Source organism: Magnolia sinica, chromosome 1, assembly GCF_029962835.1.
Source record: "Magnolia sinica isolate HGM2019 chromosome 1, MsV1, whole genome shotgun sequence".
Taxonomy (NCBI): domain Eukaryota; kingdom Viridiplantae; phylum Streptophyta; class Magnoliopsida; order Magnoliales; family Magnoliaceae; genus Magnolia; species Magnolia sinica.
The window spans coordinates 128,485,502-128,613,118 of NC_080573.1; the positions used below are offsets into that span (position 1 = coordinate 128,485,502).

General features: G+C 39.5%; 3 protein-coding genes and 2 non-coding genes across 12 annotated transcripts; 2 read left to right on the forward strand and 3 right to left on the reverse strand.

The window, feature by feature from the left end:
- Window positions 1–23,829: 23,829 nt before the first annotated feature.
- Window positions 23,830–73,760, forward strand: LOC131258153 (probable protein phosphatase 2C 6). Of its 8 annotated transcripts, XR_009177913.1 has the most exons (8): window positions 23,837–24,478; window positions 30,607–30,891; window positions 35,691–35,796; window positions 53,433–53,742; window positions 55,620–56,748; window positions 57,353–57,506; window positions 73,148–73,192; window positions 73,281–73,760. XR_009177913.1 is itself a non-coding variant. In XM_058259288.1 (6 exons), exons 1-5 carry the CDS (start codon window positions 23,984–23,986, stop codon window positions 73,149–73,151), a joined length of 1,200 nt encoding a protein of 399 aa, XP_058115271.1. In that variant the 5' UTR covers window positions 23,838–23,983; the 3' UTR covers window positions 73,152–73,192; window positions 73,281–73,760. The 8 variants fall into 8 exon arrangements, 4 of the variants coding, with proteins under 4 accessions (XP_058115248.1, XP_058115263.1, XP_058115271.1 ...); XR_009177950.1 differs by lacking the exon at window positions 53,433–53,742 and having other exon boundaries at window positions 23,830–24,478; XR_009177915.1 differs by lacking the exon at window positions 73,148–73,192.
- LOC131222848 (small nucleolar RNA R71) lies at window positions 63,165–63,271 on the reverse strand. Its single transcript, XR_009160207.1, has one exon. It is a non-coding gene; the product is annotated as a small nucleolar RNA R71 (small nucleolar RNA).
- A 4,599-nt stretch (window positions 73,761–78,359) lies between the features above and the next one.
- LOC131258181 (histidine-containing phosphotransfer protein 4-like) lies at window positions 78,360–81,207 on the forward strand. Its single transcript, XM_058259300.1, has 6 exons — window positions 78,360–78,792; window positions 79,276–79,406; window positions 79,564–79,632; window positions 80,195–80,266; window positions 80,615–80,687; window positions 81,045–81,207. The coding sequence occupies exons 1-6, from the start codon at window positions 78,709–78,711 to the stop codon at window positions 81,090–81,092; spliced, it is 477 nt and encodes a 158-aa protein (XP_058115283.1). The 5' UTR covers window positions 78,360–78,708; the 3' UTR covers window positions 81,093–81,207.
- A 1,865-nt stretch (window positions 81,208–83,072) lies between these two features.
- LOC131258185 (uncharacterized) lies at window positions 83,073–95,607 on the reverse strand. Its single transcript, XM_058259310.1, has 4 exons — window positions 95,353–95,607; window positions 85,361–85,471; window positions 84,301–85,267; window positions 83,073–83,564 (listed from the first exon to the last, which is right to left on the reverse strand). The coding sequence occupies exons 1-4, from the start codon at window positions 95,545–95,547 to the stop codon at window positions 83,308–83,310; spliced, it is 1,530 nt and encodes a 509-aa protein (XP_058115293.1). The 5' UTR covers window positions 95,548–95,607; the 3' UTR covers window positions 83,073–83,307.
- A 9,573-nt stretch (window positions 95,608–105,180) lies between these two features.
- LOC131223686 (small nucleolar RNA R71) lies at window positions 105,181–105,287 on the reverse strand. The gene has a single exon (XR_009160628.1). It is a non-coding gene; the product is annotated as a small nucleolar RNA R71 (small nucleolar RNA).
- Window positions 105,288–127,617: the final 22,330 nt, after the last annotated feature.

Below are 127,617 nucleotides of genomic sequence, written 5' to 3' on the forward strand. Positions count from 1 at the left end.
CCATGTATGAAGTTTCGAACTGATCGGATAGCGGGAACCATGTGATCTTGCATTATGGACCCTTTTCGAGCCCCTTTGGCTTGCTTTCCTCAGATCTCAGGCGTGTAAAATCTTCATTATTGATTCCCTGGAGTCCATCCCGTGCTCTGGAGACTTTGGATCATGAAATCCATGCCTTTAACATCAATTTTCAATTAACGCTCCTGACTTCATTCTGTAACAAAAATACAATTAAAATACTCTATTAAGCATTTTCATATACGTAAAATCTGGTAATTACTGGGGTCTGATATGCAATATTTGACCCTGATCATAGCCGTTCGAGCGGTGGTTCGGTATGCCCATAGTATCTTAGGAAGCTCCTCGGCCCATGCTCCTTTAACTCGGTCGAGTTTGGTTCAGAGATGCTATTTAATGATCTTGTTAACTGCCTCAACTTGTCCGTTCGTCTGAGGATGATGGGGGATGTGTAGACATTTCTGATTTCGAGATTATCGCATATCTCCTGGTACCGCCTGTTGTCGAATTACTTCCCGTTGTCAGTGACAATGGTCCGAGGTATCCCGAACCGGCAGACGATGTTTTTCCATACGAAGTCCGTGATCTTTTGTTTGGTTATCCTAGCTAATGGCTCTGCTTCGGCCCACTTTGTAAAGTAATCTACTGCAACAATAGCGAATTTGGTCTAGCATTTTCCCAAAGGGAGTGTTCCGATAATGTTAATTCCCCACTGTACGAAGGGCCAAGGGCCGGCCATAGGGGTCAGTTCGTCGGGAGGTTGTCTCGGAACGGACGTGAATCGTTGACACTCATCGCAACTTTGGGCAAGCTTGCGAGCATCGTGCTAGATAGTCGGCCAGTAGTACCCTTATCGTAAGACCTTATGTGCGAGTGACCGCCTTCCCGAGTGATTTCCGCAAATTCCTTCGTGGATCTCCCCCAGTACATAATCGGCTTTATGATGATTTAGGTAGCGTAGCAGAAGAGTGAAAAATCCTTTCTTGTACAATACCCCCATCGAGTATAGTGTAACGAGAAGCTCGAATCTTCAATCGTCGGGCCTCGGCACGCTCCTCAGGCAACTTTCCACTGTCGAGATATTCGGACGTTAGGGTCGAACCAAGTAGGTTTCAAGTTGATCGAATGCACGGTTGAGCTAAGTGGGTCGTCGATACTTGGCTTAGCGACGTACTCGATAGGAACGAACCTGGGTATATCATCTTCGACGGCATAGGCAAGCTTCGCTAAAAGGTCAGCCTTTACATTTTCTGTTCGAGGGATCCAAGTGACAATACATAGTTGAAAACCATCGATTAACTCTTTAGCTTTCTTCATGTATGCTTTCAGTTGCTCTTTACGTGTTTAATACACGCTAGTAACCTAATTGACAACCAACTGCAAGTCACTGAATGCGTTGAGATGAGTAACACCCAGACTGGCTGCTAGTCGGAGGCCGAGTAACAAGGCTTCGTATTCAGCTGTGTTATTCGAGGCTTGAAATCCAAGTCTTAAGACATATTGCATATAAGTTTGGTCGGGAGTTTTCAAGATGACTCCTGCCCTGCTTGCCTTAAAGTTGGATGAGCCATCGACATAAAGCTTCCAGGAGGTTGGGTCGGGCGATGCTTTGGGAGAAGCAGTTGTCGACTGATCTGCAGGCTCGGTAGGAGAATCGGCTTGTAGTGTAACTTCAGTTATGAAGTCGGTCACAGCCTGTCATTTAATTGATACCCTTGGCTTGTATTGGATGTCAAATTCATTGAGTTCGATCGTCCATTTAGTCAGTCAACCAGATGCTTCCGGTTTCTAAAGGATCTGATGCAGCGGGAGATCGGTCATGACGACGGTAGTGTGAGCTTGAAAGTATGACCGAAGTCGTCGTGAGGAGACCACTAGGACTAGGGCCACCCTCTCCAGAAATGGATATCTGGTCTCTGCCGGCAATAATGCTTTGCTGACGTAATAGACCGGCAGTTGTTTTCCTTCATGTTCTCGTATTAAAGCTGAGCTTACGGCTGCGTCGGAAACTGCCAGGTACAACAACAAAGTTTTCCTAGGCTCGGGTTTTGATAAAACAGATGGAGATCCAAGGTATGACTTCAACTGCTGGAACGCTCTTCACACTCGTCCGTCCACTGTACCATTTGTCGTCCCTTTAGTTATTTGAAAAATGGGAGACACTTATAGGTAACTCAGGAGAGGAAGCGGTTGAGTGCGACTACCCGTTCAGCCAGTCTTTATATATCCTTAATCATTTTTAGGGATTTCATGTCGCGCAACACTTTGATTTTTTTCGAATTTGCTTCAATCCCTCGCTGGCTGACCAAGAATCCGAGAAACTTACCCGAGCTCACCCCAAAGGCACACTTGCTCAGGTTTAACTTCATCTGGTATTTTCGAAGGATGAGAAACATGTCCTCTAAGTTGGAAATATGATCAGCTGCGTGTATACTTTTAACGAGCATGTCATCAATGTATACTTCCATTGTTCAGTCAATTTGCCGAGCGAACATTTTATTTACCAATCGTTGGTAGGTTGCTCCTGTATTCTTTAAACCAAACGAATCACACGGTAATAATAAAGTCCTTTGTTGGTGGCAAAGGTAGCCTTAGATTTATCTGATTGATGCGTTATAATTTGATTGTATCCAGAATAAGCATCCATAAAACTAAGAAGTTCGTGTCCGACCGTGCTGTCTACTAACTGATCGATCCTCGGAAGAGGGAAGCTGTCCTTTGAGCATGCTTTATTTAAATCAGTATAGTCAATACAGACTCGCCACTTCCTGTCTGATTTTTTAACGAGTATAACATTAGCTACTCATTCCGGATAGTATATCTCCTCGATAAATTTAGTCTTGAGGAACTTGTTAACCTCTTCTTCAATGATGGCGTACCTCTTGGGGCCGAGTGGCCGTCGCTTCTGTCAGATCGGTCGATAGGTGGAATCAATGTTGAGTCGATGAGTCATCATCGAAGGATCGATCCCGGGCATATCCTCATGACTCCATACAAGCACATCAGCGTATCTTCGGAGTAAGGATATCAGCTTGTCTTTCTAAGGTGACTGTAGAGACGAGCCAATTCGAACTGTCTTAGACTCGTCTATATCGATCAAAGGTACCGAGATAAGGTCTTCTACTGGTTGTCCTCGCTCGTGGGTCTCGAACCTAGGGTCCAACGATTCAATCATGGTTACCTCAACTGAAACTTTTACTGTCATTGCATAGCAACACCTTGAGTCCTGTTGGTCACCTTTGACGACTCCTACTCCCGACTCAGTCGGGAATTTCATGGAGAGATGTACGTTGATACCACAGCTTGGAGAAGGCACAGAGAGAGTCAGCCAAGTATGGCGTTATAGACCGATGGTTGATCGACTATCAGAAAGTCGATCATTACTGTTGCCTGGTGCGGAGAGTTGCCAGCAGTGAGTGGCAATGAAATGACTCCTTTGGGGAGTGTTCGTCCACCAGAGAATCCGATCAATGGAGTGTGAACTGGCCATAACGCCGATCGTTCAACACCTATTTTATCAAACGCTTGAGTGAACAGTACGTCTGCGGACGACCCTGTGTCAACGAGAATGCAGAATACCTTGCGGTTTGCTATAGTGAGGGTGATGACTAATGCGTCATCATGCGGATTATGGATGCCCCAAGCGTCTTCATTAGTAAATGATATGCAGTACTTCTCCATTTTCTTCTCTTTTGAGGGCTGAGTTAAAATCAGGATTTTAGACTCGGGTCGGCTGATGCTCCTGACATGATTTTTCCGAGCATTGTTTGAGTCACCTCTGTCTCGACGACCACCGACGATGGTTCGGATTTCCTCCGTGGGTCAGTTGTCCCCCGAACGTTCTTTCGTTGTCCCGGTTCTTTCGACGTGCTCTATGAGGCAACCTTCTCGGATGAGTCGCTCGATTTATTCCTTCAAGTGATAGCAGTCACTCGTATTATGCCCATGATCGTGATAGTAATGGCAGTACTTGTTCTTGCTCCGTCAATTCGGATTACTTCGAAGTCTATCTGGCCAGTTGACGAACCCTTCGCCCTTGATTTCCATCAGAACCGGCTCTTGTGGTTTATTGAGCGAGGTGCACGTCGAGAACTTGTGGTATGGTCATTTGCCCGACCTATGCTTATCACGTGTCCGATCATCTTTATGCTTCTTTCCACTAGCCGAGTCAACTTCTTTCTTTGCTGACTCTTTGGCCGGGACTTTTGTATTTTAGGCTGCTTCGCGCATGATCTAGGTTTCTTCGGCATCTGCGTACTTTATTGACTGTGCCATGAATTCAGTTAGAGTAGTAGGCGGGTTCTTATTCAGGGATGCCAGAAACAGTTTATCTTTGATGCCTTGCATGATTGACTTGAGTATTGTTTTGTCTGAATGTTTCCAGACTTAAAGCGACTCGAAGTTGAAGCATTTGATGTAGTCTTTTAGTAGTTCTCCCTCTTTTTGAACTATATTGTTCAGGTGCGTAGATGGCTTCAACTTTTTCTTTCCAACAATGAAATTGGTGAGGAAGGCATCGCTGAGCTCTGTGAACGAGCTAATGGACTTCGGTTTCAACTGTTTGAACCAAAGTCAAGCTACATCGGCTAAAATGAGGGAGAAAACTCGGCAAATTACAGCGTCTGAGGCATCGTGCAGCTCCATATACATCCAAAAGGATTCGATGTGCTCGGTTGGACCGGTTTTATCAGTGAAGGGTATAATCTGCGAAAGACGGAACCATTCCGGTAGCCGGGCTTGCATTATCTCTTCTACGAATGGCGATGCCTTTGCCTCGGGCCTTGTCTGATGTACGTCACGACCTTACTTCATGTCTGCGATCTCTTCCTGTACTTCCCTCCTGAAGTCCTGGAGGTCAGCTTTCCAAGGTTCGTCACTATCTGTCATTCCCTCAACCAGGGGCCAGCTGTTACGCCTTCTCCGATCTATTTCATGTCGAAGATCGGTGGCAGGTAACGGGACGGTCACAGAATGAGCGGGTGTATGCTCGAGCGGACCCTGGTGCTGACTCGACTGAGGGACAGATAGCGGAGCGACAGGCTGAGGGTCAGCGAATTGTTGTGGGGCGTTCGTCGCCCGACCATCGTCGCGCTGAGGCGGCTAAACTTGCTGATGATGAATCTGTTCTAGCATTTGCTTCATGAAGTTTATATCAATTCTGAGTTCCTGGACCTCCCTATCTAGCTAGTCATTCCCTCGGTTCTGCTGAGTATGTCTGGTCGAAACAGAGGCTGCCGGACGAGCCACAGAACCTTAGCAAGTTGTCGGGTCGATTTTGGGCTCCGTTCATACCTGGGGGGGGGCCTTCGGTTGCCGGTGGTCCAGTGACAACGACCTTATTAGGCTCGTTTTGAGCAGTTCTTCTAGTTCTCGCCATTAAAGCTTTCCGATAGACTTTAGAAAATGACTTTTCGTATCGTTTCCCATAAATGGCGCCAATCTGTTGGTGCAAAAAGCTGATGCGTCCTCCTCCGCCCTACCTCCTGCACAAAGAAGAAGACAACGAAGACCCTAGCTAGAGCTGGGGACCCTCCGATGCTTAAGTTAGTGATAGGATCGTGAGGAAATATTTTTTAAGGAAAGTTTTCTACGTACCTTTTACCTTGAAGGTATCCTATATTAATAGGAATGGGAGGGCCCCGGCGTGTAGGGATTCTTCTCCTGATTTCTTGAAAATTCAATATCAATCCGTTTTTGGACTCGAGCCGATCCCGAGGTCTTCGGGATCGAGGATCCTTTTACTGGATTTTCGGAACAGCGTTTTCATTTACACCGTCTTTTCCTTGTTTGGCTCAGCCCTGACCGACTCTAGTGATGAATGGATCTCGGCTAGTTACAAGGATAACTATTTGCCTCCTGTCGGATGAAATGGAACCGATTCGTAATCAATATCCTCTCTTCATCCGATAGCCGACTCTTTAACCGACCTAAATATGGGTCGGTTTTATGGTCGGTTGAGTGGTTTCTCAACTTCGAGCCTTAATCGGCCTCTTTGGATGTTGCTGCCTCGTTTACCCAGTCAACTTTCTGCGTCTTATGTACTCCGCCTTATGGTTCATGACTTTATAAGCTTCGGTCGGGATTTGTTTCCCACAACCTGAGCTAAGTCTCTCCTTTAGGTGTTTAGTTTACTTACCTCGGTTTGACTTGTTGCTTCAGATTTCCAGGCGATATCAATAGAGTTGGTCTATTTCATATCCGAGTCCTTGGACTTGTTATATTTTTTCCCCCAACAGACGTCAACTCCTAACATTAGATGATCCAAACGATGGACAGAGTTTATGTCACAACATAACGGTGGACCCCACGAAAAACCTCTATTGCACCGGGTTCCTATTTTTGTAGAAATTCATGGATGCGGAAGCATAATGGCCGTGATGAATGTGCCTTATCCATGCCATCCATCCGTTTTTTCAAATCATTTTAGGCCGTAGCCCAAAATTGATGCATATCCAAAGCTTAAGCCGACTGCACGACAGGAAAAGGTGTGAACTGAATGGCTACCGTTGAAAACCTCATGTTTTGGATGATGCTGATAGTTGTCTTTTCCCTTCATCTATATATATATATATATATATATATATATATATATATATATATATATATATATATATATTACTTTATTAACAGGTTGGATGACTAAAAACATCAGTGTGCCCTAGGAAGGTTTTAATGGTGGACGGACGTCATTATTCTCAGTGTGTCCTGAGGTGTGGTCCGATTGAGCTTTGAATATGCTTCAATTTTGAACTCATGCCCTAGAATGCTCTGTGATAACGGATGAACGGCGTAGATAATACAGAAACATCTAAGGTGGGTCCCACAGAGTTTACTCAGTACGCTTAATCACACAATTGGCTTCCCATGGATGCAATTGCACTGCAGGGGCGTGACCATGTGATGTCTATGCCATGTCGCCATGACTTTGTAGAGAGGGGAACACACCATGACCCTGGGCCCACTTTGATGTGTGTGCTGCGTATCCACGCCGTCCATTTGTTTTGCCAGCCCATGAATGAGTTCAAAAATAAAATAGATCCAAAACTTAAGGTGGACTACACCACAAGAAACAGTGATAATTGAATGCTCACCGTTAAAATCTTACCGTTGACAACCAAAAGTTTTGGATCAAGCTGATATATGTGTTTTCCCTTCAGCCATGTCTGTGTGGCCTTATCAACAGGTTGGATGGGCGAGCGTTAAATCACCACTGTTTCCTTTGGTGTGGTCCACCTGGGATTTGGATTTGCGAGCTGGCAAAACGGATGGACGGCGTGGATATAAAACTTATACATCAAGGTGGGCCCATAGTCACGGCCTCACCGAATCCGCTGTCGACTTGTAGCACCATGGCCACGTAGATTCCATCCGCGCCGACTCGCAGAACCCTCAACGGTGACCGTCATTATCTCCCCAGTTTCCTATGGTGTGGTCCAATTTAGTTTTGGGTCTGTCTCATTTTTGGACTCATATACTAAAATGATCTGACAAAATAGATTGACGGTGTGGATAAAACACATACATCACAATGGCCCCACAGACTTGTACCACCCTGTTGGCGGTGCTACATGCAATCTGCTTTCCTTACAATGGTGCCACGTCAGTACACCTGATGGTCAGTACTGAATCCCATCCAAGATGGTTAATCAGTCTCTAGTGCCAGCTTAGGTATTTGGATTTAACTGTCAATGTCATGATAAAGCTAATCGAGATCATGATCCCTCATTAACACGTGTAAGGCCACCTGCCGTTGATCGTGATAGGTTATCCTCCGTAGAAATTTCAGGGTTAATGAAACATAGATATCAAAGTCAAATGTATGAGGTGAGCGAATCAAGGGGCGCTTAGATCACGAGACATTTCCAAAATCTCTGCACCATACACACACGTGTGAGTGCGGCGCATGTGCATGATATCTGGATGGTTCATCACCCGGAACGCACGTGAACAAAAAAATGAATGGTTAAAAATGAGTGATCAAAATACCACATGCAAGGTAAGTATAACCCACTTGAAGACCAGGCTGCCTCATTTTTGGGTTGGAGCACATTCACCGTAGGGCCCGCCGATATACAGATCTTGCACACACGTGGTATGTCGGCACATGTGTGGTGCTCGCAAATGCGCTGCGAATAGCATTCTTTTAACTTCCACATGACTCAATCATGGGTGACTTTATATTTTATTGGGAATACTTGTAAATACCCCCCTTTAATTCTCCATTATTGCAGTTACCTCCCCTCATGGACTCTTTTATAAAACGTTGAAGGAATATGCACCGAATGACAAAAGTTCTCCCCTTTGAAGACTTTGCTTTTCGTGCATGCTGGGGGCCCACCATCATGTATAAATAGCATCCAAACCATCCAGCAGGATTGGTCCATGGTGAAAATTGGACACTAAAACAAAGGGCTAATACAGTTATCAAGAAAAGTGGGCCACCTAATGGATATTGATTTTTTTGGTGCCTTAAGTGAGCCGATGACATGCACACATACAAAAGGCCTACAGATCTAGATTTAGTTGCGTGTGAGAGGGTTTAAAATTTCAATTACTCAATATGAAAGCATTGTTTCCTTCTCCAAAAGGGTCTACAATGAATATTTGAAGCAGCAAGGAGGCATATGTAATAATCCTAAAAGAGAGTAGATATTAATAATTGTCATGCATTAGAGTAGATGTATTTACAACTGTCCATCTTTATTATATTAAGTGGGGCAATAGATTTCTTGTCATCCATAAAAATAGTAAAATAAATAATTACAACACAAGTACAGAAAGTAGTAATTAAGTATGAAAGGTTTGTCATTTACACGTGCGTACGTTTGGGACCCATATCTATTAGATATAGTCTCATATGTCATAATGAAACACGTGTCAGATCTGAGCCTTCCATCAAGTGACCTAGATTATTATTTACGCCTAAAAATCATTCTGTTTAACACTTCAGGTGGATCACAGCGTATCAAAGCAAATGATTTGCTACAAAAAGACTTTGTAATTCCCAACTTACTTTGTAAGAGTAGACTTTTAGGCTGAAGATCTTAAGCAGTATTTCCCTAGCTACACGTGTTTCATATTTGCACGTGAGATCCACTGTACACGCACGTGAATTCGCAAACGTCAGTGCATTATACAAAGCTCAGGCAAAGTTTACCTTTGTGTAAGTGGAGCCCTTGATTCAGTGATCAAATCATTGATATCATGGACCATTCCACGGTGGATGTCCCAAGAGGAAAACGTAAAAATCGTAGCCCTTCAATAGGTTATCCAACAAATAGATGATTAAGAAAGAAGCTATCACAACCGTTATTCAAAAAAAAAAAGGCCAAACATACCATCTTCTAATCTATAGTTTTTTTTTTTTTTTTTTGGCCTTATCAATCATCCTAGGGAATCACGTAACATCAACGGTTTGGATCATGTAACAATCAGCCCCACATGTAAGAACCAAAAACCCGAACATACTATCCAAATTCGGCCCGAGCATTGTATGATATACTCACCAAGTAAATAACCTCACTTTCAATACCCACCCGGCCCAAAAGTAAGAATCCCAACAAACCGTCCTACGCGAAAAAGCTATTCTTGAAAAAAAGTTCGAGAAAGAGAGAGAGAGAGAGAGGGAAAAGCAAGAGCTTTTAGTCCTAAGAAGCTCTCCAAGTCCAACGTGTTGGACCGAAGTTTAGGTCCATTCAGATGATAACTTCTAAAATTTTGAGTTCTTATGAATCCAATCCTTCCAATAAGTTGTCCCCACGACAAGGATCAATTAATGCAAAAAATCATCCCTATCTAGTAGTCAAATGGACCACCCCATAGAAAACAATTTCTAGCAGTTGATAAATATAAAAATACACATGTGGTCCACTCGATGAATATAGCTATTTTTTCCCAAGTTGATCCTCAGTGGGGCCAACCTGTTAGATGGGTTTGATGTCAGATGCACTTAATAGGGTAGGGACCATAACTTTTTAATCCAAGCGGTTGGACTTGAGACCTTCTATTTAGTCTTAAGGAGATAATTAATTCTTATAAACGTGATTATTAGTATTAAAATGTGATTATTATATTATTAAAATATTATGATTTATCTTCTCCAAAAAGTTGTGAGCTGTGTTGCAGAAATCTTGAGGACATGAGACCCCAATCATGCTTTTTAGTTCCTTACATTATGCTAGACCCACGAGATTAATCATTAATCAAATCCAAATCCGATTTTCAAATCCGGCCATCCAATAGCAATGACTTGAATATTTTTGTGCCGGCGTGGAAAGAGTGGAAAGCTGGAGAAGTTCAATGACCATATTACCCTTATCTTCCTAAGGGTTGGAATTTGAAATGATAATACTGCCCTTGGCATTATTTTCATTTTCCTTTTTCTCTAATTATTTATTTTAATTAATTTATTAATTATCCGATACATAGCATTTCTGATAATCATTGGGTGTTAATCATTGGTCCATGCATGGACAAAAAAAACTTACATTATACGTATTCAATATAAGACAATCATTGTATTGAGTCCATTACAAAACAACACTTAAAAATAAAGTAATTTTAAGCTTTTGGTGGCATGCAAAAGTAGCTTGTTAATTTTCTAATTAAAATAAAATTATATATATATATATATATATATTTATTTGGGTGATTTTCAATTTTTTCTTTAATATAGCTCATATACTAATTGCATGGGTATGACTTTTATAACATCCTATTATTATGATATAAATGAAAGTGAAAATATTTAATGATGTGAATGACTATAAATAACTTAAAAGAATAGGAGATGGTAGTTATGATAGTTAAAGCCAATCTCGAATTTTTAAAATTTGCAAGTTAGGTGCCAAATGACCCTACTTTATGTTGAACAACTTTTTATTTAAAAGCCTTTTGTAAGTGTTATATTGTATAAAGTACACATTTGTTTGTCAAATTTCATTTAGACAAAATAGCTTATGAAGTGATCCGTCTAATATGAATCAAGATGAAAAGTTCAAGTCTCAAGTCAAGCAAATTTAACTATGGTTCAAGACCTTACTAAAATACAAGTCATTAAGTAGATCAAGATGAAAAGTTCAAGCTTTAATAAGTTCAAGTTCTATTACACTTCTAGTAGAAGATCAAGCTCCATCTTCATCTACATACTCTATTGAAGAATCATGCAGGAGAACAAGTTTCAAACTTCAATGTTCAGTCTTTTTAAGTATAACAAACCCTAGAAAGATCTTGGACTTAGATGCTTTCAAAAGACAAACTTATACGGGTTTTTATACTTTTGTTAGGCTTAAGTTTGACTAGTCTACGCTTAGGGTCGAGTAATCTAAGCTATAGTTCGATCAGTCTAAGAAAATCTTTAACCAGTCTAAGTTTAAATTTTAGAAAACGAATTTTTTTGTTGCTTCCTTAACCAGTCGAGTAGACTGTTCAACTAGTCGAAGAGGGACTTTCGACCAGTCGAAGGTTGCTCGACTCGAAGTCCAACAACTAAAATTTTGCACCCTCGACCAGTCGAACAGGATCCTCAACTAATCAAGCAGAGCCTTCGACCAGTCGAAGAACGGTTTTATCCGATTGCGCTTAAAATTTGAAAATTTGTTAAATCTTAGACGAGTCGAAGGAGACCTTAGACGAGTCGAAGCAACAACTTTTTAGCCTATAAATAAAGACCTTCTCTCAATTCGAAACTACCAATCTAAGCTAGAAAAAGCCTTCATCAAGAGAGAGAGAGAGAGAGAGAGAGAGAGAGAGAGAAGTCTCCATTATCCTCAAGCTATTGCATGGTATTTTTAATATTTTTTTAATAACTTTTTGTTTTAATTCTTAGATCTCCTTTTTTATGAATCTTATTCTTTAAAGAGAGTAATTACTCTTCTTTGAGATCTTAAGGAATTCAAACAAGTAGCATTTGGTTTGAATCAATTTAAAATCAATCTAGAACCTAGAACCCTTGTTTATGTGACCGGATATTGAACATTCTACTTCAAGAGAAGCGGTTCTATAGGCTGCATTAAGATATACATCTTTAAGGTGAAAATAAGTATATTTCTATCTTTTGTATTTTGGTTTTATAGAGATAACCAAAAAATCTCTTTTGGTTAGTTTGTCCGAGATATCTAGAAAATTTCAGTGTGGGGTTTTTGTTTGTGATAAGCCTTTTAAAATCACAATTGTATCAGGTTTTAAGGTGACCCTGTGAAAACCTTGTTTATAGTGAAAGTCAATATCACGTGGTTGTGATTATTGGGAGTGAAGTAGGTATGGATGTTTAAGAACAGTTGGTACACACCAAACTACTATAATTCTTGGTATTTATGGTGAATGTTTACTTTTTGCATATGTGGAGAATAGTTGTAATTTTATCTATACAAATATGATGAATGCTTATAATAGATAACTCTATTAGATCTTGCTTTGGTTTGAGATCTTGATCCTTACGATTGTTCGTGAAATAAGGTTGTATTGCCTAAACTTTGTTTTGGGTGTAGGTTATCTTACGAACTAAGTTTGAATCAATTTTTCAATACTAATGAAAGTATATTTCCTGATTTGTTTATTATTTCAGCAGGTTAATTTTTATTTTGCATAATCCTATCCGCCCCTCCTTAGGTTTGTTAAGCTCGCCCTTTTCACCTTTTTATGCACACGTGCACAAAGCAACATGTACGAGCATGCACCACTATGTATGTCAACATGCACATAGTTACAGAACCAAATTCATCCTTTGGGGAGACTAACTATATAAATCCCTTGCTCAACAATCAATAAAGTTGTAATGCCCTAAACTTTGCAACTTAAGTTTAGAACTCATTTTTCGAAATCTCAAGTGTTAACCTTTAAAGAAAGCCACATTTTATAGTTTTTTTTTTTTGTAACCGATGCAGTGAAAAAAAATAATAAATCACACATATATAAAGGGAAGAGTTCAAATATTCATCCAAAATATACAAAGTTGTTAAAAAAAAAAAACATATACAAACCAGTAATTTAAATGTAAAAAATGGAACAACTTAAAAGTGAAAGGAAAACTAGAATGTAGAGTCACAGGATTATCCAGCTTTTCATGATCCACACCAATGTCAACCTGTACAACATCTACATATCCTGCACCAACTAAATATGTTTTAATAGCGTCAATAGTTATCCCAGTGAGGTATACCCTCCAAGATTATCAAGGCATCACAATAGTTAAGAACAATATTCAAATAAAACTCATAAAAGTACAATATTTAATATATACTTCAAAGTATAATACAAATATATATAATTTAATCTTCATAAGTTTAATAAAAGAGGATACCATATGTAAATCAGAAGAAAACACAATTCATATTTTACAAGTATAATTTTAGAAACTATAATATCTAAATTATAATTCACAACTCACGAGTACAAGGCCAACTACACATTTAAATTAAAATTCAAAGTATAACATAAGGAGATACCATCCCCTTTTCACCAATATAACATGAAGCATCGCAATATTCAATCACCAACTTAATCTTGATTAATGTGTGGATGTATGAATGCAATCAGCTTGAGGATGCACATCCAGCTGAACAAATGAATGAACCTTTCAAACAGTTCGCCCATTCATGTATAAAATTAGGTCTTTCAAATAGTCGACCCATTCAAAATGAAATAAGGGTTGTTCGAATGGTACACTGGTCTTTCAAACAGTCAACTAGATACCCGATAACGCTCACGTGTCATATATGCATGATTAACCCAGTCATTATTAATTCAATTTACAAATATCACATCAGAGAAGTCCAAATGTCACTATAGGGGGCGCGTGCAACCCAACATAGGCCGATAGCTTAAGCATGGTATCTTATAACACCATTCTCATTTCACAAGACTTTAAAAAGTAAGATTTTAACACACTCAAATGATTATAAATGGTGGTAGTAAAATAAAGAATTCAGTGCATTTCATTTATATGAACATCTACAACTAGTAGTCACTCGTGATTCAACATGTAGTTATTACCATTACAAGTCTAAATATAGTTCAAACAAAAAGAGTCCTCCCAATAAGACACGTTGGTACCAAGTTCTTCAAGGATACAATAAAATAATACAATCCATAAGCCATATTGGCACAAACAATCCATGAGATAATAAGTCTACGACCAATAACATTTAATCCATTCAGAACTGGTCACTAGTTCAAGAAACCTCTAATATAGATATCCATCAATATATAACATTATATTTCAAATACAACTCGTTAATACAACTAGTTGTCAAACTAAGACACAATCAATTCAACCATCCAAATACAAATAAATATCACTTCCATCAACTTAGAAGCGTATCATCGATGTGTAAATAAGGTATTTTACTTAAATAGATTAGAGAAACAATTATACAATATAAAACATATAAATTCTATAATATACATAATGATTCAAGCCACATCTTAAAACACAAGCCACATCCTAAAATATATATAGAGTTAAATGCAATTAGATCATTCATATAAAATAAACATTAGTAATAAGTCAAGCATGAAAGAAAAAAAAAAGTAAACTAATATAACTATTATAATAAATGAAAGCTTAAAGGGAGGTCATCACCTTTTGAGAGTCAAATAGCCTTTAAATGACGATAGAACACTTTTACATTCTCCTTGACAAATCCTTATAATTCAAACACACAATCCACACCGTTAAAAGAAAAAAAAAAAATTCTTATGATTTAAATTCCCTTCTAGAGTAGTTAGAGTGCAAAACCGTGCCTTATGCCTAAGCTCTAACCTCAACTATGATTCCACTAGCTTCAAGGGTGCAATTTGACCCACTTTCAACTCAATTGAATAGAGTCTTAATTAAGGAATTTGAAGATCCCAATTCGACCCAACTCGGCCTTGAGTTCAATTACAAACTGGTGAGAGAACTAGAACCCAACATGATCAATCGAAACCTGCCTGAATCAACTATTAATGTTAGAACTACTGACTCAAGTTAGCCCACAAAAAGACAAAGAACTCAATGAAGATTCACTTAGTCAACTTGCTACCCAAATCGTGGTAACTTGGTCAGATTCGGTGTCGAATCGAGTAAGAATTGATTGAACCTATTTCGATTCTCCACCTCCTCTCCATGCTGCAGTGGTTGTGGATTTGAATCAACCAAACCAGTTCAGACCAATCCCTGAACTCGGTGAGTGGATGCTAAGTTAACTCGACTCAATCCGAGTGAGAGCTCAAACCAACACAACTCAACGACTGGAAGATTGATCTATTAAGTCAAATCACAATGGAAAATGAAAGCTCGAGAGTGCCCTAACACAGCCCTGAACTTGAGGAAGGTAGCTGAGTTGACTCGATTAGAAGTTGACTCTGTGCAAAGTTTCAAAACATCCGTCTGGTCGATTCTTTCCATAATGGGAAAGTTTCTATAAAGGCTTCAGACAACTCATATGCGAGAAGCGAAAACTCAGCTCTGTATAGCAACTGAGACGAAACGAGTGCGAAACGAGTCATGCACAAGCCAGATTAATTGATGTACACTAATTTAGTATATTAAAGTTGATTTGCTAATCAAATTCAAATTCCTATGAATATACTCTGCAATTTTAATACATTCCTATTTTTGGATTCCAGTGTGTACTAATTACAAGCCGCCAAATACAACTGAGGATTTAAAATTACCTTGATTTGCAATTGGATATCAAATGTATTCTAAATACAGGCTCCCAAACAAGCCCACAATTTTGAAGAGCCCAAAATATTAAAACCGACTGGACCGATGAAATCAAAACTTTTAATGGTATGATCCAATGTTTACTTTTATAGTCCACCAATGGGCTGGCTTGACTTTTGCACTAGGTAATGTTCCTATTAACAGGGCTCACCTTTTGCATTGATCAGACGCCCATATACATGACACACTTGCTCATGAGATGTTAATATGTTAGGCTAGTCTACGAGCTAGGCTGAAATGAGAAGTTACAAGATAGATGTATGCAATGTATGCGACTTGATACACGAGCACCTAAAATTTTTACAGTCAGTACAAATTAAATTAAGCTAAGTTGACTAAATTGTCATACCTAATGTCACTGAGTCATAGTCGTAATGTCATAACTAGTTCTGATTTTTGAACACTTATCTATCGAAATTAGACCCATTAGTTTTTTTTTTCATCGTCCAATAAATGCCCACCAATCCAATATTAAATATTCAAATAAGCTTAATTTTTCATTTATGATACGTCTAAGTTGGCAACATAATTTTGAATAATTTATAATTATGAATATTTGTATGTCACTTTTATAATTTCCACGTAATTTGGAAGTGCCTATACCAAAGGATCAAAGTTTTTCTCCAGAAAATTAGATTCCTTAGGTGTTATGTGTTGTTGTTCAATCTGGACACGTGGTCATGTGTTAGGAATTGCCTAAATTTGATATTAAAAAAATATGTAATTAGGAATAATGTCGGCATACTAAAGTTGTACTTGACTCAAATCAATTGAATACTTGTGATCCTTAGAGTCAAACTAGTTGGATTAGGATTAGACCTATGAATGTTGATTTGACTGTTTAGCCACTAATGTTACATCGATCAAGTGATTTAAGAAGGGAGGAAGTTAGTCCTATGGGATCCTTTTGCCTTATGTTAAGGATCTTTCTTTCAACTGTGATAGCATTTAAGTTTTCTCAATAAATTAATAATTGATGCATAGGAATAAAAATAAGGTTAATCGTCAAATTTATTAATTAAAGAAAATGACTAGTATAATCTGCGAAGTAAATTAAATAGAGATAAACAAAAATAATTACCTACAACTTCTTATGTGGACAAAGCAACTGAAGCCTACAGTTTGCAGGACATAACTAATATGATCTTTCAAGTAAGAACTCGATGATTGGTAGGATTCACTGACAAAGGTAGTGGATATTTATCCTACTCTTAGGGTGTATTCCAGTGATAGTGTTGGACAATAGAGAATCTACACTAAACTATGAATTTTAAACGTATTACAGCGTAGTTGAATAGAAGTGAAATGTTTAAGCTAATAAGCTAAAACTAAGATAAATAGTGTTGAGCTATAGAGGTTAATTGATTTTGTGTAGCAAGGGCCTTGGAGCTCCTTGTCGAATGCTACTTATACAGGCCTGGAGATGCTATACCTGTTCTAGGGTTTTTTTGCTAATCCTCAAATATGTTATTGGCCATGTCCTAGTAAGATTCAAACTCTTTATACCATCATAATTTGATTTCCTTCTAATTCCATATGTACTTTTAATTGCCCTAATGCTCTGTGTTTTTCGCGAAAGTATCAACGGTCTTCGAATTTTTCTTCTTTTTGGTATAATTGTGTGAGATGGTCTTGATGTGGCAATACTAGATAGCGAGATATTCGGTATTAATGGGACTCTTAAATAACTTCTTGTATACACTACAGGTCATACGTACTACGCATGTGATGGTCACATGTCCTTCAGGCAATGCCTCCCTTTTCTCAATCGTGGTTGTGCTTATGCCTCTAAGTCATTATAATTTTGACGGGCTACGTGTCTCCGAAGGATATGGATTGTAGATTCTTGGTAGCGTGAGTACGATTTACCTTCCATTGTTCGCACATGAGTGTCAACATGTGGTGATACCTCAGTAGAAAATATGGAGTGTATTAGGATAGGTATAAACCGTATGAAATTGCATTTAATACCATGTAAATTACATCTAACCTTTGGAAACGATACATTGGGGATCCCATTTGATTGTGAAATCGACTACATCTATGCCCACGTTAATGCATATGTTTTATCCAGGCCTTCCATCCAATTATGCCTTTTACATGTGACAATCGAGTTGTGGATTCAAATGGCTGGAATCAGTTGTGAAATATTGATTACAATTTGACGATCCACCAAGCATAGATTTCACTTAATACATTTTTTAAAGGAAGAATTTATCCAAACATAAGATTTGACGGTCAAAATATTAAATATATTTTCAGACATATATTTATGGTTTAATCAAGGTGTTAATTCCACGTAACACATTTCAATACCAATTAATCCTACGTTCCAAACAGGCACAGGCGGCACTGACCATGTTGCAAAGACTAGAACTTTCCCTGAGTAAAATCCTACCGGTTCAGTCTGACAAGAGTCCGAGGGTATGAACGACATCTAAGGAAAAGGACAAAGGGCAATTAAGTCATTTTGAAACTCGTAGCATCTTTGTAGCTTTCTGCACATCTGTCAAATGCCCCATCAGGAATCTCTTGCAATGAGATACGTGTCAGAGCTAGAATGACTTTCCTGAAAAGTAGAAAACGTGTGAACGCAGACTCATCTTAAAATTACTAGTTGGTTCCCTACGCACCACAGCAAGCTGGGTCCATTGCGAGCTTGTGCAAGCAATCGCGGCCGTCCAGCTGCCAGCATGGGAATGCCCAGTTACAGTCGTTTGGACTTCTGCATTATGTACTGTAATGTCGCTGCGGTTGGCTACGGTAGTAATACAATTTTCAATCCCATTTTCATCGGACAGAAATCCATGCAACACCTTCACTAAAGCTCAGTGGGGCCACCATGTAGAATGTGTGAAATCTACACCGTCCATCAGGGTCAATTCTTAATTTTAGGCCAATGAGAACGAAAACAAGTCAGATCCACAAATCAGGTAGGCGACATTTCAGGGATAAGTGATATAGAACGACAACCGTAGGTTTGTGTGCCACCATTTTATGAATCTTTCATCAAACCCGTTCATCATATGTCACTCAGTAGGAAGAAAGGAAATATAAAAACCAGCCAGATACATAACAACGCGTGAACTTATAGGTTTTAGGTGAAATTTTATAGCGTTTCCATTGGTGTGGCCCATTTGAGTACCTTAGAGGGCTTTTATTTTGTAGTTGAGGTAAACATAAGGATCATCACATGATGGACGGATTGGATTTCATGTATGCAATATGCAGCCCCAAAAAGCTCGGGTGTTCGACGCGTGCAAGGCCGGTGTAGTCGACGAGTCTCTCGGTTCTCTCCATTTCGGGCAGCATTTTGTACGAGAATAGTTCCAATGGGACCGGATTGCGTCCTACCCCTGCCCGTACGGGCTCACAGTGATGTATGTGTTTTATCATCGCCCTCCATCGATATTAATAGATCATTTTAAGGCACAACTCCAGAAATAAGGTAGATTCAAGGCTCGAGTGGGCCACACCACAGGAAACGGTGGGTATTGAATATCTCGTGTTGAAAAAAATCTCTGGGGCATAGAAGTTTTTGATCGAGCAGAAATTTGTGTTTTCCGTTTAATCAGGTTCTGTTTACCATTTATGCATATCCATGTGACTTTTTTCTTTGTTCGTTTTTTTTTTTTTTGGTTAGCTTGTTAGTACGAGCGCTGTCTGTTCACACTTCACTGTTAGCAGCCCGCAGCCCCATTAGGGAATCGATACCAAGGCCTCAATGATTAACAGAGGTATCTTTCGCTCAGCCTACCACTTGAGATATGTATCAGGGTGCCATGTTTATGTGACTTTACTAACATGTTTGTTGGCAAATAAACATCATATTAGGCCCTAAGAAAGCTTCAACGGTGGCCTCATTATCACCACTGCTTCCTGTGGTGTGGCCCACTTGAGTCTTAGATATACCTCCCTCCCTTCGAGATCATGCATTAAAATAATCTCTTAAAATGGATGGACAGCGTGGATAAAACATATACATGATAGTGAGCCCTAAAGAGCCCCTATCAAGACCGATAGATGGAATCTGTATCCGTTCCAATGATCTGCATCGTTTATCTGGTGGGCCACACCAACGATGGGATAGGTGGAAAGACTATTGACAGTGCTAGCCATTCAATTTCTAAAATAAAATAAAATAGTGGTGGCCTTACTGTACGGGAGCAGAGTAGTGTGACCCAGGCCTCACTGGGACTACGCGGAACTTACCGTGGGGCCACCATGGTGGATGTATTTTATGTCCACGCCATCCATCTGTATTGTCAGATCATTTTATGCATGAGCTCAAAAATGAAGCAGAACTAATTCTCAGGTGGACTCGTACCATATGAAACAATAGTAGCAATTGAACACCACCGTTTAAAAACTTTCTAAGCCTCGTTATAATATAAACTTTCTAAGGCTCGTTATAATATTTCTTTAATGTGTATTTTCCATCTAAACCATCAATGATGTCACATAAACTTGGATGAAAGAGAGATAAATAAATATTAACTTGGTCTAAAAATTTTGTGGCCCTTTGACAGAGAGTGATATTGACTTTTGGATGATAAGTTGCTTTTGGAGTGACCGCTAGCCAAATTAATTTATGGAACAAAAAATTGAAGATCTCCCGGTCTAAGTGACTTCAATGGTTGGTCTATGGCTAAAGATTCTAAGTAAGGGTCTTGACAAAAAATGAAGAGACTCTCCACCCGCACAAGATGTGAATTTTACTTATGAGATTTTGTATTTTTTAGAGATCTAGCAAGTTCTAAGATTGACTACATATGAGGTCAAGTAACAAATGTTTGAAAGAAAAAAATTAAGGAAAGTATAATGCTAGAGTTCCTGCTTTTATCTCACACCGCTATAATGTAATTAAAAGCCATAACAAATTTGGATCAACCTTAGGTATTAAAATTTCACATCTAATATCATCGTTAATTTATGCGCTTTGTGGAAACACCTCCAACTAAGATGAAACAATTGAAAAAGCATTGATTAATGGAGGCAATTATACAAAACACAAGATATTTTTTATGGAAAAAAACCTTTGTGGAAAAAAAAAAAACTATGGTACAAAGCTACAAAGATCCACTATAATCAAAAGTTTTAGAATTTGCACTACTCACCTTCTCTAATTACAGGAATGCCCGATCTCTCCTTGCGATGTGTACCTAAGAAAACCCTAACCCCTTGAGAAAATTCATTCGTAAGTCTTTAAAAGTGTTCAAAATCCTATTCCCTCGCAAAACACTTGCCCTTAAGGAGTAAATACTTATTAACAATCAAGCTCTAATTGAAACTGAACTCAACTACCTCAATTTCTCTAATATGCACAATTTGTCAATTATATCAAATGGGACCTTTGGTCGGACCGAAACATACCGACTCACACATATCTCTTGAACTGAAAATGTGTAAATATTAACAGTGCAAACTGTTATTCACTCACTAATTCGATTGGATCAATGTGATACCGGTTGAACCGACAATGGCCTTTTCTACACTCTTAGATTAGCAAAATCTAAGGCATCTAGCTGCACAATATATAAGAATGAGATAGAGTGTGGGGATGGTATGTGTGGGAGCATAGATGTGAGCTTGGATGAGATGCGAGGAAATGGAAACTAAACACTCTAGAATGAAAATAGATGCACAAGCATATCTGATTGTAACTCTACTTCAAAAGGCAGTAAACTTCTTCAAGAGCTAATGACCTTTCAACATGGAAGATTCTTCATGCAGAGCCTCCAAGATAACCAACTATCTCTCCCGACAAACCCTTTATGCTCACTCATTCCTCACGTCTCTTGAATATGCTCTAGTAGGATTTGGGAGCCTCTAGGGGACAAGTGGGTATAATTGGGGCACTCTTGTCGATTTTGCTCTTCTTTCTTCTTCTTCCTCTTTTTTTTTTTTTTTTGAAATGAGAGGATTGAAGCTAAATTTATAAATTAGATCAGTAGGATTTATATTTTTGCTGGTGCTAATGTAGCACAATTTTAACACCCCCGTAATGGTCATGTCATAGTTTTTTCAAAATACAAAGAAGGCCGTATCAAAACAATAACGGAAATAGTGGTGGTCATTATAGCCACTGTTACCATTTTGGAACACCTTATTTGTGGTATTTTCTGAATCGTTTATAATCCTATCTTTCAAGTTGCACTATATTACTGTAAAGTATTCTCCTGTTATCTTAAATGTGGTATCTATAAGCTCATATCTTAAAATATAGGGCAAAACAAATAAACACTGTGGATATATTGTTAGGAATCAAAGAAGCTAGTACACAACGGGGGATAGATGAAAAAAATAATGAAATGGTTAAATCTATTGGGTTCAAGGTTCAATTGGAGGATTATCGTATCTAGGATTTAAGTAACAACATTCATTCATGAAAGGACATGACCCTCTATCCTATAAAAATTATTTCTAATATTTTTAAACAGAAAGAGTCATCCAACAATATAGTACCCAAGCAGCCTTGTAATCATTAAGGAGATTTAAACCCTAGTTGCATAAGCAAAAATTCTTTCTTTTATCAACTGAATATACATACTACTTATAAAAAATTTAAAGAATTAATATATTTATTTACTTTCTTAAAATAAATTTTATTTTTAAATTTTATTTTTATTATAAAAACATAACATATATACTATATGTTGGGGATAAAAAATACAAGTCCGCAGACTCGGACTTAATGCCTCGGGTCACAGAAGGATGTGTCAAGACCGAGGCATGATTCGCTAAACCGAGACAAAGGTTGAGTCGGTTCGGACGAGTCATCGGGTCTGAAAAACCTAATGAGGCATTTCCGTTGGTTGTCCGAAAGTTACACATAAAATTGAGTTTTCAGTACGTTAAAGTGAGGCCAACGGTTCAGTGATCGAAACCGTTGATACGATGGGCCTCACTCTGGATGGTCACTTGCCAAAAGTCCAGAGAATGCAAGACGCTATCTTTGGAATTTTAGCCTTTTTTGTCTTTTTTTTTTTTTCTTTTAGTCCTATTCGTTGGGTCATATATTGGAGGGCTTAAGATTTTACAATCTGCGGTATCAACGGTGCATGGACCATCCTGAGCCAATCTTGTCAACCATTTGGATGATAGGATCACCGTAACACGTAATCCGCTCCCTGGCTGTACACGCTCAAAATCACATATGGTTTGTCTGAAAAACCTAATGAGGCATTTCCGTTGGTTGTCCGAAAGTTACACATAAAATTGAGTTTTCAGTACGTTAAAGTGAGGCCAACGGTTCAGTGATCGAAACCGTTGATACGATGGGCCTCACTCTGGATGGTCACTTGCCAAAAGTCCAGAGAATGCAAGACGCTATCTTTGGAATTTTAGCCTTTTTTGTCTTTTTTTTTTTTCTTTTAGTCCTATTCGTTGGGTCATATATTGGAGGGCTTAAGATTTTACAATCTGCGGTATCAACGGTGCATGGACCATCCTGAGCCAATCTTGTCAACCATTTGGATGATAGGATCACCGTAACACGAGGCACGCGTATGAGCATTAAAATGCCAAGAGTTATTGTTGGAAACTTCGGCGCATAACAACAAATCCTGACGGGTCGTGATTCGCGTCACGCGTGTCAGAATCGGGTCCATTTACAAATAGTGCGTACTGTGAACGTGACGTATACCAAAAATAAGAGAAGGGCGGTGTTCAAGTGAGCTTCACATGTACGTCGATTTTGGACGGTCAGACGTTCCTTTCTAACCGCTCATTTTATTCCTACAAGTTATACCTGTAAGTACGTCACCGACAGTTTTTTTTCTGGTCCAACGCATGTTTACATTTTTCTATACCTATTGAATGGTCCGGATTTTTTACACGTGTGGCTTCCTGCCGGATCTCCGGTAGCAATAGTGTATTGGCTCCGCACACACGGTTCCCTGGATGAAGACCCGACGCGTGAAACAGGTCGGGCACTCGGGCCTTGAAAGTTGGTACAAGCGGCAAGAGTCTCAACGGTTCAGGCCGAACCGAATCCTACCTACCCGGCGACCCGATAGCGGACACGTGTCGGGAAAGAGAAACCAAACAGCGTACTGCAATGAAACCCTTTTCCTCACCTTCCGTAGATGCGTGGGTAATCTCCTCATATCCCATCACACGTGTCGTCTCCTCATCTGTCCCTTCTACCCTTTTATCCCCATCCTCACCCTTCCTCTCCTCTTCCCCGTCCCCCCACTCTCTGGATATACACAGCTTCTTCGGTGTATACGTACGCGTTTTTTTAGGTTTTGACGAATGGAGCTAGATTCTGATGAAGAAGATCACTGCCTGGCCATTCCCCGCCGGGAACCTGACGCCGCTCCTCCCTCCGACGAGGACCTCGCCGGCATCAGGACCGACTCCAGCGCCTCCTCCCTCTTCGGATCTGACGACAGCCGGAGCACAACGAGCTCCAGCGACATCTCCGGCAGCAGCGGGGAGATCCCAGCTGCTGTGGTCGCCGACGTGGTGGTTCCGAGGTTGATAGCTCCAGCTCCGCCGTCGGATGCCGACGTGGCGGGTGGAGTCAGGAGGGAGAGGTGCGTTGGGAGGAGCAAGGGGTTGACGTGGGGGACCGCGACGTTAGTGGGGAGACGAAGGGAGATGGAGGACGCCGTCGCCGTTATACCGGCTTTTATGTCTCGCACGTGCGAGACCTTGGGCGGGTGCACGGCTCCAGGTTCTAGAAGCTCCGGAGAGGTCGCGCCCGTACATTTCTTCGGTGTCTACGACGGGCACGGAGGTTCTCAGGTACGTACGCGTAGCCTCGGTACAGTCTCTACTCTCTAGTCATTCTTCTATACGTCTACGTACATATACGGTTGTCTTTTCCCGGGAATTTCTCGCCTTTTTTTATTATTCGGTTTTTATGTGCATTTATTTTGATTTTTGATGAGGCAATGATTCAGACTTTCAGATGTACCTTTATACCGTACACGCGTTAAGGGACAACGAATCTGGGCCGTCCATAAAGTAATCCCTTCTTTGGATGGCTCATAGTTCAAAACCACAAAGATAAGATGATCCCAGCTGTCAATTTTTCTCACTTCCGTGACCAATTCGGTTTCTTTCTTTTATATTGGCCGTCCATAGTGGGCCCCACCAGATAGATAACTGATCGCATCATTGCCACGTCTAGTGGCGGTAGTAGGGTGTAATGGGTGGTTCAGTAGAGACGATTCCACTATAACCATTCCTTTTTTTCGTGTGTTCCCAAGCCAGTTGATAATCTCATGAAAATATCGACGTTTCATTTAACTTTCCGTGCGTCTCCTGTAATCACGAGAAATTCAAGATGTTATATATCACGAGGGATTCACTTCCTTGCTGTGACATAAAAAAAAAAAAAAAAAAAAAAAAAAAAAATTATCTGGCGAAGTGTGTCGCGAGTTAATGAAAAGATAGTAAAGAAATAATCAAAATATCGCGCTATTTTCAGGTCTAAAACAGGTCTTTTCTAATGCTACGTGTCATGGTCGGTCGGCTTTTTGTTTTCTTCTTCTTTTTTTCCCCCTCCAAATGGAAAAAGTAGTATTTTTGTGTCGACGTACGGAAAAATACACGTGGCGACTGTGACACGGTTCTTAGCTGGAATTTTGGAATTTGGTGTTGGGTGCTAACGTGGAACTGACATACGTGGCACTCTAGAGCAATGTCCATGGTATCGTCCGGAACAGGTGCGTATCGCCCGTGTCGGCCCGAAACCGCCCGATAAGGGGGCTATTAGTAATATCATTAGAAAGCATGGATTTAGGAGTGGGGACCGGTCCATTTGGTTCTTGTCGGTATGGTGACTTACATATTGTCTGATTCGGTCCCACTTAGGTCTTGTATTGGTGTGGTGAATTGTGTCCATTCAGACAAAAACCATATCATTACAAAAATGATTTATGAATAATTTTTGTTTTTGTTCTCTCTACATCGATGGTGTATAAATACAATTAGGTTGTATAAGATACAATGAATACGGACACTGTCCAAAGATGGAATTCCCAGATTTGGAGGCCTTGATTGATAATCAGTTCCTAATAGACTAAAACCATGGTAGGGAGTAGAAGGGCCACACATAAATAAACTAGCAGACTACTGTGTGATTTGCTTCGGACATGACTGCATGAATTATCAATCTGGTTCATCTATCTGTTAGGCCCTACTAGTGGCTTGAGTTTCAAAAATCAAGCCCATCATGTGGTGTAAATGTAGCTAAAATTCAACTGAACAGAAGTATCTTGGTAGGACAATCCTAACCATTCAATCAATAAAAACTTTCTTATTGAATTTGAGTCATGTCTAGCTGTCAAAGTGCCCATCACTGATTGAACAGTTCATACCATTGTCAATCTGTGCGCTTTGTGGAAGCATGTACAACGAAGATAGAACAATTGTAATAAAGCAGAATAACCAATAAAGCAATCACACACAAAACACGGCGATATTTAACATGGAAAACCCTTGTGGGAAAAAACCACGGCACAAAGCGACAGAGATCCACTATAATCAAAACTTTAGAGTTATACACCACTCACCTTCTATGATTACAAATGTACCTGATCTCCCCTTGCGATGTGCAACCTTGGAAAACCATTCCCAAGCCCTTAAAAGTGTCGTAAACCCTCTCACCTCACGAAAACCCTCGCCCTTAGAGAGAACACTCATTGGAATACAAGCCCTAATCGTGGATTAGGCTTAAATAGCCCAATTTGCACAACTCCACATAACATGTTTGGTCGAACCGAACATAACATTTAGTCGGATCAAATTGACTCAACTGGAATGTCAGTCGAACCGAAAACAACCAAAACATCACACCAAGCAATCTGAGAATTCTCCAATTTTTGGTTGAACCAAAAATGGCTTTGGTGGAACCAAACCTAAACTTCTTTGTACAACAGATTGGTAGAATCCAAGGCATTATGCACAACAACGTCCTTGAGATACAAAAACATATCGAGCATCCCATAGGAAATATTGCATTTATCTCCTAAAGTGTTACTGTTTTTGGGAAACATTGGGAAATTGCTCAAAATTTTCAATGAAACTTTGGAGGATTTTTTTATTTTTTATTTTTTAATTTATTAGAAATGTGGGAGTGCACCACATGTAACTTTGTTAATATGGAAAAATATATTACAATCATTTGGGTGGGCACCGCAAAAAGAAACGGGCCTCACTCATCGTATAATTCCAAAAAATGAAAAATTATAAATGGAAACATTGCCACAACTTATGCTAATTACAGGGAAAAAAGGGCTAAAACTCACACGTCTGCATCTCCAAGGCAACCCTGAATAACAAAACAGTAGAAAAATCTAATACAAACGACACAGGTAAACGAGGTTTGTGCGAATGGTCTTCATCGTAGGTTTGTTCCCTATAGGTGTGGGTTCGATTCCTCTTCTTGGCTTTACTTGATACACGTGGTTGTGGGTGATTGCGTGTATCCGCAAGGATTAGTCTCGCTTCAAAAGAGGTGGGGACACCCTGTGTCTTCAAACAAAAGAAAAAGAAAAAGAAGGCATAACAAAAACCTCTCAAGCTTTAGCAATCTTCAACAACCCTAACTACCTAAATCAAATGATCCAAAGTTGCAAAGAGACTTGTTCAATTTTTTTCTTCGTTTTTGAACATTGAGATCCACTCAAATCCTAGCCGAAGAAGAACCGAAATGGCTGTAGCAAGACCTTAAAAATAATAGGAAAACATCCCCCATCCAAAAGCACATTTCTATTTGCACTTTCAACTGGCTAGATTTACAACACTTTGCACCTAGAATGACAAATGCAACCAACCAAATAGATATTAAAGACACCATCTGCCCCCTAAACCACCAGGCAGAATTAACATAACAAAATCCAAAACAACATCCATCTACGTCCTCCCACCAACTATCGCCAATTGCATTTTTCACAGTAGAAAATCCCCCACAATAATGCAGCCAAACAAAATATATACGGCCCATCACAAAACCAACGATAGACTCCTCTTCGAGGATGGACTAAAGGGTGGAAGCCTGCGGGTAGAATGAAATTCCCAGCCTCCTCATCCTTTTCTCCAAATTTACAAAGAATAGGGCCCCTAAACAATACAACAACACAAATCACCTGCGATGATGGGCAAGGATTTTGCTGATGAATGGCTCGCAACACAGACCAATTCCTGATGGACAACACCCAGGCCTACCTTCTGCTCCAGTCCCATACATCACCCTCAGCCATCAGACTCAGCTTCCCTTTAGCCCCCGCACCAACCATCAACTTCAGAGTATTATTATGTACTTAGAACTCAAAAGATTAAAAAAACCCATACAAATAGTAAGTTTCCTTTGTATAGGGATCTAAACTATGTACTGTTTGATAGAAGTGAGGCAATTATATTCGAAATCAGTTTATATATAATTTATAGATCATAGGAGACATGTATGAAAGTCGAAAATTGGAAGCTAAAATCGAAAATTGGATTTTTTTTCCATTTTTCCCCATTTCCCCCAAATTCAAAAATCAGAATTTAAAATCAATGATCAAATATGAAAATCATGGATTATGAACTTTATTCCACTGATTCAAAGTGTCATGCCCCAAAATCCGGGTACCCAAGTAGGGCTGCTAAAGACTAGAATCCCAAACACATCATCTAATTTATTTAATTTTTATCACATCACATATTCTCACTTGGATTCAATTAAACATTCACACCTAATTTAACTGGAAATCATCATCGAACTTAAAGTTTAAATAAACTAAATGATTGTACCATGCTATCACTACTCAAGTCATTACTATTAAAATACTTGTTCGATTACATTGAAACTTGAATTCCAAACTATATCCTAAGAAACTAAAGAAAAAACTAATAATAAATGTTTGCTTGCTCATAGTACTCTAACTCAACACTTGTAACATTACTCAAAGTGCGGTGAGCATACACAATTTAGTGAGATCATATCCTTACCAAATTTGAAATTTCTGGATTTATATACAGAAAGAAATATAGTCGAAATTAAAACATAGAGAAGGTAAGATCATGGATTAAATAACATAATTAAGAGATACCATGCATGCAATTCTTTCCATGAGCAATAACTTGAATTAATGTAACCCCTCGTCCTTGTGTACTTTTTGGGATAACCAAGGCAAAGCACCGTGTTCCTTTTAGGAATGTCTAGGGCAAAGCACCCATGCATATACTTTTAGGACTATTCCAGAGCAGAGTACCATTTTACTTTTAGGAATATCCCAAAGTAGAGCACCTGTTATCTCAATCTAAATTCTCATTCAGTAATAACATGCATATGAAATGCTATTTCACAATCAATATTCAATTAAGAGGATATAAAATACTAAATTCATTGCAATCACACATCCTTCTTACTCGCATCTTAATTAATTTACAATTTAACAAAATTAAAAATTAAAAATTTTGTGATTTAATTCAGATTATGGTCACATCTTAATAAGTTTAATTTAACTTAGTTAAATAATGTAAAATTTAGTTTTAATAGAATAAAGTTTGTTAACACGGAATTTAAATCGGATTAATTATTCTAATACTCAAATTAAGGTATAATTTCACTAATTCAGATGATTTTAAATTAATTAATATTCAAAATTTGGATTAATTAAAATGTCAAATATTATTTGGATTTCAGATAAAATTTAATTAATTCAATATTTAATATAAAAAATTATTAATTCAATATTTAATATAAAAGATTATTAATTCAATATTTAATATAAAAAATTATTAATTCAATATTTAATTATTTAACCTCATTAATTTATATCAAGCAAATTTAAAAATTTGGAGATTTACATAGATTATCATCAAAATTGACTAAATAAAAAATTTAGAATTTAAATCAAACTATAATATAAAATTTAATAGAATTTATTCAATTCATTAATTTCTAGAATTTAGAAAATGAATTAAATTTCGACCTGAATTTATGAAATTGATTTTAATCTATACATTTCAAAATTTAGAGATTTCATTTGACTTCGATCTATTTTATACAAAAACAATCTAGATTTCAAGTTTCAGAAACAACAAAAGAAATGAATCTGAAATTTCAAGTTTCAGAACGATCACCCACCTGTGTCGATCCCAACTCAAATGAACTCGAACTCGAACTCAACTCGACCCAAACCTCTCTCTCTCTCTCTCTCTCTCTCGCCAGCAACCTCTCCTTTTTTTTTCAGACCCAAGAAACTATCACATTGTTTTTCAGTCCAAAGTTTCTAGTTGATGGTTAGGTTTTGACTTTGCAATTTTAGTTGCACAATAGTGGTGACAACCTCATTGGATCAATAACTAAAGGGGCCAAGTTGACTCAATTTCACCAAGTCAGTAAAAAACTTTAGACTTGGCTCCCCATGGAAAAACTCATTTGATCTGGCTGCCCAGTCTAGTTCAGTTTTTATTCAGGGCAATTCCATTCCATGTCCAAATTTCTAAACAGTATACAAATTTCTGGCTTCAAGAACCTGTACAATCTCTGTGTGTGTGTGTGTGTGTGTGTGGAAATTGTGGTTGCTATTCTTGCATGGGATATTTGTCTGATTAATTTGTTGCTATTATTTATCTTAGCTTCAGTCTCCTAGGGGGCACAATAAGTTGCTGCTCTTTAATGTAAAATCTGCACACCATGATGGAGGGAGAGCTGCAGTCCGCATTCGACAGCCATAAGTTCTCTACCAGTGTTGTTTGTGGGTGAAACAAACTTTTGGTGTCCTTCAACAACTACCATTTTACAGTCGTTTTCGACATCATCAATAGTACCATTTTACTTTTATACTGAAAAAATGTTGATGGATAGCTCTGTTTCTATTCTCCTATTCTCCCTTTTCTTGTTGTTAAAGATGTGTTTTTTCCCTTGTGTCCAGGTGGCTAGATTTTGTGCAGAACATATTCATGAAGCTGTGGCTGCAGAATGGGATAGGGGAAATGGTGAAGAAGGTTGGTGTAGTCGGTGGAAGGAGGCATTTTCTAATGGGTTTGAGAGGGTTGATGGTGATGTCAATGTGGAGACAGTAGCAACGGAAATGGTTGGTTCAACTGCTGTGGTAGTGGTGGTGTCAGGGTGTCAGATCATTGCTTCCAATTGTGGAGACTCAAGGGCAGTTCTCTGTCGGGGGAACCAGACAATCCCATTAACTATTGATCACAAGGTCCTACCGCCCAAACCTGCCTACTGCATTTTTTGTAGATGTACTTTGGTACATTCATTCACTGAAAAAGTAAAAGAGTTCTATAATGATTTATTATTCTTTTTTCCCTCAACTTTATTGTTATTTTCAAGATTATTATTTTTTCAATATTCTTGCCCACCCTAGTTTTTGTCTATTGTGCTGAGGACATTGGACAAACAAGCATTTAGAAAATATTTTATTCACAATTTCCGTGTATGGTGACCATGAGCTGTGCACCAAATGCATGGTTTGGATTCCACATATGCATCACGGGTGGGCCCTACATGGCTCGAACATATGGTAATTACCATACTTTGGAATGCATATGATTGTTCTCCTTGGTCAACCTATACTTAACCATATTATAATTCCAAAATTTCTATACACCATCCAGGTTGAAGGAATAATGCCGTATTCTACCACTAATAAAAAACTGTATTCTAGCAGATTATTGGATCCGTAGGCATGACATACATTTACACCAATCCAGTGTCCAAATCATTGCCCCATTTTCCAATGCCACATGGTGCAAAGTTCACATTAATTTTGCATTTCTAACCATTAGATTTCACCACTTAACTTGGACCGATGGTCATTTATTTCTTGACCATCCAGTTGATATTCATTGATATAATGGCTGGGATCATCAATTTCAGGACCATACTAAATCCATAGAGGGGCCCACAATTTATTTGATCTAGATTGATTTACATGTATGCTACATGAATTGTGGATTGTACACATTATACTTGTGCAAAGGATGAAATAATTCATCCAAGTTAAACTGTGAACTTTTATGCAACGTAAAGTTTAATGCCTACTGCATATAGATCTAAAGTCCTTTAGATTGCCATTTCAACCCTATCCCTTCCCACTTGGTTACACGTCTGCTCTGGTTGCACAATTTCTTTATGAAGTGACCTAGTGATGCAGCCCAAAATGGGCCGTGATCACACCAATGAACTGTTTTCTCTAGTTTGTTCTGTCTAAAGGATCATCTGATCAGCTTTTCTAGTGTTTCTATTGTCTAGGGCTTTTTAGGTGTTCAAAAAGAGCTCGTAGAAGATGGTCAATGGTGGTAAATCATCATAGTGATCTAACCCTTACCCCAACTAATAGGTGTCAACTACTCCAACATTATTACTTAAAACCATAGGGCATCAAATCTTTTCTTACTACCTCCACCCACATCCTTTTGGGACTTCCCCTTGCCTTTAGAGCCTTCAACTTGAACCAACTTACTCCTATCGATGCAATTATTGGTCTCTGTTACATGTTGTCAAACTATCTAGGTTTACTTATCTTATTACCTATTGGTGCTACTTCCGAATGGATAGTACTGGAAAACGATCATAGATGTAAAAGGTTCAAAATATATATATATATATAAAGGAATTCCAAATCCCCTTATTGGTTGATTCACCCTATTTCTTTTACTTTTGGTAATATAATACCATAATGTACCATGGTACTAAAAATGGAAAGAAAAGGTGTCTGTCTGAAAGGGTTGGCGTTTGTGGGCTCCCTTTTGTAACCTTCATTTCTTTATAATAATAAGAAGAAGAAGAAGAAGGCTTAAAATAAGTTTAAATGGTTAGAACTGTAAAAAGGCAATTTTTGTAGAAGAAGAAGAAGATGGTTAGAACTATAAAAAGTCAATTTTTGTAGAAGAAGAAGAAGATGGTTAGAGTTGTAAAAAGGCAATTTTTGTACAATATTTTAAAAATGACATAAAAGCCATTTTTATACTAAATTAGTCCACTGTTCAAAAGCCCTTGCTTTTTATTACCTTTTCACTTTATAGGTGAGTTTGGATGTACCTATTTCGACATAGAGTGCCATCCTACTCAGCCGTATGACACCCTTGCAATCTCCCAATGATACTTGAGTCAGCTTGCCACCCACTTGCACCACCAACTACTAGACACTAAGTACAAGCTATGTTGTAAGAGACCTCAAGAAGGCATAAGAGAATGGAATGAGAAGAAGAAGAAGGCTTAACATAAGATTAAATTGTTAGAGTTGTAACAAGGCAATTTTTATAGTAGTAGTAGAAGTAGAAGAAGAAGAAGATGGTTAGAGCTGTAAAGTGGCAATTTTTGTACAATATTTTAAAAATGACACCAAAGCCATTTTGATACTAAATTAGTCCACTATGTTCTAAAGTCCTTGCTTTTTATTACCTTTTCACTTTATAGGTGAGTTTAGATGTACCTGTTTCAGCGTAGAGTGCCATCCTACTCAGCCGTACGACACCCTTGCAATGTCCCAATGATACTTTGAGTCATCCCGCTATCCACTTGCACCACCAGCTACTAGACACTAAGTGCCGGCTACGATGTAGGAGAACTTAAGAATGTTGGGGAACCGCGGAAACACCCAGAGACAAATCAAGCAAAGTACTCACAATCGCACAACCAAGTCCAAACAAGAACAATCCGAATTTTACGTGGAAAACCCTTGGGTGAAAAAACCACGACACAAAGCGACAAGTAATGCACTATGAAAGCATAAATTACAAGAGATGGTGTTACCGATTCGAACAAGCCTCGAATCCACTTCACAAGCCCTAGCTATACCCTTGAACCCTTCAGAACAAATTAGAAAGCCGTAGAACACCTTTACTCCTCCCAAATACCAATTACACCCGATATAGGAAGTATCACAACCAGAATAGGAAACAAATCCCGCACTTATGCAACTTTGCGCCTGCGCTCAATGGGACTTCAATAGCATCGACCACCCATCGAGGATTTGTCGATGGCATCGAACTTCGATGACATCGAGTAACAACACTAAAGTTCTAGCAACCAGTGTGGGATTTTCGGATTTTCTCGATGGGATCGAGCACCTGTCGATGGCATTGACAGACCCTGTTGCTCACAGATTTAAGACGTCAACAACAAAGAAAGCACAAGAGAGTGGAATGGGAAAACTTCTATTGCATTAAAGAAGTCTAGGACTCTGAATGAGTCCTAAATGAGGGCTCTAGTGTTTTAGAAGTGTACTTCAATGGCTAGGATGGTTCTATGTAGCTTTCATCTAACAGCCAGGAATCCTCTAATATCTTTTTTTGGCTCGTCCACACTTCTCCTAAATCCTAGCTACCAAAACACACTAGAGAACTCTAGAACCTTTTAGAGATCTTTGCACAATCCAACCATCTTCTAGCTATCTTTAGAAGTCTCTACACTCATCCACAATGCTCTAGCCTATTCTAGAAATCTCTACACACTATGTACAAGCCTCTTATTTACAGGATGAGCTAGAAATGGCCGTGTCCTTGAGTAAGCCTCCAAGCATGTGACTCATAGGCTTAACTCTAGAGATCATGGTCCTTGGCTACAAAATTTCCTCATTTTCCATATATATTGTCACCAAGAAACATCATGTTTTTCTTTTCAACTGCAAAGGAAAAAAGAAACTAATGAGGGTATTTTGGTCACTTTTCTTTTGAAGGATGTTGACCACTTAAATGCTTGTGACATTGATGAGAGTATTTTGGTCTTATTATTGAATATTAACACCAGTGTTTTGAATAGCCCCCGTAGCGTAGCTATGATACTACGTAGCGTTAGCAAATAGCGTAAATCCTCTATTGCATACGCTACAAGGGTTGTAGCGTATGTAGCGTACACTGCACTTTTATATATATATATATATATGGTAATTATATTTTCTATTTATTTTAAGTAATTATATTTTGTATTTTGTACTTAATATCTCAACTTGCGGAAGTTTAATTTCTTTTTGTACTTGTGACTTGTGGTTTCAATTAGACATTATTAATTATAGTTTGCTTAAAAAGTTGTTGATGTGATAATAATTTGATTTGGTTTATGTATGTGAATTGGCTTTTGATAAATGATGATTAGTAAATTGTTTGAACATGCTTATACTTGAAAAAATGAATCTTTTAGGCATTTATATATATTTTTTGTTTTTTTTTCTTACTATTTATCATCTTTTTTTTCTTTCTATTTTTAAATTAAAAAATAGAAGTATCTTGTAGCTTACACTATATGCTACGCTACTTACACTACATGCTACAGAGGGTTGAACGCTATGCAAAACGCTACCGCTATTTAAAACGCTGATTAAAACACATCAAATGGTGTGAGTTCTTTACTCATTTCAATGTGAAGGGAAAAAGCTAAAAGGACTGCTTGATGACTTTTAGCCTTGAGGGGGTTTTTGTCAAGTTTGAATTCCACCAATCTGAGATATAGTTTAAGAGGTTTAGGGCCCATTGGATGCACCCTCAAGGGTTGCGGCCTAGCCGCTGTTTTGATCCAAACTGCAGTTGATTTTGTGCATGTGGATGCAATTTGCAAACTGTCGTCTCATCTCCTGCTTGTTAAAATAGGTGCTTTATCAGTTGATTCGACAAAAGCCAATCCAATTGGTTTCTGCCAGGTCGACGGGTAAAGCGGGCTTGAAACCTCCTTTATTGGAAAGCCCCTAATGAGGAAGTGAATCCAAACAGGGCCTTAGGGACCTTTCAGAAGGAAAATGCTGTTTTGATGGCCTTCCTAGAAAATTCCCTAGAACTCACACTCTTTTCCCTATACAAGAACAACGTTTTCAAGTTACATGTTTTCAAGAGAGATTGTATCTTGAAACACCTCAATAGTATCTTGATAAATTATATTTGTTGCAAATTTATTTCCTATTGTTTTTCCAAGAAGCTGTCCATATCTAAGAATGTGTTCTTTATATAATAACAGACTCTTCCAAATACTAATATTGAACCCTTCTGGTACTGCATTTTCCTACAGCCTGATAGAGAAGACGAGCTTTTGAGGATTGAAAGTGGTGGAGGGAGGGTCATAAGCTGGAATGGGCCAAGGGTGTTTGGGGTTCTTGCCATGTCCAGAGCAATAGGTTTGTCTTTTCCCTCTAATTCTCAGCTTCCTTTTGGCTGTCATGTTTTTAGAATTTCCAGGAGCCTCTATCAATTGACAAGTATGCATTCATATAATGACCTCATATTTTTTCTAATTGTTTGGAAATTACTTAGTGCACTATGGCCATTTTCTTGAGTTGTTTGATCAAGGTATGTAGTCCTTAGGGTTTTTGTCTATTGAGTCTGTCATATCTTTCTGTAGTAGATATTCATAAAACCTACTAGCAGTCACATAATGAAAAAGATAAAGAACCAAGTCTGAAGGATATGAAGGGCACAGAGGAAGGAAGAAAAGAATATGTGTGTGATTTAACAATGAAGTAGCCTAAAAAACAAGATACACCGGTCAAATTTGTGAAATTCTAGTGAATCCTTGATCAAATAATTGTATGCCTCTACCTGAGAGTGCTCAAGTTTTCATATCTTGCTTCATTTCCAACCTCTGAGTATGCCCTCTGCTGCGCATTATTCTCCCCATTTTGTTGCTCCTAAGTACACCCTTTGTTGCTTCTAATGCTATGTCTGCATCTCCAGGCATATGCCTCGACCTCAATAGTCTGCATTATAATATTGCTCTAGTACCTGAAACTGGCACATCTTCATCCTGTGTCACGTTAATCCTTCTCCACTAGTTCTTTGAAGAAAGAAAAGATTAAAAGTCTTTCCTTAATACACTGTTGTCATCCACAGCAGCTAGTCTTTAAGAAATTTGTTGGTTTGGGGCAACAAAACTAAAGTTGCTCTGTTGGTGTCTCTTCTTGTCCTACTGATCTGTGTCAAGAAAACCAAATATGTTCCATTCTTCTTTCTTCAAACATGGCAATCCCACCACGTGACTTGGGTCCAGCTTGGTGTGATCATGTTCGTGGTTACTCACACAAAATGGAAAGCTTGCCCTGATGCAAGGATCATGCTCTTGGTTACTCACAATATATGGAAAAGGTCAAGCATCAAAGGGTTATATTCCCTCTCTCTTGTGGCATTTCTTCAATTTCCTTGTTGATCAAATGAGCCCCCATTTTCAACTATCTCTTGCAACCAGTTTCTCACAAAGAACCAATGAAGCCTAGCTACCAGTTATTTAATTCCTTGGTGATCGAAATCTAGAGAACATGCGCACAAGCATGAATTGAACTGCAGGAAAAATGAAAGATGGACCTGTATCCTTTCCAAGGAAAGCAATGAACATTTCTTTTAAATGGTTGTGGCTTAGTCCACTGTTGTTTTGGTTTTGTATAATGTGCCGTTGTCACAGGAAGAAAAGGGTTCTATCCTAGGAAAATATTATGAGAAAGAATTCCAGGGAACGCAAGAGATGCCCCTATAATATTATTGTACTTTTCACTGGTTCTGTTTAATCTATTATTTTATAGGGAAATGCCATTCAGGAATTAGGAGAAATCAAATGAAGGATAAGGTTTTAATTTGTATCCAAGAATGCATTAGTAAAAAGTTGTCGTAAAAGATAGCAAAAGAAAAGTCTTGAACAGTAACAAACTAACTTGTCACGCCCCAAACTCGGAAAACGGGCTCACGAAATTCATGTTCACCGAATCCGGCGCCAAAAGCCTCCGTAGTGCCCCATTCTCGGCTCCCGACACTCATATGCCAGATTCCGATCATGGGATCCTACAAGGAGGATTTTTAATATGATTTTTTTTTTTGGTAATGGAGCATAACCACAAGCATAACCAAGTCACAAAACAATATCACCACATATCCACTATATCAAAAACTTTGAGTACAATGCGGAAAGGGAAATACAAGGTGATTAAAAATCTCCAAAATAATCTGATGCGCGCTCCGGCCTCAGTGCTGCTGCGATCCAACGTCACCTGCACGACACGCAACGGTCGTGCATAAGCTTACAAAAGCTTAAAAGGTGATGTAAGTGTGTGCGCAAGGCAAGTGTCAAGTATGCAGTATTAGAGTAATGCGGAAATATGCTGGTATGTCCATGAATACTATCAGCCGTACCAAGGCTATGTTAGGCAAGACATGAATGCTATCGGCCATACCAAGGCCATGCAATGCGAGACCTACGTAGCTAAATGTCATATGTGAGATGCAACGCAAACATGCCAGTCCTCATCAAGTACATATATCAGTACAGTTCCCCTTTGGGATATCACCGGGGTCTAGTACACTCCACACTGACTGCCGCCTCCCTAACCGCATAGCCCAGCGAGTGAAAGAGACCACACTATCCTCCTGACCAGTAGTCTGCCAATACCTACCCGGCTCATCGATATCGGACCCATTTGCGAGTTGGTCAAACTCAGCCTAGCTTATAACCCCTTCACTTGGGCAGATAAGGCCACGCCCCCTTCCAACCGACCACGACATAGTGGGAGACGCGGTCTACTGGTATTCGACACTCATGCGCTCGTGTATCCACTTGATCTAAACGTTGGAGTATCTCCTGGTATCAAAAAGGTTCTGGGACTTTCACCCAAGGACATCCTATGTGCCGACAATGATAGAGCTAATATTTTTGGTATCCAATCCGGCCATCCACGATGTGCCTGTGGAGGCCACGGCCTTAATGTCGCTAGGGCGTACAATGATCATGTTACACATATAAGAGATGCATGAGTCACATCGTCCAGTCATGCAGCAATCTTGCGCGTACCACACGCTCATGTGGGTAACTCCTATCTGTGAGTCCCATAAATAATCTGCTTAAAGGCATATGCTATGATCAATCACTCCTCATATCAAGCATACATATGATGCGTATGGGCATGAATCATGGAGTTATACTAAGCATGTTATATGGTGATGAACTATCCTCACAACGAAGATGGGCTTAGACGGCCTACACACAACAAGTTGGGCCTATCAATGGGCCCTAGGGAGAGTTACAATGCGGACATTTAACTAACATTATTCTTACAATGTGGACGTCAAACCATCATTACTCCTAAGGCATGACCTGCCATAAACATCATTACATACACAATGGTGGAGTCACACATTGCAATGGACCTTATATACATCCCATTGGGCCTCAACCCATGGGCCTCAAATACATCAAAATGGGCCGCATCACATGGGCCTCATATACATCAAGTGGGCCGCATTAATGGGCCGCACCAATGGGCCTTATATACATTGCAATGGGCCATAACCCATTTAGAGATCATTCTAGAGCATTTCCAAAGGAATGAATCGTATCAAAAGATCATCTGGACCATACCACAAATAGCAGTGGAGATAATGATTTTTCACTGCTATAAAAATTCCAGGGCCCAACATCACGTTTATTTTCCATCCAGTCTGTTAGTAAGGTCATAAAGACCTAGTTGGGAGGAAAAACAAATATCAATTTAATCCAACACTGCTGTGGTCCAAAAAGGACTTCAATGGTAGGCGTTCATCTCTCTACTGTTTTCTGTGGTGTGGTCCACCTAATAGATCTGCCTCACTTTTAGTCTTAAGCCTAAGACGGAATTGCCAATTGGATGGACAGTTGGGATGCAACACATACACCAAAGAGGGCCTCACACATTGGGTGCACACATCACCAAGGTGGGCTCCACAGAACTAGTAGCAGCTAAAGAACTGGTGTGCGGTACACCAGCCAGTCCAATTCCCTTCACAGGTGGGTCCCATGTGGGGCCCACCATAACGTTTATTTCTCACCTATCTGTTGATAAGGTCACACTGACCCATATAAAGAAAAATAAAATAAAATTTATATTTATCCAAATCCTCTGGAGCCAGAGAAGTTTCAATGACAGACGTTCAATCCACCACTGCTTCCTGCAGTGTGGACCACCTGAGCTTCTGTATATGGCTGATTTTTGGGGTGCCCCACTATTAAAAGGGGCCCCATCAAATGCACGGTATTGATGTCAACATACATCACGGTGGGGCCTGCGGCTGGGACCCACGGTCCCTACCCCTTCCATCCACAGCGCAGTAGGAGGACGCTGTTGCAGCGTCCTCTGGACGACAGCAGCAGTAGTGCCTGCTGCACATATATATATATATATTTTAATTTTGTTTTGTTGCAATTTTTCCTAGGTGGGGCCCGCATCAGGAGGATCCACTTCATCCATTGGATTCTATGGCTCATGACAGACTAAACAAGCCCAATATTCAGCATGTTTTGGTGTGTAGAAACATCAAAGTGGGCCCTAATGGACTTTAACGGTAAGAATCACTGTTTCCTATGATACGGCCCGCTAAATATTCGGATTAGCTTCATTTTTTTGGCTCAACGCCTAAAATGAGTTGGGAGATAGGATGGACGGCGTGGATTATATCCATACATCAAGGTGGGGCCTGCATGAGCGGCAAACTTTGAATCAAGCTGATATTTCTATTTTTCACAGACAACGTCCAGACCCTGCTGGACGATCTGGATAATGGACGTCCAGCGGGTTCTGGGCTGGCCACATTGGGGTCCACCTAATATTTGTATTTTCCCATCATCCAGACCCTCCGAAAGTGACAGCAAGGTGGCTGCAACGTGGGGCTCGGGGTCCACTTGGTGCTCAATATAGATGAAATACATGCATCACAAACGGGCCACAAAATCAGAGAGAGAGAGAGAGAGAGAGAGAGAGAGAGAGAGAGAGAGAGGGACCCCAACACTATGGGCCCTCCCTTCCATGAATTACATCATACATCCAGTGGGTCCCATTCCATGTGGGCCCACCAAATCAAAATCAACGGTGGAGATTCCTCCACCAAAATGGAAGGTCTAGATGACCCCTTTCAACTAGGAAAGTAAACATCATGATGGGGTCCATGGTGAATGGCCCTATCATGGAATGATCATGTGAATCATGGTGGGCCATCGGCCACATCTAGGGTCCAAAGCGAGATTCATACCATCAATTGGTTGGCCCCATTTGGCTCATCATCAAAACATGAAATCTATACCTATAAAACACCCACCGTTCGATCTTCTTGATCCGATAGAACGCCAAACTCCTTGGGTCTCACTTTGATGGAAGATGATGAGAATTGAAGGGCTAGGATGATGGATCTTGGGGTAGGAAGTGGGCCACACACAACACCTTTTTCTCTCCTTGGAAGTGCTTGGACGTCCACCTCTTTTTTTTTTTTTGTTGCTTGGAAAATGTGTAGAGAAAGAGAGACAGAAAGGGTGGTTGTAAGAGAGAGGTGATGGGTGTGAGTGATGGATGTGAGTGATAAATGTACTTAACTTGAGAGTTGACTTAGGGTAGGTTGCTTGTCTTGGGGAAAAAGAAAGCATGGGTTGTGTACTTGACTAGTGATGGCATGTGTACTTGATTGATTGATTGATTGATATGATGGGTTGTAGAGATTCTCTTGGGTTTGTAAATGCGCTGCGTTTCTTCGAGATAAACGCGGGCCTACATCTCCTGGCCCGGATATCGCATCGGTGTGCAAGACGCGGCGTTGGAACCGCGGCGATAGCGCGTCGCAATGGTACAAGTTTCGGATTGAGCCAACTGAGATCTACGGGATACGACTTAAGGTCGCGCGCAAACGTCAATTATAGGTCGCGGGTTGCCAGAATTCGATGGGAAGGATCGTGGGAGTCTACGGAACAGTACGGACTAGGATTCGAGCCTTACATAACTTCTCACTATTAATGTGTGAAAATTGCTCTGGGTAATCAGCTAAAAGTAAGCTATTAGAACCAAGGTTTAGATGATCATTTGAAATCGGTACGTATCGCCTGATATGTACCCGATATTGCCCATGAATGATACTGCTGTATTGGTCCATGTCGGCCTGAATCAGCCCGATAGAGGGGCGATACAGGACCATATTGGTGTAAAATGATAAGATACCCAATTACACTGATTTAAAACTTTGATTAGAACTCAAGGACTGGCTATGGATCCAGATGAAGGAAAAAGGATATGTTTCTAATTTGTATAATTCTTTTGTGAAAGGATGGGCATGCACACTACACCAAAAGACAAAGATGGACTTGTAAGATCTTTGCATTCATGAAAGAGTATCCTCTTCATATCCCACCCTTTGGAAAAATGAAATGGTGGTCTTCTAACAATTTTCATGTATATCTTTAATACTTTGTTTCTTTATTTTCTTTTTAGTTATTAGTACCATTCACCCCTTCTAAATTCAAAGAACGAATTTCCTTGTGCTCATCTTCATGCTCAAACACATATGCCTCACAGGTTCTGATGTGGTACGTGATGTAGAGCGGGTCACGGACACTTTCATGGCCAAGATGGACCAAAGAAGGCCCGATCGGAGGCATAAGTAATCAGGACCGTCAGAACCCTAAAGCAGGTGCATCTTGCAAAACAGAATGAGTTATTCGACGTACCATATATGATTTTGGGGTAGGAGAGACTACTTTAGCCAACTAACCCCACTACGCCGGGTTGCCCATGCCGAATTTGCAAGATTCCATCAGATCGACGGTCGAAAGTCCATTTTAATTTCATTTTTACTATTTATGGTAAGTTTTAGTTCGATCATAACTCTTGATCCTTTGAGCTTTAGGAGTTGCACCCAGCATGAAAAGGGCTTAGAAAAATTAGGAGAATAATTTGGTTAGGCCAAATTGGACACTTAATAGTGAGTATATAAATAGTAAGTTTCCTATTTATTATAAGTCACATTTTTAGGGAGAGTTCGAGTTGGAGCTTGATTTTGAAACTTCTTTCTAGGTTTGATACCACTATTTAAAGGATTGTAAATTCGTTTTTATCATCAATCAATTTATTTTCAAATTTATTAGAATTATTTCTATTTTCCTACTTTCCCTTGTGGATTCAAGGAATCTCTTTGAGGAGTCCAGAGAATCTCCGTGGATTCGAAGTAGTTATCCCTGAGGAAGACGGTGATCGACCTCATCATGTCCATCCCTGCGTCAGCACGTGTGCAAGATCCAGTTTGTTCATGGGGTGGTCTCCGTGGTGAATGTTCTAAGCCCAAAAATCCAGCTACTTCATTTAGCAAGCAGGCCACTTATGTTGGAGAAATGGACAGTTGGAAAATTGATTACCAATTATCTAGATTGAACCCATTTGCTTGTTGGGTAGAGTGGCATGATCTTTTGGATGGGTTGCATGCACTGAGGAAACTCTTATGAACATCTTGGATCCCACAAATGTGCCTACATTGTTAAAATTGTGACACCAAAATCACTATGGCTTTATTCACTTTTATGAGCCCATATGACCCATGTTTCACATGCTAAAAAGGCCCAAGTGTTAGCAGAACCTTGGGTATGTTTGACATTTCCCTTTTGAAAGGGTTGCTTTTAGGGTTAGTGTTCGAAGTATCGGTATCGGTACAAGTTTCTTGGCTAGGGATACAGAAATAATATCGATATCGCTGATAACCAGAAATGCAGGGAAACATAGTAAAACTGGTGGATTTTTTAGTGGAACTTCAGGAGATGCTAAAATACACATTTGCATATTTAGGAATAAAAAAATTGCAAATAGAATGCATACATAATAAGTTTCCATTTAATGGGGGCCTAAAAGCATGTGCCATCATTAGAAATCAGTCTATCCATCCCATCTAACCATCCAACCTTTCATCTAAACATCAATTGATATTTAAGAATATCGACAACACATGATGTTTTGCCAAGAAATCATCAACAACTGGAAAGGAAACAAAAAATTATGGTCTCGATATTGCACATGTTTGCAATAACGATAATGTTGAGATACTATCAATATTATCAATGAAAAATTGAACACTGCATACAACCATGTCCCGTAAAAAAATTTGAAATGATTTTTTTTAATAAACAAATTTTTGGTGATATTGATATGTTGGCGATATTATTGAAATATTAGTGATAGACTTATGATACAAGTGTCACCTAGAATTTACACAATCGAAAATATTGGCGATATCGATACATTGCAGATACAAGTGTTAAAAGTCTCTTGATAGACATTGATACGCCATCCCCTAATAGCTCGAGCTTTTAGAGAAAGTGGTGATTTGGCATGGTATCAGAGCGAATGGTCAAGTGTTCAAATGTCGGGAGCAGAAAATATGCCTCCCTAATATATTCTCCCACAGGGGGCCGTTTATGGTGTGAGTTGTGACTTGTGAGTGTCCCTACCTCCACCCTTGCCCAGTATGTTCCTGTGCGGAGTTCCACCCCACACGTGCAAGGGAGTGTTAAAGTCCCTTGATATACATTGATACACCATCCCCTAATGGCTCGAGCTTTTAGAGAAAGTGGTGATTTGACAACAAGAGACACTTGGAATTTACACAGTTGAAAATATTGGTAATTAGATTGGTGATATTGATACGTTGGCGATACTTAGCGATGCATTGTTGATACCTGGATTTTTTTATACTACCAGTGTTATCGGTATCCTTGAGTTGGAGATAAAGATAATATTAGAGATATTTTGATAATATCGGGGATAATTCAAACAATGAATTGCCACTTGTATGGTGGATGAGTCACCACTACTTTTATTTCCAGAAATCCCATGCCACATGTGCAGGTAATATTGTATTCAAGTTATTTTTGGTGACTAGTTAAGCTTGTATCTTGATTGAGATCCATAGGCCATGACATATATACGTTGGAGAACACCAAATGAACAGTGAGGGTCTTGAGGACCTCATATGAATTCAATCACATAATGTCTCTATTAAGTGTTGTTTTTATAGTTAAGTTAGGAGGTGTGTATAGCTTGGTGTTTATTCGTCCTAGTTGAGTTGGGGTTTAAGCATGGTTATATTTTGAAATAGTTTGAGATGATGGATATAGAAGATATTGTAGGATTAGGTTTCTTAGATATGATAGTTGATAAAGAGATCTTTGATGGTGACATGAGAAGTATACCAAGGCTTGAGTTGTTAGTTGCTAGGGCAAGGAGTACATGTTACATATAGTTTTCTATTGTAACATAGTTACATCCAGTTTCTGTTCATATTCTCTATTCCAGTCCTATATGTGTGAGGGCATCTGACATGAATTATGGATCACCTTGAGCTTTGCACCGTTGCTTGACCTATTCACACATAAGTGTGACTGGTGTTTGCCATAAGGATCCATAGGAATTGCCACAAAAACTAAATTGTGCGGTTGGCATCGCGCATGTTTGTGATCTTAATTCAAATTGCGAGGGCTCGTGCTTATTTGGATGCTGATTGGTCCGGTTGCGCTCTCACACGAAGATCTACCACTGGCTATTGTGTTTTTCTCGGCACTTCTCTCATCTCTTGGAAGTGTAAGAAGCAGGCCACTGTTTCCAAATCAAGCACAGAAGCCGAGTATCGGGCAATGTCCGTTGCGTGTAGTGAGCTTGTCTGGTTATGTGGATTTCTCTCTGACTTGGGCATTCCTTTGCAGAATCTTACTCCACTCCATGTCGATAATCTAAGTTCCATTCAGATTGCCTCTAACCCGGTTTTTCATGAACGGACGAAGCATATTGAAGTTGACTGTCACTTTATCCGCGAGAAATTTCAGTCTGGGCTCATTTCTCTTCCACATGTTGTATCCCATGATCGGATTGCTGACATTCTCACCAAGTCCCTCACTTCTGCACGTCACTCATTTCTAGTTGGCAAACTATTACTTGTCGATGACCAACATTAGTTTGAGGGGGGATGTTAGATAGGCTCACATGCATTATATACCTTGTATACTTTGTATAGCTAGTATACCTTGTATAGTTCGTTTCCATAGGTAGAGGATTCTGATTTTATTATTTTCCTTGTATAGATGACTGTAATTTCTATATATTCAACCCCTTTGGGTTGTCTCAAATAGAGAAAATCTTTCAGCTCCTCTCTGTTTTCAGAGGGGACCATTGCATATGTTTGGGATGTGTAACTTTTAGAGCGAGAACATTGGCACAAGTTTCTTAACTGCATGCAAAATCAACTATCTCATTGAGGGGTAACTCTATACCTGTCCCAATTATACAAAAAATATATTAGGGTGTGTTTAAAAGTCCTTTTTAAAAATTGCAAATCTTCACTTGTGATTTTCCTTGATAGTTATTGGACTGTTTATATAGTCTAACTGAATCATGATTCATCCTTTTTAATGCCATTGACCAATCGATTGGTATCGATCACTTGTTACTAGGATAGTGCGGGAGATAGAGGTGACATGGACAACGGAGGGTGTGTGGAACTTTTTTTTTTTGATAAATTTTGTGGAAGAGGAGATAAGAAAAGAGGTTCGTAAAATGGATAATTTTTTTTATTTGGTTCTATTCAAAGTAGAAAAAAATTGTTTAAGGGTTTGCTTGGTTGTTGTAGAATTATGTAGAAGCAAAAAATGAAAAATAAATAAGAGAAAAAAAAGATATGGGAAAAAGAGAATAGAGGGAGTGAACTAGGGCTACGTACCCCCTCTCACTTCCTTTATGTTTCAAGTCAAAAGAGCAAATATCCCGAAAATACCCCTCACTAACTTATAACATGATATGCACATCTTAAGTGTACCTAATAGATTGAGGGACACATGGAGAAAACACAAGACCGGGTAGTAGGGTGTCCCATATTGGTTACGTATCGGCCGTTACCGGTAACGGTGGTACCCGTTACGCGATTCGGGGCTGTAACGGCCGTTCCCCTTTTTTGTACCCGTATCGGCTGTTACGGGCCCGTCATGGGCGTAACGGCCGTTACTGACCCGTAACAACTGTTACAGGCAAAAAAAAGAAAAAAAAAAGGAAAAAAAAATACATACCTTTTCTTTCTTTCTTCTTCTTCCTCCTCTTCTTCTTCTTCTCGGACTACTGTGGCTGCGGCCGCAGCTTCTTCTTCTTCTTCTTCTTCTTCTTCTCTCTCTCTCTCTCTCTCTCTCTCTCTCTCTCTCTCCTTTCCCTCTTTTCTTTTCGGTTTCCCTCTCTCTCTCTCTTCTTTTCATTTCGTTCTTGAAAAACAAATGGACTGCGTGGCTGTTACTACATACGGCTTCTTTCTTCTTCTTCTCTCTCTCTCTCTCTCTCTCTCTCTCTCTCTCTCTCTCTCACTCCCTCTTCTTTCCCTCTTTTCTTTTCGGTTTCCCTCTCTCTCTTCTTTTTCATTTCCAGCGTCGAAATCGGAATGGACTGCATGACTGTTTATTTTTTATTTTTTGTGTTCTGCGGTGCACGCCGAACAGTGCACTTGCACTGTTTTGTTACACGGTCCGCTATAATGTTTATTTTCCATCTAACCTGTTAATTAGGTTACACTGATGTGGATGAAGGGAAAACACACATGTCAGCTTGATCTAAAACTTTTGTAGCCCCCAATAAATTTTTAATGGTGGACGTTTAATTATTGTTGTTTCTTATGCTACGGTCCAGCTGAGCTTTGGATCTGCCTCATTTTTGGGCTCATGCCCTAAAATTATTTGGCAAAATGGATAGACGGTGTGGATATAACACATTCATCACGGTGGGGCCCAAAAAACTTTGACACTCGTGTGCTACACTTCACAACCCGAGTCCCGCCTAATTCGGGCCCTTAAAAAATTGTACACAAGACATGTATTAACTTAAAATTTACCAATTAAATTATAAACTATAGATGCTAACTCACAATGCCAAAATCAAATTGTTTGAATAGTTATAATTGTTAATTTGTGGACGCTTATTTTTTAAAATAGGGCTTTTTGATTTTTTTTTCATGATTCACTATCCAATAAATGTCCACCAATTTATAAGTGGGATAATGCCAATAAATTGCATAAATTTGAGGCTGATTTGGGGCATGGATTGGTCCTCCAAGTCAGCCCCAAATTGGCAACGCCATCTACCTAAATTTAATTTCATTTTTTTAAAAAACTATTGGGAGAAACGATATCAAATTGTTAAGTATATAAATTATATATTTAGAAAATTAAATATATTAATTTTGTAGTCAAATTCAGGTTATCTGGTTCATAAATTCATCAGACAATCCGATACAACTTTTCACCAAAGAGTAGACCGTTACACCACCATAAACATGTTCCAATTTATAAATGAATGCATATTTGGAATGCTTAGAATATTCCGGATTTAATCCATATTTTTTCATATTTTTTTGGCAAAAAAAAAATATTTTTGCGTCGTTACGGGCCGTTACACCCCCATATCCGTATCGGTTTCAGATGGCACCGTTACGCTAACCGATACCGATACGAGACACCTTGCCGGGTAGCCATACCACATACAACCCCTTATTTCATTCATTGAGGTAAGTCATGGAGTTGTCCGGCCCATGTCTACAACCATTAACACTCTCCCTCAAGCTGGAGCATAGATGTTGCCAATGCCTAGTTCAGAATAAATGTGTACATTGACTACAACCACGAGCTTTGCTGAACACGTCAACAAGTTGATTTTAAGACCGAAGAAACAACGTAGAAATTTCACCACTAGCAACCTTCTCATGTATAAAATGACAATCAACTTCAATATGCTTTGTTTTCTCATGATAAATTGGATGTTTGCAATATAGAAGGTTGCTTGATCATCACAAAATAATTGCATTGGTAGGTTCGCTGCAAAATCTATTTCATGCAATATTTTCTTGATGCATATGAGATCACAAGTGGTACGAGCCATTGCCCTATATTCTGCTTCGGCTCTTGATTGGGCTACAATGCTTTGCTTTTACTCTTCCACGTAACCAAATTTCCTCTATAAATGTGCTATATTGAGTAGTAAACAGCCTATTAGTTGAGGAGCTTGCACAATCTGCATTAGAATATCATGTGACTCAAAGATTATTATTCCTTTATATAAAATTCCTTCGACTGGCATTCCTTTAAAATATTGTAAAATCCAATCCGCATCGATGTGAGGCACTCTAGGAGAACTCATAAATTGAGTTTCTACACTTGTAACGTATGATATATCTGCCATAGTGATTGTTACGTAGATAAGTTTTTTGACCAATCTTTTATACATTTTTTAGTCTTCAACTATATCTCCTTGATCACTAACTAGTTTATGATTTAGATCCATTGGTGTATCAATTGGCGTGGTGTACTAAGAAAGTATTTTTTATTTTTTTTAGCAAATCCAAGACATGTTTTCTTTGAAATATAGATTAATGCGTTCCTCTAATCTGGCAACTTCTAACCCAAGGAAGTATCAAAGATTACCCAAATCTTTCGTTAGGAAGTGACATTGATTATACTTCTTAAGATCCTCAATTCCTTCACTATCACCCCTTATTATAGTTTCATCTACGTATACAACTAATACAACTAAACCAAAGGCACCTCATTATATGAAGACTAAACAGTTAACATCATGATTTCGTATAGAATCGTAAGCTAACACAACCTTTCTAAAATTATCAAACCATACATGTATTGACTAATTCAATTTATAAATCGTCTTTCTCAGTTTACAAACCTCAACCGACTCCCAGGAAGCAACAAACTCAGATCGTTGCTTTATATAGACCTCTTCTGTGAGATCACTAAAGGCATTTTAACAAGAAGTTGAAAGAGGGAACATCCATGACTAACAACAACAGAAAGAATAGCACGAATGAAATCAAGCTTGGCAACTAGAGAGAAAGTCTCAATATAGCTAATGTTGAGAGTCTGAGTGTATCCCTTAGGGCCTGTTTGGGCATCTGCATTAGGGTGGATTAAATGGGATGGAATTGAGCTGACAGCAGCATTTATGATAGACAGTGGATTGTCTGGGATAGAAATATACACTTTTATCCAAAGACGGATCCAACATTATGTTTGGAATTCATGGGATTCCTTTCGTCCCATAGGATACCATGGTGGGGCTGTTTGGTTTGCCCATGGGATACAATATGTGGTAAAAACTAAGATGAGATATAATATATACATTGTGACCCAGCTGAGTGTTGCTACCTGAGAAGATCTGGGCATTATTAGCAACCACATAGAGAGCTCTAATCTTTCACATGCACTCCATATTGGCACATGTCTGCCTATTGATGAACTGGGCATAGATGAAACAAATACATCATGGTGGGGCCCACGGAGCACCACCCACTAGCCATTGGCCAGTGGCAAGGTGAGTAGCCGATTCGTTTCCCCATTGAATGTGTGTATATGGGATCTGAATAACAGGTGGGTCCCACATATAGATCACTTGTACAAATGCTCAAGTGCATGAAAAGGATAAACGCAGACCGTCCGATTCTTTGAATACGCGTGACCTGACTGATGGTTGGTTGGAATACATTTTTGCATAGATGATCTAGAAGGTGGATTCCTCATGATTTACGGTTTCAATAACCAAATTACATAGTAGGTTTGCACATGTGTCCGTGTGTAGAAGTGCGTGTAGATATAGAAAACCTCTGTTGAAAATGCTTCACAGCTTGAGCAGTGGTGAAATAGAAGTAAACCTACGAATCCCACCCGCGGGATAGTCCGAATCCTGCCGAATCCCACGCCTCTGACAGAGGACGTTGGAAGTGTAAGCTAGGACAGTGGCTTGGTTGCCCAAACATATGTGGGATGGAATAGGGGAGGATTTTACAATCCTACCCCTCGTAAACCACCCTAACGCAAACGCCCAAACATGCCCTTAGCAACTAAGTGAGCCTTTAATCATTCAACTGTGCCATTAAGCTGGAATTTAATTGCATATACCCACCAACAACCAATAGTACGTTTACCAGCTAGAAGACTAGTTAGCTCCCAAATGTCATTTTAATGAAATGTTGTCATTTCTTCTTTCATGGCCTGCTTCCACTCCTTATGTGACAAGGCTTCCTGTATGATCTAGGAACAAAATGAGAATGAAAAAGACAATGAAAATTTATAGAAGGTGAAAGGCAAAAATTAAAAAAGAACAAATTTGGAGATAGGATGGTCGATAGATGCACACTTACCTTTTCTCATTGCAATAGTGATATCAGATAAATCATGAAATATAGGTGGAGGGATTGGATCAACAAGCTCAAAAGAAGATATGGTGGGTGGCACATCATGGTTGGTAGCACTCTCTCCCCGTTTTTGTCATGAGCAGACTTTAGGTGTAAGCACAACAGTAGGAATGGGCGAACCAGCAGGAGGAGGCTATTGAATAGTGTTTACTTCAATTGGAATGTGCACAAGCACTAATGGTGAAGCTTCCAAGTCTAGGGATCTATCATTATTTGAGAAGAATGCAGTGGACTCAAAAAAGTTAACATCAACTCAAATATATAGTCTTTAAAGACAAGATCTATAACACCTGTAACTCTTTTGCATTTTAGAATACCTAAGAGCATGTATATATATAATAAGTTTCCATTTAATGGGGGCTTAAAAGCTTGTGCTATCATAAGAAATCAGTCCAACCATCCCATCTATCCATCCAACGAGGCAACCTTCCGTCCAAACTTTCATTGATATTTTAGAATATTGACAATGCACGATATTTCTCCAACAAATTGCCAACAACTGGAAAGGAAATGAAAGACCATAGTCTCAATATGGCCTATGTTGCAATAACAATAATATCACAATCTCGAAAATTTGACTACTCTATACAACCATTTGCCCATAAATTTTTTTTGAAATGATTATTATTATTATTATTTTACAAATAGATTTTTGGCATATCGATAAATTGGCGATATTATCAAAATATTGCCAATACATTGGCAATACAAGCGAAACCTGAAATTTACATGGTAAAAAAATATTGGCGATACATTGGTGATGTCAATACGTTGGTGATACAAGTGACACCTGGAATTTACATAGTCGAAAATATTAGCAATATCGATACCTTGCGATACTTAGCGATACATCGTCGATACCTGGAATTTTTTATACTACTAGCGTTATCAGTATCGCTACAAGTGTTATCAATATTGCCGAGCTGGAGATATAGATAATATCAAGGATATTTCAATAATATCGGAGATACTTTGAACAATGCTTATTGTACATGCTATCACTTCCATTTGGTTTATTTGTGGTCATATATTGTAATTTGCCTTTGGCTGTAAAAAACACTTGGATCGATTTAGACCATGGGAAATAATTTGCTCCATTTAGTTTTACAAAGATTATTTGAAATCCTAGAAAATTAGATGGGCTTGGGAACATAGATCCTTGATCGTCCATCATCTTCAATGGAAGAAGAAATTAAAGAGAATACCACAATGCTTACACGAATGAGGGTTGACTCTTCCAAATACAAGAATACTATTGTACAGTCCACATGATGTACACACCTCACATAATGAAACAATCAGCCCACATGTTCCAACCTAACACAAGAGGAGCAATGATCATGAACACAACATTCACCCTCTCACATGCGGACCATTACAAAGGTCCATCACGCCAAAAAAATAAAAACCCTAGGTTTCTTACAAAAACTCCAGCACAAGGGAGATGAAGAGCAAAGGAAAAGGAAAAGAAAAAGAAGAATTTATGACATGTATCTTAAGTGTGCCTAATAGACTAACTAAAGAGACACATGGACAAAACACAAGAGTAGGCCGTACCACTGTACGGCCTCTTAGTTCATTCATCCAGGTGGGCCATATAGTCATACCGCTCACATCCACATCATTAACAGTTGCACCAAATTTCATGAAATGTCATGAAAGTTTGCACCAAATTAGACTAATTAATCATGTAATTTCATGATATTGGTGCAACCAAGTGCACAATGATTAAAAAACAAAAAGAAAAAAAAAAGAAAAAACATGGAACTAGGTAATCATGGCCTTTTTTACCATTTGGTGTTGGTCGTCTGATTAATTTAAAAACTGTCTGTTCGACGACATCTTTCAATTTCATAATTAAGGTAGTGTTTTAATCTATTGCCAAATAACAGCTCTCAGGAATTTCAAGCCAACAATACGTGATTTGCATTTTGGATGGCATGGAAAATGGAAGCTGAATGAAGTGAACTTTCTTTTCTTTTCTTTTCTTTTTTTCCGCTTTTGTCCACCCTGATTTTAGCAGGTGAATTGGCAAAATGGAGACTGAGATGTGCACGTGAATGTCTAATACATATCTCACTATTAGTTTGGCGCGCACAAGTCATGTCAACCCTGTGAAATTGGATCTTTCAAATGTAACCTAAATCGCAGAGTGACAAGCCTTTGTTCCTTATTCTCATTGTAGGATAACCCACATCCAAAATATCAAAATCTCATCTGATTGTAAATATAGGGTGTGTTTTTGTCCATGTTATCCATGAGCCCCATGAAAGACCCAACACAATTTCCTCCACTCTTTCTTCGGAAGTGCAGTGAATTTATTGTTACTTTAATCAAGAAATGATCAGATACAGTCAGAAGTATGCTAACGTTTTGTGTAGCCACATCTTTCTTGTCAAGATGCCACTAGTGTAGAACATCCATACCATTCAAACAGCAGGCCCTCACGTTGAAGATCACCTGGCACAAAGATCAGGCAGGACCACTCGTGAAGTTGGCCAGTCATATGTTGAGTCAGATGGTCAGCTGTCCATTGATTCCAACAGTGTGCCCCACCAGATGAGAGGTCCAGCCTGATTTTTGTGCCAGGTGATCTACATGGTGAGGCTTTGCGTTTAGATGGAATGAATTTCCCACACAGCAGCTTGGTGGCACCAAAGATGTCCTGCCAACAAGTTAGTGTACTTCCAGCTGTATTTTATCAGGTCTTGACTTTAATTATGGACATAGCACTTACTACATTTTGATTCTATATTTTCTCCTCATTCAGGCGATCGGTATCTGAGGCCTTGGATTATAGCAGTCCCTGAAGTCACTTTTACAACGAGGAGTGAAGAAGATGAGTGTTTGATAGTGGCCAGTGATGGGCTTTGGGATGTAATGTCCAATGACGAGGTAGGGGAGGTTGCTCGTCTCGTACTGAGGCGACACCGCCGATCTGGACCAGCAGATGATAGATCATCACCGGCACAAGCTACCGCTGAGCATCTTGCAGAGCTAGCTTACCGGAAAAATAGTTCCGACAACATCTCTATCATTGTTGTCGACCTTAAGCCCAAGAGAAAGCGGCAACAGAAACAGTGAGAAGGTTTTTTTAATTTAACTGGTTTGGTCCAAGAATGCACCCCAAAAGCCTATTTTGAAAATACCCCAAACGAGGAAGAAAATGCTTTTCTACTGAAAAATGGCTTCATTTACTTTTACCTCCTTTTTCCAAGAGATTTTAGGAGAATGGTGGAGAAAATGAAAGAAATGATGATTTAAAACTCCTAATTGTGTTGGCTTTGGGGTTCCAAAGACATTTTTCTACTTGTTTTTGAAACCACATCTGAAAAATGGTGTTAACAAAATTCTTTTCTCCATTCTTTTCTTTCTTTTTTCCAAAATGACTGTAAAAAGTTTTTGCCAATGGATGGGCTGTTTTTTCTTGGGCCTCAGTACATCAAAGTCCATGGTATGCTATCGGAGTTGTATATGTTTCTTCATTCTTTCTCTGCATTGTGATGGGTTTGTCAGGATCTTTGCTGAAGATGGGTTTTCTGCTGTAGTTGTCCAGCTCTGTGACTGTTTAGGAAAAGAGCCCATATCTAATGCAGAGTGCATCTAAGTGCATGATGTAAGAGTTTCTAACTTCATCCGAGTGCATTGTACTTGGATGCACTTAGATGAACATAGACACACTTACATTCATTTTGTACATCAAGCAACTTAATGTACAAAGCTTTGTATGGAATCTAGACTCTTGGGAAAATGGTTCATTCTATGCCACAATTTCAATTCTTCGTTGAATTATGTGATCCTCAGTCTGAGGATATGCATAGGATGCAGCCCAGGGTTTAGAAGAGGTCCCCAGATTTGGTGTCCCAGACCATCGATTGATGAGCTGAGCTAAGGATCATCATGAGTCAAAGATCTCCGTGATGGGATTATCCTTACCATTGGTGTCATTGAAATAGATGGTTGAGGAAAAAATACAATGTCATAATCAAATGGAAAAGGACCAAAGATTTAGATGGCTGGGATATTCAAGACTAGGAAATGTCTGTTCGTGGTCTATCCTAGTGGGGCTCACCTCAATGGTCCGAATCACCAAACCACGGTTCCCACATGTACCTAGTCAGGCAGTAAAGGATGATGATACATGTCCCGATGCCAAGGATCATTTAATTCCTCATTTGGAGAAATGGATTTATGGTTACCCTGCTGTAGACGTCCCAATTTCACATATTTCCCAAGATAGTCCCACAGAGGCGCAGGTGGAATGATCTTCTCAGTACGGGAAATCGCCCATGAATCATCCTCATCTTCATATGTGGTGGGCCGTCATAATCTTCACTGGAGGGGAGGGGCTTTCTGCCGTTTGAGGTTCAGTAACTTGTTTGGAAACTGGAAGCTGTTGATTCTTTTGAAGTTCAATGCTAAGGGTTCCAATGATTTGTTTTTCCATCAGTGGGAGAAGGCTTTACTGGTTGCTCCAAGCTTGCATCTCTAGACACACCCTCATGTGCACAAGTTTTCAAGATTGTTGGCTCGGATGCTCATGGAATTTGATTTTTTTTTTTTCAAGTGATCAGTTGTGGGTTTGAATGTGGTGGGAGATGGGTGGATTTTTTTATCAAGGTGGAGATGGAAATGTTGGGGTTATGCTGATAATTGTCGCAGAAACAAAGATACATGGTATGTTTGGTGTTTTGGAGTGTAGAAGATTAACTAGAATGCTCAAGCAATTCTTGGAATACAATTTATCCGTTTACATGTGTATGTTTAGTTTTTTTTTTTTTCTTCTTCTTCTTTCTTTTTTTCTTATAAGATTTCATGGCATTCTCATCCTCTTGCTCTTTCTGCTGTTCTTCACTGTGTCTGAAATCAGTCGCTCTTCACTTAGTCTGAAATCAGTTGCTCTCTCTCCCTCTCTCTCCCCCTCCCTCTTATCTATCTGATATGAATAGTTGTGCAGCTTTAAAGGTATGTATGGATGCAGCTCGGGACAGAGGGATGCAGAGGGTGCTTTTCAACCTTAGAAAAGCAAGCAGGGCTGTGTTTTCAGCCCCAAAGCAGCTGGTTGCATCGTGCATGTGCATTTCAATGCTTCAACTGTTCAAATTATAGATTTATAATTACTGTAAAATAGAAGGAAATAGGAAACCGAAAAATATAATTTAAGGACAGGCTAAAGCGTTGTCCTTAAAGCATTATTTGCTCCTCCTCAAAATAATTAAGAATGCTGGCAGGTCGCAGGTAAATAGCTTTCAGGATACGACGAACCTATGTGGTTTTGTGTTCAGCAAGCACAAAGGAACTACTGACGGAACTCTGTAAACACAATTTTACTGGCAGATGAAAGCTAAGAAGAAAATTTTCAAATGGAAAGAAAGAAAATTGCACTAGTTTGATTCTTATGGACCTGCTGGTTTTGTACTTAGGTTCATATTGAACTTGCTGACTTGATCAGAGAACATTGGGAGCTTGCTGGTTCATATGAGAGAATGAGTTGATTTGTTTGAGATGACAGAACGAACCAGTCAAGCTCTATTTATATAGGCAATGGTGGCTGGACATTTTAGTCCAGGGTCATAAATGCAATGGACTGTTTCTGACTGTTGGTGAGAAACTAGGTGGGCTTTTTTTTTTTTTTTTGGACCTTTTTACAAGTGAGAAATTAGCTGCATGCTAGTCGTTTAGACAACTAGCCACATGCAACAGTTTTTACATGGTTTGGTTAATTACTCCATGAATGGTTACAACATGCCTCATAAACGGCTCAACAACTCCTATGTAAAGGAGTGAGGTCTCTCTCAAAGCTCTTACCTACAACACTGCGAACCCAACCACCTAACACATCTCTCTCTTAGCCACTACGACTTGCACCTGCCTTGCGCCGGTTCATGTAAGGTCGCGAAGGAGCGACTCATCTGTGATATGACGCACACGTGCAGAGTACACCTCTACAGCCTCTACAACCACACTACCTCACATGCCCACACCCTCGCATTGAGTCTGAGACTGTGATTGAGCTCGTGCGAGCGCGCGTGTTCCAGTACGAAACGCAAGTCTTGGTACTCCTGTCTTACCAAGCAAATATTAAGGTACTCAACACCTTATTAAGATGATTTTTCTTCCCTGCATTCCAATATGGGACCATTCCCAAAAGGGTAAAAACTAAGTTTTCACACACACACACACACATCCATATATATACTTAAAGAAAACCATTTTTCATAAAATCAACAATTATCAACAATTGTTTTGGGTGGAGAACCAAAGCCCCGGTAATGTTTTTTAGACCATTCAGCTACTGTTTTGGGCAGTGGAAAACAAAATTCCAGCTAATGCTGTTCAGGCTCTTCGGTGGATTTTAGAACTCTCCTTCCTCTTCAATTCCAAGGAAAATGTGTTTTCCAATATCCAAAAGGGTAACACATGGTTTTAAGTCGTCGGCCTTAACACATTGGATGTCAGTTGCCCAGACATCATACCATACAAGTGGATTGCAGATTTGGCGAGGCATGACGTGGGGCCCACCTTGATATATGCGTTGTGTATCCATGCTGGCCGTCCTTTTGGCCAGGCCCAAAAATGAAGCCGATCGAAATATCAGGTGGACCTTACCATGGTAAACAGTGGTGATTGAATGCCCACCATTAAAAAGGCTTTTGATCGAGCTGATATTTGTGTTTTCCCTTCATCCAGGTCTGTGTGACCTTATCAAGAGGTTGGATGGCAAATAAACACTATGGTGGGCCCTAGGAAGTTTTTAATGGTGGCCTCACTTGATCAGCTCCCTTCATACAAGTGTTTGACACGTCAGCACATTGTGCAACTGGAATTACTGGCCGATAATCAGGTAGGTCCACAGTGAATGGGCACATATGTCAAAATATGTACTGTTGGCTATCAGTTTTTAATCATCCATTATCTAATACACCTGGAGCAGACCAGCCTAGTTTTTGGGTTAGATCACTGCTTCTGTGGGTCACTCATGATCTTTGGAATGGATTCAAGGATCCAGAGCATTTGCTCGATTGGACCCCACAGGACTGTGATCTATAATTCTATTTGACAGGAAAATTTGTACCTTCAATTTTGCAATGCAAGTTGAGAGTTCAGAAGAGAAATGCATCAATGGTCAATGTTCCACTAAAAAGGACCCTCCTGTGAGACTTTTGAGGATGCACCATCCACATTGTGGGCCAATGGTCTGGATCAGTGGACCATATGCTCCACCTGGTACAAACTGAAAACTAGAAAATCCAGGGCGCCCCTCTCAATTTCCATGTTTTGTTATTCATTTTTAAAAAAAAAATAATATATCAGACCAGCACTTGTATCCTTTCATGCTGCTGTCATATTCCAAACTCTTTATAAAAGACATTGATGATGAATCTACCAAAAAAATAAAGATGATGGAGGCGAGCTAGCAAGCTTTTAGTATCATTTGGGCCCCTAGAAATACTTGGAATTGGTTCTTGTTGGAATCTATTTGTTTGGGCTCCTACAAATACTTGGAATTGGTTTCCTGTTGGAATCTATTTCCACCAAAAAAGATGTTTTGAAATCCCTTGCAAATTCCATGTTACTGAATTCCTTGCAACCGTTCCTATTTCTCCAATTCCCTCTTCTGTGAATGTGCACAAAATAATTATCCAAACACATTTCCTGGATTCCATAGAAATACATTCCTACACCCAAACATGATAAATAGAATCTCTTCCTTGGGGCTTTTTTTTTTTTCTTTCCTTTATCTTATATCCGAAACATGACTGTGAACTAATCTCAACTTGATGTTTGACATAGTCCTAACCAACAATTTCAATAGATAATTAATATTCCAAATTCTTCTAATAATGACTAAACCACTGCACCCCAGTTTAGGGTTCTCGTCCTTAATGGTGTTTTGCATGCTATTTGGGGGGTCGACCGTTTCATAATTAATCATTTGCTGAGACATTTTGGGACTCTTTACCAAAAGTAGCACAAGAATGCAAAGAAATGAACTAGGAAATGTTCAAAACTCAACCTTTGTGCAACAATCGAAGAGAGAGATGGACGGATGGATGTAAACATGCATGCATTGTCTGTATAATTCATAGTTCAAAAACCTGAAAACTCAACTCAACCCGATGTTCAGCTGGGCAGGTTCACTCAAAGACTCAACCCAACTCGACTTGATATTTAATTACTGTATATTGAAGATATTAGGACTTTTGTTAGATATTTAAAATAGTTGGATCTTGTATAAGTAATATAAACCATAACTTAAACCAACAACATTATCAATGTCGCACTGGTTCTGGCTAGGCGAGTGTTAACCTTTCAAGCCACACTGAATCGACTCGATGAGTCTCTCCGAGTCCAGCTGATTCAGGCCTAGTACCGAGTTCACCAGAGACTTGACGAGTCCATCCGGCAGAGTTTCAAGTCGAGTTGAGCTGATTTGCCAAGTCAGCGAGTTTTAGAAGTATGGTGTCATTATGCTTGTGGTGGACCTTCTCATCGACAACCGACAACTGCAACGGTCCTCACCACTAAGGGTAGGAGTGAGAGAGAGATTTCAGCACCTAAATAAAAAGCATACCAACCCAACTTTTCCTTTTTGTTGATGTGTTGGTAGCGCTTGTTCACTGTTACATTCACCAGTTTTTTTTTCTCCCTTTTCCTTTTTTGTGGGTCTGCTACGACGATATCACATCAGATGCCAGAGGGGGGTAGAAAAAAGGGTGCTGATGGAGAAGATTCTAAGCTCAATAATGTCCATCAACTGATGGGATTCTAATACAAATGAGTGCATACAATGCTGCCAGATAAGAACTTCTGTGGAGAAAGATCAGCAAGAAAGCAAACCCAAGTTCAACTTTTAGATGAAAAATGCTAATTCTTTTGTATGAAAACAAAATCAACTTCTCTGTTTCTACATGTTTCTGTACATTGTCTTGGATTTTGTTCACTGAATTTCCTCAGCTTTAGTTTAGTAATCTGTTAAGGGTCAAATATTGCATATCAGACCCAGTTGTTACCTGGATTTACAAACATAGTATTGTTTAACGGCCTGATTTAATCATGTTTGTGATGCAGAGTGTATTTACGAGCATGGACTGAAAAAGGACGCTTAAAGCATTGATTTAACGCTCTGATGACACCAAAGCATGGGATGGACCCCAGGAGACCAAGATCGACTGATTTGCACGCCAGGGATCCAAGAAAATCGAGGAATTGAAGCTCAAGTGGCCTGAAAAGTGTCCAGAATGTAAGATCATAGGGTTCCCACCATCTGATCAGTTCGAAACTTCATACGTGGTCTGAGGACCATAAATGAACCGTACACGTAAAAATTCAGCTCCTGAATCACTGTGAAAGTGGCCCAACGGACAGATCAGCCCCTTTAATCATTATGTGGGGCCCGCCTGATATCTGGATATGCTTCAAAATTGTTTTAGACAGCTTAAATGAGGCAAGAAAATGGATGAACGGCACAGATTTCTTTCAAATATCACGATGGATCCTTATGTACATTGCATGTACATAGGACACATGTGCATGAGAAGTGCACCGAACGGAGACTCCGGTCAAACGCAGGTCTGACCGAAGTTTGTGTTTTGAAAGGAAACAGCGTCCGACGCTGTTCCGCCGGGCAATCACTGTGGGCCCCACTCGCTCCTCAGTTCGAAGATCCAAACCGTCCATTCGTCGTAGGAGATGGCCAAGAACAACGCCTAGGTGGCCTTTTTCCACCATACAAGCAGCTTCATGATCCTAGCCAGACAAACGCAAGATGAACGGTGTAACGCCAAGTCTTGTGGGCCGCAACGAAATCAAACCGTTCTCGTCCGTCCCCAACGGTTTTTCGACGTGATTCGAACGGACGGAGTGGATTTTCGACTCGGCCTTAATAAATGGGCCACCGCATGAACAGAGACGACTTGCGGCGACTCTGTTCGCAACTTGAAGCTGCGGTCGTCTCTGGTGGGCCACCATCATGGAACTTCACGTTGATCCAAGCCATTCGGATGGAGCAGGAGCGGAAACCGACCGTGCAGGGGAGTTTTCTCGAAGAAATCCGCGGTAAACATCACCGAATACGTCCTTCTTCCGGCTGCGAAATCTTTGCTGCGTAGGCTCTTTCTGGGTAAACAGGGAGTCCGGCTCCGTTGCAAACTGGCTGCGGAAGGACTGTTTATGCAAGCTATTTTTGGTGGGACTCCACAGCACCGGAGGCGGGCTGGCCATCTTTAAAAAGGAATAAAGAAAAGACGGAAAGGGGAGAGCGTTCGGAGGCAGGCAGCGCCAGGAAGGAAGAAACGTGAAGCAAGGAGAGCGGAACGTGAGGGCTGGACGTGGCTTGGCTGCTGCTGCACGTCTGGGAGAGAGTGAGAGGCAGCGGAGGAGTTCTCGTTTTGGACGGTTGAAGGAAGGCTGAACGTGGAGTGGGTTTTCTCTTTTTCCTTCTTATTCTTTTCTTTTCCTTTTTATTTTTTATTTTGTTGTTTTTGTTAGCCCAGTCATGTGTGGCTAAACCTCTTAGCTAGGGCTAAGAGGTGAAGCCTGTAGCGAGATGGAAGACTCTATTCCATGCAAGTAGATTAAATTTCTGAACTTAATTTGATATAATGAATATTTTTATTAGTCTTTAATGGTCTGTTGTGACTGAAATTACAATGGGTTTGCAATGGCTTTGAATATTTCTTTCCTCTTTTTATATTTATGAAGTCAGGAAGCCCTGTTGTTCATCATTGTCCCATGGGCATGGTAGGATGACAATACCTTCCTGATCTTCATACATTGTTAATTGGTTGGTAATTAGTTTAATTCTATTGTTTACTCTGTCTCCTGGGCATGGTTTGGTGATGGAATCCATTCTAATTCATATACCTTTTATCTCTTGAAAACCAGATCAAGTAAGTTCAGTTTGAATTCCATAATCCTTGATGCAGGCATAAGATCTCCCTGATCCCTACAAGTGGATCCTCTGAATCCCTAGTTTCCTTCCTCTGAATTACTTAAGTTTTAGATAATTATTCCACAATTATTCCCTAAATTCTATTTGTTTAGATCACATCTTAATCTAGTTTTATTTCTACCTGGTTTCAGATAACGTACAGATATCAGTCCCTGTGGATTCGACCTCGGTCTTACCGAGTTTATTACTACATCACAACCCTGCACTTGGGGTGTGAACAAGTTTTTGGCGCCGTTGCCGGGGACTGACGGTTACGTTTTCTGGGATTAATTAGTTTTAGAATTAGGTTAAGATTAGGATTTTACTAACTTTAGGTTAAAGTTTTTTTTTGTTTATTTGATTTTTAGAACTAACTTGTTTTCCTGTTTTGTAGGATCCTGACATAAGCTCTTAAATTGGTAATCCCTTCCTAAATTCTCTACTTTTTCTATTTTTAATTAGGGTTTAAATTTTAGAAATTTTCTAATTCTAGTATCCTCCCTTCTGTAGGAAATAGTTTATTTTTAGAAATTAGGTTATTTCCTTCCCTCTTTAGAAATTAACTTGCTATTTTTATTTTAGTAACTTTCTAATTCTAACTCTCTTAGAATCTAATTTGTTTCCTAATTTATTTTTAGAATTTTTGTTTAAAAACTAACCTTCCTATTTTGTAGGCCTTTAAGATAGAAATCTCTAATTCGGTACGCTCCTTCCCTACTTTCTATTTTTCAATTCTCTTGTAGTAATTTACTTTTTAAGTTTAGGACTTTCTTAATTTATTTTAGAAGTTTCCACTTTCTTTTAGAAATCAGTTTACTGTTATCTTTCTTTTAAAAGATTGTTTTTCTCCTTTTTAGAATCTAACTTATTTTTGTTTTATTTTGCAGGTCCTTAACTTAGGGACTTTAATTTGGTACTTCCTTTCCAACTCTCTCTCTCTCTTTCTTTCTAGATTTTCTTTTCCTTTCTTAGGATTAGGCTTTGAATTTAGTTGAGGGCTGTGAGTGTTTCATGCCCAAGTGGGCCCGTGACAACACTCAACGTCTCTTGACTGAAGGAGGATTGGTTGAGGGGTTGACTATCCATCGCAGGACTAGACACCACTCGAAATCCCCTGAGTTAAGTGAAGTTATAGCTGAAGACCAACCTCCTCTACTTCCACCCAGGGTGGAGGATACCCAAGATGAGAATGAGGTGCAACAGGCACCCCCGCCTCGTACTTTACGAGATTTTCTACAACCGGCAGGAGTGAGTACGCCCTCATGCATGATCTTTCCTGAAAACACAGGACAAATGGACATCAAGCCAGGAGTTATCCAACTCCTTCCCAAATTCCATGGACTTGAATCAAAGAGTCCATATTTGCATTTGAAAGAGTTCGATGAGATTATAGCTACATTATGTTTTCCTAATGTATCTGAGGATACAATTAGGCTGAAACTCTTTCCTTTTTCCTTAAAAGAGAAAGCTAAGACGTGGTTACATTCACTGCGTCCTAGATCCATTGGCACATGGAACGACATGCAGAGGGAATTCATAAAAAAATTCTTCCCACATCATAAAATGATTACCCTCAGAAAAGCAATCATGAACTTTGCCCAAAAGGAAGATGAAACATTCTTCCAATGTTAGCAAAGGTTTAAAGATTTGGTCAGTTCATGCCCACAACACGGATTTGAAACGTGGCGCATTACAAATTTTTTCTATGATGGACTGACATCTTCCATGCGCCAAATGGTCGAGACAATGTGTAATGGAGAGTTCATCAACAAAGATGTTGACGAGGTATGGGATTACCTCGATAGTCTCGCGGAAAAAACACAATCATGGGACTATTACCCAATGGCGAACACCACGTCTAGGCCGAATCAATTAAAGGAAAAAGGTGGATTATATCTCTTGAAAGAAGAGGATGATCTCAAGTGTAAAGTGACTACGCTCATAAGGAAAGTTGAGGCCATGGAAGGAAAGAAGGATAAGGTCAATGAAATTGTTTGCTGCATCTGTGATTGCAACATTCACACAACTGAAAACTGTCCTACAATACCTGCCTTTCGAGGAGTGTTGAATGAACAAGCCAATGCCGTAAATAATTATCAAAGACCTTTTACTGGACCTAACTCCAACACATACAATCCTGGCTGGAAAAATCATCCAAACTTTAGTTGGAGGAATGGACAAAGGGCGACTCCTCCAGGTTTCTTCAATCAAAATCCAAATCAAGTGAAATCTCAAGAGGAACCGGTTCAAAATCCCATACAAGAGCTGGCTCAGGCAATGCGGGGAATTACAGATTTTATGCAAAAGATAGACTCTCGTATGACGGTTATAGAAAAGGGGATGCTTCCTGCACAACCTCTCCCCAATCCTAAACCGCAGTACGAGAGTAATGATCCTAGCTCTTCAAATCAAATGGGGCATGCTAAATCCATCACCACTCTTAGGAGTGGGAAGATCATTGATAAAACTCTTCCGGTTAGGCCCGAAAAGCCTCAAGAACCAGAAGAGGACAACAATGATGGATCCAGTGATGCCCCACAAAAAGTAGAACCGGAACTTCTAGAGAAGCCAGTTGCTCCATTCCCCCAACGGTTGGTTTCACCAAAACCTCTCTCTAACTCTCAGGATATTCTAGAGGTGTTGAAACATGTGAAAGTCAACATTCCTCTACTTGATGTCGTGAAACAGATACCTTCATATGCCAAATTCCTAAAAGACTTATGCACGACCAAAAGACGGAAAATTCTTCAAAAAAAAATCTTCTTGACTGAGAAAGTGAATGCCATCCTGAAGCAAGACGTGCCGCAGAAATTCAAGGATCCCGGTAGCCCAACCATATCATGTGTAATCGGGAACCATCGAATTGATCACGCACTTCTTGACTTAGGAACGAGCGTCAATTTGATTCCCTACTCGGTATACAAACAGTTAGGTTTGGGTGAATTAAAACCCACCCTAACCACACTACAACTTGCTGATCGCTCTGTTCGTGTACCAAGAGGGATAATTGAGGATGTGTTGGTCCAAGTTGATAGATTTTACTACCCTGTAGACTTTATCATCCTGGACACTGAACCCATCAATAACATGAGCACTCAGATTCCTGTCATTCTTGGTCGCCCATTCCTTGCCACGTCAAATGCAATTATCAATTGCAGGAATGGTATCATGACTGTCTTTTGGAAATTTGACATTGGAGTCAAATATTTTTTTCAATAACGGCAGCAACTCAGAGGATGATGACGATTTCCACGACATTAACATGATTGACTCTTTCATGGAAGATACGACACCTCTGACCTTATCCTCCGACCATCTAGAGACGTGCCTGGCCCACTCCCATGATTTTGATGATGACATGATTAGGGAGACGTGCGCCTTGCTTGATACTGCACCGGTACTTAAAGTTAACCGATGGAGGCCACAATTTGAAGAATTACCACAAACTGATGTAGTGCCTCTACTGTCTAACCTCAAGCTGCCGAAGCTTGACCTAAAACCTTTGCCCTCTGATTTGAAATATGCATATTTGGGTCAAGATGAGACATACCCGGTGGTGATCTCTGCCCACCTGGAGAAAGAACAGGAGAGTATGCTTATATCTACTCTCATTGAGCATTAAGGTGCCCTGGTTTTGTCGATAGCGGACCTCAAAGGTATCGATCCCTCGATTTGTACTCACCACATATATCTTGAGGATAATGCAAAACCGCTCGGCAACCACAACGTAGACTAAATCTAAACATGAAGGAAGTGGTTAAAGCCGAGGTTCTTAAAATATTGGACGTGGGTATTATATACCCTATATCCGATAGTCTATGGGTGAGTCCAACTCAAGTGGTCCCTAAGAAGTCCGGACTCACCATCGTAGCCTATGCTAATAATGAACTCATGCCACCTAGAGTCACCACTGGTTGGAGAATGTGCATTGACTACAGGAAATTGAATACCGTCACAAGGAAAGACCACTTTCCTTTACCATTCATTGATCGGATCCTGGAAAGGTTAGCTGGTCATTCCTATTACAGCTTTCTTGAGTATTCGCGCTACAACCAGATAGAGATAGCCCCTCAAGACCAGGAAAAGACCACATTTACATGTCCCTACGGCACCTTTGCTATCGAAGGATGCCATTCGGCTATGTAATGCCCCCGCCACCTTTCATGATGCATGCTTAGTATCTTTTCCGATATGGTGGGGAAATATCTAGAGGTCTTCATGGATGATTTCTCTATTTACGGTCCATCTTTCAGAAGTGCTTGGAAAGTCTTAAATGTGTTTTTGAAAAGATGTGAAGAAAAGAACTTGGTACTTAATTGGGAGAAGTGCCATTTCATGGTTCAGAAGGGAATTGTCCTTGGGCATATCATCTCGTCCAAAGGAATCGAGGTAGATAAAGCAAAAATCGATCTTATCTCTAACCTACCTCCACCCAAGAACATCAGAGACGTGCGATCCTTCTTAGGACACGCAGGATTTTACAGGCGATTCATAAAGGACTTTAGTCTCCTCTCTCGTCCTTTATGTAATCTTCTTCAAAAGGATGCTCCGTACGAGTGGACTGAGCAGTGCCAGGAAGCTTTCACCAAGCTTAAGGGCACGTTAACCACTGCACCTATCATGCAGCCACCCGACTGGAGCCTTCCTTTTGAGCTTATGTGCGACGCTTCTGATTATGCTCTTGGGGCGGTCCTAGGCCAGAGAAAAGATAAGCGGCCCTACGTCATTCATTACGCAAGTAGAACTTTAAATTCTGCCCAGGTAAACTACTCGACTACGGAAAAGGAACTTTTAGCTGTAGTGTTCGCCTTGGACAAATTTAGGTCCTACTTGATCGGATCCAAAATCATTATCTACACAGATCATGCGGCACTTAAGTATCTTCTTTCTAAGAATGATTCTAAGCCCCGTTTGATACGATGGATCCTTCTACTCCAAGAATTTGATTTGAAAATTAAAGATAAAAAGGGAGTAGAAAACGTAGTGGCCGATCACCTTTCTCGCCTTAATACCTCTGATTCCCTTGAGGCGACTCATATCAACGAGATGTTCCCTGATGAACAACTGTTCCGAGTTTCCCATTCACCTTGGTTCGCTGATATTGCTAATTATCTTGCTACAGGTGCCATACCGACACAGTGGACTGCGCAAGATAAGAAGAAATTTTTCACCGAGGTGCGCAACTTTTTCTGGGATGATCCTTATTTATTTAAATATTGCCCAGACCAAATTCTAAGGAGATGTGTACCAGACGATGAGCATCAGAGCGTCATCTCCTTCTATCACTCAGAGGCCTGTGGTGGTCACTTTTCTGCTAAAAAGACCACGGCCAAGATCCTGCAGTGTGGCTTTTACTGGCCCACTATGTTTAGGGACACTCATGAGTTTTGCAAAGCTTGTGAGCGTTGTCAGAAATTGGGAGCATTGTCCCATCGAAATATGATGCCTTTGAATCCCATCCTTATCATTGAAGCATTTGATTGCTGGGGCATCGATTTCATGGGACCATTCCCCCAATCGTTTGGAAATCTGTATATTTTGCTCGCCGTAGATTATGTCACTAAATGGGTCGAAGCGATTCCATGTCGAAAGAATGACCATCGCACGGTCATTAAATTCCTAAAAGAAAACATCCTTTCTCGATTCGGAACGCCTCGAGCCATCATTAGTGATGGGGGCTCACACTTCTGTAATAAACCATTTGAGAGCTTAATGAAGAAATACGGTATCTCTCATAAGGTGAGCACCCCATACCATCCTCAGACAAGTGGACAAGCTGAGATTTTCAATAGGGAGATCAAACATATTTTGGAGAAAACGGTTAACCCAGATCGTAAGGATTGGTCAATCCGATTGACCGATGCCTTATGGGCATACCGTACTGCATTTAAAACTCCTATTGGAATGTCTCCCTTTAGACTTGTCTATGGGAAGGCTTGTCACTTGCCTGTGGAGTTGGAACATAAAGCGTACTGGGCGATCAAAAATCTTAATTTCAATCTGGACAACGCTGGCTCGCTACGCAAACTTCAATTGAATGAACTTGAGGAAATCCGGAATGATGCGTACGATAATGCGAGAATTTACAAGGACAAGATGAAAGCATTTCATGACCAACACATTTTGCGAAAATCATTCACGCCTGGTCAGAAGGTTCTTTTGTACAATTCTCGATTACATCTCTTTCCGGGTAAGCTTCGATCTCGTTGGACCGGCCCTTACATTGTTGTTACTGTTTTTCCTCATGGGGCCGTTGAAATTAGAGATCCCGATAATGGCAAGGAGTTTAAAGTCAATGGACATCGATTGAAACCATTTGTCGAGAAATTTGATTCAGAGGACATGTCCATGCCTCTGACTGATCCTGTTTACCAGGATTGATCTCCTAGTCTGATGGAGGTATAGGTAGGTTTATCGCTTTCATAGGACTAGGGTAGTTGCTTTATTTGTCTGGCTGAAGACGATAAACTTAGCGCTCCTGGGAGGCAACCCAGTTCTTCATTTCATGTCATTTTTATCATTAGTCAGTTCAATGTTTGTGGGTAACATTACTGTAAACCCTCACGAGACTACAACTCGTCCACTAGGGGTAACCTAAGGGTTTAAAGGCTTGTTGCATACGCTAAATGCAATCGAGAGCACCTGCGAAAGTGGTGTAGGTAGGATTTCATTTTTGTTATTTTTATTTTATTTTTGTTAGTTTCTCTCTTGTGCTGACCCACTCTTACGTAGATATCTTTGAAAAGCCTCTTGATTCTTTCGTCCAGGTACTATCTTTCCATCACTCCTATTTTTCCGTTGTCTCATGTGCATTGCAGGTCTACTTCTTTTTACATTGAGGACAATGTAGATTTTTGGTTGGGGGTGGGAGATTAGGTTCCTAATCAGTGTTTTCTTGGTTTTGAGCAAAAATTGTGAAAATTTTTAATTTTTCAGGATTTCTGATGAATTCAAAGTGATCTTGATGGCCATCTAGGGCACTTAGAATTTTAAAATGCGTGATGTTGGTACTTCATGACTCTTGGATTCAGTTATCTATCAAATTTCATAGCTAAGTTTGAATTGTTAATCCATTATTAGAATTTGTAAATATTGATTAGTCATGAATTCGCAAGACACATCTCGCTTGCATGTTAAGGTTTCAGTCTGATATTGAAGGATTAACGTGGTAATCACTAAGCATGAAAAGAACCGGCCTGAGAAAATTAAAAGGAGTGGGCGAACAGTCTTTACCATAGGTTTGCTCCCTATAGGTGAGGATTCGATTCCCCATGAATGATATGTGAAAAAGTTGGGTGTACAGTCTTTACCTTAGGTTTGCTCCCTGTAGGTGAGGATTTGATCCCTCTTCTTGGCGTCATTTCAGTTATAAAAAAAAAAAAATTTAAAAAAAAATTTTAAAAAAAATAAAAATTAAAAGAATAAAAAGATAAGTGTAAGCCAAGTTGGGTTATCGTGTTTTCTCTTATTTGTTACCAATGATATCCTTAAATATCAAGGTGAATCTTAATGTTGACAAGTCGAGATTGGACTATACATCCATGAAATTCAATATTTAGAATTATTCTAATTAATGGACTAATATGTTGAACTTGATTATGAAGTTTACCGTGAGCTTGATTTCAGGAAAAAGTAATGCCAACATTCATGAATCTTAGAATTCGAGTATCTGAACTATTTTTCATAAATCTCTTTGAGTTGTAGAAATTATCCTGTAATTCTCAATTTATTTTTCGCATACTTTGCTCGGGACTAGCAAAATGCTGGTTGGGGGTTGTGTTAAGGGTCAAATATTGCATATCAGACCCAGTTGTTACCTGGATTTACAAACATAGTATTGTTTAACGGCCTGATTTAATCATGTTTGTGATGCAGAGTGTATTTACGAGCATGGACTGAAAAAGGATGCTTAAAGCATTGATTTAACGCTCTGATGACACCAAAGCATGGGATGGACCCCAAGAGACCAAGATCGACTGATTTGCACGCCAGAGATCCAAGAAAATCGAGGAATTGAAGCTCAAGTGGCCTGAAAAGTGTCCAGAATGCAAGATCATAGGGTTCCCACCATCTGATCAGTTCGAAACTTCATACGTGGCCTGAGGACCATAAATGAACTGTACACGTAAAAATTCAGCTCCTGAATCACTGTGAAAGTGGCCCAACGGACAGATCATCCCCTTTAATCATTATGTGGGGCCCGCCTGATATCTGGATATGCTTCAAAATTGTTCTAGACAGCTTAAATGAGGCAAGAAAATGGATGGACGGCACAGATTTCTTTCGAATATCACGATGGATCCTTATGTACATTGCATGTACATAAGACACATGTGCATGAGAAGTGCACCGGACGGAGACTCCGGTCAAACGCAGGTCTGACCGAAGTTTGTGTTTTGAAAGGAAACAGCGTCCGACGCTGTTCCGCCGGGCAATCACTGTGGGCCCCACTCGCTCCTCAGTTCGAAGATCCAAACCGTCCATTCGTCGTAGGAGATGGCCAAGAACAACGCCTAGGTGGCCTTTTTCCACCATGCAAGCAGCTTCATGATCCCAGCCGGACAAACGCAAGATGAACGGTGTAACGCCAAGTCTTGTGGGCCGCAACGAAATCAAACCGTTCTCGTCCGTCCCCAACGGTTTTTCGACGTGATTCGAACGGACGGAGTGGATTTTCGACTCGGCCTCAATAAATGGGCCACCGCATGAATAGAGACGACTTGCGGCGACTTTGTTCGCAACTTGAAGCTGCGGTCGTCTCTGGTGGGCCACCATCATCGAACTTCACATTGATCCAAGCCATTCGGATGGAGCAGGAGCGGAAACCGACCGTGCAGGGGAGTTTTCTCGAAGAAATCCGCGGTAAACATCACCAAATACGTCCTTCTTCCGACTGCGAAATCTTTGCTGCGTAGGCTCTTTCTGCGTAAACAGGGAGTCCGGCTCCGTTGCAAACTGGCTGCGGAAGGACTGTTTGTGCAAGCTATTTTTGGTGGGACTCCACAGCACCGGAGGCGGGCTGGCCATCTTTAAAAAGGAATAAAGAAAAGACGGAAAGGGGAGAGCGTTCGGAGGCAGGCAGCGCCAGGAAGGAAGAAACGTGAAGCAAGGAGAGCGGAACGTGAGGGCTGGACGTGGCTTGGCTGCTGCTGCACGTCTGGGAGAGAGTGGGAGGCAGCGGAGGAGTTCTCGTTTTGGACGGTTGAAGGAAGGCTGAACGTGGAGTGGGTTTTCTCTTTTTCCTTCTTATTCTTTTCTTTTCATTTTTATTTTTTATTTTGTTGTTTTTGTTAGCCCAGTCATGTGTGGCTAAACCTCTTAGCTAGGGCTAAGAGGTGAAGCCTGTAGCGAGATGGATAGATTAAATTTCTGAACTTAATTTGATATAACGAATATTTTTATTAGTCTTTAATGGTCTGTTGTGACTGAAATTACAATGGGTTTGCAATGGCTTTGAATATTTCTTTCCTCTTTTTATTTTTATGAAGTCAGGAAGCCCTGTTGTTCATCATTGTCCCATGGGCATGGTAGGATGACAATACCTTCCTGATCTTCATACATTGTTAATTGGTTGGTAATTAGTTTAATTCTATTGTTTACTCCGTCTCCTGGGCATGGTTTGGTGATGGAATCCATTCTAATTCATATATCTTTTATCTCTTGAAAACCAGATCAAGTAAGTTCAGTTTGAATTCCATAATCCTTGATGCAGGCATAAGATCTCCCTGATCCCTACAAGTGGATCCTCTGAATCCCTAGTTTTCCTTCTCTGAATTACTTAAGTTTTAGATAATTATTCCACAATTATTCCCTAAATTCTATTTGTTTAGATCACATCTTAGTCTAGTTTTATTTCTACCTGGTTTCAGATAACGTACAGATATCAGTCCCTGTGGATTCGACATCGGTCTTACCGAGTTTATTACTACATCACAACCCTGCACTTGGGGTGTGAACATAATCGACGGGAATTTAACTGCCTACATCTGTATTTGGGTCTGACACTGAGTACTAAATTAGGGCAACTCATCCTTGATATGTGCAAGATGTTGTCAGATGTCTTCAATCTGACTGGAACAAGGGTCTGTCGATGCCATCGACATCGGCAGACCACTCGATCCCATCGACAGATCACTCGATCCCATCAAGAAAATTCCATTTTTCCCCTATGCTTGCTGGACAGTTTTTAGGGCATTCTTCGATCCCATCGAAGGTGGCTTTGATCTCATTGACGGGCCTCGATAGCTGTCGATCCTATCGAAGGTCCTATTGACAAAATTACGTGATTTTACAGAAGTGCTATTTTGTTTCCTGGCTCGATTGTAACACTACATAAGCAGGTGTCATGGGGATTAGGATATGCCAAGATGTTCCTAAAGTGTTCTAGAGCAAAGCTAGGGTTTTGCAAAGGGATTTTGAGAGTTTTTTTGGATCGATAAGTCCATCCATTTCTTGTAATTTGTATTTCATGGTGGATTTGCTGTCGCTTTGTGCCATGGTTTTTCCCACAAGGGTTTTCCACGTAAATTCGTGTGTTCTCTGTGGTGCTTGTTTGTGTTTATATGTCTCTTGTTTGATTCAAATTCAGAGTTTGCTTCCATGATTCCCCAACCCGAGATGCCAATTTAGACCATACAAATTGTTTATCCCATTGGTCTTACTGATCAGATGATCATAACCATCTATCCATGTCATCAAATAGATCGTTGAAAAGAAATTTGTCAATAGTCCAAATTCAAGGGAGAATTCAAGGGATTATAAGATATCCAATTAGTGTGATTTTCTAGCGATGCTCGCATGTGATGGGCCCATAATTTGGATGATTTGGATGACCATTCTAAACCATTGGCCCGAATGAGGAGAAATGGCTGTGACATGTAAAATGACTGCTTTGCCTGGGAGTTGTTTGCCTGGGAGTTGTTTTCGGAGCCTGCTAACTAAATGTCAAACTTTTTGTGTAACTTAATACAGGCCTTTAAAAGTGTCAAAATAAAATTTTGGGTTGTCCAAAATCAATGATTTTGTAGTTATTGAATATTGATTGAACTAGAGAAACAAAGCGACAGCTTGGTTTGATTTTCAGAGTTGTTGATTAGTCCCTGGCCAGTTTGGCTGTATTGCCAGTTTACAAACTGGAATTTTCTTAAATTTTGGGATGAGACCATTTAGTCGAATTTCTTGACTTGAGTAACTCTAGCTAGGAGCTAAATTTATTTCATTTAAGAATTGGCTGGCCAAACAGCTATCCTGCCTCTTGGGTACATTACATGTCCAAATCAGCCATTGATGATATCAGCTTCAATGTGTGTGGTCTTGTTCTGTACTAAGGTAGAAAGAGATGAATGTTGTGCATTTCTGCTATCATACCTTGCTCAATAGAGATCTCCATTAAAAATGATACTCTCTTTATATAATGGAGTACTAATTACAGGAAAGAATTGTAAATTAGTCTCATTGATCTACCAGTTGTCCACATAACTTCAATGCATAGAAAAAAAAATCATAGACTCAGTTATCTAATGTTTCCAATTTTTATTTGTTCGACTTGGTAGTTGAAGGAAATGAAATCAACGCTGGTTTCTCCCAAGTTATTTAATGTAAGCATTTCAAGGCCATCTGATATGGTATATTATAATGTATACACGTGTAGTGTTGATAATTTGACACTTATGTCATTGATTATAGCATGACAGGGCCCGCCAATGTACTAGGTTACCTGTTTCATATATTTGAATCAAGGTGGTGGGTTGATTGCCACCAACATCATTCGACAGAGCATGTAATGATCGGTTTCAAGCCCACGGCTCTATTGTGGACAAGGCATACCTGAATACCAAGGTCTCAGGTTCATCCCCAACTTACCTTTATAAACAAGAAAGTATTTTCTAGCATGTAGCATATTTAAGCCTCATGTATGCTACATGATCCCCTGAAATGTTGTTATATTCTACTGGCAGTCATGCTATCAATAAGATAATAGTTAGGTACTGTTTTCTTATTTTTTGTCTAGAGAATGTGTTGGACATGATGAAAAATTAGATTGATTATATTATTAGATCAGTCTTCACCCAAGTGATGACTGGAAGATTGTGTTTTAAGAAAAATGATGGATTATATTAAGGATAATCTCCTTTCATGTATATTAGGAAAGAATATTTTATCTTCTTTTAGTTTTGCTAGGATTTGTTTTTATATTTTTTTCATTTTTGGACCTATTCTCTCTGTTTTTATACACCTCACATACAGAATAGAATTATAAGCAATTCTTCCATCTCAATTCTGTTTATCATTTTATCATGGTATCAAAGCCTCCGATGTGAAACTCTTGATCGGCCATCAAATCCTTTAGAAAGAAATAAACTACTTGAAATCCTTTCCTTAATGTCAACGAATATGAATATTCTAAAATGCTTGAACATTGTTGGGATATATAAATGAAACTATAAAACCAATATAAAGTGCAATTCAATGTCCATATCATTTTAGCACTAGATTACAGTGTTTGCCTATCCAGAACATTTGAATCATGGGTGTCATTGCGGATAGACATAGCCCAAAGATTTCCCAACGGGGCCCAAAATTTGGACGATGCGTATTGGCATGCTGATATGGCACATGTAGCGTGGATATGCTGCAGCAAGAGCATAATGTATTCTAGCCCTTCATTTTTTATTTTTTTTTTCTGGAAGAAATCTAACGGTTTTATCAATCCACGTTGGGATTCTTATCACATGGGACCGTGATACAAAGCAAGAATCACAATCATGGAAACAAAACAATATATTCGGACCCCATCCATCGTCTTTTCTCCTTTTAACAAAGGAGTGTATGTGGCCAAAAAAAAAAAAAAAAAACAAGGGAAACCTCCTTCCCCTCGCCATATATTGGTGGTGGCATGGAGTAAAGGGAGCATCCTAACAGTGTTCTTTACCAATTTAACGTTTTTTGCTCATTGCTGAGAGAAAGACATGAAAAGTACCACTATCTGCACAAAAGTTAATGCTTCCCATTCCAATGATTGTTGGATTTTCTTTTCTTCTTTTTTTCTTTTCCTTTTTGTCTTTTGGTATCTATTCGATCTTGTGGGAGCGAAAAGTGAAAGTGTTTGCTATTCTATTCATTGGACAGAACATCACAAAATGCACCTACCCATGCAGAAAGAGAATGAAAAAAATCTCAATCTTGTAGTTTTTGATATTTCAAAAAATCGGCACGTCCAGCCAGGTGTTGGAAAATGTGGCAATAAAAGCCTTAACTTGATTAGAGAAAATCACATTAGATCATCCTCATTGCCTACAAACCTGGTTTTCCATTTTGAAATGGTTTGGAGGAGATCCATCCTAGCCAAGTGGCAACCAGGGATTGGATCTCACCCCATTCTCGTGACCCAGTTGATCCATTGCCTAAATCATACTTTCATGGATGATTTTCACGACTGTTTATCAAGCCTATTTTATATCTATAAATATGGAGTTCAATCATGCAATTAGCTTACAAAGTCAAGAAATAGAAAAACAAATTAGTATCACTAATTTGTGAGATCAGGCCATTTGGTTACTTAGATTTCATCAGTTTACATCCACAAAGTACTCCTCCGGCATGTAGACGACAGTGATTCTTTCACCACGTCGGGTTGACTTGAAGGTTTGAATGAGATTCACCTCGATATTTAATTTAATTAAAATAATAATATTTAAAGTGTCTGTAAATGTTTAAAATAGTTAAATGTATGGAATATACAATTACTGCCTAAAACTCGGTTGACTGAGTCATGATCGCCTTCGAGTTTCCTAATGAGTATACTTGGAACTAGGCCGAGTCAACTGAGTTTTAGAACTATGGTTCAAGAATTATTTTGCTTTCCATTCTCCTAATGGAAGAGGTGGTGGGACCCATCCATTTAAAGTTGGGCACATGCAATATATCCCATCGCTTCTACTAATAGAAAATCAAGGACCAACTGGTCTGATAGTCCAAGCTACTGTAATTTTCAAAGGAAACATTCTAATGGTCTAATGTGCTATAAGAAGGAGAATCTTCCCCTTGAGCTCTTGTAAAATGGACGGCTCCAATCGCAAACATAAGATAAAGAGAGGTTGATATGTAAAAAGCTTCGCAACTCAAAGAAAAGCTGTTCAACAGAGGATCAAGCGTGACTTAATTATAATTATAATTATTTGGTTCACTATTTTATCTCCACTTGTGAGTGACAAAATGATTCAATGTATGAAAACATCTTGTGTGGGGCCCACCATGATAAAATTGAAAACCAGGTTGGATGGAAAATAAACATTAAGGTGGGACTTAGGAAGTTTTTAATGGTGGGTGTTCAATTACAACTTTTTCCTGTGGTGTGATCTACATGAGATTTGGATCTGATTTACTTTTGGACTCGTCCCTTGAAATGATCTGGTAAAACGGATGGACGGAGTGGATATACAAAAAATACATCAAGGTGGGCCCCATGGTGACGGACAGGCTGAACTCGGTGTTACCCCGACCTGACCGAATCCGCCCTTTGAAAGTTGACTTGTCTTTGTGGCGGGTGAGTGGAGGATAAAGTAGTCATGTCAACGAATATTCACTGCTTTCATGGAGGCAAGCGCACGCTATAATACGCAACATGCGTCTCTCAACGGCATACACGTGTTTTCATTTCTGGAAATTCAACCTCGTCATTTGTAAATCTAAACCATTCTGATCTTGTGTCCCAGAGGGATGGACGATTACTAAAAAATCTCCCTGATTTTTGGATTTTTTTCTTAGTTGAATGTGGACCGTTGTTTCATTTCTCTTGCTAACCGAATATATATATATATATAGGTCATAACATTGAAGGTTAGGATTATACTTTCAAAGTAGGTTTTTTGACCATAGATCACACAGTGTGATAGAAAATATCAACGATCTGGATTAACAAACCATGGTCACTTCACAGAATGGAAGACTCGCTCTATACTGTAGAAACACAAGGTCGCGTGTCACGTAAACTCTAGTCGTGAAGGCACGTGCTTTCCACGAGAAAATCCTCGTTATCACGGGCTCACCAAGGATTTCGAAAGCACGCAGAGTGACTTTATAGAAGCCTTTTTACGTAAGAGGCATCTCCAACGTACACGTGGGTTGGGATTGTGAATCACTACCGTTAGTGAAGCAGAGAACCAACAGCTTTTTTACAACACCCATACTTTTTTCTCCGGATTTTTGAGTTGATAGAGGTGGGACCATGGTTCAGCGATCCAAACCGTAGATATGATTCTCCCAACAAGAAGTGGCCCATGCAACAAAATTCTCCCAAATATGGAAAAATAAATAAATTGTATTCAACAAATAGACGGTTAAGAAAGAACGTACAGCCTTTAGATGCTTTATAAGATACCTCAAGGAAATTTTTTTTAAAATGCCATTTAGGATGCGGATTGCTTCCTGCCCCCGCCCAGGAGATAATCCGTCCAGGCAAGGGCTCTGTGGGGTCTACCGTGATCTATGGGTTTTATCCACGCCGTCTATCCATTTTTTCAGATCATTTTAGGGTATAGCCCAAAACTGTGGTAGATCCAAAGCTAAAGTGGACCACGTCAAAGGAAGCAGCAGTGATCATGACAAACATTGTTGAAGCCTTCGTATGGGCCACCGTGATGTTTATTTTTCATCCAACCTGTTAATAAGGTCATATAGGGATGGATGAAGGAAAACAGAAATATCAGCTTGATCCAAAACTTCTGTAGCTCTCAAGAAGCTTTTAATGGTGGGCCTTCAATCCTCACTGTGTGGTCCAATTGATATTTGGATTTACCTCATGTTTGGGTTTTTATACTTAGAATAATATGAAAAAAAAAAAAAAAAAGGATGTACGGCTTAGAATAATCCATACATCAGGGTGGGCCCCAAAGAGCCATACCTGGACGGATTATTGCTTGGTAATAATAAAAGCCATGTGGGCCCAAATCACTAGTCAGTCTTTGTCTACTGCTTTGCAAACATAAAATCCTAAAAAATAAAGGCTATCTGGCCAAAACTTTTTAACCATTGGGCGACTCTCATTGTTATTACAAAAAGTAGAAACTATAGTCATAAATCTCATTCTCAAGTATATTTCAATCCGAGGTCCGCTTATCCGGCGGGCCACACCAGTCTAGGTCATTTCATCAACTACCCACATATTTTTACCTTGTCGCTCACCCAATAACCCATCATATGTGTGTGTGTGTGAGAGAGAGAGAGAGAGAGAGAGGTCAACCGATGGGAAGTTCCCGTGGGGTCAAGTTGTGGACCCCACCGTGATGTTTATTGAACATCAACACCATGCATTTGTTGGGTCCCTTTAGGTTATGGAATCATTTAGGAATCATCCCTATATGGAACTCAGGTGGGCCATACCATCTAAAGCTATATAAAAACATGCCTAAAACATATAAAAGCACTTGGTGGGGCCCACCTGAGTTTTGGATGCGGCTGAAACTTAGTCTGACACCTCATCCAAGTGGGACACAAACCATGGATAGTTAAACAGTTAACATCCCAAATGCGATAAACAAATGTCTGTTAAATGAGATTTGGATCATAGAAATAATACCGTTTTTTTTGAATCACATGCATGGCAAGCGTCTAATTTCTGGATGGATGCGTGTGCACTAAGCAAAAGTTGCGCATGTTGTTTGTCTGCTTTGAAATGGTATTAGCATCCAAACGCCCGTTGATTTCAATTACTAAAAGGAAAGGAGCCCATTTTTCTATCCTTTCTTATCTCATCTTTTGTTTGTATTTAAACTTTCCAGGTACAAGAATCCCAGCTGGGGATTGGATGCATGACAAATGAGGTTTCACCATCCCAGATGCATTGATTTCAGCCCCTTAAATATGGAAAAGAAAGATCTCATTTTCTGACTAGGATTAGATTGCCTTCCTACAAATCTTTCTTTTCTATTTTGTAGGTAGAATAACATAAACATATTAACTCCATGTGCCCTTTTTTTCTGGCTAAGGTCATGTGCACTTTTTTCTACTATATATATACACATTCCTTTGGGTGCTTTGTATGTGTCATTTCCATATCTTTTCAGAAGCTCTCATGTTCTAACTAGCATTCATGTAATCTCCTTAGTTCCATTTTATGTCATTTCTTTCAATTGCAAAGATGGAGAACCATCATCTGCAACGCCAGATTACCTACATGAAAAAGCTCCTTTTTGAACAGGTTCTTCTCTTCTACACTTATATAAGTAATAAGATTGTTACTACAATTTTTCTCATATTATGAAAAAAAACCCCACTTTGATTTTGAGGTGATTTTTGTCACATTGAGAACCATTTATGTGAAGAATGCTATTTTAGGCTTCTCTAAGTTTAAAATTACCAAGGATTTCTTCTTCTTTTTTTGGGGGGGGTCATAGTTGCAAAAACTGTTTTAGTAAGCATTTTTTGCTTTCAATATGGAGTATACAATTTATTGGAGATCATCATGGTGGGCCTATCATTTCTTACCTAGAATGATCACATATTATATGGAGCTCACATGTGATGTGTATGTGGAATCCAAACTGTGCATTTATTGTGCCTCTTCATTTTCACTGTACATCCCAATAATAGTCCATATCCAAAACTCAGGTGCACTTTAGGGAGTAAAGTACATTCTCAAGGAATGTTGAGAAATAAAACAAAAATCTGGGTATGGTTGCAGGGATTCTTGGATGAGCAATTTATTCAGTTGGAGGAGTTGCAGGACGATGTAAACCCAAATTTCGTCGAGGAAGTTGTAACATTGTTCTTCAAGGACTCTGTTAGACTGATCTTTAACATAGAGTCGGCACTGTAAGTACATGACACTAATCTTACTATTACATTGTGAAAACTGAAACTAGATCAACGCATTTCTGTGCGTCACCCAAAAGGGCATGTATGAAGCTTGATTTCAATAAACCTAATAAAAGATTATAACGTCATATTGCATTTCTATTTTTGTATGCAGGGAGAAGAGCCCACTTGATTTCAACAAGCTAGACACCTACATGCATCAATTCAAAGGTAGCAGTTCAAGGTATGATCATGATTGCTAGATATATACTGAAATTTCTATCAGGTGGGTCGCACTGATTAAATATTCTGGCTCATAAATCAAGACATTTCATCCTCAGGTGGCCATGATATATGAGAGAATGGATGACTCAAACTAAATTTTCTAGCCATTCATTTGTTTCATTCATTGTGGCTCACTTGAAGCGTTAAATGTCCTAATTTTGCAACGGAAGATCTAAACAGTCTCAAATCTCTTGTGAATGTGCAATGTTGGCACATGTGTGTACATGTAAATCGGCGGGTCTCTAAACCCGTCACCCAGCAATGGTAGCAACCCTCATGATAATATAATGAGAGGGCGGCATGTCCATTCTGTTCTTAGTGCACGGACCTAACAGTTTGGTGTTTTTATCATTAAGCATTGTCTGATCTCATTTAAGTTGTAATGACGAGTGGGACACGCCTATGTAGGATGTGTGGGGCCCACCAGACGGATACCTACCTACTTAGGTGGTGGGGCCCACTTGCGTTAACCATCTAATTCTCTCATATGTGCATGTGTGTGTGACCTTGGTTTGATGCAGCATTGGAGCTCACAAAGTGAAGAATGAATGTTCTCTCTTCAGGGAATTTTGCGAGCAAAGGAATGGGGAAGGGTATTTAAATTTCCACTTTTGATTCAATAATAATACCATTTAAATTATGTTACACTAATTAATTTCTTTATGTACCATGTTTGATGAGTTCATTCATGCGAAAAATCATCCAGGCTGTTTCTTCTTGGCACCCAAGATCAACTGACTCATGTGAATATGGTCTTGGGCTCACTTCACTCAATGCATGAGATTAAAGTTTAATGTCATTAACAAAAAAGAAAAGGATGGCTGTGATCTGTTCAGTGTATATACTTGTAGGGAGATGTAGGTCCCACCCAAGCAGTTCAAGTTGTGGGTCCCACATCCAATCTTGTTCTGATCATGTTAGCTTTCCATGCATGAATGCAGATGTGTGAGAACTTTCCAGCAGGTGAAAAAGGAACATGCTGTCCTGAGAAAGAAGCTCGAGGCTTATTTTCAGGTCTCTCCTAATCCATATCGAGATATTCCCAGAACAAGAATCTTCTATTTTTGTACTGTCTACGATCTGGACTGTCCATCAGGTGGTCCTTATTCTGGATTCTTCATAGTTGAAAATTCACATTGGTAGGAAGATCTCAACCCTCCAAACAGAAGTTTTTTGACAATTTTAGGCCAATTGCCATATGATCATGATCATCCAGATAGTGTGGTTTTTTAGCTATATGAATCCTCTGCAGTGTGACCCACGTGATGAATGATCCAGATATCATCAATGCGTGCCACATGTATGGTTGGTTCTTCATTATGGGACACAGGTGGATCCCAATTTAATTATCTTCTTGTTTTGATGTTTCAGTTACTAAGACAAGCCGGGCCCGTAGAAACTGCAACTTGGCCGAAGTAAAACCTCACAAGGATGACAAAAACATTAGTGAAAGCAATGAAAAAATGATGCAAGGATTATAATGTCATGATGTTTTTCAGTATATCTATCTATATGTGGAAGTTCAGTAAGAAAATTTTGGCATATTTCCCATGTCTTGTTGCTTGAATTTGAATGTGAATGGTCTAGCTGCAATGGTTTACATTTGGGTTCATGCCGAATGATAAATGGTGGATCGGGACAGCACCAATAGTGGAGCCCACCATGGATTTACCTTGGTTAAAAGCTCACTCAGATGGATGACCCAACAGGTACGTTGCAGGGAAAACATTGGATCAAGACCAATCACTTCATGTAGCCTGCCATGGATGGACCATAGATAAGAAGTTACTCAAATTGGATGATCTTATGCATTTGATTAGTGGTCTTCAAATGGATGATGAAAGGCAAAATTAGTTATGGTTGACACTCGGGCAGGGGAAATGAAAGTAGGGGATGGCTAGATTGTCCCACTAACATGGTTTTTAAAACATGGGCCATCCACACACCGACCATAGCTGAAGTGGTAGACCGAGTGAAGATAACCTTGTTTCAACACTGAGGTCTTGGTATCCATCCCCAACTGGGGTGTGGACAACAGTGGGGTGATTTAAGGGAAATGATATGAGAAAGATGCACCATCGCACCCCGGGCTGCCATTCCCGTCATCCCACATAACAGAACCTTTGGGCTCCTCTTCCAAAATCTCCCAGGTGCCTCGGGTTCTGTACAAGGGAATTGGGACCTTTGCATAAATAAATAAATAAATAAACCCAATTTTGACAGACCTGAATGAGCCCAACAGAGACCATGTACTGTCGTTGAGTCCTGAAGCTGACTTTATATTGAAAGAAAGAAAGAAAAGCATGGGCAGCATCCATATTTCCACTTCAATAGAGAGATTATTTGAGAGAGAAGCTATGATATGTAGGAGTAAAATTGCTTGTGAACAACACCTTGATTTGCATTCGCTTTAAGAGAGATTCTTATGTGAGGAAATTGCTGTTACATATTGATGGTTGTATGACAGTTTACAATCATTGGATGTGGAGGAAACTGAAATTATAAAATCTTTTCCACTAAAATACAGCAGCTCACTTCTCTATGGAACCGTGGTCCTCACTTAGAATATTTGCCCTTTTTTGTTGAATGTGGACCGTTGATGTGTTTCCTTTCTTAATTGTCTATTTTCTTGCCATCAATTGAAGGGTTGGGTTTCTCCCATCTAGGAGACCTTTTTTGCATGGCCATCCAGGGCGGAGCAATCATATCAACAATTTGGTTCACAGAACCATGGGGCCCACTAGTCTAAGCTGAATAATCAAGCTTACACTATAAACTCCCCAGCCATACAATTCTGCACTGAGGTAAAGAACGAGTTCTTCTTTTGCGTTCTTTTGCCAGATGCACACATACAGAGACAGAATACTTGGATACATCTATCCTCTGGGATATATTGGGGATGGGACCATAATCCATAACTCCCATTGAATGTTAAAATGTGGACAGTTGAAAAAGGAAATTTTCAATTGTTCCCATTTTTATATTTGTATGAATAGGTATTTCTCTGCAGAAATCTCAGCAAGAAGCCAAATTAACCCCATTTTCTATCATATGAATGAAACACATTTATAAATATATAAATAAATAAATAAAAACATGAAGAAATGAGTTGCTTAACACTTATTTACATCTACATCTTCAACAAGGATCCATTCCAAACTTCACAAATCAACAGCCAGGATCATCCTTTTGGTTTCAACAGAAGTATTGGATATGACCTGTCTTCAATGGCAGTGAGAAGGACAATCAGACAGTTCCCATTGTTTGGCCTTCTCCGCAAGTGGAGCTCATAGGCCAAATGAGCCTGAGCCCTCGCTTAGGCAAAATGAACTGCTGAGTTGTCAGGCCACGGTCATGGACATGAGACAAGATCAGTGAAAAAATTAATCAAATTGATCATGAAGAAAAAGAACTAAACCATTTTCAAGTATATGATTAAGGACTAAGTCAAGAGATACTAAAGCAGTGTACTTTAGAAGTCTGCAAGACTCATGTTTCTAGTGCTGCAAGTACAAATACAAAATTGCCATTGAGCCAACACCATTCAGGATTATGGTAAGATACTGAGGAATCAACTTTGCAGTACATCGCCACTTACTGATGAATGTAATCCTGCATCACCCTGAAGCTTTTATCATCTTAAACCTTTGGACTCCAAACCCGTGTCTTCGCAAGAGACCTCTTCGAGCCGGTCAAGAAATCCTTTGCTTTTCTTCTCTTGGAAGAGGGAGACATCGTACCGCAAGACATTTGTGGATACCGATTCAAATTTAGTCCACAATTCCCTCTTAAGTGTGTTTTCACCAGGCTGCTTACCTTTTTGGACAGTGCTTTCAATGTCCTTCCACAGAGGAGTGCTCTCAGGAGCTGCAAAGGTTGCAGTGGAAAGTCCTGAAAAGTAGGGAAATAGAGCATAGAAAAAATTCAAGGCTTTTGATCTAGAAAATGTTGCCACAAAAGAAACCCGCAAAGGGAAATGCTAGTATGGTGCACCCTCCATAGAGGTTCAATGAAGCACACATACACCTTTTTTATAACAGTAGCTCAAGATCAAATCAAAGGAAAAAAAAAAAAAAAAACAAAACAAAACAGAACTGGGGAACACTACAAAGTTAAAGAAAGGGAATGACGAGCGGATGCTGAGTGAACCTCTTGTCACTCCATTGTTAGCAATGGAATTGGCAATTTCATTACCGTCACTGGAACATTGGAAAAAACAACTGTTGTCGTGATGGTACCATTGATCTGGTGGGCCAACATATGCATTGGCCATAAGCAAAAAATATGCTGATTTGACAAATCTGATCCAATTGTGGTCAGTTTTGCTGTGAACAATCACTCATGATTCTAGTAAGCAGCCCCATTTTATGCTACTGATCGTGAATTGCCACGGGTTTTACCCATGAGATGTTCCATGGCTCATTTTTTTAGTTGACAATACCCACAAATATAATGCTACCACGGTCCGGTCCTCCTTGTTTTTTGAGGCACATGATGGCCCACAAAATCAATGTTCCTGATTAGTGAACATAAAAATGAGATGCGCACTTCATGGAACTTCATGAAGAACCCGCTTCACAGTAGAATTCAACCCACAAAAGATAAACTAATAAGAGGAAAGGAGTACCATGGTTGTAAGACTGTTTGGTTGGTTGACATCCACCAAGAACTTTCTTGTCTTGTGCACAAACCAAATGCGACGGTTCTACATCCAGTTCAGATTCAGCACTGGATAAGTCAATACCCACTGGGTTTGTTGTTAACTTCTCATTGGGTGTCTCCATCAGAACACAAGTCTTCAGGGGTGATAAAAACCAGTCCAGAGATGTTTCCATTTCTTCCCTTCTAACAGCTGGCTTATGAGACAACTGTATCCCAAAGAGTCTGGGATACTTGGATCCCAAACCATCTGAAACTTGGCCACTTGAGGTTTCTGAAGTCAAGGAATTGTTGCATTTTTTAAGCCTAACAGCCAATGGCGTCAACTTGGGGATGCCATTATTCTGTTGCTGAGAGGGCTCAGGAATTGGTTCAAGTAGCATGCATGTCTTTGGTGGCGACATTTTCATGAGTGGAGTCATAAGATACATTGAGTGATCTCTGCTATTATGATTTGCAATTTTTGGTGGAGAAACAAACCTGCAGCTCATTGTAGTTTCTGGTTCTTCAACAACAGACTTGGATTTTTCTGGTATTGATTTTACCTCTACCTTTTCCAACAAATCATCATGAGAAATCCCAGAAGTGGTCGAGAGTGGAGGCAATGAAAGTGTACGAGAGGGGGCATCCATGTTAGGAACTTTTTCTAATACTGATCTAGATGAGCCAGGAAGCCTTGATGATAGTACTTTCGATCTTGGCAGTGGTGTGAGCAGAAACAGCTGTCTTCCATTCTCAATTCTACACCCACCACGCCAAGACACAAGGGGTGAAGGAGAGATTAGTGAGCCCAGGTCAGGTTCTTCTGGAATGTTAGTAACATCACATTTTTCTTCATTTGCAGCAGAAACAGTTTCGGTCTCTAAAGATTGTTCCAACTGATTGTTGGACTCCAACGGACTTGAGAGTGCTTGTTGAAATCTTAGAAGCCATGGCTACATTTAGAAAAACAGAGACATGTGATATCAGTTGTATAAACAAACATATGCGTAAACTGTAACAGCAACAAAAGCCAGTGGATGTACCACCTTCAGTGATGAATGCATTTCGGATAATACATGTGTGAAGGACTCAATTTCATGGCTCCCAATTTTACATGTTGGCCTAAGTTTGCAGGCTTGAGCAACCAGTTCATCAATCTACAGAGCAAAGAAAAAATTGTGTGTTAGTTGGCTGCATATCTCCCATACAGCTACAAAGATCTAGCATTATCCTGCAATTAAACACAGATCTGAAGTTCATATCCCTTAATGCATCAGAAGCAGCAGCCGCATGATCACTCTCATCATGTTTGAAAAAAAAAAGTCCCCAGATATCATTTTCACACTTCATCAACCATAACCTTGTCTGCCTGAATCAACCATAACCTTGTCTGCCTAAACATATTCCAATCTACCACCATGCATGAAGGATTTTGGCACCATCCCTCAAATACTTGCCTCAAATTAGACAGAGTAGAATAGCACCTATTAAAGTATATGACAATCTCAAGTCAATTGTTCCCTTTTTTTATGAAACAATATAACCAAAACACTAAAACTACATGAGCTCCTAGGAATTTTAAATGTATAAATAACAAAAAATGTACAGAATGCAAAAATCATTTTTAATAGTTCACATCCCAAGAGTCATAGAAAGTTCAGTCTGCCTCTCCCCCAGGGATGCACCAGTCAATACCCAGTTCAGGCAAAGTAGTGCAGCCCGATTATAGAATCAATGAGATATCGATGCCGAATCGCAAAGAAGTAGAGAAGAATTACACTCACATGAATATTTGAGTGAAGAGGGAGAAATATCTTTGTTAATATCAAACCTCTTACAATGCTTAAGAAAATAACTCACACTTGGAAAATTTTGGAATTAACTACTTCCTCCCCACCCACTCCCCTTGTAGACCCAAATCTCTAATGAGAATCCCCCAACTAAGAGATTGATTTCAAATCAATCTAATCTACCGAAGATGGTAGAAGCCTAACAATAGTAAACTCAAATCTAGGAAATAATCCTTCAAATATTCAATCACATTTTCAAATTGGCCCTTATATCTTCAATCACATCTTTAAATCAGCCCTCATATTTTCCACAAATAGTAAATTGAAAATCTTGATATTTATACCCAAATCTATAAATAAGCGTCCAAAATCAGCACATATTGGGCCCTATGGTGTGACATGGGACTAAGTGGGCTATGAGCCCATATCGATTCTCCTCGTCTTTTGAAAGAACTTGTCCTTGAGTTGGAAACCAATCTCAACCTTCGGACTTACACTACCTCTACAACGAATCTTCTTCTTCTTTGGTGGAAGTTGGTAGTACAACATTAAATGTTGATTCGGCACAATCTTTATTGGAGTTCACTATAGATGATATCTCTTTCACTTGCACTTTTGTGGGTGCCAACTTGCTTGTTGTAACTTCAAAGTTCTCTGTGGATCCTACAACATTTTCCATGTTTTTGGTGCCAGACTCATCTTTTGCAAGTGTGCTTTAATTTGAGGATTGAGAACCTATTGGCATATATATATATATATATATATATATATATATATATCAATGTGATTGCCACTATCAATGGATCCATCAATTGATCCATTGGTGAATTCAAGTGTAGGTCCAACATTAATGCATCAATCACTTCATCATATGTTAATTTTTCCTTTGATTCTGTGGATCTCTTCATCATTTCTGGAATTTCTATTTCAATTCCAGGCTCTCTGTCATGTTCCAACAATCAAAGGATTCCATCATTGGTGTCTTCATAAGTTGGGACAACCTGTCATTGGTTAGAACCTTGGTGGGGACCTTCCCCAATGTGTCCACATGCTCCAACTTTTATCTTTGGATTCCCTCTATGCTGGAGCTCTTCACTTGATTAGTGAAATTGCCTACCACATGTGTGAGTTGATCTACCCACTTTGTGAGCCCGTGGATCAATTGGCTTGCGTGTACAAACTCTTCTTGTGCCACCACCTTCGAAGCCATTAGGAGATGATGTAGAGTAAAAAAAAATCTACAAAGATGACCTGCTTTGATACCAAAATTGTGCAACCCGGTTATCGAGTCAATAAAACCTCGACACCTAAATCACAAAGAAATTGACAAAAGTATACCCACAAGAATATTAGAGTAGAGAGAGAACGTTATTGATGTTGAACTTCTCTTATAATACTTAAGAAAATTTCACACTTGGAAAAATATTAGAATGCCTAACTCCTACACCACCTCCCCTTTTATAGACCATAAATGAATCTTTAATGAAAATCCCCCTAACTAAGAGATTTCAAATCAATCATAATTCATTTCAAAATCATTCAAATTTACCTAAGATGGTAAAAGCCTAATAATAGTAAATGCAAATTTAGGAAATAATCTTTTAAATCTTCAATTGCATCTTCAAATTAGCCCCTATATCTTCAATCACAACTTTAGATTAGCCCCCATATTTTGCACAAATAGTAAATTTAAAATCTTGATATTTATACCCCAAATCTATAAATAAACAGTCCAAAATCAACACTTTTTGAGACCTATGGCGAGACATGCAGCTAGATGGGTTGTAGGCTTGTATCACAAAGGAAGACAGTTGAAGCCAGCTAGGCAGCTGGTTGTCAAAATTTTGCCAAACAATCATGAGAAATCTAACCCCAAATAACCAGGACAATGAAATATTAATGATAATGACTCTGCTATCATGGTCTAACAAGTAACATCTTTGCCACGTGGTCCAATTCAAACCAAACAGTGGCACCATTGAATGCAAAACTAGTTTGGTTGCGACAAATTCTAGGAAACCATATCAGTAGTGACCATTTTGCAGGCACTCCCTTTTGATGGTTAGGCCAAATCCTTTAACCAAACACCAAGGGCAAAGTTGAACCCAAGTTTCTTGTCCACAACTAAATTTGTCGAAAGAGATCACTTTACCTAAGAATTCAACAAATGATTGTTGATGATATTTTCACAAAACCTTCACCAAACATGTAGACAATTGTAGACTGTTCCTCATTAGTTTTATAGACATTTTAGATTAATCATTGCCATCCAAAATTGAAGTCTTTAACATAGCAATATTCATGTCATTACCAACCCTCTTTGGCCAAGATAGTCCGTTTATATCCTTTCTCCCCATATTAAAAAGTTAATCAAGTTCTAAGGGTCCATTTGTATAGGAATCCCACAAAATATGGATTAAGCCTAATCTCGATTTTTGAAACACTATCCACATTGGATATGTCGCATTAAAGGGGCTTTTTTTTTTAAAAAAAAATTTTAAATGTAAGATAAGCTCCATAATGGAAGAGAAAAGGCTAAGATGGTGCTAGCTACAACCCATGCAACAACACAACACAACACACACACACACACACACACATAGAGAGAGAGAGAGAGGCATGCTCACCTACGCACATGCGCACCTTTGCACACGTGCCATGGGTGTCGAATCCGAACGGTCCATAAGATGCGGAATCCCATGAAACCTCAGGGGGTGAATTTTCACCCTGATCTAAGATTCTAGTGGGCCATAGCAAAGAGAAATTCAAATCAAGGGAAGAAACTGTTTGCATTTTTCATGGCCCACCGAAGTTTTGTTTCAAAGTAAAAATTGGTACCAGGGGGTTTCATGAGGTTCTGCTTCATGTGGACCGTTCAGATTTTCGAGACTCATCAGATATGATGAGTTCTCAAAAAAGTTCGTATGTAGTCCGTATGAACTGGTTCGCAGGTGAGCGTTCCGCTATATATATATTCAAAGCAACCAAGACCAACCCATTCAATTACAAGAAAATTTGCCCTACTAGCAACCCACTCCTCCCAATCGCTTTCACTTTGGAAGCACCTTCCACTTCTTTGTACCCAAATCATCCATAAGCCGACTAATAAGTAAAGTCTCATAAAACCTTTACATATGAAAAGCCACATCATGCCATGTCGATAAAAGATCTTTGAACGCAAGGGGCAAAAATCAAGATAAATTGAATCTTCTTAGAAATATGTCCCATGCTTGGCTCACGAAAGGGCAATGGATGAAAATATGGCCGATTGATTCAGCATTAGACATGCACATAAGGCAAATATCAGGGATCATTATTGATTGCTTTTGAAGATTATTGATAGTCAATGCTCTTTTTCTTCCTATAGGGCACCCAAAGGCTGCAATCTTCGGAGGAGCTCTGTAATGACACACTGACTTCTATGCCCAATCTTCTCTCCTTCTCTAGCATGCAGTAAAAAGACCACAGCAAAAACTGGCCTGACTTCTCTTTCACCCACACCATTCTATCGCAATCTTCGCTCATCGAACACGAAAGTTACTGCCAATCTAGAAGAGACTAATTCATTGACCTCACCATCCCTAAGGTTTCAGCAACATGGCAGAGACCACACGACAGACTCGCCACATAAAGAATAGCATCTAGCAACCATTTATACTACGATTTGAGGCAAGGCAGGCCATTTTCAGGGATCTGACTTGTAAGGGTAAGTCACCCCTCCAAACATCCTCCCAAAAGCAAATATTTTCCCGGTTCCCTAAAGAGGAACTTGTCCCTTCCTTAAAATTTGGCTTTCACACTAGATATCCCTTTTTATACCATCAAAGCTCTATACAACAAGGAATCCCTAGTCCACCATCTACCCTCGAGACACCCATACTTGCTAGCAACAACCTCTCGCCATAGATGCCCCCTCCTCCGAGCCAAAGCACCACCACACATTTACCCAAAAGCACTAGGTTCATCAACTCCAAGTCTTTTATGTCAACTCCACCCTCATCGTAGGATTTACACACCTCGCCCCACTCCAAAAAATGGAAATTTTCTTCTCTTCCGAATCCCTCCAAAGAAAATCACGTCTCAGCCTTTCCAATCAAGCTAAAACTGACTTCGAACACTTGAATAGCAACATGAAATAAAGGACTAGGGCAGGCAACTGTGAGGATTCTTCTACCCTCTTTCCAAAGACAATTGCAGGCTATCAGTCGCTCCCTCCTCAGGTACTTGAGTCGCTCCCTCCCTAGATGAAATAAAGGGCAAGTTTCGGTTTGATTACAATTACGTAAGTTTTAGAAAAAGAAAAAAAAAATTAAGCAAAAAAAAAAAAAAAAAAAAGCCAATAATTACAATTAGGTGGCACCAATTTAGTAAAGGGCATGGGCCTATCAAATAACAAATTACACTAAATCCCAATTTTGCAAGATACCATACCTAAAGGGACCCTAAAGCAACAAACTTCCCAACAATCTGACTAAATGCATGAGAAGCATATGCCATGCACCGCAACTTGCATGACCAACATTGACCACTCCATATAAAACTTACCCACTATAATACTTAGGAACTTGGATATGCTCAACATGCCTAGTCAGACACCATGCATTACCAATACTGAGTACCAGATATACTACAACACGTCTCAAATATTTGAACTAAATCTTATTGTATGAGGTTCGCTATTTCTGAAACTCTTACAATTTTTCTTTCATTCCCATCATAATGAATGTGTGGTAATTGTACTACAAAACATTTAAATTTCAGCAAATTTAGCAATAACATGCCTGAAATAACAATTTCAATAAATTTAGCATAACATATCTAAAATATTTAACTAAATCCAATTGGATTAGGTTCGCTGTATCTGAAACTCTAACAATTTTGTTTCATTCCCATTATAATGAACGTGTGTTGTCTCTTGGAGGTCACTTAACCCTCATCAAGTCTGCTTTCTCTAATATGCCCATTTATTTCTTATCTCTATTCCAGTGCCCGAAGTCGGTTCTTTTGAGACTTGAAAGGTTGAGATGGGAATTTCTTTGGAAAGGCGTTAATGGGGGGAAGAAGTCGTCTCCTCAATTAGGATGAGGTATGCAAACCTATTTAGGAGGGTGGGGCTGGAATCAAGCTGTTAGGGGATATGAATTTCACAATTGGGAAAATGGGTTTGGAGGTTTGGAGTCGAGGAAGGGAAGTTGTGGAGAGATGTGGTGGCAGCGAAGTACGACACACAAGCACGGTTCTGAATGGCAGTATCAGTCGGCGTATCGGCCCTACGGAAAAATGATACAATACGGCGTCGCATATTGGTATCAGGGTCGTATTAGCCCATATCGGTCAAATTTTTTTTAGCAAAAATATATGTATATATATATATATATATATATGTGGAAAATAATAGAAAATAGAAAAAAATAGAAATATCCAAGAATCTATCTTTTTTGTGTGTTTTGACCGTGTATTCGATGGTTTATTGGACCATTCTTAGATGAAAACGTTGTCTGTCAATTTGACTTATTGAGGGTCAACTAAATGGACCCTAATTGAACACAAATTAAACATGATTTGGTGAACAATGGCCCATTCCATTGGAAATACCCAAAAAAAGAAAAAAAAAAAAAAAGAAAAAAAAAAAGATGAAAATATAAAAAAGAAAGTGAAGGTTTACCCTTCATTCCAATTTTTCCATAATAGTCCACATCGCTTCGATTTGTCAAATCCCATTCAAATCATTTGTTTTGATCCCAAAATAGATTTAGATCTAGCTAAAAAATGAGTTTTTAAGATTCTTCCATGATTTAAATGGGAAAGAGAGAGAGAGAGAGAGAGAGAGAGAGAGAGAGAGAGAGAGAGAAAGAGGAGACAAAAGTGGATTTAAAAAAAAAAAAAAAAAAATCAAATTTGGGGTTTTATGGGCATATCGGCCAATACAGGCCGATATGAACCGATACGGGTTATTTTTTTCGTATCGGGCCGATATGACCCCATATCGCGTATCGGCTCGTGCTGATACGGATACATTACGGTCGTATCAACCGATTCGATACCGATATTCATATCCATGTATGCAGGAGTGCAACTGGTTCATGAAATTTTCTTCCCTGTACCGAGAGCAGTTGCATCTACCGAGTATATGATTCGCAAAGGGATTTCTATTGCCCTTGGAAAAAGGTCCCGCATCCGTTTTTGGGTTGACATTCGGTGTGGTGATCAAGCGTTGCAAGTTTTGTTTCCTAGACTAGCTTGCTTGGTTCCCAACCGTTTCATCACAGTGGCGGATTGTTTGTCGGTTGTAAGGGACTCGATAGTGTGGGCACCTCCATGTCGCAGAGGCTTGTTGGATGCTGAGAAGGATTACTTCGCTAGCCTTAAGATTCTTAACAAGGTTAACCAAGGAATGCAAGAGGAAGATTCTGTTGTGTGGACAAGAAATGCCTCCAGAAAATTCTCCGTCAAGTTGCTTTTTGGTTTGATTATGGACTCTAAGAGTCGCCTCCCCTCCCCTTCCTTTCCATATTTGGTTTTATGGTGAGTGAGTCAATCTGAACTAAGTAGACATTGTCCAATCCGAACTCAAACCAAGTCGAGTTCAGGTCACCCAATAACTTGACTCGACCCGAAATCCAACTCAGTACTAACTCGACTCAATCTAAAACCCGACTCGTACATTAAACAAAATAATAATAATAATAAAATTTCAAAAAAAAAAAAATGATTTAACGTTTCATATCTGAGATGCGGTGTAGCTAATAGAGAGGCTGCAATGCTGGCAGGTGCACCTAGGTTCTGAGCTATAATTTTAGCCCACGGATACCCGCTGCACCCAACCTGACTCGGTACCTATGATCAGGTCGAACTCAATCCGGGTTAGTCCAGGCCAGACCCGGACTCGGATCGGGTCAGGCACGCTAGACTCGACATCAAGTCGGGTCGAGTTTAGGTCAAGCATGCTAGACTTGACACCGAGTCGGGTCGAGTTTGGGTCAAGTCTATTTCAAAACCAGGTCAAGTCGGGTCAGCCCTAACTCGGTCCGACTCAACTCGATGCCCAGCTCTACCCTCGAGTCGCAGCGTTCGTGTGGTTGGTGTGTCGTAAGAAAATCCCCACTATCAATAACTTGTAGAAGAGGGCTATGGTTCTTCCTAATATTTACCTGTTGTGCATGGCTAGTGAGGAGACAATTGACCACCTCTTCATCCATTGCCCTTTTGTTGTCAAGGTATGGAGTCACTTCCTCTCGATATTTCAGCAAGAAACGGGTGTTGTTTTATAAATATTAAGGCGAGGACTAAGGAGTTTATTAAAAATAATAATAATAATCTTATTTTGTAGAATGGAGGACCTCATGTATAAGCTTCTTCGGTCATCTCTTGCTTGTTTTGGTTGGTTTGGAGTTGTATTCTTTGTTCGTTCTTTGCAAGCTTTTTTAATAAAATATTTGTTATCTCTTGTTTTTTTAAAAAAAGGAATGTGTATCGTACTATCAAAGCATTAACAATTTAAGTAAATTTAGCAATACTAGAGAGGCTAAAAATCATATTGTGTTTAATAAATCTAAATAGAATGAATCAAACATTTCAAATGAAAATCACAGATTTGATTGGGATGGCAGAACAGGATTCCTATAACCAACACCAATTAATTGGGATGATGATGATGATGATGATGATGACGACAATGACGATGACGATGATGATGATGATGATGATGATGTTGATGATGACGATGATGATGATTATGATGATTATGAACAGGCCCAAGACCTGCAATTCATAAATCGGGCCTGATAATTGCCACTCCTAAAGGCATTGGATTGAAACTCATATCACATTCCTGCGTTGTAATTTAAACTCAAGGACATTTGTCTTTGAGTGAAGCACACCAAAAAAAAAAAAAAAAAAAACTTCTCTCATGAAGTAGACCAAAAAAACAAGCACACTGGAGGGCACTTCCGCATCATTGGAGAAAGATCAAATCATTCATACATCTCCCAGCAAACATTAAAAAACAATGTAGTTTCTTGAAACTGTCACAGACGCAGTCTGATGAAAAAAGTTTTTTTATGAACAAATATGACATTGAAGAAAATCCATCACTATCATTGTAAAGTGATCAGGCTTAAAGCAACTACAAAGCAATGGATCTAGGTCTCATATCAATAAGAAACATATAATGATTACCCCCAGCACTTTTTAGTGGGGCCCACAACTGCTGATTCAGATCATTCAAGAGGTGGGCCAACCATGCGAGTTCAGTACTATAAAGATAACACTCACATTCAATGATCCAAGCCATGCCTGTAATGAATGGTCAAAACTATAATACAGCCAACAGTCCATACAGAATGGAGAAGCAAAGAGGACCACCACAAATGAATGATTGGGATCCTTCAATGGAGGAGAGTCTCGGTACACCACCCATCTGTGATGGGCCCCTCTCCCCACCAGGTGAACAATCTGGGGATTAAAAGAGATAGAGACCAAGCATTTTATATTTCCATTTTCATCAATGAGGAAATATAAATTCCCGATACAAAGCCAATGTGGTTAAGTGTCCTGACGCACCACTATGTACAAATAGTACGCATGATTTGGTCCCCACAAATGCATGGCTAGGATCATTCAGTGGAGGATTGTCTCAGTCCACCCCATCCATGATGGGCCCCACGGATCAGAGAAGGTTGGGCCCCTCCGAATTGTCACTGCCTCAGGCAAGAATTGAATATTTCCACTAGTGTCAATGAGGAACTATGGATTCCTGATGCACCACTATGTACAAGTAGGACACGTGGTTCGGTCATCCATACCGTTAATCATATGGTCCGTACTGAAAATGGAAGATTCCGCAAAAATCTCCCAGATTGGAGGTTTCCTGAGATAAGTGGCCAGAAATAGACGGTAAAGAAAAAAAATAATACAGGAACAGTCCAGAAAGAAGGCTACAGATTTTGATGGCCATGATCCTCCAATCTGGAATATTTGGGTCATGCCCCATCTGCAGTGGGTCCTATGATATCAACGGCCTAGATCAATGGACCACAATCACCACTTGTGCGAGGCGCAACAGTAAATTATTGGCATGCTGATGAATCGGGACTCCATAATTCATGTTTTATCAAAGCTGCAAATAAATCTACGGATCTGGAAAATCAAAGTCCTGAGAAAATCGATTCGGACACCATCAGATCAATAAGGAGAAAGAGGAGATAAATCAAGAAGTAGAATGTAGGGTTTTTGGTTTGATCTTCTACCTGTTGAGTGAGATTGGATAGGTGAGAATGAGCAAGGAGAAGGCGATCGAGAGATCCGTCTTCTGTTTTTTCTTCTTCTGTTGATGAGATTTTGTTTCTTGGATTTGATGATTTTGCTCGTGTGCCGTTGTTGGTAATCTCTGAAAGCGGCTTCCTTGCGGACTTCCCTTTCCAACCACTGCTCTTCTTCGGCATTCTCTCTCTCTCTCTCTCTCTCTCTCTCTCTCTCTCTCTCTCTCTCTCTCCTGCAGCTTCAACGGTCTCTCTCCCCTGCAGCTTCAACGGCGAGCGTGAGAGGAAGGGAAAATGATAACATGCAGCTGCTGTATGTGAAATTTCGTATACAGCATTTTTTTTCTCACAAACGTGTCTTATTTATTTGCCATCCGATCCGTGAAAAAAGATATATTCAACGGTGGTGATCAATTGGTTGAAAAATCGAGATAATAAACTTGTTGTATAGGACAAACTAATTACATGATCCATACAGCCGATTGTATTAATTACCATACATTTTGACCCATCTGATGATAGATCATCCTGAAAATTTTATCTACTTAATAAATATTTTACGTCCCACAATTTAACGGATCAGATTTCATACGAGTCTGACACGTTTGGTGAAAAGTAAGGCTGTACTTAAAATTCTCCATACAGCCGCGCTGATGTGATCATTTCTCGAGAGGGCGGGCCCTCTCTCCCCCAGGATTTGAATTTGGGGAGTTGTTGTTACTCCGGAAAAGTATGATGCTTGATACTCCGGCGGTCAGAACATGTACATTTGCTTATATTAACTCAAATTAAACCGACTAAATTGTGAAACTCACTGTATCTATGTTAAATTACAAAAAATTATATTGGTTGAATAGCGTAATCTGTGATTAATGGACGCTTATTCATGGGAACGAACCATTAAAATTTTTTTATTCTGACCGTCCAATAAAATGCCCACCGATCTGATATTCAGAAAATCTACCAAGCGTAATTTTTGGTTCACAATATATCTCAGTTCTGTGCTAAGTTGGATAGTTTATTTTTGAATTAATTTTATGCAACTTATGCAATTTAAATCTAATGTGTAAGTGCCTGCGTATCATCCATGGCACTGTTGCGGAGTATCAAAGTTTTTCTCTTGCATCGTCTCGTCGCGATTAGACCATCCGATTCCTGACTAGAAGCGGAATACAAGAGAAAGAGGCAGTTGAGATTGCTGATGCATCGGTCGCCATTTTTTGCAAGTGGGGCCATGGTCCTTTGATCCAGACCGTTGAAATTGTGGAACCCAATGAAGATCGGCAACAAACTAAAACTGTTCTCAGATTGAAAGTTCGTAGAATTCAACTATTTGACCTTTTTCTCTAGACCGTTTCTGTATTTTTCTCTTAACTGTAACCGCTGATTAAAGACTTGCGAACCAACATCTTGGAAATTTTCCATCCAAACTAAAATTTATAAGATCAATGCTGTAGATAACAGAACCATGGGGTCAGACTGGTGCACCAGGACACTGTTCACGTCCTGCACTGGTTCCCGCCAGTATGGCATGCGGTTAAAATGATCCAAACCGTTAATATGATGGGCACCATCGTGAATGTGGGGTATACCAAAAAAAACGAGAGCTGAAAGATCCTAGCCCTTTGATAATTGGCTTACAGATCAAACTGTTATGAAAGTTTACAGAATTGTTCTGAAATAATAATTAATTAATTAATTAATTAAACCACGTGTGGGATGACTAGGATCTATGTTTTTTAGACTCGGCCACTCAAATCGACGGTTCAGTCTTTAGTCTAGTTAAGTCAGGAGGTGTATTGGCCCCACTGGCCAGAGCCAGCCGTTATGAGTTGAGTCGTAAAATTATGGTAGGGACGCGGAGTCTTAGACAATATGGGCCCGTTTGAATACCACTAAATAAGTTACTTTTTCTACTTACCGGAGTAGATAAGTGACTTATTTCATATAAGTAACTATGATTTATGATTAGTTATAAACAATTATGTACTTAAAAGTACTTAATCATTGCTGTTCATTTTTTTAGCTTTTTTACTTTTCATAGATGGTTGAAGAAAGGCATCAAAAGATATGTACGTTGTTTACCAAACATACTTCTCAAAAGATGAGTATGTTTACCCAACATACTTATTTTCTTAACAAGTAAAAATTAATATAAGTTACTTATAGCATTAGTTATTGTCAAAATAGATGTCTTAAATTTGTCCGGTTTGTAATGCTCAACCAATCGAGGGACTGGGCCCTTCGATTGGTCGAAGCCTGCTCGACTCGAAGTCCAACGACAATATTTATGTAAATCCCGAGGTCCTTGACTAGTTGAGGGATAAGCTCAACCGATCGAAGGGGTCCTTCGACCAGTCGAAGCCCAGACTTGACCAGTCGAGGTCCAGGCTTGACCAATCGAGGATTACGGAGATGGTGCGGATTTTGCGTGGACTACATAAATTTGAAGCGGTTTCAGAGAGGTACGTAAGTGGAGTTTCGTAAACTATAAATAGGGGTCCCCGGGGTCTTTCTAAGTAGTGTTAATGCTTTATAAAGGGGTTCCAAGGGTTCTTTAAAAGGTTTTAGGGTTTCTAAAGGGTGTATCAAGGGTGAGATTCGAAGTTGTTCGAATCGAGTAAGTCCTCTCTCTTTGTAATTTCCATTTTCATAGTGGAATTCTGCGGATTTGTGCCGTAATTTCTTCCCGCAAGGGTTTTCCACGTTAAATCTGTGTATTCTCTTATGTTTACTTGGTGCTCTTGGATTGTTATCCTAGATACATATCTATATGATTCCGCAACACAAATCCCAACAAGTGGTATCAGAGTAATCGTTGAGGCACAGATCTGAATTTGAGGGATAAGTAATAATGGTAAGCACTAGGTATGAGATTGAAAAGTACTTAGAAAAAAATAATTTTGAGTTATGAAAGATCAAGATGATCAGTTCCTTAATAAGAAAGTCTTATCATCGATCCGTTTATGTCTCACGGATGAGGTTCTCTACAATGTTATGAGGGAGAAAATTGTGGCTAAGTTATGGGCAAAGTTAAAGGATGTTTATGCGAAAAAATCTTCTGAAAATCGCTTACACTTGAAGCGGCAGTGGTATAACTTCAAGATGGCAAAGGGTGGAGATCTGAAGGCTCACATCAACAACTTTAATAAATAAATTTATAAATTGCTGCATATGGAGGAAGTGATGAAAGATGAAGAACAAGCATGTATGTTGTTGAATTCTCTTCCGGCGTCATATGAGTCATTCAAGGACATAATGTGCACCACGAATAAAATCCTGAGTGTCGACACCGTTATCTCAGCCCTTCAAGGGAAGGCCATGAGAAAACTTAACGACGACATGGGGACATCTTCTAATGCACAGTTTACGAAGGGTAAAAATTCTGAATAAGGTACAAGATCTTCAAGTTCTAGATCCAAATCCAATAACAAGAGCGAAGGGAAGTTAAAAGTGCTAGAACTGTGAGATGGAAGGACATGTGAAGAAGGATTGTACAAATCCTAAATCTAAGAGAGAATAATTTGAGGCTTCGTACAGGGAGGTCAATGCTGTCACGTCAGATGAATCAAGTGAATGTGATGGTGATATTTTGTCTGTGTCTACGATCAGACACTTTTACAATGATCGTAAGGGCGAGTGAATTCTAAACACAAGGGCATTTTTTCACATGACTCCTCGTCGAAGTTAGTTCGCCAGCTAGAGGAAGTACAATGTTGGATAATTATTTATGGGCAAATACAGTGTACCCTAACCAGAGTGAGGCACGTTCCTGACATGAAAAAGAGCCTGATTTCTCTCGGTGCACTCGAGGTTATAGGGTGCAAGTTCACAAGTTTTGATGGTGTCTTTAAGGTATCTAAGGAAGCACAGGTAATCATAAAAGCGTAACGACTCGATAATGTTTACAGGTTGATCGAGAGCATTTCAAAAGCTGGACCTGCAGTGGTTGTAGCGGATTCCACCTCTGCACGTGTGTGGCATGTTGGGCATGGCCATATGAGCAGGCAAGGCATGAAAGCTGAGAACGCAGACAGGGATACAGAGCAGGTAGAGCAGCCACCTATGAGAAGAATCACATGGCATAATCGCATGATATCGGTGAGATACATGAATGACTCCAATATCGCAAGAGATTCGTCCTCTATTCAGATGGCTCTAGGTGAGCTTGGTGTTGAGAAGTGGAAGGTGACTATGAGCGATATGATGGACTCATTGTACCAGGTCGACACATGGGAGCTGGTGGACCTTCCAGTGGGCCGAAAAGCGGTTGGGTGCAGGTGGATCTTCAAGAGGATACAACATATATACAAAGCGAGGTTGGTAACGAAGGGTCATGCTCAGAGAGAATGGATTGGCTTCTCAGAGATATTCATACCGGCGGTATAACAGGTGTTTATTAGATCTGTATTGGCGCTGGTTAACCAATGCAATCTTAAGCTGGAAAGGATGGATGTGGAGTCTGCATTTCTGTACAAAAAATTAGAAGAGAAGATCTACATGAAGCAAGCACAGCAGTTCGAAGTCTAAAGGAGCTGAGAAAAAAGTTTACAGGAGGTTGTAGTATGACCTGTCGCCTAAGCAGTGGTTTGATTCCTTCATGGTGAGTTAGGAATTGTATGTTAATGACATGTAGATTGCCAATTATAACATGTCTAAAATTAATGTATTGAAGACTCAGTTAAGTGAGACATTCAGGATGAAGGATTGGGGGGCTACAAAGATGATTCTTGGCATTGAGACTGGAAGAAGAGTAAGTTTTGGTAATCACAGATAGAATACTTTGTGTAGATATTGATCAAGGATATAATGGACCAAGCAAAGCCAGAGAGCGTTCCCTACGCGTATTTTCTCAAATTTTCCTTAGGACATGTCCCAAAACAGATGAGGAAAAGCAGGATTTGTCTAATGAGCTTTATTCGAATGCGGTTGGCAATCCATACCATGGTTTGTATTAAACCGGTTATTTCACAAGCTATCGGTGTTGTGAGCAACTACCCCGGCAAACAATATTGGGTAGCAGTGAGATGGTAAGAAGACTATGTCTTTACTTTTGGAAAGACAGGGATAAAGTTGATTAGGTATGTGGATTCAAATTGTGCAGGCAATGTGGATTCCAGAAGGTCGACTTCAGGTTACTCGTTTATACTAGCGGGTGAAGCAATTAGTTGGATGTCCATATTATCCGACAGGTGCTTGAGGAAGGAGACGTAACACTGGAGAAGATTCACACTAGTGTGAATCCAGCAGACATACTCACCAAGGTCGTTCTTACAGGGAAGTTAAAGTTATGTCCAACTTCTCTAGGCTTGATGATGACAAAAAGAAGGACGGAGTGTGCACGAGAAGAGTTAATTGAAGCTATGATGCAATGCAGAAATAAGAGAAGAGGTCAATGAGCTACATGGTTGAAGATTGAAGACATGATGGAGATTGTTGTCAAAACAGATGTCTTAAATCTATCCCGTCCGTGATGCTCGACTAGTCGAGGGGCTAGCTCGACTCAAAGTCCAACGACAATATTTTTATAATCTCGAGGTCCTCGAATCGAGGGATAGGCTCGCCGGTCGAAGGGGTCTTTTGACCAGTCAAAGCCCAGGCTCGACCAATCGAGGGTTACGCGGATGGTGCGTGAATTCTGGGCGGACTACATAAATTTGAAGCGGTTTCAAAGAGGTGTGGAAGTAGAGATTCCTAAACTATAAATAGGGGTCCCTAGGGTCTTTCTAAGTAGTTCTAAGGCTTTCTAAAAGGGTTACAAGGGTTCCTAAAATGGTTTTAAGGTTTCTAAAGGGTATAGCAAGGGTGAGATTCGAGGTTGTTCGAATCGAGTAAGTTCCCTCTCTTTGTAATTTCTATTTTCATAGTGGAATTTTGTCGTTTTGTGCTGTGATTTTTTCCCGTAAGGGGTTTCCACGTTAAATCTATATGTTCTCTTGTGTTTGCTTGGTACTCTTAGATTGCTATCCAAGATCCATATCTGTGTGATTCCGCAGCACAAATCCCAACATTAGTAACTTATCTTAAGCAACTTACAATCCAAACACCTCCCAAATAAGTCGCTTTTTCTACTTGCAATAGCAGATAAGTAACTTAATTGAGATAAGTGAGTATGGTTATGATTTATTATAAGTAACTTTTTTACTTATTAATCACTTCGTATTAATAAGTAGAAACCAAAATAAGTTACTTGAGGCATAAGTAGCTTATCTTAAAATAACTTGATATCCAAATGCTCCCTTTAGAGCTGCACCATCCATCATCATTGGGTTGGGAGCAAAAAGATTGTTTTTTTTTAACATACTCGCCCGACACACACATGACACACCCATGCAAGCCATAGTGGGATTTCACCACTTATGGGTATCGAACCCAAGACCTCGTGTTGAAACTTGATGAGGGTCGAATATTACATATCAAACCCCAATTATTACCTGATTTTACGTATATGATAATGCTCAACGGAGTATTTTAATTATATTTTTGTTGCAGGATGAAATCAGGAGCGTTGATGGAAAAAGAGTACTACAAGCATGAATCTGACACTCCGAAGTCACCAGAGCAAGGGATACACTCCAGAGAACTAAGACTGAAGAATTTACATGCCAGGGATCCGAGAAAATCAAGTCATTCACATTAAAGAGGCCCGAAATTGGTGCAGAGTGCAAGATCACATGGTTCCCACCATCCAATTGGCTCGAAACTCCATATATGGCCTGGAGGCCATAAATAAACTGTACATATTAAATTTCAACCATTGGATATCTCGAGAAGTGGGCCAACGGACAGATCAGCCCATTAATCTTCAATTTTGGGCCCACCTACAATCCAGATATCCTTCAAAATTGACCCAGACGGTTTAAATAAGGTGAGAAACAGGATGGATGGATTGGATTTCTCTAAAGAATCACAGTGGACCCCATATGTATAACGTGTACATAGTACACATGTGCACTGCCCGGGCACCGAACGGACCTAAGTCGGTCAGCGCTGCTGACCCGACTTCCTTTTTCAAAAATGGCAGTTGCCGTTTCTGGCGCTTGTAACGGACGGAAAGTCTGTTTTTACGGATCGCTGTGGGCCCCACCGGTAGCACGTACGTCTGATCCAAGCCGTTCATCGTGTAGAAGGGTTCAAGAGCTGCAAAACCACGTTTACATTTTGTACCCATACGTGCACACGTGTTCGGTACAGAGGACACAAACAAGCTGCCCCATAACATCCAGAATGAAAACAGCATGATTGCTACAATGGGTCGCGTCCACGCAAATTCAAAACCATCCATATGCGGTCGAAATTCCATCCTGCATCCAATGGACGGATTGGATTTACCAAAATAACGGGAGAATGGGTCCCACCAGCATCACAGCGGAAGGAAGCCGCATACCCTGTTTTCGCGTGCCGGACGCTGTCCGACTTTTGCAGCGGTTGTGGCCCACCTCTACGGCACGTACATCTAATCCAAGCCATCCATCATGTAGACAACTTGGAAACGTCCTAAGGGACGATATTTATTTGGTAACTAAGCAAGGAAAGATGTGTGGTTTTTGCGTCTGAAACTTGGCTGCGTAAAGAAGTTACGCACGCTGCTGCGTAAAGAACTCTCCACCGACTCTTTGTACACATTCCAGCACGTCTCTCCACCGCCTACACTGCTATAAGAAAGAGGAAAGAAGGCTCATTTAAGGAGGAGAGAGAGAAAAAGGATCGAGAGTTTGAGGGGAATCCAAGGAAGAAGTTTGTTTTGGAGAGAAGAAAGAAAAAGAGAAGATAGGAGTGTGTGGCTGGACGTGGATTTGAGAACAGAGAGAGAGAGAGAGAGAGAGAGAGAGAGAGAGAGAGGGTGGCTGACAGATCTAGGGCAGATCCAGGGAGAGCTTGAAGAAAGCAAAAGAGAGAAAGCAAGAGGGAAGAGAGGATGTAGTTTTTCTTTTATAAATATTATTTTTCCGTCCTCCTACTTGATCCCATGAGTTGCTAATCTTTTAGCTAGGGCTGAGATGAAGCCCCTAATTTGAATGACTCTTGTATGTGTTGATTTCATCTGAATTTGATTGGTTTGTTTTTTTCTCTACTGTGTTTGACTGGAATTTTCGTACTCTTCCATGCTATGAGTTTAACCAAAATCTAGTTATGGATGTTGTTTGGAATATTATTCTAGGTGCTTGTGTCTGACCATGAACAGGTTCCTATAGAGGAAGAAACAGGAATCTACATCTCTCCATGCCTGACCATGGATGAAAAGATGTGATCCATATGCTTTAAGGAATTATACATTCTGTGTACCCGACCAAGGACATAGAGTGCGCTTTATTTATTTTTTATATCAATCTGAATTAGGGTGAATCAACAGGTAAAATAAGGTTTATGATAATTAGAGGTGGATTCGAAAGTCCTAGTCTTCTCTTTGATTGAATTTTCCTTATTGCTCTTGGTTATTTTTTCATTGATTTTTATTTAGTTTATTCAATTACTATCTCAAATATTTGTTGGATTAGTTAAGAAGAGTCTTTAATTTTGAATTGTGACAACTAGTCCTCGTGGGAATGATCTCGTAATACGTACCATATTTACATCTGATTCGTATACTTGCGAGTTTAAAATCATTTAAATCAGGTTGGTTTAAATAAAACACCAAGTTTTTGGTGCCGTTGCCGGGGACTGTTTCGGTCCAATTGGATTTAGAATTCTCTCTTATCATAATTCATAGTCTTAGGTTTTTTTTTACTAACTTTAGGTCAAATTTTTATTTTTAGAAACTAACCTATTTCCTGTTTTGTAAGGACCTGACATAAACTACTAATTTGGTAATCTCTTTCCAAATTTTTTTATTTTTCTAATTTCTATTTTTAGAATTAGGGTTTTATTTTTTTTAGAAATTTTCTATTTCTAGGCTTTCTTTTTTTTAAAGAAATTTCCTATTTTCTAATTTTAGATTTTGATTCTTCTTTTAAGTAACTTTCTATTTTCTAGTTTTAGAAATTTTTTTTCCCTTTTTAGAAACTAACTTAGCTTTTATTTCTAAGATTGGAAACTTTCTTTTTTAGAAATTAACCGTTGCTTAGGATTTTTTCTAACATTATTTTAGGAAATTTAATCTATTTTTATTTTTTTTTGTTTACAGGAATTGAGGAAGGAAGCTGCTAAATAACATTGTCTTCAAAAGGAGGAGCTCTCAAATCTTCAGACATTCATCATCTCCTTTTCCTAGGTTCTTCCTTCCAATTCTCGTTTACATAGCTTTTTCTTGTTTTAGGAATTCATAACTTTTTCTTTTAGTTTTATTCATCTTAGGTTGCATCTTAGTTTAGTTTTCTTTCTTATATTGCAATAACATAGTTTATGCTAGGACGTAGATCTCTGAACACAGAGCTAGCACCTTTTGATCCTGAAATAGAAAGAACCTTTCGTAGAAGATTTAGAAACATCCTATTTGAAATGGCAGAAGAGAATGGAACTAAACCTCTTAGAGATTATTCAGCTCCTATCCAATTCAATGCGCCGTCATGTATAGTGTTGCCTGCCACCACGGCAGCACACTTTGAACTTAAACCTGGGGTCATACAACTGTTGCCATCCTTTTATGGTTCAGATAAGGAGGATCCATATCATCATGTGAAAGAATTCTTAGACATTTGCTCCACCTTTAAGTTCCAAAACTTTTCAGACGATTCGATCCGTTTGCGCCTTTTTCCTTTCTCTTTGAAGGATAAGGCGAAAGCATGGTTGAATTCTCTAGGAGTTGGGTTTATCACTACATGGGACCAACTGTCTAAGAAGTTCTTAAACAAGTTCTTCCCGATTCACAAAACTAATGCTCTCCGTAGAGAAATTACAAATTTCACACAAAAAGAGGGTGAGCACTTTCATGAATGTTGGGAAAGATGGAAGGATTTACTTCTTAAATGTCCACACCATGGTTTTGAAAAGTGGCAACAGGTTCAATACTTCTATGATGGTCTGACACCCCAAAACCGTCGCATGGTTGACGCCACCAGTGGAGGGTCATTCATGACCAAAAGTGATGTCGAAGCTTGGAATTTCTTTGAAACCTTGTGTGAAAACTCCCAGCAATGGGACTATTCAAATAGAGGTGAAAGAAGCCCTCAACCACTGAAGAAAGGGGGTATATATGAGGTAGGAGTCACGCCAGATCTTTATGCCAAAATTGATACCCTGACAAAGAAGGTGGATGCTTTAATGTTAAACAATGGACCTCCACAAACAACTCAAGTCGAGTCATGTGCCATATGTTCTAGTCTCGCCCATCCTACGCAGTCTTGTCCATCTAGTTCAGCATTTCCAGAATTTCTCTCTGAACAAGTACATGCTATGAACACCTTTCAGAGAACTGAGAATAATCCTTACTCAAACACCTACAATCCAGGGTGGGCTAGGCATCCAAATTTTTCTTGGACAAAAGGACCACAACAAAGAGGACCATCTGGAAATCCTCCTATGCAACTTTACTCCCAAGTTGGCAGTCAACAACCTCAACAGTTCTCACAGTATCAACAAGTGCCTCCACAATCTAGGAAACCATCTCTTGAGGATACACTCAATCTTTTTATGCAGAGTTCACTTCAATTTCAAAAAGACACCCAACATACTTTACTAGCTAACCAGCAGAGTCTACATGCAAATGCGCAATCCATTGCCAAGCTGGAAGTACAGTTGGGTCAACTTGCTGTCACATTGAGTGAGAGAGAGAAGGGCAAGTTCCCTAGTCAACCTGTGGTAAATCCAAAAGGACAGTATGAGATTGACTCTAATTCAAACCAAGAACAATATCATGAGCAAGCCAAATCAATCATTACCCTTAGGTCCGGTAAACAGATCGAGAACAAAGTAGAGATGCCTAGGGAAGAATCAAAGTCCAATACGGAAGATCAAAATGAAATGGAGAGACATACTAGTGCATCCAAAGTCCAACAACACTCTGACTCTCCAGGAACCACTCATGTGTCATCTTATGTGCCTAAAGCACCTTTTCCTCAACGTCTGGCACCGGTTAAGAAAGGAAACAACTTTAATGAGATATTGGACATGTTTAAGCAAGTGCAAATCAACATTCCGTTGCTTGATGCTATCAAGCAAGTTCCTGCTTACGCTAAGTTTCTTAAAGATTTATGCACTCAAAAGCGTAAGATGAATGTTCATAAGAAGGTCTTCCTTGCAGAGCAACTCAGCTCCATGATTCAACACAACACCCCTCCTAAATTTAGGGATCCAGGAGCTCCTACCATTTCTTGTGTCATAGGAGAGCATAAGGTTCAGAAAGCGTTGCTTGATTTAGGGGCCAGTGTTAATTTGTTACCATATTCGGTCTATGAGCAGCTAGGACTTGGTGAGCTGAAACCAACTAAAATAACACTCCAACTAGCTGATAGATCTGTCAAGGTGCCCCGTGGTGTTATTGAGGATGTGCTAATCCAGGTTAACAAGTTTTATTTTTCAGTGGATTTCATCGTTCTAGATACTCAGCCTGTCTAGAATCCTACAAGTCAAATCCCGGTTATCTTAGGACGTCCATTCTTGGCCATATCCAATGCAATCATAAATTGTAGGAATGGAGTTATGAAGTTGTCCTTTGGTAACATGAAGATCAAGCTCAACGTTTTCAATGCTGGACAACAAATGTCAGACTCGGATGATATATTTGAAGTGAACATGATTGAGAGTCTAGTGCATGACTCTTTCCTTGAATCTTCCGATGACGCTCTTGAGACTTGTTTAGCACATTTTGGCAGAGATTTTGACATAGAAAGTTCCATCCAGGAAGTCAATGCATTGCTTGACTCTAATCCAGAAATGAATAAACAAAATGGAAAGCTAGAGTGGAACCTCTTCCACCTTCTGAGTCTAAACTGGTCCCGTCTATCGAGAAACCACCCGAAGTTGACCTTAAACAATTACCTGAAACTCTCAAGTATACATTTTTAGGACCTTCTAAAACCCTACCTGTCATCATAGCTGCTGACCTTGATAAAGAATAGGAGGGTAAGTTGCTTAATGTTCTTGGAGAACATAAGGCAGCTATTGGGTGGACAATAGCGGACATAAAGGGAATAAGCCCCTTGGTGTGTATGCATCGTATTCATCTTGAAGAGAACGCGAAAATATCGCGTGAAATGCAAAGGAGGCTTAACCCTAACATGAAAGAGGTCGTTCGGGCTGAGGTGCTAAAATTGTTAGATGTTGGTATCATTTACCCCATTTCAGATAGCACATGGGTCAGTCCAGTTCAACTTGTTCCTAAAAAGTCCGGGATTACGGTAAAAAAGAATGAGGATAATGAGTTAGTACTAACGCGCATGACTACGGGTTGGCGAGTTTGTATTGATTACCGTAAACTGAACCTGGTCACAAGGAAGGATCACTTTCCTCTTCCTTTCATAGACCAGATGCTTGAGAGATTAGCAGGGCATAGCTATTATTATTTCCTGGATGGTTATTCCGGGTATAATCAGATTCCCATTGCTCCCGAGGATCAAGAGAAAACCACATTTACATGTCCTTTTGGCACATATGCCTATCGGCGTATGCCATTTGGATTGTGTAATGCGCTTGCGACCTTCCAACGATGCATGATGAGTATTTTTTCAGACATGGTTGAGCGTTTTCTTGAAATTTTCATGGATGATTTTTCAATTTTCGGCTTTTCATTTGATGAATGTTTATAACATCTATCTCTTGTCTTGGAAAGATGTGAAAAAACGAGCCTGGTATTGAATTGAGAAAAGTGTCATTTTATGGTTCAAAAAGGGATTGTACTCGGGCATGTTATTTCAAGTAAAGGCATTGAAGTTGATAAAGCCAAGATTGATTTAATTTCTAGTCTTCCTCCACCCAGAACGGTTAAGGAGATTAGATCATTCTTAGGGCATGCGGGATTCTACAGGAGATTCATTAAGGATTTTAGCAAAATTTCTCGACCCTTATGCAATTTACTAGCTAAAGATGTTGCTTTTGTCCTTAATGATGAGTGTCGGCAAGCTTTTAATAAGTTGAAGCATTTACTGACTTCTGCCCCAATCATTCAACCACCTGATTGGAGTTTACCTTTTGAGTTTATGTGTGATGCTTCGGATTATGCTGTTGGAGTCGTCCTAGGACAAAGATTGAACAAAATGCCTCATGTCATTTATTATGCTAGTAGGACTCTAAATGATGCACAGCTCAACTACTCTACCACTGAAAAAGAATTGTTGGCGGTGGTATTTGCTCTAGACAAATTCAGGTCGTATCTCATTGGATCAAAGGTTATAGTGTTCTCAGATCATGCAGCATTGAAATATCTTCTTTCTAAAAAAGACGCTAAACCTCGATTAATTCGGTGGATTCTCTTGCTACAAGAATTCGATATTGAAATTCGGGATAAAAAGGGTTCCGAAAATGTGGTAGCCGACCATTTGTCTAGACTTGTCTTAGAGTCCACAGTGGATCCTTTACTACTGAATGAGTCTTTCCCTGATGAACAACTTCTAACTATTTCTCAATTACCTTGGTATGCGGACATTGTAAACTATCTTGTTACAGGTCAACTTCCTTCTCATTGGACTAAACAAGATAAATCCAAATTTCTTGTTGAGGTTAAACATTTCTTTTGGGATGACCCATACTTATTCAAAATTTGTCATGATCAGATTATTAGGAGATGTGTGCCTGAGAGTGAGTTTCATAGTATAATCTCCTTTTGTCATGATCATGCATGTGGTGGCCATTTTGGTTCAAAGAAAACAGCTGCGAAAGTCTTACAAAGTGGATTTTATTGGCCTACACTGTTTCGTGACACCCATGCCTTCTGCTCAACATGTGATAGATGCCAACGTACGGGTAATATTTCCCACAGGAACATGATGCCACTTACCAATATTCTCATTGTTGAAATATTTGATGTTTGGGGTATTGACTTCATGGGCCCATTTCCCTCGTCATTCGGTTATGTGTATATCCTTGTGGCCGTCGACTATGTCTCTAAGTGAATTGAAGCAGTGCCATGTAAAACGAATGATCACAAAGTTGTGGTCCATTTCTTAAAAGAGTATCTTTTCTCGTTTTGGCACTCCTCGAGCTATTAGAAGTGATGGGGGTACTCATTTTTGCAATAAACCGTTTGAATCTTTAATGAAGAAATATTTCATCACTCATAAAGTTGCAACGCCATATCATCCACAAACAAGTGGTCAAGTTGAGGTGTCAAATCAGGAGATTAAACAAATTTTAGAGAAAACGGTTCGCCCCGATCGTAAGGATTGGTCGCAACGGTTGAATGATGCTCTTTGGGCATATCGTACGGCTTTCAAAACTCCGATTGGAATGTCTCCGTACAGGCTTGTATTTGGGAAAGCCTGTCACTTACCTGTGGAATTAGAACACCATGCTTATTGGGCCATCAAAACTTTTAATTTTGATTTGCACAAGGCCGGATCACACCGTAAACTTCAACTCAATGAGTTAGAGGAAATTCGAAATGAGGCATATGAGAATGCAAAAATTTATAAAGAGAAGACAAAAATCTTCCATGATAAGTCGATTCTTCGAAAGACATTTAAACCGAACCAGAAAGTATTATTGTACAATTCCAGGCTACGCCTCTTTCCTGGAAAACTACGTTCGCGGTGGTATGGTCCTTATCGAGTCGTAAAAGTATTTCCTCATGGAGCAGTTGAGATTCAAAATCTAACAGATGGGAATATCTTCAAAGTAAATGGTCAACGGCTGAAACCATATTTAGATGATTTGGTGAACAAAGATGTGGAGGAAATTTATTTGGCGGACCCAGGTTATCAAGATTGATTAGTTCATGGTCCACTCTTGTCTGGCTGAAGACGTTAAACTTAGAGCTCCTGGGAGGCAACCCATCTTTTCATTCCATTTTCCTAGTTAGTTAGTTCAATGTTTGTGAGTAACATTACTGCAAACCCTCACGAGACTACACCTCGTCCACTAGGGGTAATCTAGAGGTTTAAAGGCTTGTTGCATACGCTAAATGCAATCGAGAGCACCTGCGAAAGTGGTATAGATAGGATTTTCTTTTTGCATTTTTATCATTTTGCTTTTGTTGATTTCTCTCTTCCGCTGACTCGCTCTTACATGGATATTTTTTTAAAAAGCCTCTAGATTCTTTCATACATGTACTATTTGTCCATCACTCCTCTTTTATTTTCGTTGTCCCACATGCATTGCATGTTTATTTCTTTTACATTGAGGACAATGTAGATTTTAGGTTGGGGGTGGGCGATTAGGTTACCTCATCAGTATTTTCTTGGTCTTGAGCACAAATTGTGAAAATTTTTAAATTTTTCTGAAATTTCTTATGCATCTGAAGTGATTGTGAAGGATAAGGGTGATTTTAACATTGCGAGGTACAGAATGTCAATAATTTATAACTCTTGGATTCAGCCATCCATTAGATTTCACAGTTAAGTTTAAATTGTTAACCCATGATTAGAACTTTTAAACATTGATTAAGTCATGATCTCACATATCACATCTCGGTTGCACATTAAGGGTCCGTTTCAACATTAAATGATTAACTTGGTAATCACTAAGCATGAAAGGAACCAACCTGAAATTTTTAGCTTCGGTCTATAACTAAGAATTGAGAGAAAGCGTAAGTCATATAATCTTCATCATAGGTTTGCTCCCTATAGATGAAGATTCGATTCCTCATGGTTGACATGAGAAAAGGGTTAGGTGTATAATCTTTACCATAGGTTTGCTCCCTATAGGTGAGGATTTGATTCCCTTCCTTCGCGTTACTGCTCACGAAAAAAAAAATCAAAGGCTGATAGAATGAAAAGTTAATCTGTAAGGCAAGTGTTGGATTCAGTTGTCATGCATTCTGTTGTTAATTACTAATGATATCATGAAATTGACAATTGGATCTCTTAATGATAATAAGCCGAGATTACACTATACACTCATGGAACTCAATGTTTAGAATATTCTAATTGATGGATTAATATTTTGAAATTAATTATGAAGTTTACCGTGAGCTTGATTCTAGAAAGAAAAATTCTGTGCACCATTCATGAATCTTAGAATTCTCGCGCCTCGACGATCTGTTCACAAGTCACTCGGGTTCACAGGAATTGTCAAGTATTTCCGAAATTATTTTTCACATGTTTTGCTCGGGACTAGCAAAATGCTGGTTGGGGGTTGTGATGAGGGTCGAATATTACATATCAGACCCCAATTATTACCTGATTTTACGTATATGATAATGCTCAACGGAGTATTTTAATTATATTTTTGTTGCAGGATGAAATCAGGAGCGTTGATGGAAAAAGAGTACTACAAGCATGAATTTGACACTCCGAAGTCACCAGAGCAAGGGACGCACTCCAGAGAACTAAGACTGAAGAATTTACATGCCAGGGATCCGAGGAAATCAAGCCATTCACATTAAAGAGGCCCGAAATTGGTGCAAAGTGCAAGATCACATGGTTCCTGCCATCCAATTGGCTCGAAACTCCATATATGGCCTGGAGGCCATAAATAAACCGTACATATTAAATTTCAACCATTAGATATTTCGAGAAGTGGGCCAACGGACAGATCATCCCATTAATCTTCAATTTTGGGCCCACCTACAATCTGGATATACTTCAAAATTGACCCAGACGGTTTAAATAAGGTAAGAAACAGGATGGATGGATTGGATTTCTCTAAAGAATCACAGTGGACCCCATATGTATAACGTGTGTACATAGTGCACATGTGCACTGCCCGGGCACCGAACGGACCTAAGTCGGTCAGCTCTGCTGACCCGACTTCCTTTTTTAAAAACGGCAGTTGCCGTTTCTGGCGCGTGTAACGGACAAAAAGTCTGTTTTTACGGACCGCTGTGGGCCCCACCGGTAGCACGTACGTCTGATCCAAGCTGTTCATCGTGTAGAAGGGTTTAGGAACTGCAAAACCACGTTTACATTTTGTACCCATACGTGCACACGTGTTCGGTACAGAGGACACAAACAAGCTGCCCCATGACGTCCAGAATGAAAACAGCATGATTGCTACAATGGGCCGCGTCCACACAAATTCAAAACCATCCATATGCGGTCGAAATTCCATCCTGCATCCAATGGACGGATTGGATTTACCAAAATAACGGGAGAATGGGTCCCACCAGCATCACAGCGGAAGGAAGCCGCATACCCTGTTTTCGCGCACCGGACGTTGTCCGACTTTTGCAGCGGTTGTGGCCCACCTCTACGGCACGTACGTCTAATCCAAGCCGTCCATCATGTAGACAACTTGGAAACGTCCTAAGGGACGATATTTATTTGGTAACTAAGCAAGGAAAGATGTGTGGTTTTTGCGTCTGAAACTTGGCTGCGTAAAGAAGTTACGCACGCTGCTGCGTAAAGAACTCTCCACCGACTCTTTGTACACATTCCAGCACGTCTCTCCACCGCCTACACTGCTATAAGAAAGAGGAAAGAAGGCTCGTTTAAGGAGGAGAGGGAGAAAAAGGATCGAGAGTTTGAGGGGAATCCAAGGAAGAAGTTTGTTTTGGAGAGAAGAAAGAAAGAGAGAAGATAGGAGTGTGTGGCTGGACGTGGATCTGAGAACAGAGAGAGAGAGAGAGAGGGTGGCTGACAGATCCAGGGCAGATCCAAGGAGAGCTTGAAGAAAGCAAAAGAGAGAAAGCAAGAGGGAAGAGAGGATGGAGTTTTTCTTTTATAAATAGTATTTTTTCGTCTTCCTACTTGATCCCATGAGTTGCTAATCTTTTAGCTAGGGCTGAGATGAAGCCCCTAATTTGAATGACTCTTGTATGTGTTGATTTCATCTGAATTTGATTGGTTTGTTTTTTTCTCTACTGTGTTTAACTGGAATTTTTGTACTCTTCCATGCTATGAGTTTAACCAAAATCTAGTTATAGATGTTGTTTGGAATATTATTCTAGGTGCTTGTATATGACCATGAACAGGTTCCTATAGAGGAAGAAACAGGAATCTACATCTCTCCATGCCTGACCATGGATGGAAAGATGTGATCCATATGCTTTAAGGAATTATACATTCTGTGTACCCGACCAAGGACATAGAGTGCGCTTTATTTATTTTTTATACAATCTGAATTAGGGTGAATCAACAGGTAAAACAAGGTTTATGATAATTAGAGATGGATTCGAAAGTCCTAGTCTTCTCTTTGATTGAATTTTTCTTATTGCTCTTGGTTATTTTTCCATTGATTTTTATTTAGTTTATTTAATTACTATCTCAAATATTTGTTGGATTAGTTAAGAAGAGTCTTTAATTTTGAATTGTGACAACCAGTCCTCGTGGGAACGATCTCGTAATACATACCATATTTACATCTGATTCGTATACTTGCGAGTTTAAAATCATTTAAATTAAGTTGGTTTAAATAAAACATCAAAACTCCTCAGAGTCTACCACTAAGGTGAGTTTAGACAGTATGTTGGTGTCTTTAGTCTATACAAGTGGGTCTACAATTCAGGGATCCAAGCCCTTAAACAATAAGCCTCACTTTTGAAGCAGGACAGAGTCGAGGCAACCTCATGGATGGCTAGGAATAAAAGTGATTATGATGAAAAGTTCCGGCCCGGTATGCATTAGAGCTTTTGATAGTCATGACTTTCCAATTGGTTATTCTTTTTGTGCCTATAATATATTGTTAGAAAGTTATAGACAAGCTCTACTTTGGGATCAATTATCCCTTTTGTGCTAATATGTTATTTGAAAGTTATGGACAAGCTATGCATGCTACCAATGCTAAATGCCATTTATCCTAGAATATATTTTTCAAATATAGGTTGTTTTAGCCGGTCTTTTAGTTTTGAGTTAAAATTTAATGCTTTTAATAAGTTACAGGTTTTTATCATTTGTGATATTTTAAGGTTTAGAGAGTAAATCTTTTTTAAGTTATGAGAAAGTTTTGGGTCAGTTTAAACATCATTTGTGCCTTTTAATAAATTTATAATCTTAAAAAATTAACTCGTTTGAAAAGTAACACATTTAGAGTTTAAAATCTTACACATACCATATAAAGGCGGTTTGTAAATAAACTTTTTTAGGACTTCATTCAATAACATCAATTTTCTCTCTCATTTTAAAGATTTCATTATCTTTGTGTACTCAAGGGCTCTTTTGAGAAGACGACGCGATCTCCTCTTTTATACACACACCCACTGTTTATCTTTGGATGGTACATGTTGCAAAAAAATATTGATTTTAATAAAATATATTTCAATAATCTATGGAATAGTCCCACATGAAAAAGAGAAGAGAAATATCCCACATGGAAAAGAGAATAGAAATATCGGTGGTTTATATGAAGGATGTGGAGCATTATAACATGTACCTACCTAGTCCGTGGACTATGGACCTTGCGTGTTCCAGTGTGTAGCATTGGAACACCCACGCGCGGGCTCGGGCTCCGACTCCGGCTCGGGCATGGGCACGGTCTTGGACTCGGACTCGGTCTCGGCTCGGTCTCGGTCTCGGGCTCGGTGCGAGGGCGTGAACATGTGAGGCAGTGTGGTTGTAGAGGCGCTAATGGCGCACTTTGCACTTCGCACATTCGCATCGTGTCACTCCTTCGCGACCTTGAGCGAATCGGAGCGAGACGTGTGCGACTAAGTGGCTATGGAGGGTGCCTGGTTAGTAGAGAGACTAAAGGACTGAGAGAGAAATCTCTCGGTATAAATAGAGGGACTGAAAAGAGCTATTGCAGCAGAAACTGTAACAGCTGAGCCATTAATGCAGGGTCCAGCTGTAACTACTGCATGGCTAGCCCATATTGAGGGTCAAATATTGCATATTAGACCCCAGTTATTACCTGAATTTATGGACATGATACTATTTAATGGACCAGTTTAATCGTGTTTGTGATGATTTGTGTATTTACGAGCATGGACTGAAAAAAGGGTGCTAAATGCATAGATTTGACTTTCCAGAATCACCAAGGCAAGGGACGGACTCCAGGGGACCAAGATCGACGGAATTACATGTCAGGGATCCGCGAAAATCGAGAAACTGAAGCTCAAGCGGCCTGAAAGTCAGCCAGAATGCAAGATCACTGGGTTTTCATCATTTGTTCGACTCAAAGGCTCAAGAACCAAAAACTAACCGTACACGTCAAATTTCAGCCATTGGATCCCTCTGGAAGTGGCCCAATGGACAGATCAGCCCATAAATCAATGATTTAGGGCCCGCCTGGTATCTGAAAATGCTTCAATTTTGTTCTCAACGCCTTAAATGGAGTGACACAGAAAATGGACGGAGCAGATGTCTCATGAACATCACAGTAGACCCTACATGAACAGTGCGTGTACACGCACCGGCCGTGCACCGGATGGTCAGCCCGGTCAAAGACGGGCTGACCCGTCTTCTTCTTCCACAGCAACAGCAGATGGAGGCTGTCCGTCCGTTTTTCAACAGTAGGCCCCACTCGCTCTCCAGATGATAAATCTGGACCATCCATTCGCTCAATAGGTGGGGCGTAACCCTCACTTAGATGTCCTTCTCTTCCCATGCATGTGTACACACACGGATGCAATTTCAAACGTATAACGGACGGTGGCTTTACAGATTTAGTGGGTCACGTCAACGCAGATCAAAAACCAGACATATCTAAGTATGTTTTTGTTCTGATTCTAATGGACGGCGTGGATTTACTATGAAACGTCATCCTGGGGCCCACCAAGCATCAGAACGGCGGTCCGTAAGCTTTGTTCCGTAACAGAGCTTGCGGAGGAATGTTGTGGGCCACCCTCTGAAGTGATCAGTCTGATCTGGACCGTCCAGTGGACTCCAAAGGGCCCTGTAACCATCACCTAGGTGGAGAAATTTCAGGATACAAGTTGAGATCAGTTTTGATTATTTAAACATCGGAGGGACGGCAGCGAGATAGATTAGGTGGTCCGCATCAAGAGACAGCCAAAACCATCCATTTCCAGTTATTTTTTTGACATGCATTCAATAGAAGGAGTGAATTTATCAAAACAAAAGCGATGTGGGCCCCACCATCAGTACAGCGTAAGTGCGTTACGCACCCTGTTTCGCGTCCGGGAAATCCAAAAATTTTGGATGGCTGTGGGCCATCATCCTTGATCGGATGAATGATCTGAACCATTCATGTGGAGCCCAGGCCAGTCTTGACCCCAACCATGGAAGCAACATTAGAGTTTGGGACGATCTTTGGCCCCAAAACTCAGTCCAAACGCAAGTCAGTTTGCGTTGTGCTTCTGCTGTGAAAGGTGTTGCGCACGCTGCCGTGCATAAAGAGGACTGGCGCATTCTCCAGCCACAAGCTGCAGAACTGATAAAAGGAGATCCAGGAGGAGAGAAAAGGAGGGAAAAAGGAAAAGAAGATTCAGGGCTTGGACAATTGCAAGGGAGAGAGAGAGAGAGAGAGAGAGAGAGAGAGAGAGAGAAGATACAGAGTTTGTTCTTGAAAGTTTTAATTTTTTATTTATTTTTATTTGAGAGATCAAGCCCAATCATGTTGGGCTAAACCTCTTAGCTAGGGCTAAGAGGTGAAGCTTGTAGTCTGATGGGAGAGACTTTGCTTGTGCCTATTGTTTAGACTGACTGATGTTGATTTTTGTTCAAATTAAAAGGAATACTTTCAGTTATTTTTAATGGTTTGTTGTGACTGAAATTATAATAGATCTGCGATGGTTTTGAGTATTTCTTTCTCCATTTAATGTTTATGACGTCAGGAAGCCCTATTGTTCACCATCGTCTCCTGTGCATGGTCGGATGGCGGTATCCTTCCTAACTTTCATGCATTGTTGATTGGTTGAAAATTAGTTTAATTCTGTTGTTTGCTCTGTCTCCTGGGCATGGTTTGATGATGGAATCTATTCTAATTCATATACCTTTCATCTCTTTAAAATTATATCAGAAGAAGTTCAGTTTAATTTTCATGATTTTTGGAACAGGCATAAGATCTCCCTGATCTCTACAAGTAGATCCTCTGAATCTCTAGTTCCCTACCTCTGAATTCTACATATTTTAGTTTACTATTTCACTATTATTTCCCAAATTTATTCGATTTAGATTGCATCTTAGTCTAGTTCTAGTTCTATTTAGTTTCAAATTACATACAAGTATCAGTCCCTTGGGATTCGACCTCAGTCTCACCGAGTTTATTACTACATCACAACCCTATACTTGGGGAGTGAACAGCCCAACAGCTAGAAAATGGCTAGCTATTGTCTCAAAACAGTCAGCATGCAACAGCTTAATGACTCATATACAACAGTCAGAAAATGGCCATAAAACGGCTAATTTTTCAACAACCAAAAATGGCTTAATGGAATTTAAGTCTCTGGACCATAACCCCCTAGCCACCATAACCTATAAAAGGAAGACCTGGATGGGTTTCCAAACCATCTCAACTCACTCCAGCAAACCCATACGAACTGAGACAGCCAACCCTTCTCCACTCATATATTCTAGTGTTTCCAGCAACATAGCAAGGCTTAAACCGTAGCTTGAAGAACAGACCAGCGGTGTGGTCTAGGACGGTTCAACTGAACCAGTGGCTGAAGATTTGAACTGATTTGTGCAGAAGTCGAAACTATTTTTTCTCTTCTTTTCTTCTTCTTTTGGGATTTTTCTTTTATACTGTAATACTGCCAGAAAGTGTGTAATTGAGTTCCATTTGGTAGGCCTTCGTGTTTGCTGAATGCAGACCCACACCAGGCTCGTCGTATCCTAGAAGCTATTTGCCTGTAACCTATCAGCATACTCAATTCACTTAAGTAGGGGCAAATAACGCTTTAAGGACAGCGTTTCAGACGTACTTCAGCCTGTCCTGATTTCTGATTATTTTGCACTTTTCGGTTTTCACATTATACAGAAATACATTAATCTGTATAATTTCTAACAATCTTAGAGCGTTATTTTTCTGATGGAAGTTGACAGTGTTTCATCCATCAAGTTGATGAATCAGGATTTGATACGTCTTAATCGGTTTGATGGAACCAATTTTACAAGATAACAAGACAAGCTGAAATTTCTCTTGACTGCGCTGAAGATCTATTACATATTAGATCCAAATTTGCAAGCATTACCTGAAGCATCTGACAAAGACACACCTGAACAAGTAGCTGCTCGCACCAAAAGAGCCGAAGATGAAGTCTTGTGTCGAGGACACATTCTGAATGCTCTCTCCGACCGCCTATACGATCTGTACCAACAAACGTCATCAGCAAAGGAGATCTGGGCCGCTCTGGAATTTAAATACAAGGCTGAAGAAGAAGGTACTAATAAGTTTCTCATCGCCAGGTATTTTGACTTAAGCATGGTAGATAATAAACCGATGCTGCCCCAAATCCAAGAACTGTAACTAATAGTAAACAAAATCAAAGCGAAAAAAATCGATCTTCCTGAATCATTCCTAGTCGGGGCTATAATCGTCAAATTGCCACCGATGTGGAAAGACTATAGAAAGAAGTTGCTACATAAAATTGAGCACTACACACTGGAACAAATCCAGAAACACCTCAGGATTGAGAAAGAATCCCGTAACCGCGATAGAAAAAATGATAACGGGAATACCTCGTCCAAGGTACATGCTGTAGAAAACACCAATAACAAACATCCTGAGAAGGACGATTCCCTAAAGCCTAATAAAGGAAAATTTAAGAAGAACACCCAAAAGAAGAACGAAAAGTTTAAGGGCCCATGCCATGTCTATGGAAAAATCAGGCACTATGCTCGAGTATACCGCTATCGCAAATCTAAAAAAGAGGCAAGTGCAGTAGAAGGAGGCGATATCGTGGCTATGATCACTGAGGTGAATACCATTCAAGGCAAAGTTCCAGGTTGGTGGTATGATACTGCTGCTACTGTACATGTGTGCTACGACAAATTAGCCTTCAAAACCTATGAGAAATTGACCGATGGTCAAGAAGTCGAAATGGATAATGAAGTCCGATCGAAGGTCGTCGGCGAAGGAACTGTCGAACTGATATTCATTTCTGGAAAGAAAGTGATTCTAACTAATGTACTGCACGTCCCAGACATGAGGCGAAACTTAGTTTCTTGAGATCTTCTGGGAAAATCAGGCATACGGGTGGTGTATGAGTTAGGTAAACTGATTCTATCCAAAAATGAGAATTTTGTCGGAAAGGGATATGCTTGTAACGGAATGGTTAAGTTTTCTCTGAATGAAAGTAACACTTCTGCGTATATGGTTGAATCCGCTGGACTGTGGCATGATATACTAGCCCATATATGGTATAGTACCTTGAAGTTCATAACTAAGAATGGTTTAATCTCATACACAGATAATGAAACTAAAAAATGTGAAGTGTACATAAGATCCAAAATGACAAAGAAACATTTTCCGAGTGTTGAAAGATCGTCTCAAGTATTGGATCTTGTGCACAGTAATATCTGTCAGTTAAACAGCATTCTTACTCGTGGAGGTAAATGGTACTTCATAACCTTTATAGATGATTGCTCTAAGTATGTATATGTGTACCTATTAAAGAGCAAAGATGAAGCATTAAACATGTTTAAAATATATACAGCAGAAGTAAAGAATCAACTGAATAAGAAGATAAAAATTCTCCGTAGCGATAGAGGATAAGAATACTTCTCCAATGAATGCGATAACTTCTATAAAGAACATAGACTGATATATCAATGTACAGCGCCATACACGCTTCAACAAAACGGAATAGCTGAAAGGAAGAATAAAACATTAGTAGAAATGGTCAACTCAATGCTGATAAGAGCAAAGTTGCCACTAAGTCTATGGGGAGAGGCACTGATTGCAGCATGCCATATAATAAATAGAATTCTATTTAAAAAATATAAAATATCTCCATATAAAACATGGAGAGGTAGAAAACCTAACCTAAGATATCTAAAAGTGTGGGGGTGTCTTGCATATTGCAGAACCCCTGATCCAAAAAGAACTAAGTTAGGACCAAGAGCTATTAAGTGCGCCTTCGTAGGGTATGCACAAAATAGTAAAGCCTATAGACTTCTAGATATAGAGTCTAATACAATAATAGAATCAAGAGATGTTGAGTTCTTTGAGAACTCACTATCCTTGGAGTCAAAAGATAATGAAATCCAAACTCCTAATAGAGAACCAGATAGCATAGCTCTACAGATAGTGGAAGCTCCTATTGAGCCTCGTAGAAGTCAAAGGACAAGAATAGAGAAGAGTCTATCAGATGACTATATAAACTCACAACGTGTCATTTTTCATCTTGTAGAAGGAGATAGAGAAAATGTTATAAGAAAAATACCTATAGTGATTACTATAGAAGATGATCGTAAAACATATAAAGAGGATATATCCTCCAGAGACTCAGCTTTCTGGAAAGAAGCTATAAATGATGAAATGGAATCCATACTATCAAATCAAACATGGGAACTAGTTAACTTACCTCCAGGTTCTAGACCTATAGGTTGTAAATGGGTATTTAGGAAGAAATATCACACTCATGGGACTATCCAAAGCTTTAAAGCTCGACTAGTAGCTAAGAGTTTTAGACAAAAAGAATGGATAGATTACTTTGACACATACTCTCCTGTAGCTAGGATAACATCTATTAGGATATTATTTACGCTAGCTTCCATACATCATCTTCACATCCACCAAATGGATGTAAAGACCGCATCCTTGAATGGTGACCTCAACGAGGAGGTATATATGGAACAAGCTGAAGGATTCGTTCTACCAGGAAATGAAAACAAAGTATGTAGATTAGTCAAATCTTTGTATGGATTAAAACAAGCACCAAAACAGTGGCATGAGAAGTTTGATTTCAAAATACTATCTCATAGTTTCATGCATAATGTAGCTAACAAATGCATATATTCTAAAGTAGATGGTAGTTACATCGTTATTATTTGTTTGTATGTTGATGACATGTTAATAATAAGTAATAAAATGGAAGATGTGACTGAAACAAAGAGGTTTCTATCTTCCGTATTTAAAATGAAGGATCTTGGACAAGTTGATGCCATTTTTGGTATTAAAGTTAAAAAATATTATAGGAGTTATGCTTTGTGTTAATCTCATTATATTGAGAAGATACTAAACAAGTTTAACCATCTAAATATAAAGGAAGCAAAAACCCTATTTGATTCAAGTATCAAGCTAAAAGAAAATACTAGAAGAACAATTGCACAATTAGAATATGCGAGTGCCATAGAGAGTCTTATGTATGTTATGCAATGCACTAGACCTGATATCGCATATGCTGTGAGTAAACTTAGTAGGTTTACTAGTAACCCCAGTACTGAACACTAGAATGCAATAAGTAGAGTCCTTAGTTACTTAAAAACAACCAAATACTTAGGACTATTTTATTCAGAGTTTCCTGCCGTATTGGAAGGATATACCGATGCGAGCTGGATATCGAGTGCAGGAGACAACAAGTCTACTACAGGGTGGATATTCACCCTACGAGGTGTAGCTGTATCTTGGGGATCCAAGAAACAGACTTGCATAACGCATTCGACTATGGAGTTTGAATTTATAGCCCTGACTGCAACAGGCAAAGAGGTTGAGTGGCTAAGGGATCTTCTATTAGAAATTCCTTTCTGTGTAAAGCCTATATCGGCTGTGTCACTACATTGTGATAGTGAAGCCACATTAGCTAGAGCCTATAACGGCACTTATAATGGTAAGTCTAGACAATCAGTCTTCGACATGATTATGTCAGACAATTGATTCAAGATGGAATCATTGTTATTTCTTATGTGAAATCAAGCAATAACCTGGTAGATCCTTTCACTAAACCTCTACCGAGAGAGGCAGTAAAGGCTACATCTAGAGGGATAGGGTTGAAACTCTTCAACCAAAGTTCCATCAGTGATGGTAACCCAACCTAAAGTTAGAAAATCTCTAATTTTGGATTTAATGGGTAAGAACAAGTCACTAATCTGTGGAAAGTTTTCAGCACTAAATTATAAAACCTCATCCATAATCGATAAGTGCTGAGCGTTACGATAGAGGGTTGAGTCTTAGAACTCTTAATGAAATCCAATTTATAAGGATAAGTATCTTATAGTAACGGAGACACTGGAAGGATTTCATCTATATGAACGTAGAGATAGTGCCGTCTCTCATGAGAGTTAGGAGTTTTCTCTCGGGATCGTTCACGAATTAGGATAAGCACATGGCCATTAATTGTGTTGAGCAAGATTGTGGGAACTCTAACAAACACATAGCGAATATGTGTGTGGTATTTTCAATTCTGTTATCTAGGAATAACTGGTTCAAAGCTGCGGCTACCAGTCATTTCGACAGAGTTTTGAGATACTTACACTAAGGAAAGATTAAAATCGAAAGATATCTTTCTTTATGCATATAAGCTAATTATTCTGACAGTATTGTTTAACCAAGAAAATATTTTTATAAAATCAAGTGGAGGATTGTTGCAAAAAATATTGATTTTAATAAAATATATTTCAATAATAAAATAATATATAAAATATAAAAAGTTGTTTTGAAAAATACTTTTTTGTGGGTTTTTGGGAATAGTCCTACATGGAAAAGAGAAGAGAAATATCTGTGGTTTATATGAAGGATGTGGAGTATTATAATATTTACCTACCTAGTCCATGGACTATGGACCTTGCGTGTTCTCGTGCGTAGCACTGGAACACCCACGCGCGCACTCGCCCTCGGGCTCGGGCTCGGGCTCAGGCTCGGTGCGAGGGCGTAGGCATGTGAGGCAGTGTGGCTGTAGAGGCGTTAGTGGCGCACTTTGCACTTCGCACATCCGCATCGTGTCGCTCCTTCGCGACCTTAAGCGAACCGGAGCGAGACGTGTGCGAGTCGCGGTACGACTAGGTGGCTATGACGGGTGCCTGGTTAACAGAAAGACTAAAGGACTGGGAGAGAAATCTCTCAGTATAAATAGAGAGACTAAAAAAAACTGTTGCAGCAGAAACTGTAATAGTTGAGCCATGAGTGCAGGGTCCAGCTGTAAATGCTGCATGGTTAGCCCAACAGCTAGAAAACGGCTAGCTATTGTCTCACAACAGTCAGCATGCAGCAGCTTAATGGCCCATGCACAACAGTCAGAAAACGGCCATAAAATAGCTAGTTTTCCAACAGCCAGAAATGACTTAATGGAATTTAAGTTTCTGGACCATAATCCCCTATCCACCATAGCCTATAAAAGGAGGACCTGGATGAGTTTTCAAACCATCTCAACTCACTCCAACAAACCCATACGAACTGAGACAGCCAGCCTTTCTCCACTCATATATTCTAGTGTTTCCGGCAACATAGTAAGGCTTAAACCTTAGCTTGAAGAACAGACCAGCGGTGTAGTCTAGGACGGTTCAACTGAACCAGTGGCTGAAGATTTGAACTGATTTGTGCAGAAGTTGAAACTATTTGTTCTTTTCTTTTCTTCTTCTTTTGGAATTTTTATTTTATACTGTAATACTGCCAGAAAGTTTGTAATTGAGTTCCATTTGGTGGGCCTTCGTGTTTGTTGAATGCAGACCCACACCAGGCTCGTCGTATCCTAGAAGCTATTTGCCTGTAACCTATCAGCATACTCAATTCACTTGAGTAGGGGCAAATAACGCTTTAAGGACAGCGTTTCAGACATGCTTCAACCTATCCTGATTTCTGATTATTTTGCACTTTTCGGCTTCCACATTATACAGAAATACATTAATTTGTATAATTTCTAACAGTACATTCACTACAATTCTTAAGATTGGGAAATTTTCACTACAAAAAATATAAAGGGCTAGTTTTAGTTGAGTGTAAACTGTTACCTTATGTTCGTTATTAGGCTTATATTGGTCATGTGACTTGACTCTTCAATCTTGATTATTCTAGGTCGAAGCATGGCAGACATGTCAAATCAATGGTTTGGACGCTCAAATATAGGCATCTTTATATAAACTAAAAGTTGAAATGGCACTGTACCAAGCATTGTATAATTATGCACTAGTCAATTTGAATTCTACTTCAGCCTATTTAATTTTTCATCCCCACCATAAATTAGCCGTAAATGAGACATCATGATAAAATCCCACCATTTGATTTTCAGTGATTTACCATTGTCCATTTTCTATTGAGTGGAAATAAAATACAATGTAACGTCCTTGGGAAGTAAAAGTATCTTTGGTTTCGAAAATAAAAATGGAGGGAAGATATGGCCTAAATATGCATATACTTTGTGAAAGATAGCTGAAAATCACCACCAATATATATTTCAATAATGCTTCCTCATTTCAGCTTTACAAAAAAGCATTTCCCCCGAATGAAGGCTATCTAACATAACTCATCCACAGTTTCCAGCAGCAGACAACATGTATTTCCCATCGCCATAGGACTCTCACTTGCATCTCTTCATATATTCGATAGATCGAAGTTTCTCTTCAATGCGAGTCAATTGTAACACGAACTCGCCTATTTTTTTTGTTGAAGCTGATATTTGTGTGGGCCCTTCATCGACGAATATGTGACCTTATCAAATGGATGGATGACAAGTAAACAGTTCAATGGCCCATAAGAAGTGTTTAACTGTGGGGATTCAACCTCCGCAGTTTCTTGTCCTATGGTCCATCTATGATTTCAATCCACTTCATTATCGGGATCATGTCCTAAGATTAGTTGTCAAGAGAGATGGCATGTGGATTTAAGATATAAAAATGGCAGTGGACCCACCGAGATGTGATCCACCCACCTCGGTGGATCCAGTAATCCGAAGTCGTGCCCTTCGAGCTCAACTTCAAATCATTGTACTTCGTTGGAAAATCGACAGAAAATACGCTTCATGACTTATTTTAGGAAAGCTTTAAAATTTTCAAAGGGAAATGGTAGTGACGAAGTATGACAATTCCTACTATTTACTTCCTGTAAATAATAAACACTCATTTCATTTCATTTACGGTGGAAATCAGAAATCAAACTTGTCCTAATATGCAATAGGTGCATGCATGCATCATGAATTATTTGGCATATCCATCTTTTTCAGGCTAATGTTTTCCTTTTACTTAAGTATGAAAAGGCTCATAGGATTTCTCTGTGACAACTCTAAAATCCACTGTATAAGCTGGAGCTAGATCAGTGGGCCAAAAGCTTAAAGGCAGGTTGGGAATTGTTCCCATATGTCTCTTGGAAAGCCTAGCTATTAGAACACTTGTTGAAAATTTTTCATGATAATGAAAGTTTTTGGGCAAATAGATGCAAGGAAAATGCATCAAATGCAAATCTATTTGGGATATCAAGATTGTCGTGGATGCATCCCAGGCTTGGCATAGCATCATGGAAAATTTTCTATTTCCATAGCAATTGAAGCTTGCAGTTATTGTTATGGAAAAATACTTGCACACTATCAATATACACAATGCAAAACCATTAAAAAAATAGAAAATTAAAAAAAAAAAAAAGAAAAAGACAAAAAGACCAGAGTAATACCCAAAAGACAATGGGAAGAAAAATAAAACAATCACGAGGATTTACATGGTCAAATAATATGCCTACATCGATAGTGCAACAAAACATAGTTTTCTTCTTCGCCAGGCCCACCCAAGCCACCAACTTCTTTGCTAGCATACTCCCTCCTTTGAAGCTGCAACCCACACCCCACCCCTCTCTCTCTCTCTCTCTCTCTCTCTCTCTCTCTCTCTCTCTCTCTCTCTCTTCCCCCAAAATCTTCCTAACTTTCTCTCTCTCACATCTTCCAAGCTAGTCTCTTCCTAACTTTATCCTATCATTACTTCCTGAGTGTAAGGTGATTCCTACCTTATAGCTAGCCTTAAATAGCTCTCTCTCTCTCTCTCTCTCTCTCTCTCTCTCTCTCTCTCTCTTTGTGGATGTTAGATCACAAGTGAATTGTGCACACAGGTGCCTTTTCAAGGCTTTCGTTTATGAGGGTATTATATTTGATTAGATTTGTCACAAGCCAGTTACTCATATTTTCACAGTTGGCTAAACCAGATAGAAACTTTAAAAGGAGGAATCGTTGGATTCCTTATTATAGAATTACTTATTGATCTGTGACTGTAAATTTGAAATAAGGGACCACAATTACAAAGATGGTACATATTAGGTATCCTCTCTACCCATATAGTTGTATGATATCTACTTCACATGACTAACAAACTAATCAAGGATAAGACTATTTATTGCGTACTAATGATGCAAATGTGTGTGCAATACGTTGTGATAATGCAATGCCTGCAACAAGTGATAACTCGGGTTAGATAAATCTACCATGACTCGCCCACTTGAAGAAGCAGTTGAATAATCAGTTAATTTAAGTTTTTAGAATCCAATATTTCAGCAGGTCATAGAGTATACGCTTGAATAGATTGGGTACTCAAATATAATGTATGAACTATGCAATGATGATGGGAGAAGTAAGCAAGTGATTGAGGAAGGAATGAATGTTGCATGGTGATTATTTGAAAAAAATTCTAAGCTAATCGAAGTTGGGCGAAAGGATGAACAATTTTATCGTAAGGTTTGGATTAAGTGGCTTAGATCGATGTTTCCAATTGTTTAGGCAGCTAAGGGCTAGGCTAGGCTAGGCTGACCTGAGTTAGAATCTTCTCCTTTAAACTTCACTTCTCCATGATGGAGGGATGAGATGGGCTTTGACTAGATGAGATTTGATATGAGATTCAGAGGTGGCTTTGAATAGAATGGAGTAGTATATTTATAGATTTTTGAGATGACATTTTAGTTATTTTAGCGAAGTGCAGGGATAAAATAGGCTTAAGGGCTTGGATTACTTGCTTCCACATGACACAATCCAAATAGTTGAATCGATGGTAAAGATTATAATTTTGGTTAAAGGGGAGGTCATCAATGTCTTTCTCCCTTCCAGCACGTTTATGTGCCAAGCATGTTACCACTCCACCTAACTCTCCCTTGAAAATTGGAGAATTACCACGTGGTGAGTGGTGCACGGTGCGCCACCTGCTACATGGATGGTTCCCATCTTTCGCAGGGGTCATCCATGGTGATATACAACCACTAGTTCATTTGGGGTTTCATAAATATTTCCCAAGTGTTAATGAGCTTCTACATGAGTTTAAGCTAGGCTTGGATTTAGGCTTGAGTTTTAGCTTGTTTCTTTTTTTTTTGGTTGAGTTAGACTGGGTTGACTGAAAATTGAGTTCACCGGAAATTGGGTTGAGTGGGTTCTGATAACTTGTCAGCCTCTAGTTATAGTTCGTTTAGCCCACCGCCACCATGTGTGAAGCCAGTGGTTGTTGCCCCGTTGCTAGCTCGTAGGGGCCAAGATCAGATATAGTTGGT

What these genes read in the sequence shown, in the direction of transcription:
- LOC131258153 (XM_058259265.1), top strand. Translation starts at nt 23,984, where the DNA reads ATGGAGCTAGATTCTGATGAAGAAGATCACTGCCTGGCCATTCCCCGC. An exon ending in CATTAACTATTGATCACAAG is followed by an intron (nt 30,892 to 35,690) that starts GTCCTACCGCCC and finishes ATTTTCCTACAG; the next exon opens with CCTGATAGAGAAGACGAGCT. An exon ending in TGCCATGTCCAGAGCAATAG is followed by an intron (nt 35,797 to 53,432) that starts GTTTGTCTTTTC and finishes CTCCTCATTCAG; the next exon opens with GCGATCGGTATCTGAGGCCT.
- LOC131258181 (XM_058259300.1), top strand. Translation starts at nt 78,709, where the DNA reads ATGTCATTTCTTTCAATTGCAAAGATGGAGAACCATCATCTGCAACGC. An exon ending in AAAAGCTCCTTTTTGAACAG is followed by an intron (nt 78,793 to 79,275) that starts GTTCTTCTCTTC and finishes GTATGGTTGCAG; the next exon opens with GGATTCTTGGATGAGCAATT. An exon ending in AGCTCGAGGCTTATTTTCAG is followed by an intron (nt 80,688 to 81,044) that starts GTCTCTCCTAAT and finishes TTGATGTTTCAG; the next exon opens with TTACTAAGACAAGCCGGGCC.
- LOC131258185 (XM_058259310.1), bottom strand. Translation starts at nt 95,547, where the DNA reads ATGCCGAAGAAGAGCAGTGGTTGGAAAGGGAAGTCCGCAAGGAAGCCG. An exon ending in TATCCAATCTCACTCAACAG is followed by an intron (nt 85,472 to 95,352) that starts GTAGAAGATCAA and finishes TTTGCTCTGTAG; the next exon opens with ATTGATGAACTGGTTGCTCA. An exon ending in CAAACAGTCTTACAACCATG is followed by an intron (nt 83,565 to 84,300) that starts GTACTCCTTTCC and finishes CCTACTTTTCAG; the next exon opens with GACTTTCCACTGCAACCTTT.